This window comes from Microtus oregoni, unplaced genomic scaffold (assembly GCF_018167655.1).
Source record: "Microtus oregoni isolate MIOR12 unplaced genomic scaffold, Mior012 000013F_ref0000133, whole genome shotgun sequence".
Taxonomy (NCBI): Eukaryota; Metazoa; Chordata; class Mammalia; order Rodentia; family Cricetidae; genus Microtus; species Microtus oregoni.
The window spans coordinates 36,122,829-36,264,488 of record NW_024543072.1 but is presented as its reverse complement, the minus strand read 5'-3'; the positions used below and the strand labels follow the sequence as shown (position 1 = coordinate 36,264,488).

At 42.7% G+C, this 141,660-nt stretch overlaps 3 protein-coding genes and 1 pseudogene across 8 annotated transcripts; 2 read left to right on the top strand and 2 right to left on the bottom strand.

Moving 5' to 3' along the window:
- Positions 1-35,346: 35,346 nt before the first annotated feature.
- Eef1aknmt (eEF1A lysine and N-terminal methyltransferase) lies at positions 35,347-70,307 on the bottom strand. Of its 3 annotated transcripts, none has more exons than XM_041662466.1 (8): positions 70,207-70,307; positions 46,228-46,987; positions 44,641-44,840; positions 43,293-43,488; positions 40,547-40,714; positions 39,340-39,555; positions 37,698-37,829; positions 35,347-36,134 (listed from the first exon to the last, which is right to left on the bottom strand). In XM_041662466.1, exons 2-8 carry the CDS (start codon positions 46,880-46,882, stop codon positions 35,860-35,862), a joined length of 1,842 nt encoding a protein of 613 aa, XP_041518400.1. In that variant the 5' UTR covers positions 46,883-46,987; positions 70,207-70,307; the 3' UTR covers positions 35,347-35,859. The 3 variants fall into 3 exon arrangements, with proteins under 3 accessions (XP_041518400.1, XP_041518399.1, XP_041518401.1); XM_041662465.1 differs by lacking the exon at positions 70,207-70,307 and adding an exon at positions 48,819-49,203; XM_041662467.1 differs by lacking the exon at positions 70,207-70,307 and adding an exon at positions 48,445-48,460.
- Vamp4 (vesicle associated membrane protein 4) lies at positions 69,630-98,210 on the top strand. Of its 4 annotated transcripts, none has more exons than XM_041662469.1 (8): positions 69,630-69,781; positions 73,047-73,164; positions 78,355-78,401; positions 80,647-80,697; positions 86,915-87,015; positions 88,204-88,283; positions 91,453-91,504; positions 96,147-98,210. In XM_041662469.1, exons 2-8 carry the CDS (start codon positions 73,099-73,101, stop codon positions 96,173-96,175), a joined length of 426 nt encoding a protein of 141 aa, XP_041518403.1. In that variant the 5' UTR covers positions 69,630-69,781; positions 73,047-73,098; the 3' UTR covers positions 96,176-98,210. The 4 variants fall into 4 exon arrangements, with proteins under 4 accessions (XP_041518403.1, XP_041518402.1, XP_041518405.1 ...); XM_041662468.1 differs by having other exon boundaries at positions 93,823-98,210; XM_041662471.1 differs by lacking the exon at positions 69,630-69,781 and adding an exon at positions 69,865-69,886 and having other exon boundaries at positions 93,823-98,210.
- On the bottom strand, positions 76,748-77,345 carry LOC121455005 (annotated as a pseudogene).
- An 18,855-nt stretch (positions 98,211-117,065) lies between the features above and the next one.
- Myoc (myocilin) lies at positions 117,066-130,012 on the top strand. The gene is made up of 3 exons (XM_041662930.1): positions 117,066-117,713; positions 127,350-127,475; positions 128,778-130,012. The coding sequence occupies exons 1-3, from the start codon at positions 117,113-117,115 to the stop codon at positions 129,560-129,562; spliced, it is 1,512 nt and encodes a 503-aa protein (XP_041518864.1). The 5' UTR covers positions 117,066-117,112; the 3' UTR covers positions 129,563-130,012.
- The last annotated feature ends 11,648 nt before the right edge of the window (positions 130,013-141,660 follow it).

The following is a 141,660-nucleotide window of genomic DNA, read 5'->3' as shown; positions in this document are numbered from 1 at the left end:
TCTCCACTGTCCCCTTTCTGGCCCTCAAAAATCTCCTTACTCTAGAGTTACTCCAAGAAAGTATTTTGTTTTCTCTTTTTCCTCTGTCCCCACAGAACTTTACTGTAGTAGTATAAATACTGGCAGCTAAGTGCTGAGAACAGAAGAAAGGAAATTTTATATAAAAGGCAACAGGCAAGTTTGACTCCCTCTTCACAATTTATTTTATATGAAAACTGTCAAAAATATTTATTATTGCCAGAGCCAGTGATCTCCAAAGGACCAGGACCAGGCCAGCAACCTTCTCCAGAGCAGGCCCAAGCCAACCACCTCCATGGGAGCAGACCTGAGCCAATGACCTCCACAGAAGCAGGCCTGAGCCAGCAACTTCCACAGGAGCAGGCTCAAGCATGTGACCTCTGTGAGAGCAAGCCATACCAAACTCCAGGATTGCAGAGCAACCTCTGGGAGCACCAAGCAACCTCCAGGAAAGCCAAGTGACTTCTGGCTTGACTGGAACTGTGGCCCCAACTCCACCACAAGGAACAATCATGTGAGCCTTGGATCCACTGGCACCTGGAAGAGTGATCTATCTCTCTTTCTCTCTCTCTTCTCTTCTCTTCTCCTCTTCTTCTTCTTCTTCTTCTTCTTCTTCTTCTTCTTCTTCCTCTCTCTCTCTCTCTCTCTCTCTCTCTCTCTCTCTCTCTCTCTCTTTCTCCAGCCTGACTATGTTCTGTTAAGCCATTGGCCAAAAGAAGCTTCTTTATTCATTAACCAATAAAAGCAGCACATATATAGAAGGACTTCCCATACCAAAGAACCACAAGAGCAAGCATAAACAGAATACAAGAGATGGAAGAGAGAATCTTAAGTGCTGAAGATACAATAGAGGAAATAGATTTATCAGTCAAAGAAAACATTAAATCTAACAAAAGCTTAGCATAAAATACCCAGGAAATATGGGACACTATGGAAAGATCAAACCTAAGAATAATAGGTATAGAAGACGGAGAAGTTCAAATCAAAAGCACAGAAAATATATTTAATAAAATCAGAAGAAAATTTTCCCAACCTAAAGAAATATATGCCTATGAAGATACAAGAAGCTTACAGAACACCAAATAGACTGGATCCAAAAAAAAAGTCCCCTCGTCACATAATAATCAAAACACTAATCATACAGAATAAAAAATATTAAGAGCTGCAAAGAAAAAAGGCCAAGTAACATATAAAGGCGGACCTATCAGAATAACACCTGACTTCTCAATAGAAACAATGAAAGCCAGAAGGTCCTATCCAAGCAATATGCAGACATTAAGTGATCACAGATGCCAGCCAAGACAACCATACCTACCCAGCAAAACATTCAATTACCATAGATGAACAAAACAAGATATACCATGACAAAATCAGATTTAACCAATACCTAGCCATAAACCCAGCCCTACACAAAGTACTAGAAGGAAAAGTCCAACCAAAGGAAGTTGACTACATCCACAAAAACACAGATAATAGATGATCTCACAGCAGCAAATCCCAAAGAAGGAGAAAATGCACACAATAACATCCCTGACAATGAAAACTAAAATAACAGAAACTAGCAACCACTGGTCATTAAAATCCCTTAATATAAATGGACTTGAGCCGGGCGGTGGTGGCGCACGCCTTTAATCCCAGCACTTGGGAGGCAGAGGCAGGCGGATCTCTGTGAGTTCGATACCAGCCTGGTCTACAAGAGCTAGTTCCAGGACAGGCTCCAAAACCACAGAGAAACCCTGTCTCGAAAAACCAAAAAAAATAAATAAATAAATAAATAAATAAATAAATAAATGGACTTGATTCACCTATAAAAAGACACAGGCTAACAGACTGGACATGAAAACAGAATTCATCTTTCTGTTGCATTCAAAAAATACACATCAACCTCAAAGACAGACATCACCTCAGAGTAAAGGGTTGGGAAAATTTTTCCAATCGAACGGGCCTAAGAAACAAACCAGTATATCTATCCTAATATCTAATAAACTAGACTTCAAACTAAAATCAATCAAAATAGACAAAGAAGGATATTTCATATTTGTCACAGGAAAAATCCATCAATATGAAGTCTCAATACTGAACATCTATGTCCCAAATACAAGGGCATCCTCATATGTAAAAGAAAGACTACTGAAGCTTAAGTCATACATTAAACTCCACACACTAATAGTGGGAGACTTCAATACTCCACTCTCATCACTAGACAGGTCTTCCAGACAGAAACTTAACAAAGAAATAAGGGAATTAACAAATATTAAAACTCAAATGGACTTAACAGACATCTATAGAACATTCCATCCAAACATAAAAGAATATACCTTCTTCTCAGCACCCCATGGAACCTTCTAAAAAATTGACCACATACTAGGTAACAAAGCAAACCTGAACAGATTTAAAAAAAAATTGGAATAACTCCATGTATCTTATCAGATCACCATGGCTTAAAATTAGAATTAAACAGCAACACTAATTTCAGAAAGCCCACAAACACATGGAAATTAAAAAATGTTCACCTGAATCACCAATGGGACAAGGAAGAAATTTAAGACTTTCTAAAATTCAAGAAAAATGACAATACAATGTACCCAAATTTATGGCACACAACGAAATCAATGTTAAGAGGAAAGTTCATATCACTAAAGGCCTACATAAAGAAGCTGGAATATTCCCACACTAGTGAGTTAACAGAACACCTGAAAACTCTAAAACAAAAAAGAAGCAAACTCATCCAGGAGAACTGGAAGGCAGGAAATAAGAAAACTGATAGCTGAAATTAACTAAATAGAAACAAAGAAAACAATACAAAGAATAAATGATACCAAGAGTTGGTTCTTCAAGAAAATCAACAAAATAAACAAACTTTTCTCTAAGACTAACCAAAAGGCAGAGAGTAAATATACAAATTAACAAAATTAGAAATAAATACGGGGACATAACAACAGACACAGAGGAAATACAGAGAATCATTAGATCCATTTTTCAAAAACCTATACTCCACAAAATTGAAAAACTTGAAACGGACAATTTTCTGGATAAATATCATTTACCAAAATTAAATCAAAACCAGATAAGGAAATTAAATAGACATGTAACTGCTATAAAAAAATAGAAAATCATCAAAAGTCTCCCAACCAAAAAAAAAAGTCCAGGATCAGATGGTTTTAGCACACAATTCTACAAGATTTTCAAAGAAGAACTAATACCAATACTCCTCAAATTGTTTCACACAATAGAAACAGAAGGAACATTGCCAAACTCTTTTTATAAAGCTACAATTATCCTGATACCCAAACCACACGAAGACATTACTAAGAAAGACAATTACAGACCAAACTCACTCATGAACATTGATGCAAAAATACTCAATAAAATACTGGCAAACCGAATCCAAGAATACATCAGAAAAACCATCCACCCACCGTGACAAAGTAGGCTTCATCCCAAAGATGCAGGAATGGTTCAACATACAAAAGTCTGTCAATGTAATCCACCATATAAACAAACTGAAAGAAAAAAAAACCCCACAAGATCTCACTAGATGCTGAAAAAGCCTTCAACAAAATACAACACCCCTTCATGATAAGGGTCTTGGAGAGAGCAGGGATACAAGGAACATACCTAAACATAACAAAGGCAATATATGGCAAGCCAACAGACAACATCGAATTAAATGGAGAAAAACTCAAAGTGATTCACTTAAAGCAAGAACAAGATAAGGTTGTCCTCTTCATATCTATTCAATATAATTCTTGAGGTTCTAGCTACTACAATAAGATAACAAAAGAGATCAAGGGGGTACAAATTGGGAAAGAAGTCAAACTCTCACTATTTGCTGATGATATGATAGTTTACATCTGTAAAAAATGGCCAAGATCAAAGACACTAATGACAGCTTATGCTTGCGATGACGCTGGGTAAAAAGAACACTCCTGCATTGCTGGTAGAAGTGCAAATTGGTAAAGCCCCTTGGGATATCAGTATGGTAATTTCTCAAAAAATTAGAAAACAACCTTCCTCAAGATCCACCAATACCACTTTTGGGTATATACCCAAAGAATGCTCAATTGTACCACAAGAACATGTGTTCAACTAAGTTCATAGCAGCATTGTTTGTCAAAGCCAGAACCTGGAAACAACTTAAATGCCCCTCTACCGAAGAATGGATAAAGAAGTGGTACATTTACACAATGAAGTACTACACAGCAGAAAAAAATAATGACATCTTGAAATTTGCAGGCAAATGGATGGATCTAGAAAACATCATACTGAGTGAGGTAACCCAGGCCCAGAAAGACAAATATAAAATTACTCATTCATAAGTGACTTTTAGACATGAAGCAAAGAAAACCCAGCCTACAATTCACAATCCCAGAGAACCTAGACAACAAAGAGAACCCTAAGAGAGACATACATGGATCTAATCTACATGGGAAGTAGAAAACGACAAGATCTCCTAAATAAATTGGGAGTGTGGGGATCATGGGAGAGGGCAGAAGGGAAGTGGAGAAAAATATATAGCTCAACAAAAATAATAAAAATAATATTTATTGTTGAAGAGATAGGTTGTGAAAAACAAAACCTGAAGTTAGGAGACGGAGTCCCAGCTCCAGTGGTAGATAGCCCCACTGACTCCATTAGGCACCCCCTCTGTTACACCCTGCTTCAGAACAAGAACAGGTCACATATATATATTCTACTAGCAGCTTTTCATGTTATAACAGTACACTCAACACAGGGTATTTACAAAGAAATGGCAATTTAGCAGACAGTTTCAAAGTCCCAAAGCCCAAGATTGGGTGGCATTCCATTGTTTTGACTTCTGGTGATGGTAATTGGGAGTGGCAGTCCTGGCAAGAAAATGTATAGGACCAAGTGGTCCTATCTCCAGCAGTAACAGAGAGGATGGGAAAGACCCTTCCATAACAGCCTTCTTAAGAGTCAACAAGAATCCATAAGAACTACATCATGTCCTCAATCACACACACACACACACACACACACACACACACACAAGTCCACTGACAGAATCACTTTCAAATTTTTGATATCTGCAGTTTGACAGCTCTTAAAGCAGGTCAGCAGCAATGAGACAAGTATGTTTCCTGTTAGCTGCTTGTCTCAAATAGCCTGTTTATCTCTCCTTATAAGAATGTGTTTTCTCCACATGACAATCTCCAAACAAGCCTGCTATTGCTCTCCACAAATTAACAGCAAGACAACATCTACATAACTCATTGAACATGGAGAAGTTGAGCTAGTGTCCTCAGAGTGTCTTCTTCTCTATGTTCTGGCATCTTTGGTCCAGGAAGGTTCTCTGCAGGCTACCAAAGGAGAAATGTAAACACCGAACCAGTCACAAATCCTTCATCTACAATGGTGTACTTACTGCCTACAAGATATACTAGAATGATAGTAGTCCAAATTGTAGGGGTAACCAACCAATAAATGATTAGACTTAAGACCCATTCCACAGGATATAACTCATTCCCGACACTGTTTGGGTGACCAGACACCTGAGACAACACAGCCCAGAGACCTAGGAGAAAAGCCAAATAATATTGGTATAAAAAGAAGAAAAAGTAGGAGAAAGAAAGAAAGAAAGAAAGAAAGAGAGTAGCAATAAAATTACTTCTAATGATATTCTGCTATATTCTGACACACTTCCTCCTGCAGCAGATGGGAACAAATTCAGAGACCCACAGACAGACATTATATAGAGAGCAGAAGACCTTGAAACACTCAGCCATAAATGAGACATCTCTATCAAATCCCTTCTCTCAGAGCTCAGGACACTCCGACAGAGGAGGTGGAAAGAGTGTAACAGTCAGAGGGGATGGAGGACACCAAGCAAACAAGCCCTATAAATCAACATGAGCAAAGCTATGTGAACTCACAGAGACTGAGGCAGCATGCACAGTGCCTACATGAATCTGCACCAGGTCCTCTGTGTATATATTATGGCTTCCAGTTTAGTGTTCTTACGGGAGTCCTGAGTGAGTGAACAAGTGGGTATCTAATTCTTGTGCTTTCTCTTGGGCTCTTTTTCTTCTGTTGGTTTGTCTTGCCCAACTCCAAGGTGATAATTTTTATTTTATTTTATTATATTTTGTTATTTTTTAATGGATGAGTGAAAACCTAACCACTAGGGAAAAGGTTAACAATGGAACTATCACTTATATTACCTGCAGAAAGAGGGAAAATCAGTTTTCTCCAATAGAGTGACATTGGGCATATCAGTCATACCAGGACAGGCCTCATGTTCCAGAGTAGCCGGCTAACATATAATGAAATAAATTTTTGTATGCTTTTATTTGGTTAGAGTTTGGTGACTTTTTTTTAGGCATGGTTTTATTTTGGTTTTTTGTTGGGAGGCAGATTTTGCTGTTGCATTGGGCTTTTGTTTGTTTTTTGAGAAAGAACTTAAGTAGGGAGGGGAAAAGGATCGGGAAGGACATGGTGGAGGGAAGACTATCACCAAATTATATTTAAATTTTAAAGTTACTTTAAGTAACAAAAATATATTTGTTTAAAAGAAAGCATTTTCTTTCTTTTTTCTCTTTGCCTTTTAAAGACTTATTTCTGATAGCATTTCACAAGCTGAAATGTTGGTTTGACACTCAATTCATTGATCTAATTTTCCTCACTATAAGAGGTAGGTGTTGTAGGGAAGCCGCTTGTCTTCCCAGCTGTCCAGCTAGCTTAGACCTGGAATAATCACACAGAAACTGTATTAATTAAATCACTGCTTGGCCCATTAGCTCTAGCTTCTTATTGGCTAACTCATATTAATTTAATCCATTTCTATTAATCTGTGTATCGCCACATGGCAGTGGCTTACAGGCAAAGTTTTGGCATATCTGACTCCGGCAGCAACTCCATGGTATCTCTCTAATTCCACCTTCCTCCTCCCAGGCTATAGGCCAAGCCAGTTTTCTTTATTCATTAACCAATAAAATCAACACATAGACAGAAGGACCTCCCAAACCAGCTAGGAACTGCAGTAAGATAAAAAGCTCACATCTTCTCTCCAATAGATATGAGCTTTTCAAAGATATGTATTTCCTACTCCTGAAGATGCCCAATGCCTTGATCTGAACAGGGGGAAAATCAGAAAATTCTCCTTCAGAGCAGCCAGCCCTAGATTGCCTGATGCTAGGCAGATTTAATCCTGCAGTGTTAGATATTACTTCCTTTTATCTGATCCAGGAACTAGCACAATTTTAAAGTGAACTGGGACACACTTACCACAGAAAAACAGTCGACTGGAAGCAAAAGAAAAAAATTTTCTCACACCACAATCAATAATCCCTGCCTTACCCATGAAGCCTTTGTCATTATCATAAAGTTTGCTAAGGGTCTGTCATGAGGGTCTGTATCTGCTCCCCCCACTTCTGTACCCCAGAAACCCCTCTACTGTGCCCTTTGCTCCCTGCACGATGTAAGCACTTGGGAGGCTTGAGCAGGAAGATCACTGATCACCATGAGTTCAAGGTCAGTCTAGGACACGTAGCAAAACTCTGTCAAAGGAAGGAAGAAGGGAGAGAAGGAGAGACCTAGGGAAGGAAGGAAGGACGGAAGGAAGGAAGGAAGGAAGGAAGGAGGAAGGGAGGGGGAGAGGGAGGAAGGGAGAGAGGGAAAGAAAGGAGCAGAGAGAGGAGGAGAGAAAGACATTACTTTCATGCTCAACTTTTCTGCAAAGCCAGTAGAAACTTGGTTGTGTCCTGAATCTTGTTCCTGCTGGGGGATTCTCAAGCAGCCCCTCTCCTGCCTCCTAAACTTAGTCCAGAACTGCTAGGAGAATGCATCTTACCTCTCACTGCTACCTTTAGCCCATCTTCACTCCTTTTCCCTAAAATGTGCCAGCCTTGAATCTACAGCACTGTCTATCACGATCCCTGCCTCTTCTCCTTGTGTTTCAGAGATCCACTGCTACTCTCTAAGAAAATGCCTCTTCATTCTTGCTGGTTTCAGTTCCGTGTTGATGATACACTAAACACTGCCTTCATTAGTCTTTGGTGTGCTTCCCTGCAATGATTCACGTTAACCCCTACCTCAGCTAGTCTTCTCAGGGTCAGTCTTTGGTCCTTATCCCTTCCAAGATATACAACCACTAATGATCTCAGACACCTCATACTCAGCTCTCAATCTGCTCATCCCAGTTCATTCCCTACAGTTCTCTCTGCACCAAATCCTTCAGCCACCAGGTCCTGACCATTAACTCTACCACTTGTTCTTTGTCCTTCACCCCTTCGTGCCCTCTCTTTCCTCATCCTATTTAAGTGCCATGGTCTATGATCGTGAAAATTCCCTTGCACATACCATCAACTTCTTGCTTCTTCCTCAGATTTTCACTCCAAATGTACAATCATGCATGCTCTCAGGAATTTCTTAAAGTAAAGAAATGTGAATTTAAATGGACCTAGAACTACTGTACTCCCATGCCCAAGCAGTCTCTGAGATGGCAATTTCCTATTTCCCTCTCTCCTCAAGCCTCCAGGATCTCTGACTTCATCCTTCTTCTAAATGATAAAATAGAAACAACCAGAAGATAGATTCTGTAGTTCCCATTATCTCAAATACTGGTTTACCAGCTTCTGCACTACATTCTCCTTTTGGTCCAGTATTTCTGCAAATGGACCACTCCATCTTGTAAGGCTAACGCCTCCATATATGCAACTACCTCCTTGTCCCCCTCCATTTTCCCTCCTGTTGGATCATTCCCTCACACACAGAACACCATCTTCCCTGCAGCATATCGTCTCCCATTTTCTTTCCTGTCAAGATGAATGGAAATCATTCTCCCGGCTGCTGAAGTCAAAACACACAAGATCATTCTTTTTGTTTGTTTTGCTTTTGTTTGGCTTTGTTTGTTTGATTTTAATAGACACTTTATCTTCAGTGGTATAAATGAAAGTTAATTAATGACACAATAAACTTTATTTCAATCAACTTTTTCAAGCCCAAAGAATAAGACCTGTCAATTGTAATTTAAATTTTGCCTCAAGGATTGTAAACTCCATCTCAACACTGGAATTTTAATCTTGCCTAATACTGTCTAAACTCTGATCAGTGACCAAATCTGAAAAGCAAACACACACTTCTGTCATCTGAAAGGTTCTTCAACAAATCCCATGTGCTCACTCTCACGTTTTATTTATTTAGATGCCCACCACCTATCGGTGCTGAAAGATGACTGACATAGTGGTTTTCTCAAACGTGTATTAGAGAAAACCATATTGAAAGACTTCTATTTTCAAAATTATTAGATTTAGAATTGAATGATTTGGACACTTTTTTTTTAAGACCAAATGGAGTCTCTGGTGAGGAGGTAAGCTAATGCACAGATTTAAGATTTATATTCTTTTAAAGTTTTCTAATAACCTGCACTCCTTTTTTTTCAAGTTTTCCCATCTCCTGGATGAAAATATGGGATCCACATTTGATAATATTGCCATGAATACCATGGCTAACAAAGATAATCCAAGTAACCTGATTGTTTTGTTGATGTAAAATTCCCCTCTGTATGCTCTGAATACCATTGGTTAATTAAAAAAAAAAAAACTGGTTTGGCCTGATAGGGTAGATAGGCAGGGAAAACTAAACTGAATGCTGGAAGAAAGGAGATGGAGTCAGGAGAAGCCATGTAGCCCCGCTGGAGACAGACACCAGAACTTTAACAGGTAAGCCATGGCCACGTGGTGATACACAGATTAATGGAGATGAGTTAAATTTATAAGTGTTAGCCAATAAGAAGTTAGAGCTAATGGGCCAAACAGTGATTTAATTAATAGAGTTTCTGTGTGGTTATTTTGGGTCTGAGCTGCCGGGCAGCTGGGAAACGAACAAGCGGTTTCTCCAACATTTTGTTTTTTATTGTTTTTTACAGCAGTAGGGTCTCCCAGTAGCCCAAGCTAGCTGAAACTTTCTGGGTAGCCAAGGCTGACCTTGAACTCTTGATCTCCAGCTCCCAAGTTGTAGGCACAAGTATGCACTACCGGGTTACCTAGAATTTATAAGTGAAGTTTTAAAAATAATATTTGTATGTAAATATCCATAGGTGGCAAAAGGCTTGCCTATCACGCAGCAAGGCTCTGATTCAACCCACAGTACCACAAAGGATATACAGAACAGCCTTGATTTTAAAGATGGGTATTTCTGAAAGACGTTTTATCGGTACCCTACAACCTAGGGGGGAAATATGGCATTTTTCATCTCCCCCTGTGGTGTGCATGCAAGATTGAAAAAATGTTTAAACTACACACACACACACACAAACTACATTTTTTTTTTAGAGAGAGAGAGAGTTAGGATATTTTATTAAGTATAGGTTTGCTAAAAGTTATTCTTACATGCTTGGAATTTTTAACTATTTCTGGTATCAATAATAATTAGTTTCTCTTCTTTTGCAAGTTAAGAAAAACTCTTTATAAAACATCAGTTTGGCTGTTGCATTGGGTGTGGTTACTGGGAAGATAAAGGTGGATGTAATTTCTTCCACACTCTTTCAGCTGTAAAAATACTCATCTTAGACAACAAACACAAGAGATGACAAACAATGGGTCCACACAGTGGGTGGGAACTTCAGGCCACACGGACTTAAAGGGACAGTTACACCGAGTAGGATTCTCTGGAAGTCTGGCGTCTACAGCGGGATAAATTCATCTTTCTTCTTTCCTCGAAGGTTTCAGCCAGCTGAGATGGAACGCTGACAGGAATAGCTGGTCTCCATGTTTGCTCTCCATCCACTTTTATTGATCTCACTCTCTAGCTCCACACACTCCAGGCTGCTCAATGGATTTGTGATACGTTTGCAAAATAGAGGGAATTTTCTCGTTCACTTTCCTGAAATCTTGGCTCAAGTTCATTTTATTTTTAAACAAAAGAATAAGCTCCAAAAATGCCTACAAGTTTAGCTGCTAGACCTTTAAAGACCTCCCCAGCCAGTGGCCCCATGGTTTGGGCCTTCCTGAGGACTGTGCACCCAGATCCACACGGTTCTTTTTCTTGACTTCTCTTTCTTTCACAGCAAATATTCGGCCCACCAAGGAATCTTTGGTTTTACTTTCAAAATCTGGTTGCTTCTCAGCTGTTCTGTGGCTGCACACAGGTCTAGGCAAATAGCATCTAGTGTCTAGATTATGACAATGGTCTCCTAACTGGCCACCACACATCCACCTTTACTACCCAATGCATTAGCCAAGTGACACTTGTAGACATAAGGTCACCGTGTGACCTCCCTCCACAAAGACCTCGGGCCATTTGCCTCACTCGCTCAGACTAAATGCCAATGTCAACACAAAAACTGACCAAGTCCTGCCCTATTGGCTTTCCCACCCTTACCTGCTCCCTGTCTGACTACCTCCAGCTCTGCTAGCCGTTCACTTTGCTACAGCCACGCCTTTCCTTCTTATTCCAGGGGAATACTAGAACATTCCATGAGGTTTTTCAATGCCCCTCCCTCTTCATGAAACATTCTCCGTTCAGATAGCCATGATGGTCACAAGTCTCCTGCTCTCATGCCCCCCTTATGGTTTTACTTTTTCCAAAAAGTTAGACTTAACCCTGCTACTTAAAATCATTCCATAATGCATACTTTCTATTCTTCCTTATTTTACTTTCCTACGTAACACTCATCTTCTAGTATTCTACACAACTTTTAAGTTTTGTCTCCTCCCTATAAACACCGTAAGGAATCAAAAGAAAAGCATTTGGTTCATATCTATATTACCAGTGCCTAGCAGTTTATTACATAACAGACGTTCACATTTTCTAGGATACTCTTAACAGCCCAGCCAGCTGATCCCTATTATCTTGAATGGCAGCTATGCTCACCGCTTTACCACCTACGTAGCCTATATTATTTTGCACCTACCCCCTCTAGTGGTACCGCAAGCTTCTTAGTGGCCAGTGATAGTTTCCTGGCTTCATCCGGTCATACAGATATGCTTCGGCATTGTCTTTGTTTCCACTTCTGCTGCTGAGAAAGAAAAAAAAAAACAAAAACTCTAACCAAAGTGATTCTAGAGAGAAGGGACTTATTTGACTCAGAATTCCAGGTCACAGTCCCCAGCAGGGGAGACAAGGGGACAAGAACCTGAAGCAACCGGTCACATCACACCAGAGTCAAGGGTAAAGAGTGATACATGGAAGCCAAGCTCAGCTAGCTCTCTTCACACACACAATCCAGGGCTCCCTTCCTAGAAAACGATGCTGCCTGCCAGTGAGTAGATCTGCCCGCTTCAGTTAACCCAGTTAAGAAAATCCCTCACCAAGTACGTCCACAGGCCATCCTAATCTAGACAACTCTTCACTGAAACTCCCCAACGGGTTCACATTTCTCAAGCCTACGGGCTCAACTAAGCACATTGCATGGCTATGGAACTAATCTGTGCTGTAGTTATTATCCCCAGCACAGAGCCTTCCTGAAATATTCTTACTCACAAACCTAAGAGATAATAAAAATGGTTCTGTATTGAGACACTAGGTTTTGGTGTCACTTATTCCATAGTAAAATCCTTATAACATGACTTTAAGGAGTTATAAATAATTCCCTTCTGCATAAGTTAGACATTCAATAACATGATGTAGTTATCAAATATGGTTTAACCTGTTGTGTGTTTTTATCAATCAAGTAGACCATTTATTTCATAGATCATAAAATGCACAGCAACTTATAAGCAGTAAAAATGTATTCTTTGCTTACATAATAGCACAGGAAAAGTGAGTGGTTGCCTCAGGGTTTCTACTGCTGTGATAAAACATCAACTTGGGGAGGCAAGTGTCAGCTTACAACTCTCGGGTTACATGCCATCACTTAGGGAAGCTAGGGTAGGAACTCAGGGAACCTGGAAGCAGGAGATATGCAGAGGCCATAGAGGGATGCTACTTGCTAGCTTACCCTTCCTATATTGCTCAGTTTGTTTCCTCAGATGTCCCAGAACAATCTGCCTAGGAGGCAGTAGTACCCACAATAAGCTGGGCCATCTGATATCAACTATTAATGATTTTAAAAAAAAAGTGCCACAAAGCTTGCCTACAGCCTAATCTTATAATTGTATTTTCTCAGCAAACATTCCCTCCTCCTAGATGACTCTAACTTGTGTCAAATTGAAAAATAAACAAACAAGCCAACAAACAACTACCCATCACTGTGATTTTCTTCCATGTAATAAGTAGTCTAGTCTAAGAGATATACTAGTTTCTTCAACACAGAGATTCCAAAGTCACCATGAAAGTTCTCTCTATTGTAACCAACCAGAAGAAGAAATGAACATTCAGGAGCCCACATAGGACGTTTATATGGGACAGTCATAAAAGTGACCTATCATTTCACAAACATTCCATTATTAGCACATGGCCATATCCACCAGCAAAGGATACTGGGAAGTGTAGTTAGTTAAGTGTCCAAGAAGTAAAATTGCCAGAGTTGTAGAAAATGTAAAACAAACAAGACATCTGATTATCTGGGAATCCTATTAGAATGAAAATAACATTACTGTTGAGTAGATAATATCCAAATAAAGAAGAATGAGATCTCATTTTTTTTCAAAAGTGTGTGTGTGTGTGTGTGTGTGTGTGTGTGTGTGTGTTCTTGCATAAGCTTATATCTACCACATGCATGCAGGAGCTCACAGAAGCCAGAAAAGGCCATCAGACCAAGTGGAACAGGGACTTATGAGTTGACCTGGGTCCTTTCAAACATGAGCCAACTCTTCAGCTCCCTCACTACATACTTTTAGTATCTCTGTATTAATTAATTTTTATTGTCACCAGCAAATACCTGACCAAACTAAATTAAAATATAAAAGATTTATTTCGAGTCACAGTTTGAGGGTGCAGTCCATCCTGTAAGAGTAGAACAAGGCAGCTGTTCACATCACATCCACAATCAGGAGTGGGACAAGATGAGTGCAGGTACTCAGCTTTCTCCTTTCATGTAATCCAAGACTGCAGCCAATGGAGTAATGATATCTACATTTTGGGTCAAACTTTCCCCTCAGTTAATAGCTAGAAAGCCCCTCATAGACATACGCAGGCGAGTTGAGATCCTGTCAAGGTGACAATATTCACCATCACAATATCCCAGGCTTTTGATAGCATCTGGTACAGACGTTCATGTTTTGGACACATCATCTCCATTGCTAATAATGTTGAGAAGTGCAAGTCTTAAAAAAACAATTAGGTCATGAGAGCAGAGCCCTCATGAATGGACTATGCCATTATCCTGGGAGGGGGATCATTACTGAAAAAGACGTTTGTTGCCAATTCAAGCTCAGTCCTCTGTTACCATCTCACCAACTACTCTAAGATGACACAGCAAAAAGGCCCTTGACGAATCAGTGGAACCTTGATATTGAGTGACCCAGCCTCCAGAACTGTAAGGAATAGATTTCGATTATTTATAAATTACACAGGCTGGGTTACTGTTAGAGCCGCTCAGAACAGATTAAGAGAGCGTCTGTTTCAGAGCGCTCGATGACTCAAAATCAGCAAGATTGCAGAATGCACCAATGGGTTCATGGAGGAATGGAAAGATCCACTATGAAACACGAAGGCAGGAAACGACAGAGAAAGGGAAGTAATGACATCTCTAGTCCAGATAAAGATAACGACCATATCTGGAAAGACCTTGTGGCTCATTCACCAAAAACACACCACTGAAGCATTGAAAGGGATTCTTTGGTGATTATCTGTCGATCTCATTTATTCCCTGGCAAAATGTTTGGTCTTTTAGGATGTGAAGAGGCGACCGAGAACAGCAGAGAGAGCAGGTGTGAAGAGCCCTTGTAACTTTCCACCTGGAAACTACCAACCCTCTTCACAGTCTACCCCCCAGCACAACAATGTTAACATGTTACTTCCAGGAACAGCAAGGAGTCTGACTGTTCCCATCTATTCACATCCTTCCCAGCCTACCAGATGACTCCAGCTAAGCCCCTAGTAACCGGCAATTAACTCGAGGACCATTTAGCTTGATGGATGGATTGACAAGGGTCATAAAACTACCAGTTTTGATTGTGGAATTGAAATATTCTCTCTCTCTCTCTCTCTCTCTCTCTCTCTCTCTTTTTGTAAAAGCAAAGAGCCTTTATTTTAATCAAGTTTGCAAACTCGGTCTCTCTGCATGTCCAACGTACAACTTATTGAAATAACCGGAGAGCCCCGAGCTCAGTTAGAATTGGGTTTTTATAGTAGTAAAGGTGGGGGTGAGGGGTCTTTGAGGTTCAGGACCCCTGATTGGCTAACACTTGTCTAGGGGTGTCCTGGTGAATGTGCAGGTGATCCTATCTACAATGGTTGGAATGCCAATCATTTCCTTTGAATGGTCTGTTCTTGGGTGGGGGTTGGGTAATTTCAGCTTGAAATTTTCATTGTATGGAGATTTAGCCTTGGGTCTCAAAAGTATTTCAGAATGTTCTCAATTATTTGGGGGAAGGGTTAATTATTAGGGAAGACGTGTGGAAATAAGGAAAATGTGACTACTATGAAAAGTCTAATCAGGGTCTCATAGGAGACCTCATTTCAGTGACGCACCTCAACGTTATGTGAAGTCTGAATCCAACTAAACTTGACATTCTGGAGAGGCAGCCTACTTATTTAGAAAGGTATCACACAATATGGTTTCTATTTTCATATCATTTCCCACAGCTCTGTTTTATTATGAATCTATTTTTGTAGCTTTAAAACTGAACTAAGATGTGAGACTATTCTGGGGATGTTTGATATTCTCTTTCTCCAACAGGACACACATTACCATCCATTTGCCTCCAGAGCTTAGCGTCAGAAAGAGGTAATGACTGCATTGACAGCGGAATCCAGTGCGAGCTGGAGAGGTTGAAATGGCGTGTCTCATTTAAGAAGACCCACACATCTCAACCTAATCAGTTTCTTTGTAGAGTTCTTTTTGAAGAACCTATTATCCATGTTTAGGCGATGGGGACGAAGCACAGAGGACCACCCTAATGTGGTCCCTCAGAACAAAATCAGGGTTACAAAGATGGGACTTTAAGAGATGCTCAGTCCCACAGAGTGGGGTATGGCAGGTTCTACTTGCCACATCTGTTTTTCTAGGGCAGGCTTTAAAATAAAACTTCAGGACAAAAAAATGTAAATGTTCCATTAATAGCATAGTTCTCATAAATATTGTCTTGAAAAACTCTGCCTATTTGCACATCCACACCATCACCTGGGGGCGTTTATTGTGCTCTATTTGTAAGTAGTAGCTGGCTTCGCGGGACTCAGAGAGAACAAAATCTACACGTGACAATCTGCCATCTCAATCCTGCCATTCAAGGACACAGGGAGATCAGTTTGGATTATTTCTGCTAAACCACAATGTAACAAAAATGAAACTGGCGGAATTTGATCGATCTCCAGGTTGTTTGAACTCAGCAAACTTCCATCAATTCCAAGAGCGCCTACACACTGGCATTTATCTCAAATCCTGTGAAGCCTGCAAATGTCTGCAGGGCTCTGCCTCTAGGCTGGGTCCAATGAGCTCAGGCCAGAGCTGTCAGCATACAGAACAGTGCTTCGGTGTCCCAGTCAGGATCATTTCCACTAATACTGACCCAAAGAAACTGGATGATGTCACTTGAATGCTCTCTTCTTCTGCCTAGACTTTGAGTCCCAACTTGTGGGTCATGACCCCTTTGGGGAGGTCAAATCTCCTGCATATCAGATATTTACACTGCAATTCATAACAGTAGTAAAATTATAAAGTAACAACAAAATAATTTTGTGGTTGGGTTGGGGTCATTACAACATGAGGAACTGTATTAAAAAGTCACAGCATTAGGAAGGTTGAGAACCAATTATCTAGACTATCAACATTTATGCAAGTCTTTTGGTGCTAAACACTATTTTCTTCCATAATATTGTTATTGTTTATTTGAGAATTTCATATCATGAACCACCCCCCAGAACCCCACTTCCCAGTCTTTCCAGATCTGTCCCCTCACAACCCTTAGGACCCAGGACCACCTCCCCCGCAAACAAAAGAGAAGAAAAAGAGAAAGGAAGAGCCGAACAAACAAAAGGTTTAATTTATGTTGCCCATAGGCTCACTGGGGCATAGTCAAGCTCCTGGTGGCCAGACCCTTAAAGAAAGCTGAACCATTCTCCATCCATACGCCCCACCAGAAACCATCAGTTATGGAGAGCTATACTTAAGCATCCTTATCACAAATTTTAAGGGTTCTCTTTGATGGCTTCCTATCTAGGCTCTCACATGGGGGAGGGGATCACAGAAGCCTTGTATGTTCCTCTTTCTCAACTGTGAGTCTCTAGTCATCGATACCATGGCAAAAGCAGCTTCTTTGTCCTTTGCAGTCAGCGGAAGCATGGATCTTGTACTTACACATGGTTTCTGGTGATAGCAAGGACCATGGACATCCACGTGGCCTCTGGCACCAGCACAGGCCAAGGACCTCAGCGTGGTCTCCAGAGGTAGTACAGATTACAGACATCAACATGGCCGATATACACTGTTTTCAGTTTTACAATAATGTGACAGTTAGCTGAGGAGATTATCACCATTCTCATCTTCTCTTTCTTCTGAGCTTCAGAAACAAAAGAGAACAGAAACACACCTGGAATGCCTCACATTCTTAACAGACTGACTGTCTTCTACAGGAAGTCATGTTCCATCTTGAAATGATTAAGACTACAGTATATGCACACACTACCCTCACACAGACCACTCATCAAAAGCATAAATTAAGCTTTCTCACTGGGACTTCTCTTTTGCATCATAGGTATTTCAAGCGTGGGTAGAAAAAGTCACCTAGAAACATCATCACTGTTAGGCTATGGTCTACCATATCTATCTCATCTCAAATAATAAGGCACAATAAGGTAGTGAAAATACTCTTGAATCATTCAGCAAGCATTTCTTGAGAACCTTTAGAATTCCATGAATTCTAAAGGCCATAAAAAGAATAAAAAATATAAACATAAACTCAGAGAGTGCACTCAAATGTTTTACCTTCATTTGAAAAAGTTATTCCTAAATCTGAATAGATAATAACAACCCAACAGAATGGCTGGTGCCTCAAGACCCAGTTTCCCCATGCAAAAGTCCATCCTTCCCTATGTTCCTGTTTGTTGACTGAGTTTTCTGTACTTCCCAGTTCTCGTAGTTGTTAAGTCTCAAAGAAATCACACAGAGGTCTACATTAATTATAAACTGATTGGCTTAGTATCTCAGGCTTCTTATTAATTCTTGTAACTTATATTAGACCATAATTCTTGTCTTGTGTTAGCCACGTGGCTTGGTACCTTTTTCAGTGAGGCAGTCACATCTTACTATCTTGCTTCCTCTATGATTGGGTCATGAGTGCTGACTGAAACTTCCCTCTTCCCAGAATTCTCATTGCCCTGCCTCCACTTCCTGCCTGGCTACCAGCCAATCAGCATTTATTTAAATATAAGTGACAGGGTACAGATCATTGTCCCACAGCATATATTCACTTCCCTATCTAATGCTGGTCCCTCTCATCCACATTGTCTCATTTTGCAGATATATCTGCATTACTTTTTATAGATAGATATTTCATATCTTACATTCCTTTCATATACTGACATAGGAACTGACAAACCATATTTATTTTTCTTTGTAAGTAGATGGCAAGTTTTTGAGAGGGGAATAGTGGCTATGCCTTCCCATGTCAACCCCACTCCTTACTCTTTTTATGTATTCTAACGGTCGGTAAAAAATGCTTGTTAAGTGGATCAGTAAAAACGAATATGGGATTCGTGTTGCCTGCCTTGCTTTTTAGAGCCCACCCATCTTCATTCACTATGGTCAACCTACATCAGGCACAACCTGCATACTCAGCAGGGTCTCCAGAAGCAGGTGAAGCAAATGGAAAGTAAGCAGTTTACGCTGGTAGTCAATATGGCACCTCCCCTACTGAAGAGAAGTATCTATTCCGCATCTTTTTCAAAGCCTTGGTCTCATTCCACTCTTAACACTGGAGTAGATCCTGGAGTAGATAAGAGTTGTTCCCACTTAAGGAATGGAAAAAGTGGTGACTGTGCTGTAGTTTAGCAATGGCGGGAAGGAAGATCACACCATACAGCAGAACTCCTGCAGGAGGTTTACGGGGTGGGGCGCAGAGATGTCCCCTGCAGGTGAGAGGGCGTGGCCAAGAGTACTTACCTTTTATGAAGGGGTATAGTACATGTGCACAGGAAACATATGTAGCCTGTTCTGTATCCTGCCAGGACCCTGAGAGCTGGCCAGGTAAATGCCAGAGTACTAACAAGTGCACGCACACAGGGAGTGCTCTTAGGGGCTGTGGTTGGGACATGACTTATTCTGTTAGGACCCTGAGAACAGGCCAGCATAAATGCCTGAATGCTAAGAGACTGACCTGCCTACCTAGTAACTTGTACTATATATTCCTGTTTAACACAGCTCTTTCTTTCTCCACCCTGCTCTCCCCCCAGGAGTCTGACCTTCATAGCTTCTATCAACAGCTCACATATTCACAAGCTCTCTGAGACCCATTAGCAATTCCCTATTGATTTCCCCCAGGAGCCTACTCTTGACCTTTGCGAATAATCTAAGTGCTCTTCAATTGCCCATGGTGGCATATGACCTTGCTAGAATCCTGGGTGCTCCACAGTAGTCTTGATCCCACTTTCTCACTCTTGCTCCATCCTTTGGGCTCCAGCTCTAAACACTTGCTGGTCCGGATACCAAATTAGAAGAAAGAGCATCTTCATTAGTAGGTACACTCCTACTAATTGCTACAAGTAAGAGAGTAGCATGAGATGAAAAGCTCCTGGAATCAAGGCTCCTTCAGTCTGCTAGTGAGCTCAGATGTCTGTACCTGCAGACAGCTGGTGCTCTCTCAGTAAACAAGTCGGCTCCCGCTGCAGGGACATTAGTGGAAGCGAGACAATACAATGACTCATCAGAGAGGCTGTAGTCACTTGACCCCCCTGTGAGTCAGACAGACTCTGATGTCAACAAAGCACTGATCTGAATAAAAATTACTCCAGTCCTTTGCCTTGGCTGAGTTCCTAGCAATCAAGGAGTTAAAAGACCCTGGGAGTAAGAGCCTGTGGGGTCCGCCCCTGAAATAGCCTGTCCTTCAAGTCCTCCAAGCTTTCTTTGATATCCCTCTCCCTTTCTCCCAGCTTACAAAAAAAGGATGTTCGTGAAAATGAATCAGATGGAGGTTCACAAGGGCTGCATGTCTGAGATAAGGAGCAGAGGCCATCAGTCAGCCAGCCAGCCACTTTGCTTTAATCATTTTATGGGGCTTGCTATCCAGGCCTGCAAAGCTTTGCTACCCCCATCTTTCAAATTTCAGCTCTAAAAAGAAACTCAATTTGAGAGGCAAGTCCCCTCAGCTGGCTTTTCCTACAGTCTCATCCCTAGATCCTTCTTCTCCTTAGTTGAACCTCCTTCAGCTTTTGCAAATTTAACAATCTTACCGCCGACCTGACCTTGCAAGCTTTGGAGCTGAACAGTCATATGATTTGGTAGGCATAACATGTTCAGTGAGATGACACTGAGCATATACCAGGTATCCATCATACGTGGAGGCCTTTGCTTAGCCACTGAATTGTCTTCTAGCAGACAGCATCTGTGTGTATGTTTTACAGATGAGGACAGGCTCAGGGAAGCGTTTAGCTACAGTCATACAGTTAATGATGAAAAGGAATTTGAATTCAGCTTTCCCTCTCTCTCAGTTCCACACACTTAACTATTATCCCACATCTGCGTACACTTAATCACTTGAATTTCAGTTATTGACAACTCTAGACAGAAACCTTCTAGAAAGAAAAACAATACAGCCTATTATTTTTGGCATATAAGCTTAGCACTTGGTAGCGGAGCACATACTGTTCATTCGATTGCTGGGCAGGATTTAGGGGCACCAAGTGGGAATCTCTCTTCTTCCAGAAAGCTCCCTTCCTAATTAGAGTTAATAAACTTCTTTTAAGGCAGCTGGATTCCTTTGGACCGTGGAATCATATAAAATATTTCTGTCAGCATCAAAGCTGAAGCGCTTCTGTTTCTTATGCTACTCCTGTAAGTAAGACCTGGACAGGTGAACAGTTACAGGTATACTTAAGGAAACATTGGGAAAGAGAAGAGGTCAGTACAATAGCCTGGCCAGAGCTTACAGGTAAAAAAGTTTGAAATAGAAAATGTTTCCAAAAGTCCAGAGCATAAAGTCACTACTTCTCATGGCAGGACTCATTCATTAAACAAACATTTTATGAACATGTATGAGCTATAAATGGTGGAGAGGGAAGAAGACCTAATGAACAGAAAGACAAGCAAGCCAACATTTAGAACTCAACAGGAGAAAAATCATGGCAGGAGTTGTATCAGCCTACGAGAAGACGAGAGAAGAAGGTCATGAACGGGGGTCATACCAAAAAAGAAAGGGTATAACAGGAAGGAAATTGTAGTCCAAGTGGGAATTAATCAAGGGAGACAGTTGGGAAGAAAATTCCAGGAAAAAAAAAGGCATGGTTTTTGTTGTCGTTGTTATTGTTTTTGTTTGTTTGTTGTTGTTTTGTTTTTGTTTTTGCCTCCATACACAGAAATGGAAGTAAAAGCACTTCAAGACTTTGGGTGGGAATCATTGAACACATGCCTAAGTTTCTACCATTAAAGTTAGCCAGAAATTTATCCTTTTTAATGTAATGTTTTTAAGTCATACAATCATGGTAGCAAATAAATAATATAAAAAGAAATGCATTGAAAATCATATTCCCATGCCTACCTGCAGCCTCCCTCCCCTCCAACTCTATACTCCCATCCTCAATCCTTAGATACTACAAATAGTGCTTTACTTTTCCTTCCTCCGAATGTAACTGCCAGGGCTCCATGTGTGCACACCCATAACTAAAGCCTTTCTGAAAAATCTATGCAGTCTTCAGCATTGCGTTGCTTGGGAAAAGTAAATTATGCATCCTAATACTTTAAAAGAATGACTTTCTTGGATTGCTATTACCGTTTGTGAGTCTTCATGAATGGAATGCCTCTTGGATACATTACATTTCCATCTAAGAACCAAAGAAATGAGACTTGGAAAGGATAAGTAACTACTTAGCTATCTATTTCAGAGAAGCAGCCCTGCCATTCCCCTGACGACTAAAGCTAGGAAAGGAGTCTCCCTCTGTTTAGATCCAGTCAATCACCAATTCCTTCTGATTCAAAGTCCTTACTTTTCAAACCCTTCCTCCTCCCTCTGTCACCGGCCCCTTCTGTGACTCTCACTATCCCTCACCTGGTCAATATTAGCGATTTTTTAGCTCTCTCTCTCTCTCTTTCTTTTTCTCCAGGCTGATGTTATTTCTAAACAATTCTTTATTCTGCTGCTGGATCTAATACATTAATCTTTGGTGCCTTTCCGCCTCAAAAATTCTTCATGGTTCAGTTACTGAGTATGTAAAGCTGACATGTTTGCATGGCTGGATGCCAGTCATATTTCCTAACCTCCCACCACAAACAGTGCTACAAAACAAAACAAAAATCCAATTTTCTAGAATTCTTCAGCTCATTCAAGCTCTGGGTCTTTGCCAAGCCAATCTGTCCAGAATCCCTCCTAGCTAACTGCCTGTCCTCCAGCCCTTCTACTGCATTTTCTGAAAGCCCTTCTTGTCTCCCCAAGTAGAAACAGAACCTTTTCTCCTGTGAATTGCTTACATTTGATACAGTTTAAATATGTCTTCCCCAGAATTCATGTGTTGGACATGTTTGTTTCCAAAGCCATATGTTAGTGGGAGGGGACTGGTAAAGCTTGGATTAATCAATTCATGGCCTAATGGATTATCAAGAGAGGGCTTTATTATAAAATAAGTTCTCTAACATACCTGTTCTTTCTGGATGTCATGCCCTGCAGCAGAGCTTCAGAACTGCTGAGTACCATAACAAGAAGACCAAGCACAGACTCTCAAACTTGACCTTCACGACCCCTAGAACGGGGATAAATCAATTTGTTTGCTTGTTTGTTTGTTTTTTGATAAAGAACCCAAGAAGAAATGCTCTGTTATAGCAACAGAAAATATAAAGACAATATCCATACTTCAACAATCATCTATGTATTTAATTGTTTGTGTGTATTTCTCTACCCTAAACTTGATATTCTTTCAAAGTAAAAACCGCCTTCCTTCTAATTTCAGGTCCTCGGTCCTTAGGATGGCGCCTGTGGTTTGGTAAGACTTCAGTGTGTTCCTGAGTGTTCACTACATAAGCGACTCCAAATCCTAAGCTCTTTTCATCCATTGTTCCAGGGTGTCTCTCTAGTATTACCACTGGTACAGTTCTACAAGCCCATAAATTTGAAGAGAATCACCTGTATTATGAGAACACAGTCTGATCTCAATAGAAATTAAGAAAGGTCCTGGCAGAGACCATAACAGAAATTTACAACCAATCGAAATGCAGAGTTGTGGAGCCCATCCCAACTGATCTACAGCACAACTCTTGCACTAAAGCTCATGGATCATGTCAAAAGAAGAGGCAGAGAGATTGTAAGAGCCAGAACACAGTCGGGAGTTACATCCATAAATCCTCACCAACATGACTGCCTAAATATGAACTGAACAAGGACAACACTAATCGACCAGCTCACATGGACAGGAAAGCACAAAAAAGTACAGGTAACCAAGAGCTGGAGAAACAGTCTCCCTAGGGAAAAGAACACCAGTTATTCTATCCAGTACCAGACAATCGGCCCTGAAAATATACACATACAAGTAACATTATACAGGTTAAGTATGTTGTATTTAGGTATTTAGAAACATACACACATACACACACAATGTATGTAACAACAATTAATAAAAAAAAGAGGCCATAAATTTGAAAGAGAGTAAGGAGACATCTATAGGAGAGTCTGGAGGAGGAAAAAGAAGGAGGAAAATGTAGTTATCTCAAAATAAAATCACATTGAGATATAACTTTTCAATATTTAAAACTAAATGAATATACATTTCTCTTAAGGAAGGAAGGAGAGAGAGAGAGAGAGAGAGAGAGAGAGAGAGAGAGAGAGAAAGCAGAAGACCTGAGTCATTATGAGGGTTCAGGGAACCTGCAAGAAAAGCAGGTCCAGATGACTCTGAATTGAAGGCAAATTTTATCAGCTTCCCAAATTTGTCTTCATCAGGTCTGGACTCAGAGATGAAGGAGGGCTTTAAGCTTCATAACCTTCATTACTAATCATGCGCTGACCACTGTTACATTATATAGAATCAAGAAAGAAATCCATTATTAAGAGTCCAGAAATTCAGATAAAATTGCTACCACAGGTCTTGGAACTATAAAGCATTTCCTCTAGTTATTGATCCTAAAACAGTGTCTGTGAGGATTATTCCCACAGCTTTTACATTTTCAGGGCCCTGCAGTCACTTTCCTAACAGACATCCTAAGTGATGATGATGGTACAGGCAATGCTTGACGTTGTCTTCAAGTCCTTTTTTATTAGACCGCCTTGTTTGAATTTATTTTTGACACAGGATCTTGCTGTATAGCTCTGGTTGACCTGAAATTTACTATATAGACCAGGATAGCTTCAAACTCAACCAGTGATCTGCCTGCCTCTACCTTCTGAGTGCTGAGATCAAAGTTATGTATACCATACCTTGGTAAATTTTTATTTACAAATTATACCATGTGTAAATGAAAATGTATATATAAAGATAATTTATGATATTCTACGGCTGTACACTGAGGACTCATCTCAAGTACACATCAATGTTCAGCCCAAGCATGGCAAGGGCCTCTAAACGAGACGGTCTCAAAGGCTTTATTGAGGAAGATGTACGACTTCAAGACTTAGGAAAGTATCTAGTTCAGTTTATCTATGTACCAGACACTGTGCTGAACAAGTTCATCCACATTTCCTCATTTAATCACCCCCAAACTGATAATACATTATTATCAATTATAACAATTTAGCTCATACGAATTCTGAGTCTGTGTACTGTAACTTAATCTACAGTGCAATAGTACTGAGAAGTGGAATATTTAATAGGTCATTAAACCATGAGAGCAGGATTGTGGGAGTATGTTATTACCTGATGGATTTCTCCTCCTTCTTCCTTCCTGTCCTGTATCCTCTCATCCTTCCATCTTCTGACGCAGGATCAGGTAACATGAAGTTAATTAGTTAACTAGATATTAGTTCTGTGCACTTAGACTTCTCAACCTCCAGAACTGTGAGACGAGTAAATTTATATTATTTATGAATAATGTAATAATATATCATATTCTGCCATAGCACCAAAAACAGACTGAGGGAATTGCTATCAAGCATGAGGTCATTGGGTAATGAGTGAAGGCCAGAAAAATTTGAGAAATTGGCTAATAAATTCCCACAGTTCCATACAATAGTGTTCATTGTGATGTCAGAATGGTTCTTCTAATCATTGAGCAGTCTTTGTTTCTTCCAGGCCAACCCATTCAACTGTGTTGATACTCAGGTAATAAGCAGGATGAAGAGGGAAGGCTGTCTCTAAAAGAGCCCCAACCTGAACATTCAGCATGCACGCCATAAACAGAAGTCACTGGGCTGAGCTGCAGGAGCCGTAGTGGCCAGCCTTTGAAACACCGTTCAGTAGAACGAGGCAATGAAGGGTAGGGCTGTGCCTGAAAGACAGACCTAAATGTGTGTCTGAGAAGGAACTTGCCGTTCCTACCACTCCATTTTGTTCAGGAGCCCACTGGGCTACAGAGGACCACCTGGCAGGAAAGTGCTCAGGTCTCCTTGTAACGGCTATGTTCTAGGAAGAGGCCTTTAATCATCTCATCATCGGGTCAGCAGGAGTAATTTATGCCATGGATCTGTTAAGCGGGGGAGGGGGGAAGCCCTTTCTATTAGTTGCATGGCTTTTTTTTCCCAAATGGTGACATTTACAGTCCAAAGCTACTTCCAAACAGAACTTGAAGTTTAGGTTTCTGACTTCAGAGAACACAGTAATTGCTACCTGCTATTGATGTAGCTATAGTTAGCACCTATTGCCCAGAGACTTCAAGGTGCTTCATGAATTCTTATAAATGTAAAAATACTGTGAAGGTTATAAAAGGAAGAGGCTCAATTACGTTGGAGCCCTTCTAGAACCAGAGGGGCCGGCACTGGTGACAGCTGATGCTAATAGGATGTTAGCGGGGCTCTGGGATTGCAGGAATCTCCTACTGAGTTCTCTGGCAAAGTCAGAAAAGGGACAGTAAGCAGTCAGCCCAGTACCTGGTTGTTAACTCTTCCCACAACTGTTTGACTGCATTTTGCTTGACAAACCCTGTTCTGTTTAAGTGCTTGGAGATGACAGAATTTCAAAGAAAAGGAATAGATGCACGTGTTGGCGCACAACTTTAATCCCAGCACTTTGGGGGGCAGAGAGAGGGGTGGATCTCTGTTTGTTCAAGGCTAGTCTGGTCTATACACTGAATTCCAGGACAGCCAGAGCTACACAGAGAGAGACCCTGTTTTGAAAAACATTTTTTTTAAAAAAAAAGGAAGGAAGGAAGGAAAGAAGGAAGGAAGGGAGATAGAGCTATCTCTTTAGAAGGGATGGGAAGCCATGCTCAATTTATAGTACTTACAAAAGACAACAAGCAGCCAGCCATAGTCTGCAAAAGCAGGCTCCGGACAGAGCAACTGAAAGGTTCAGAGGAGTTCCCTGGCATAGAAAACTCACGTGACATGACTAGAATCGCATGGATCTTTGAAACTTGGAACTGGTCTAATGTCCAATGTTGAGCGCATCCCTGATGAAGCTCAGATCTAGAAAAGAATCACTTGTTAAACTGTATTCCCTGCAGTTAGCTTCAAAGCAAAGTTCTACCCGCCATGGTTTTCTCATACAAAGAAAAGTAAGGACAAAAATATTCACAGTAAAATAGGATTCTTTTCTAGATTAAGTGTCATGATGGGGACCATAGTTTTCTCTCCCAGGTGAAATATAAGTCAGAATACATTGGGCGATAAAGTGCAATAACCCCAGGAGACAGAGGAGTTAGAGGAGTCATGTGACCAAGGCAGGTTAATGCCTGGAGATGGATGGCAAGGTGACAGCCCTGAGGACAGGAGCAGACATGAAGCCTGGCAGATGCTGTGAAGACGCATAGCTGAGCATCCAAACAGATCAACTAGAATGGTCAGTGCAGAGGCTCCTGAGTTTTCTGTTCTGCCTGAGAAGACGAAAATAAACCAAGAGTTCATACAGAGTCAGGAGTAGCTCTTTTGTCCTGACTGGAAAATAGCATGAGTCATGAAGAAATTAAGTTTTTACCACAAAAGTGGTGTTTAGTTGACTTTACTCTAAACACTGCTCCTTATTTCTCTGAATAAAATTCATGAAAAAGACTCAAAAGGGTCAAACTACTCTTTAGTTATCTATATCTTGGAATAAAGCTCAGAAATATTTAGAGGCACATAAATATATCCAGCATCCAGTGGAATAAAATGCAAATATCCAGTATTTAATCAACAATAAAAACTATACCAAGGCTGGGAGTTGGTGGCGCACACTTTTAATCCCAGCAGGCAGAGGCAGGCGGATCTCTGTGAGTTCGAGGCCAGCCTGGTCTACAGAGCTAGTTCCAGGACAGGCTCCAAAGCTACAGAGAACCCCTGTCTTGAAAAACAAAAACAAAAAAACAAAAACTATACCAAAAATCAGAAACAGAAGTATTCATAGAGAAGAAAGTTCAACAGCAAACACAAGACAGATGAATTAGTAGAAAGGGGCACTAAAGCAATCGCTGTAACTGTGTTCACGTGTGTAAGCGCTCAAGGAAAGACTCAACATGTGTGAGATATCTTTGACTGTTATAGAAAACTTTTCCTGGGGAGACACACTCACCACAAATAGGGACCCTGTGACAGACCAAGGAATAGATACACCACACTCCAACTTGGAGAACCAATGAGTTTTCCTGGGGTCACTAGAGGGATGTGGGTGGGGGTTACTACAGAAGCAGAAGTTACAGCTGCATTCCAAAGCCCACCCAACATAGGTGACAGCTCACAAGAGCTGGAAACCCAGAGCTCCCTGCACAGCCTGCAGGCAGCTTGAAAGGGGAGAAATGTTCTTTCAAGGTGGGTCGGCTGATCTGAGCCTCTTCCAGGCAGCAAGGCTGGTGTCTTAGTCATGGCTGCTATTGTTGTAATAAAATACTATGGCCAAAGCAACTTGGGGAATGAAGGGTTTATTTGCCTTATGCTTCCATCACTGTTCAGTGTCAAGGGAACTCAGGACAGGAACTCAAGCAGGGCAGGAACTGGAAGCAGGAGCTGATGTAGAGGCCATGGAGGAGTGATTACTGGTTTACTTCTCATGGCTTGCTCAGCCTGCTTTCTCACAGAAACAAGGACCACCAGTCCAGAGATGGCAGCACCCACAATGGGTTCATTCCTCCCACATCAATTATTAGTTAAGAAACGACCTATAGTGCCAAATCATTTATTTATTCATTCGTTTGTTTGTTTGTTTGTTTATTGGTTTCTCGAGGCAGGGTTTCTCTGTATAGACCTGGTTGTTCTAGAATTAGCTCTGTAAACCAGGCTGCCCTTGAACTCACAGATATCCATGGGCCTCTGCCTCTGCCTCCCAAGTGTTAGGACTAAAGGCATGCACCACCACTGTTAAGCTACAGACAGATCTTATGGAAGCATTTTCTCAGTTGAGGATCTCTCCTTTCCAATAACCCCAGCTTGTGACAAGTTGACATAAGAATAGTCATTGCAGCTTGTCTGAGAATCCTAATTGCAGCTTGGCTCCTCTGAGAATGACCCTCAGCAGTCCTTATTGCTTACTCTTGGGAAGGAGGGGCCTGGTGAGTCTGGTCAGTTTCAGGGATGAAATGTTTTCACCTCCAGGACACTTCTACACAACAATCACAAGCCTTATTTCTAGATAGGAGAAAACTATAACACTAGAAAGATTAGAAAGATGACTCAGTGGTTAAGAGCAGGAACTGTACCGCTCTTGCAGAGAGGGTCCAAGTTCCATTCCCAGCTCTGGTATTGGGTGGTTCAAAACTGCCTGTAACTCTAGCTCCAGGAGATCTGATGCTTTCTTCTGACCTGTGTGAGCACCTACACACGTGTGCACATGCCCCCCCACCAACATATACACATATAATTTTAAAAAATTAAAAATACAATATACAAGTTTCTAAAGTATATTTTAAGTATCAAAGTATATTTTAAGTATCAAAAGAGACAATAAGGCTAATGGCAGATTAAACATCACAGAAGAAAACACGAGTAATTTTGAGAACATAACAGAAACAATCTAAAGTGAAACATGGGAGAAAAAAAATAAGGGAAAAATGAAGAGAGCACAATGAGCCGTGGAGCAAACCTGGGAATCCTATGGCATGCACAATCCAAGGAGCAGGGAATGAGGAATCAAAAGAGCGGATGAAACGGTGGGGAAAATTCAAATTGTTGAAAATTATAAACTTGTAGGCAGATGCTCCCAAACTTGTGATGGAGTTGCATCTGGATCAACCTGTTCTAGCTGGAAATAGATTTTTGACACTATTATCCCAGTTTGGCTACACAGTGCACTAGGGCACATTGGTAATTGACCCTGTGGTAGCCTGGCTCACTGTGAGCAGTATTGTGACAGGGTGCGTTGGCTAGCCTAGGAAAAGATCCCAGTCAATATTTAAACTACAGCTTCTGTTAAACATATCCTGATTTTTGCATCACTGTAAAATTGAAAAAGTTTCCAACTGAATCTTTAAAAATCAAAGATCCTACGTAACCCATGGTCTGTTCTAAGGGGGAGGGAGAACAAAAGACGGTAACATCACGTGACCACATGCAGGCTCCAGATTTAAATACAGACGTGACAATAGAGGAGAAATGTTCTGAGGGAGAAGAGGACCAACATGATGGTAGGGGATCAAAACAAGGCAACAGACAGATAAATATGCACCAAGTACAATGATATACACACGTGTAAGGTGATGCACACCCTTGTAAAAGTACTTTGTAGAATCTCAAGAAGCTAAACATACACCTACCATAGGACACACTCATTCCAAGTCAGGGATTTACCTTAAGGAAATTGAGGTATATGGCCATAAAAAATGCGGTCATGAATAGCCACAGCTGCCTTACCTGTAATGGTCCAAATCTGGAAATGACCTAAATACTCATCAAAATGTAAATAAGGAACTGTGGAACAGCCACACAAGAAAAGATTCCAGCAATGAAAATGGATGACCTAAAACACACAACAGCATGATGAACCAAAGTGGCAGTAGCCAAAAATAGGAGGTTAGCTCGAATAAATTCCTGAACACATATAACCTACCAAAACAGAATCAAGAAGAAATAGAAAAACCATGAGTACTGAAATTGAAGCATTAAAAATCTCCCATCTAAAGAAAAAAAAAATCTAGGACCTGTAGACTTTACTACTAAATTCTATAAAATGTTTAAAGAGCTAATTCCAACTGAAACTGTTCCAAAAAATGAAATGAAAGTAACTCTATTAAATGTATTTTGAGAAGGCTTAGCATCACCCCTGCCACAGAAACAGACAAAAGCTGGGGTGGGGGGAGATATCCCTGGCATCTGTACACTGAGATGGAGACAGGAAAATCATGAGCTCAAGATCATTCATCTTCCACCATAGAGAGAGTTGAAGAATAGCCTAGGCTACATGCAACCCTGTTTCTAAATATAAATAAATAAATATTTGAAAACAAAGTTATTTTTTTTTCTTTAACTACAGATCCAAATCTGATGAGAAAAGGCACAAAAATGCTCAGCGAAATACTAGCAGTAAACTGACCTCAGGGACACCTTTAAAAGATTCTGTATTGTAGCTTTACAGTGTTTTTAAACACCTATCGCAAGGCTTGATGCAGAAGCCAAGGACCTGGTAGTGAGTCTGTCTACTCGGCTGCCATCTTTGCTGTCACTAGAACCTAGTTTCTTCAGCCCTCCAACATGGACTGAAGACCAGCAACTCTCCAAGATCTTTCCAGGGACTGCTGGGCGTTTAGCTTCATAGACTGGGTAGCTGCCGGGTTCTCTGTCCCCCACCTCACCTCCCCCAGCAAACAGACAGACATTGCTGGGCTACCCAGCCCCTAATGTATAAGCCAATCTAACAAACTCTTTTTTTTTTTTTTTTTTTTTTACAACATACGATTACTCCACTATTTCTGGTTTTCTTTCTTTCTTTCTTCTTTATTTATTTTTATTTTTCGAGACAGGATTTCTCTGTAGCTTTAGGAGCCCGTCATGGAACTCCCACTGTAGACCAGGCTGGCCTCGAACTCACAGAGATCTGGCTGTCTCTGCCTCCCAAGTGCTGGAATTAAAGGCTCGCCACCAACGCCTGGCACTGTTTCTGTCTTTCTAGAGAACACAGACTGATGCCGTCATCCTCAGCAAAACAAAGTCAGAGGAACACAAAGCTGACTTGAGAACGTACTACAAAGCTATATTAACCAGCACAGCATGGTACTGGCATAGAACTATACATAAATCAGTGAAATGAAATATAGAACACCTAATTTTATTGCAGGATAGTATATGTTATCAATTTACTATAAGTGTTTAATATACCTATTCTTAAACAAGAAGTTACTTCCATCTTGGCAGGAATCATGCAGATACGTCAGCGTCCCGCATACACTGTTTTTGTTTCTTACATTGCTATAGCTTTAAATTTCTTCCTTTCTCACTGAGTTCTCCCATCACTCTGCCTTCTAACAACAAAGGTGTGGAGCAAAGAGAAGCCTGCTTCCAGGTGTGCAGCATTAGAGGCCAAAACAAACGCTGTCATCTCCATGTAGAGGGTAGGGAAGAAAGGGAGCCCAGAGAAGGGTGGGCAAAGCATTCGGAGAATTGAGAGAAATAAAGGAGAGCGTCCTCACACCTAACAGAATCAGAAATGCTGTTCGACTGAAATCATCTTGAGTTTCACCCTTCTTCCAGGAATGTTACCAAGTGAGAATGTCCACAGAACTCAAGGGTGATTTCTAGCGCCATCTACTGGCAAGCACGGAACCAGCTAAGACCGGCATTGCGGGCAGAAGGCGGGGCTCAGTTCAATCGTCTTGTCACTTTAAGAGGCAGCTTTTCTTGAGACTGGCTCCTTTTCTGCCTGTTCTAACAAGGATTTGAGACTCCTAGGAAATGTCTGCGCTTCTTCTGTGCTGTATCATAACCCTATGGTTCCAGAAGTCATCTATGTAAGGCAGCAGCTGTCCTTTTGTCCTGCAGAAGCTGTTGTCTTCCCTTTACATATCCTTCAGTAAAGGCATGGGATAGCCTTTCAAAAAAAAAAAAAAAAAAAAAAAAAAAAAACCTAACGCTTATGAAAAGGGGAAACTCAACTCACCAATCCTATTTCTTACTATTTAACAAATATGTAGGAACCAACTAGTAAGCCACGTCACAAAAAAGAAACTGGAGAGCTGAGGTTTGCTAGAAGCCTGGCGCTCCATTAAGCAGACTCTAGGATGCATACTCAGTTACAGTGAGGCAGGAAGCTGCATGCTCTACAGAGGAAGTCACCCTCTGCAGCAAGCTCACGTCCTCAGCTGACTCAAAGGACATCTACTCAAGGCAAAGAACGCAGTAGTGAGACAAGAACATTAACCCATTACCAAGCGATGGCTGCCCTTAGGACTCACTGCTGACCACTGATGGCTACGACTTGTTCCTGGTTCCCGGAGTATCCCCAGTCAGGGATGGAATCTTCAGCGACCATTAAAGCTACCCAGATTATCAGTTTCCTAAGACTGCTGAAACATGCTACTTCAAGCTTAGAGGAACTCAAACATTGTCTTACAGTCCTGTGTCTTAGTTAGGGTTTCTGTTGCTGTGAAAAGACACCATGATCACGCCAACTCTTATAAAGGAAAACATTTCATTAGGGTAGCTTACAGTTCAGAGGTTCAACCCATCATCATCATGGTGAGACATTGCTGTGTGCTGGCAGACATGGTGCTAGAGATAGCTCAGAGTCCTACATCTTCCTAGGACAACAGGAAGTGAACTGAGACACTGAGCATGGTTTGAGCATACATGAGACCTCAAAGCCCACCCCCACATGACACACTTCTTCCCACAAGGCCATATCTGCTCTAACAAAGCCTCACCCCTAATAGGGCCACTTCCCTATAACCTTATGGGGGTCCACTGTATTTAAACTACCAGGATCCTGTAATTCAGAAATCCAAAAATGGATTGCACTGGCTAAACCTGAATTGGGGGCAGTTTCCACAATGCTGGAGAATACAGGGCAAAGAGCTTCGGGCCTGGAAACTCCTGGTAAGTTTTCTTATATTTCCTAGCTACAACAGGCCAACTGTGTTCCTTGGCTAGTGACCTTCCATCTCCAAGACCAGTAGTGACCAGTGCAGTCTTCAGCACATTGTTTCACCTTGAAATGATCACTTCTGCCTCCCTCTGCCATTTAAGTAACCTCGTGATAACATTAGGCCAACCTCCATAATCCAAAATAACCTCAATAGTTTAAAATCAGCTGACTAGCATCAAGCCCACTTGTTACAATAATTCCCCATCACAGTGGGCTGTACCATATTCACAGATTGCAGACATTTTTGGAGGAGCATTATTCTGCTTACTATGCCAAGTGACTCCAATGTGTAGTATAGATAAAAATTGTTTCTATACCCATAAAAGACAGACTATGGAAGTTACCCAGTTGGCAAGCTAAGGTGTGATAGGTTGGCACAGTGAAGACTTGGTGCAGGTGCAGGATAAGAGGCAATAGTCAACTTCAGCCATTTCATATTGCTGCAGAACTTGTTTGGTGCTGTGGGACAATGGTCTTGTACTTTGTAAAGATTTCTCACTTGTATCTTAATAAAATGCTGATTGGCCAGTAGCCAGGCAGGAAGTATAGGTGGGGCGACCAGGCAGGAAGTAGAGGTGGGGCAACGAGAAGAAGAGAATTCTGGAAAGAGGAAAGTGCAGTCTGCAGCCATCACCCAGACACAGAGGAAGCAGATGAGAATGCCCTGCTGATAAACGTATCAAGCTACATGGCTAACACAGACAAGAATTATGGGTTAAGATGTAAGATATAAGAGTTAATAAAAAGTCTGAACTAATAGGCCAACCAGTTTATGATTAATGTAGACCTCTGTGTGTTTCTTTGGGATTGAACAGCTGCGGGACTAGGCGGGACAGAAACCTCGGTCAACAGTTTGGTAGGGACCAAGGTATCATATTGTATTCTCATCCTATTCCCTGATTGTACTGGAAAGTGAAAACTGTATACTCTCCCAGACTGTGAGAACCACAGCAACCAACCATGACCATTCTAAGAACACTTGAGTTAAAACAAGGTAAGACTCTAGTTTTGTCTCCAAGCTCTCAGCTTGCTCTTTGTAATATGCTCGGAGGCAGGGCTTATTTCCAGACTCTCTGGCATTCTGCATTTCTAAATGCTATCTCTTAAATGGAAGATAATCTTTCTGGCACATGGGTTAAATGTCTTCAAAATGGTTTCTGATTGGCCAACACTTTAATACACAGAAGCTTACCCCCATACACACTTAAAATTTCTGGCTCACAGTAAAGACCTACTCACACTAGGGATACCTTTCTGGCAACCTATGGGGCATGGGTGTTTCTTCTCCGGACTGCCTGTTCTTACCCTAGCATTTGCTTTAGACCTAACAATTAGTTAACGGCCTTAGGTTCACAACTCTCCTTTCCCAGCACCTGCTATGTCCAAAGTTAGGCAGAAGTCTTATAAAGGGGGGAAAGGCTCGTAAGGCCCCACTCCTTCCCAAGGCGCTATATAGCTAATGTTTGCTGGGTGGAAGTGGAAATAATACTCTACAGTGGTGTAATCACTGTGCTCAAGTAAATAACCCCCCCCCATTGTCATGCAAGCAACACTAATTAAATGCAGTGGTCTACCAAGACAAAAAAGATGCAATTTTTGTTAGGAAAAGGATCGTTTGAGAGGGAGACGATGGGGAATAATGGGGTGGGGAAATGTAATCAAAGTACATTACATGTATACTAGTACATATATGTATGAAATTGTATACATATGTGTGAAATTGTAAAATAATCAAGTTTTTAAAAATTCTCATACAGATTCATTTGCCTGACCTTAACAAAAGTAAATCATTCTTTAGTGGAAAAGATGGGGCATAGGAAGTGACTCTGTGTGCTAAAACCTTCTCCACAAAAGCAAGTTAGTGCCCTGGGAGTCAGCTGAGGGACGGGGAAAGGTCAGCAGCTAGAACATGCTGGTCTTCATTGGTACACATTATAGAAAATGAAGCTGAAAACTGCTCTTAGCTTTCAGTTACTATAAAAATACTGAAAACAAACCTTGCAAGGAAGAAAGATTTATTGGCTTAGTCATGGTTCTAGGCCATGAGTGGGCAGACCTTGGTAACTTTCCAACATTGTCCTTGGGCTTGAGGTGAAGCAGGGCATCACGGGAAGGAAGATATGGTAGTTTGAGTGCTTCACGTGACAGTGGCCAAAAGAGAAAAGCCAGAGTCTCTATAGTCCTTCAAGGGCACACCGGTGACCTAACCTCCTCCACAAAGCCCGAGTCACCTTTCAACATATGACCTTTGGGAAGACACTGAAGATCCACAGCAGGACACTGCCTAACTGTAACTTCTCCCTTGGCCTTCCCTCAGCCTCCAGAAGCAGATGACCAGTCCCATTCTTCATCCATAACCACACTTCTAAAAAAAAATCAAAGCAATCATCCCTGGGACTGCCTCCCATCTCAAAAGGTCGGAGGGATGTCACCAAGAAAAACATGAGGTCTAAAAGACCTGTGTGTCATACTCCAGCAGCCCAGTGCACATCAGTCTGGGCAGAAAGCTGATCACACAATCTTTACAGTTTTCAGCATATCTGACAGGACATAGGTGTCATCCCAACCCTGCCCAGGCTTCCTCAGGGTCCGCTCCAGAGCCTGGGCCATTTCCAGGAGCTCTGGTGTAGCCCGCTTCTGCTCTGGCTGCAGCTGACAAAACAGGATCTCATTCACTTCGCCCTCAATTCGCCGGACATACAGGAGAGGGAAGGCTGCCTTCAGTCCAGCCAGCACTGAGTCCTTTAACTCCACATCACGACACACAAGGTTAAGGATAAAGATACCTGTGGAACAGGAAGGAAAGAGTAGATTGACCACAGATCCATGCATAAGGAGAACCCAGAAGTCTCTAACAGGGAGGCTGGTGAAGGGAGAAAATCAGGAGAGCCTGCAGAGAATACACAGCACACAAAAGCATAAAGACTGTGCAGATGTGACACTAAGAAAGCTTTTAGTCTGACTTCCTAACGCTTCCCATCGCTAACACGTTACTGTAATATTCTCCATGCCTAAGAAATCTTTTAATGAAAAGTAATTAATACCCTTCACAAAACACAAATTTATCAATTCCACAAGAATGTTATATTCTTGACACACACGTCACATGGGTATTTACTATCCAGTGAGAAGGCCAAGGTTATCTGACTTCTGGCAATCACGGTTCCAATCAACCCAGCCACCAGAGGACTTTTAAAATGGAAAATACCTAGGGGTTGTGGACGCAGGCTTCAAGTAACAAAGAACTCAAGCACCAACTGAGTGTAAGTGTGGCAAGTCTCTCAACCTAAGTTTTCTCATCTGAAAACGGGCTCCTATGAAGATTAAGTAACAAAATGCCAAGTCCAGGGCATCTGGAAACCATCTGAGTGGTAGCTAGAGTCACCAAGCTGCTTCAATGTGAACTACGACGACATTATAAACCACTTGGCAAGATCAACAAAAGCTGAACACCATAAATCACAAGCAGTTACAGGCCTATGGATCTATTCATCACACCTATAAAGAAAGTTACCAAATACATAGCACACACTAAGACTATTACTGGTAACACCGTTTCTATCACCTCCAAACACTGGTGCTGGGCAAATGAATGGTAGCATAGTCACATGATACCAAGAGCAGTAAAAATAAACAATATCATCACAACACCATGGTCAGATCTCACAGACATCAGGCTAAGTAAAAGAAAGCAGACATTTAAAAGAATATAATACATGTGACTCATCTACAGCAAGAAACAAACTTAAGCTGTGAAGACAGTTGAATGTTTTCCCTTTAGAGGAGAGGAGGAGTCAGTAAGGGGTGGCTCCCAGGGTGCTGGAAACTGTGTTTGGTGCAAGCAGACAGCCAATTTAGGAAAACTAATCAAACTACACATTTACACGAAATTTTTATTAAAGAATAATTTTATGCTGGGTGGTGATGGTGCACGCCTTTAATCCCAGCACTCAGAAGGCAGAAACAGGGAGTTGAAGGCCAGCCTGGTCTACAGAGTGAGTTCCAGAACAGCCAGGATTACACAGAGAAATCTTGTCTCAAAAAAACCAAAAAAGAACCATTTTGGTTTTTATTTTTTAATTATGTGTGTGATGTGATATTGGGAATATGCATGCTGTTATGCAGGCACCCAGAGTCTGGTAGAGGAAGGGCCTTGATTCCCTGCAGCAGCACCCAGAGTCTAGCGAGGGCCTCGATTCCCTGCAGCAGGAATTAGAGGCAGTTGACATGAGTGCTGGGAACCTAACCCGAGTCCCCTGCAATAGCTGCAATGGCTCTCACTCTCCAGCCCAAATATTTATTCTAAAGGACCCTTCCCTCTTTCCTTCCCAGACTCTAGGGTTTCTTACCTTCATGAGACAGGATGCTTTTGACCTTCTGCAGAAAAAGTTGGTCCACAAACGCTGGGGGAGGACAACTCATTCCCAGTGTCGGATCCTTACTGTCTACATCAAACATGATCACATCATAGTGGGGTCGAGCTGCGAAAGAGGAGACAATAAGTCCTTGTCTTTGTGGGATAAGATGGCATCACTTACATTTCTATACACACACCTGCTCTGAAACCTGCTGTGGGCAACTAAGCCTGAAGGATGACATCATGAGGGCTCTGACTATTAAAGACTCAAACGTCACGGTTTAGAGCAGTCTTTCTCGTCAAAGTTCAAACCACCCTCCAGCACAGAGGAGCAGTCCTCACCTTCCAGACGCACACACGACAGGCTCATTCTAGCATGAATGGTACACACTATGCCTGTGGTTTTTAATGCTGGAAGAAATGAGCATCACTTTGGGAAGTTTCTACAGACTTGAAAAATGTGATGTCTAACCCCAGAGTGGTGGCCAGAAGTGAGAGGAGGTGGGAAGGAAGCCTATGGTGTGTTCTGCCAGCTCCCCAGGTAATTCGAAAAGTATAATCAAAACTGAGAGCCAGTCAACTGGTCAAAGCAGCTATCCAGGCTAGGGTAACTGATGTGGGATACCCCTCTGAATGCTGTGAATATGTTCTATTACCATTAATAGTTAATAAAGACACTGATTTGGCCAATAGCCAGGCAGAATAGAGCCAGGCAGGAAATCCAAGCAGAGATACAGGGAGAAGAGTGAAGTCAGAGAGTCGCCAGGGAAACAAGATGTGAGATAACAAGCCATAAGTCTCATGGTAAAACATAGATGAATAGAAATGGTTTAGTTGTAAGAGCTAGTTAATAATAAGTTTGAGTTAATAGGCCAAATAGTTTTTAATTAATATTAAACCTCAGAGTGGTTATTCAGGAACTGGTGGGTGGGAGAGAAACCTCCAGTTACAACTGACCAGGCATACATTAACATTAACCAGCCACACTGGGATCCTATGAAGTTAAGGAAGGAACAGGAGACCTATTGAACCTACTGTTTTACAGAAAAGTAATGTGCACTTTATTCTATGTCTAAGGTACAAAGTGAAGGAAACCCTGCAATAGCATTTCTCAGCCTCACACTGCTGGCTGACATTTTGGGTACATTTTGGATAGAAGATTTTCTGTCATTGGTGACAGTAATGGTCCCTCCCATTTGTGACAACCAAAACCATCTTTGCTGACCTTGTCAGATGTCCCTGAGTTTGGAAGTCACTGACTTGTGTGAATGTAGTTTTACTCTATTTCTGGCTTTACCTACAGATGAATGATTTATTAAAAAAAAAGATCAACATAGGCCCTATTTTTTCTTCCCTTTGCTCACTGGCTACAGACTCCGGCTTCCTTGAAGTGGTAGGAAGAGGCAAGGTTACAAGGTCAGAAGAGGGGCTCACTGGTCTCTTTTACTGGTTGCTACACCCCAACAAAACTAGTTCATAACCAAATGAACACACAGGGGAAGACTGACAGGATGTGGATAGCCCCTCTGAGAAGGGAACTCTAGAGACCCGTGCAGGTCTGGCAACCTTAGACTAAGGTTCCATAACTAACAATCCTCTGAAGACCCCCTCCCTCGCCCCGCCCTCAGCGGTACCTTCTCCTTCCGCCAGGCTGGTAATATAGGCCAGGCCATCTGCAATGTGAACCTTCATCCGGTCACTCTGGGAGAAGCCAAACCACTGGGTGGCCACTTCCAACATGGAGGGGTCAATCTCAACAGCATCCACACGAGACTTTGGGAAATGATCATGAACGAAGAGGGGGAGGCTACCTCCTCCTAGACCCACCACCAATAATGCCAGTGGAGTCTCTATAAGAAGAGAGAATGTCAGTAATGGTTGTTCTGCCCAGTGATAAACATTTAAGGACCTAGAAATTGAGACGTCAAGATATTTGCTCTTTCAGCCTTGACGCCATTTTGGCTAGATCCAGGAAATGAACCATGCCCAAATTTACGGTCCCTTACAAACTCCAATGTAACTGGCTGCCATGCTCCCAAGAATCTCTTAAGAGTTACTGGATAGACTCCCATCCTCGGAAATGGAGGCACAAAGCAGCATGAACACAACACCCCTCACCCAGCTCTTAACTCAGAGCCCTAGCCACCTTTTCAGACACCCCAACAACACAAGCACAACCCATTCAAGTTCTTTAAAGGACAGAAAGCAAAGACCCAAATTCTAACCCTAAGCAGAGAACCACAGTAGCCACAAGAGTACTAACAGAAGAAAACAAACAAGCAAATCACCAGAAAAGGCTGGACCCCGAGATTAACTAGAAAATAAAGTCAGGGACTTCAGGTGAAGACACTTGTGAATGAACACATGAAGCTGCCTATTAGTGCAAAGTTATTTTAACTAACTATAATAAGAATTACAGTTTGTCCTCAAATAAGGCACTACTAAAAGCCACATATCACCCAGAGACACTGGAGATGTCATAAACACCATCCAGTTAACACTATATACACATGTGGAAAGTTATAAATAACTTAAAATTCTATGCTTAACTCAAAATCTGTGTGCTTCACATTCCTTGCTGAATATATTTTATTATACCTTAATTTTAAAGTAAAATAAACGGAAGAAAACAAAGTTACACCCCAACACAGGCAGCTATTTCAAGATGGCAGGCTGTCTGAGGCAAGTTACCTCAACTCACTAATGGAGACCATGGTCAGATGAGGGAGGATGGAACCCACGTGCATCTGTGGGTCTGTAGGAACTGCCTGAGCGACACGGCTATGTGCTCCGCTCTTGGGCTTTCGGGCTCTGACTGTGGAAGGCAGTGCTATCTCTTACCTAAGAGCTGCTCTGGGTTTCTCAGCAGGGCAAGGCCAGCAATCATGGCTTTATGGTGTTCACAGCAGAGGTAACTCTTATCGATGGACTGCCCAGGGGCAGGAGGGACGTCCTCAGAAGCATCAGCAGGCCGCTGTTTCTTCCTGTCCTTTTTCCGTTTCTTCTGGGCTAAGGGAGAGAGTCACACTACTCAAGTCCTGTGCTAGCCCTTGGAAATGAAGGATGCCGGCAGCCGTGTGCGGCAACAGCTTTAAACAGATCGAAGAACCAACTGTTAAGTAAGCAATTGTGCTGCCGACTGGTTGACATTATATAGATAGACTCAAACTGACCATTGAGAGAATATTCATACCATAGAAATTGGCAAATTCTACAAATCAGACCCTCCCCACAAAGACATGGCTGGCTTAACACTCACCATATAGTGCTGAATAGCAGAGGATCAGAAAAGGTACAAAGCAAAAGCACATTCAAAACCTGGAAATCTTAACTAACGGGCCTCGAGCCCTCCCCTTTGAGAATGTAAGACCCTTTAGAGGAGGAAAGTGGACTCATTCTTCTTTTTCAGAAATGTAAAGTCACTACTAAGTCCCCAACATCACTTACTGTACCAACACTTACTATAGTTTTCACTCTGAGCTCCTCTCATAACTGTTTCCAATTCTTTGCCCATGAAAAAAACTGAGCATCTCAGATATTCAGTAAAGTACACATGGTTAACAGGCAGGGCCGGTAAGACACAGACCTAGGGCTGTTTGTGCCCCGTGTATCTACCATCTTCCTACTATGTCCCCTAGACAGTACAGTGCACCATCCCACTGCTAAGGAAATCACAGGGGTGGAGACCCTACAACAGACCACCCTACTCTGCCCACTCCCTCGATGCCATCCTAAAAGGATGGCTCTGAATTGTTACAGAATCTGCACTTGCTTGAAGCATCAGAACTGAAGTGTAACCATGGGGTACTTTTCAGACGTAGTCTCTTCTGAGTAATCGCTATTTTGTGATCACACATACCCCCGTGATAGATACTGTTCCTCCCATGGGAAGAAAACTTTACCAAGAAGGCAAGAAACTTGATAATGCCAGGCAGTGGTGGGGCACTTGAGAGTCAGAGGCAGGCGGGTCACTGTGAGTTCAAGGCCATCCTGGTCTACAGGGAGAGTTCCGGGACAGCCATGGGTACAGAGAAACCCTGTCTTGAAAGAAACAAAGAAACTTGACAATGTGGAAAAACCTGAAACTCAAACTGGAAAGAACATTTTGTTCTTTTCAGCCATTTATTTGACTGAGGTGTGGGATGAGATTAAGGAAGCTGCAGCCTGAATTGCCAGCTAAGAGGGTGGGAGCCCACATGCATGGAGAATGCCCCAAAGAAAATCATCCTGAGCCTACAGGATAGGACGAATCTGTGACTGCAGGAGTGGACTTCTCCCTCACCTTCTTCCAGATTCGCTGTGACAACAGCATGCTCAAACAAAAGCAGTAACTGGGAATCGGGCCACCCAATTTCAGATTTCTGGGATCAAAGGGGCATTCTACTGGAGAGGTGGAAGACAGAAACATTAACTTTTTGATCTAAAGCGAATGTTTTTTAGACTAGTCTCATTCTGTCTGGCCTGAAACGGTTTCATAGGCCAAGTCGGCCTGAGATGATGTTGCCTTCTGAGTGCTAGACTGACAAGTCCAGCCTCAGTTTTCACACGAAAGGTATGATTTTAAATCAGTCACAGTGATACAAACATACACAGCCAAGACGCAGGGGGAGGTCAAATCTCCTCAGGGAGATCTCACGGAACATCTTAGGCATACTAAGGAGTGGCTGCTCTCACAGAGGAACAGAGTTCAGGTCCCAGCACCCACACCACAGCTCATGGCTGCCTGTAACTCTAACTCCAAAAGATCTAATGCTCTCTCTCTCGGGACCTACACACATACAAAATTTGTTTTACTCAAAAAAAGAAAATGAGGGAACCAAAGAGAGGTCTGGATCTCACTGACCAAAACTGTAAACATCAGGCAGCTATAGCCACATTAACTGAAATATAAATTAATTAAAATTCAAACTAGTGTGGTGATTTATGCCTATAATCCCAGCTTAGGAGACTGAGGCAGAGGACTGCTGACGGTTCAAGAACAATCTAAAGACTGAGACTATCTCGAACATAAAATACATAAATAAGTAAAAGTCAATTTCTAAAAACAATCAGTCACTCCGACCGTATTCCATGTGCTCTGTATCCATCTACAGTTAGGGGCTCGCACACCAGAATGGAAGCTCATAAACCATTTTCTTCATTACACGCAATCCCACCCAACAGTGCGAGACTAGATGGCAGCTGAGGCACCAACCTAAGTCTCTCTGAATCAGGCAATTGCAGGGCACGCTACGGGGCAGGGCTCAGAGGGGCACAAAGGGATATATTTTATATATGTGTGTGTGTATGTATCAGCTGATAAAACAGAGTCCCTTTAAACTAAGGCACTAAGTCAATATCAGGCTTATTCAGCTTCACTACCGCTACTCCTTACCATGCAGGGATAGGCTTTGTTCAAGGCGGGAAGAAACACTTCTGTTCGATTATCTCCACTAGGACCCTGCCCAGATGGTGGGAAGAGCCCTGCACTTCCCATTACAAAGATCTAGCTCTGTCCTCCATCTCGGCCAAGCTTTTACTTAGTTCTTTTTAAGGACTAATTGAGTCTATCCAGACCCGGTCCCACAACACATCTGTGATGCCTCACCTCGGTGAGACACCTCCTTCAGCAATCTGGCTTCTGACTGCACCACGTTCCTGTTGCTGAGGAAGATGAGCCGCCGAAAGTACCACCTATCTTCCCCTTGCACGTCCTCAATAACATAGTCACCACTCAGGGCACTGTGGTCTTGATGCTGAACAGTCCGGACTCCAATGTCCCCACCCACAGACAGGAAGGGAACCTGTAGGAGCAGACAGATTGAGGCAAAAACATCATCACACTGCACTTTTGGTTGAGCGTGAGAACTTGCCCCACACCAAGGACAACAACAGCTTCTTTCTAAACCAGTGCTCTCCTGGGCCTTTAGAGACCAGACCCACTTTAGAAACTCAATGAGGGGCTGGAGAGCTGGCTCAGCAGTTAAGAACACTGGCTCCTCTTCCAGAAGACCCAGGTTCAATTCATAGCACCACACGACAGCTTACAACTGTCTGCTACTCCAGTTCTACAGTATCGGACACCTTCACACAGGCACACATGTAGGCCGAACACCAATGCACATACGATAAAAATAAACAAAAACTCTATAATGGTACTCCCATGAGATTGGATGCTCTTTTCTGGTGTGCAGACAAACACAGAGGGAAAAAAAAAACACACATAAAATACATAATCTTTTTTTAAGAATGTGAAAAAAAAACAAAAAAAACATAGGCCTCCAACCCAGATACAGATGCTATAGTAGTATGGCTTTCTTTGCTGTGTGTGTGTGTGTGTGTGTGTGTGTGTGTGTGTGTGTGTTTCAAGAATTAAACCCAGGGCGTTTTGCACAACAGGCACAACACTGATCTACAACCTCAGCCCCTAGATGGATTCACCCCTCTCTCTCTCTTTCTCTCTCTCTCTCTCTCTCTCTCTCTCTCTCCTGGGAACATTTAACTCTCACCTCACTATGGCTCTCCAAACTATGGTCAGATTCTAGTCCTAACTTTCTTCTTCAATCTTTTTAAAATATAATTTTAATTTATTATTATTTTATACGCATTGTGGTGTTGCCTACATGTATGTCTGTTTGAGGGTGTAGGATCTCCTGGAACTAAAGCTACAGACAGGTGTGAGCTGCCATGTGGTTGCTGGGAACTGAACCTAGGTCCCCTGGAAGAGCAGCCAGTGCTCTTTAACCACAGAGCAATCTCTCCAGTCCCTTAATCAATTTTTTAAAGTTAGCATACAAAGTAATGAGTTTCATCATGGCCTCTCTCATGCATTTGACATCATACTTTGTTCTCATGTGTTCTCCTCCCTGGTCCTGGCCTTTGGAGGGCTCCTTTTGCCTTCCTAGCTGCTGATGGAACTCCAGGAACCAGCAAGAGCTGCTGCCAAAGTTTGGTACCTGCTGCTGGGGAGGCATCCCCGCCGGGGCCAGCTCCATGACTCTGGTTGACAGCTCTGCTTGAATGCTTTCCATGCCATCATACCGCTGGCCGCGATGAAGAGCCACTGTGACCAACCTCCTGAAGCCTGCGCTGGCTGCCAGCTGCTTCCGGCCCTCGTCCATGCCAAAGAGCCACTCGGTCTCTCGGCCCTGGGGTACTGGAATAGACAAAATTGGTTACAGGGAGCCACGGGGGCAAATGTTCAAGGTCCACAACCAATATGGTCCACATGGCAAAGCCAGTCACTGCTCTGAACAGCTTCCTTCCTGTGACTCCACTGAGACGCTATCAATTCCCAAAAGCAGAGCAGCCCATCAAACCTGAAGCAAGACTAAGGGTGATACACGATACAAGTCCTGGGGTTGGGGGAGACTGGAAGATAGAAAGAAAATGCTGTTTTAGACATGCAGGCCTGATTCTAAGCTGTTTAAAAATACAAATAACAGGGGCTGGAGAGAGGGTTTAGTGGTTAAGAGTACTGGCTGATCTTCCAGAGCTACTGAGTTCAATTCCCAGCAACTACATTGTGGCTCACAACCATCTCTAGTGGGATGTGATGTCCTCTTCTGGCATAAAGATGTACATGCAGATAGCACTCATGCATAAAATAATTTAAAAAAATACAAATAATATAATTCTCACAATAACAATGGCGCAAGGTGAACATGGCATTATTTCCGTTTTCACAAATGAGGAAAGAGAACATAGAACTTAAACTGTTTGTCTAGGCTCATACACTAGTGAACGCAAAGCTCGGACTCAGCCCCAGACAGCCTGGCCCGTCGCCATCCTCCTGGCCACTCCACCATTCACTCCCATAGGTAGCCAGTAAAGATTCTGAAATACGTGGAAAGATGGCTTGGTTCTCAAGAAACCAGATTTCCAGCACATGCCCACGGTTTCCTCGCTCCTCCATCCTTCTGGTACCCTCCCTGCTTTCCGCACCTTCATGTGTCACGTGGCAAGCATCATTCCTAAGAGCTTACACTTCCCAACCACACAGACGGTTACATTCCCTTCTGCTTACAAGTTATCTGAGGAAAATAAAGCACACGAAGGTACCTAAACGGGAGCTGGAATCCAAAGAGTCCACTGCAGAACTTACTCCTGTAGCTGCTCCTTGCACTGCCTCCTTTAGTTAAGTCTGCAGTGGCTTTCCTTCTGGACGACAGCACACAGGCTAGACAGAACCCGAGCTAGATCTCACAGCTGGCACCAACCAGCCCAGCCTCGCCTCCATCAATGCAAACTCTGAGTAACTAAAATTTCTATACATGTGCAATGAGTCTAAATTTACACTTACTGTGTCCTGCCTACCACCTCCATTTTCAAACTTCATCAAGCCTTTATTTTGGACTATGAAAAGAGCAAACTCAAGTCTAAGAAGGCTGCTGGAGGGCTATTACTCCCTTTTCATCATGCCTTGGCTAATCCCACCTTAAGATAAAAACAGCCATGACATACCCAATCACCAGGACCCAAGCCCAGCCCCGGCCCTGTAAGCCAGCCCTTCCAGGGAAAGACGTGGAGCAATCCCAACTCACTGATAAAAATGGCAAAATGACTGTCCCGCGATGGTTTCACAGTGGGGTTGTCCACCACGTGGAGGGTGTAGCGTGGCTCCCCAGTGTCCCCACTGCACAAGTCCAGAGACACACTCCCCAGCCCAGCCTTGCGGCGCAGCTGACTACACAGCCAAGCATAGTGCTGCCGCTCCCGCACGGCCTCAGCCAGTCCATCGGCACTCTCCAGCCGCACAGGCCTGCCCTGCTCCTGAGTACACAGCTCAAAGATCTGAAGGGCAGAGCCAGGGACTGGCCTGAACTTGGTCATGACGAAGGCAAAGACAGGCAGGGAGAACCGAGGCTCTGCTTCAGACACCTGGTCCTGGCTGCTGGCCACTTGGTGTACCCTCACCATCCACCCCTCCCGAGAGAAGTGACCCACTGCTTTCTTCAGGATGTGAGCCTGCGCCAGGGAGATGCAGAGGTAGCGACCGCCCACCTGCAGGACCCGGCCAACCTCAGCCAGCATCCTGTCCACCCGCTGCAAGGTCTGCTCCTCCTCGTCTGTCAGGACGGCATCCAGCGTGCCCTTGTCCAACACCACCTGGAATGTGGCGTCAGGAAACTCCATCTGTGCCATGTCCATCTTCAAGAAGCTCATGTGGGGGCGTCGGCTGGCATTGCGCTCCTTCATCTGCTTGATTACCACCTCACTGATGTCAATATTCACGATATCTTGATAGCCCACATCATACAGTTGCTCACTCAGCTCTGAGTTGCCACAGCCAATCACAAGCAGCTAGAGAAAAAACAAAAATCATGTACAAAATAGAAGGGACCAAGGCAAAGGCAAGCTCTTTGACACTTCAGAGAGGAAAGTCTCTCAGAGCAACCACGGTAAGGAGAAAGCAAGACTACAACTAACTCTAGATGCCATCTTGGAACTACCAATACAGGTATGTGCAACCCTGGGCCCAGGGCAGCCACGACTACAGTTCAAAACAAACTGTAAGCATTCTTAAAATGCGTATTTTTTTGCTATTATTTCACTGTGCCACTAGATTGCATGGTTCTCAAGTGTGAGCCTTGGAGATGAGAACCTTGCATTACGATGTCAAAAGCTAGACACATCTGGGAGGAATTCACTAATCAAAGGAGTATTTTGTCAAAAGAAAGATCATGTGAGAATGGTTTTATGGTGTGTGCTATTCAAAACTGAATGTGGGGCTGGAGAGATGGCTCAGAGGTTAAGAGCACTGACTACTCTTCCAAAGGTCCTGAGTTCAATTCCCAGCAACCACATGGTGACTCACAACCATCTGCAATGAGATCTGGTGCCTTCTTCTGGTGTACAAGAATACACCCAGGCAAAACACTGTATACATAATTAATAAATAAATTAAAAAAAAAAAACTGAATGTGTGGCTGGAGAGAACACTCAGTAGGTAATTGCACCTACGGTTGTTACTGAGGACCCAAGTTCAGTTCTCTGCACCCAAAAGGCCCAGCTCATGATTGCTCACACCGCCTGTTCCGGGAACTTGGATAGCCCCCTTCTGGCCTTCACGGCTCCTGTATTCACATGATGTATATAAACTCATGCAGGCAAACACACATATGCATCGTCAAATAAATAAGTAAATCTCTTTTTAAAGTCTGTAGGAAGTTGTAAAATCCAAACACGCCAGTTGCAATATCGATTTACAGTTAAAAATGGAGCCTGTCATAACTATTTCCATGCTCTCATGCTTTCCGTGTCCCCGGACAATAAACTCCAGTTTATGAGATTTCCAAATCTGCTCCCGTCACAGATTCCATCTCAGGATATTTAGCTAGTTTTCTGAAGCCAAACGTAAAAGCCCAAGTTACTGTCTCTCTCTGCAGCCCAATCTCCCATTCATCTTTCAAAAGTCTGGTGTCACCATCTCCGGAGGGAAAAGCATCTTTCGGTGAGATGTGACTAAGCTCTGGCGTCAGACAGACCTGTTTTTAAATCTCCATTTGACAACCTACTATATGTGTGACCTTCAACATTCACCTGTAAAAACAAGTGCCCCTGAATTTGCTAAGAATAAAAAAACTGCACATGCCTGACGGTACGTTTTCCTCCCTGCCGCCAATACAACCCCACCTCTTCCACGGCTACTACTAAACTTGGAACGTTGCGCTGTCAGAGTGTGTGCAGTTTATATCACTGCTCCTGGGGCTTGAGTATAGGGCACAACGTCTGAAACCTGATAAGCACCCAGCAATGACCTATCAACAAAGCCAGACGGTGCTGCCAATGCCACACTTGGGCACAGCGACACAACACCCCTTCAGACTACTGACGAAGCCACCATTCCAAATACGGTGAAGACAGAAAAGTTTCTCTGCTTAGTAGACCAGGCTGGCCTTGAACTCACAAGATCCGCCTGCCTCTGCTGGGATTAAGGGCAGGCGCCACCATGCCCGAAGGATCAGCTTTTAACTGAAAGATTTAAATGGCTATTTTAAAGTTGTCATTTGGCCAAAATGCTGCACGGAGTCCTGAACTGTGGATCCGAGGAGGATACCCACGCCTGCCTGTCTCCTAAGTTTAGGACTGCTATCTTCAGTCCCCAAGAAGAATTCCTGGCCGCACGTCGTACCTTTTCCCTGGGCTTGATGTATTTGTGCAGCACTTCACAGAGTTCCAGGTAGGTTCCATACCATTCGAAAGATTTCTTCCCTCGCTGTTGGAAGAACTTCTCCCAATAGTCAACAGAGCCAAACTCCTTGGAGCTTTTAGGTAAGAGATTCATGTTCCCACGGCGAGGTGCGTCTCCGAGACCACTGGTGACAGATCATGAAGGGGACTCACCCCAGGAAGCCCCGAGATGCAGCCGCGGGAATCTCAGCCACTACAGACGGCATCGAATCGTTCCACACTCAAAACCCAACCGAACACCACTACGCGGCACACGCACGCGCGCGCCGCCCCCTTCTCTGCACCCTCAGTCCGCGCCCCACGTGCAACAAGCCCCACGCTCGGGCTGCTGCTCTCAGAACCAAGCAACCACATCCGGGTAAGATGCCTCGGGATTGGTCTGGCGCCCATACCAGACCGGCACCTCATTGGCCATTGAGTCTCATTTTTGGCATTTCATTGGTTGCTCGTAGGCGTCATGCGCTTTACCCAAGGCGACTCGAGTGGGCGGGACTTCCTGCCAGAGTCCGGGCGGAAGAGGCCTACTGCCGGGAGCCAGGAGCGGCTGCGCGCGCCGCCACAGAGGCCTCTGGGAGACTGTGCTCCATCGCCGGCTGAGGGCGCGCGGACACTGGGAGCTCACTTAGCAGAATGGTGTCTGAATCCGGAGCAGGAGGCTCTCTTGTTCAAGAGGACGTAAGCTTTGGTCTGCACGTGCCTTTCTGTCGTCTCAGTCCTGCACAGCCCAGCGCTGTTCCCTTCTGCATCTCCTCTCCCCGGATCTATTTGCCACCGTTCTTGGTTAGTTCAGAAGGCAATGACTACTTTCTCTGCCCCAAAATACAGGGCTTCGCTATCAACACTGTAACAACGTAAAATTTCAGGAGGAAAGACTAGCAACCGATAATACAGAGGCGCCTCCTGAACCCTTTTCCTCACCCCTTAAAACACAGTAGCCAAACTGAAGATTCGTTTTGTTAGGGGCTTCCTTCAATTGTCCTTCTGATGTCAGCTGTAAAGGTATATTATATGTGTCCGTTGAGCATGTCATCCTTCCAGATGCTCGTTTTATGAAAATATTCCAAGGAGGTTCCTGGTGAAGGACTGTTTTGAAAAGACGATGGAAGAAACAGCTCTCACGATAAAGGAGCAAGAGAGGTGGTTTATTCTGGATGCAAATATGAGTGATCATGGTCCATAGGTTCCTCAAATACCATATTCCCATGAGGTGGCAGTTTCATGGACTTTTTATAGTAACAACAGAAAGTAGTAAAATAACACACTTCCAAATATCTTGATGGGTATATTGTGAGATATTTAAAACCAAGCAGGACAAACTAGATATCTGTTCCTACTTCCCAGAGGCTTTACATAATGGTCACAAAAGATGTGAAGTCATGCACAGAGGACACTAAATAGCTATTAAGGAGGCACATTTCAACTTCTTCACATTGAAGCTGCAATCAATGAGTCTTTGAGGACACAGCTTTCAGTATTTCTTGTTCACAGTCTACACACATAGTACTAGCTCAGACGCTGAACACTTAGAGTAGACATAATGTTTAAAGTAATCTTCAAGCATTTCATAATCATCCATTGGACTTTAATTGAAAATTTTTTCATCTGATATATTCTGATCATGGTTTCTCCTCCCCAAACTCCTCCCAAATCTTCCCCATGATACTCCCACCCTTTAGCAAGCAAACAGGCAATAATACCCAGAATCAAAAAGAAAGAAAGAAATTAAAAAACAACAACAGAAAAAACATACACACACAAACGTCCCGTCAAAACACAAAATTGAAAACCATAATATACAGGCAAAAGACCTATAAGGCAAAAAAAAAAAAATGTCCAAACCAAGCAATATGAGATTTTTTAAAAAGTCTACAAAAATACCCTTTAGTTTGTTTTGTTGGCCATCTATGCTGGGCATGGGGCCTAATCTTAGTGTGGTTAATATAACCAATTAGATGCCATTGGAGAAAATTGATTTTTCCTTTGCAAGCTGGTATCAACTGCAGATAACTTCTTGATCAGGTATGGATGCCAGTGTCTATTTACCCCACTCAGGACTGGGCTCCCACATGGCTTGGACCTGTACAGGCTCTGTTCATGCTACCTTTGTCTGTGAACTCATGTGCGCATCAGTCCTGTCGTGTCTGGAAGACAATTTTCTCGGAGTCATCTGTCCCCTGTGTCTTCTCGTCTGCATAGCTCCCTGAGCCGTGAAGAGAAGAGTTTGATGAGGTTGTTCCATTTAGGACTCAGTACCCAAAACCTCTCAGACTCTGCACATTGCCTAGTTGTGGGTCTGTGTCAGTTCTCATCTACTGCAGGAGGAAGCATCTCTGACGGTGGCTGAGCAAGGCACTGATCTATGGTTATAGCAGAATGTCCTTAAAAGTCATTTTATCAGTATGTTCCTTTAGCAGAGCAATAGGGTTTGGTTTTCCCTTAGACCCATAACCTATCCAAGTCTATGCTTCATGGCCACCAACAGTATCAGGCATGAATTTCATCTCTTGGAATGGGCCTTAAATCCAGTCATACAGTAATTGATTTTTTCCACAGCTTTTGTGCGCTAGCATATCTTGGAGACAAGTCACTGCCATAGATTGTAGGGTTTGTAGCTGGGTGGTGGTTACCTTTCTCTAGTAGCACGCAGAGTACCTTCCAGGATCACGAACACTAGTCAGTAAGGGTGAAGGCTCCCATGGGACTTCTCAAAACAGGAGATTGGTTAGTTGCTCCATCCCCACCCCAGCAAAGTTTTGATCCTTTAGTTCAGTGGTGAGACTCAGAGATCTGTGTTTCTAAGAAGTTGCCAGATGATGCTCTAGGGAGATGTCATCCCTGAGCTAGTATCAGATCCTTCCAGGAATGTCCCTTCTAATGCTATCATTCCAAGACCACACTTTGAAAACCACTGCTTCAAATTCTAAATGAGTGATAAGGAAAAATGAATATGGTGTAAGACAGGATAGAAAGGTGGGACAAATTAAGGGGACTTGAGGAAAAGAAGCCCCAAAGCCCCTCCCTTTGGAATGTGGTCCTGTTTTCTAGCTGAAAGTCTCACACAAAGCAAAATGAAACAAAAAACCTTAACACAACTAAAGGCCAGAATTAACTACCGTGATTACGCTAATTTTCCTAAAGATATATAAAACAAGGATGTGAAAAACAACCAAATGCTTACATAGGGCCAGGTCATTTAAAACCTTGGGTTTAGCCATGTCAGCACTCCTCTCTCCTCTCTAAAGCAAACAACATGTGGCATAAAGCTGCCCTAAAAATTCATTTATAAGAAATTCCTTAAGGTAAGGAAAATAAACTAGCTCATAGTTCTGTACATAATTCTACAGCTCTGCCTAATCGTTACTGCTTGTAAATTATATCCTTTGAGAAATGGAACAGCCATAAAGTCACATTATATAGTCTTTGTAAACACACCTAAGTGGTACTCTCTTAAGAAGGCCACATCCACACTTGGGTATATTCTGGGCATTTCTTTCTAAAAACCAGTGCTTCAATCTAAATTGTACACTATCTACCATTCATACATAATAAATTCACTTTTCCTTCACTCTGACTTGTCTTGAAATTCTTTTCTGAAAAGTAGTCAAGAATCGGATCAGAACTCGTCAGGTCATTGGTGGCAGTTCTGGGATGTGTCTCCTCACCATTGCTGATACTTTTAGCTCCGCAATTTCAAAGGTTAATTTTTTAAAAATCCCCTACAAGTAACATGAAGGAATATTTGTCTCCTGCTTCACTCCCTCCGTTCACGTTCTTCTCTCCACCCAAACGTTTTCCTACTACGTAACACAAGGTCCCAATCAGGGAGGGGTGGGGCCTTTTTGAAATCCTTTTTAGGAGTCAAGGACATCACTTGTGCTTGAAAAACTACACAACTGGAAAGAAGCTGAGCAGCATCCACCAGTGCAAGGCTTTGTCAGTTCAGTAAGTGTTTGAAATGTCTAATAAAAGCTATCATCTACAGAAAAGTAGCACAGATCAAATTATAGATAAGTGATAAGCAAGACAGTCGTATGAAAGGCGTTAAATGGTTGCAAAAATATCTGCAGTGGGGGTAGTGATGCTTTACAGGAAAAATAAAACAGATTCCTATAGCAGAGACCTTTGAGGCCTCTTTTCTAACCTAAGGGTAGGCCAGAGAAGGCTTCCTTGGGAAAGGTGGAAAGAATCTGTACTATGCTTCAGTCCATGCTGCTTACCTTATTTTTTCTCAATGAGAGCATGCATGCATGAAGGAGGAGGAAGAAGAGGATTATGAAGAGGAGGAGGAGGAGGAGGAGGAGGAGGAGGAGGAGGCAGTTCACCCTCTGGGGCAGTGGTTCTCAACTTCCCAATGCTGCAACCCTTTAATACAGTTCCTCATGGTGTGGTCACCCCCAACCGTAAAATTATTTCATTGCTCCTTCATAACTGTAATATTGCTACTGTTATGAATCATAATGTATATATCTGATATGCACGATATCTGATATGCAACCCCCAAAGGGGTTTTGACCCACAGTCTGAGAACCGATACTCTAGAGGCCTCCAAGGAATTCTGGCTGTTTCTTTCCTACTCTTCTTATCTCTACTCTTTCTGTCCAGAGCATGACATCAGAAAAGGCAATAGAAGTACTGTCTATTCAGATCTAAGTTTTGGATTCTTACAAACTGCCCCCAAAGGGTGATTACTGTTAGCAGTATGTCTCATATCAAAAATGTATGAATTATCTATTGTCATATGTGCTGGCCTCCTTTCTTTAACCCAAAGAAAGCAATAACAGCCAGAACAGTTTTACATGGTAGAGATTTGCTAAAATGCAATCATAAATTTTAGAATATTTTAGAATATTCTGTAGCTCAGATTCTATCACTAGTCTTTACTGATCTGAAACACTTCTTGCACGATTTAACTATGATATATAATTAATAAGCATGGGTTATCATTAATCCCGTTAAAGTTAGATGTTAAAATTCTTTGTTGTGTTAGTATTCCCAGACTGATCATCTCTATGATTTAAAATGAAGAGTAAAAGGCTGGATACATGGCTCAGTGGTTAAGAGAGCTAGCTCCTTTCAAAGAGGACTCGGGGTCAGTTTCCAGCAACCCATATGGTGGTTCAAAACCATCCATAACTCCAGTTCCAGGGGATCTGATGCCCTTTTCTGACTTCATAGGCACCAAGCACATATGTGGTACACACACATACAAGCAGATGAAACACTGACGTACAGGAAATAAATCTAAAAAAATCAAAGACTGAGTTTAGATAAATTCATCCAACACTGTTTAGTTTCCTTACAAAAATATAAATCTAGACCTCTGGGTATATAATTTGCATGTTAGTCTTACTCAGTTATAATATGCACATGAGATTTTGCTAGCGATATTCAAAACTACTTGGTTGGTGTGACAATTAACTAAAAAGTAAGAAATAATAAATTAAATGTGCTTCTGACTATCCGGGGGAGGTTAATAAAGGATGGAAGAAAATGTGTGGCAGTCAGAATAATGTTCCCCTAAATACGTCTGAATCCTAATACCCCAGAATATGTGAATCAGTTGGCACAGAAGAGTTAAGGTTGTTGTGGTAGTTTGAAAGCAATTGACCCCCATAAACTCATACGGAATGGCACTCTTAGGAGGTGTGGCTTTGTTGAAGTGGTTATGGCCTTGTTGGAAGAAGTGTGTCACTGTTGCGGCAGGCTTTAAGGTTTCCTATACTCAGAATACCACCCAGTGTCTCAGTCGACTTCCTGTTGCCTACAAGATGCAGGGCTCTCAGCTATTACTTTAGCAACACATCTGCCTGCATGCCACCATGATCCCTGCCATGCTGATGATAACAGACTGAACCTCTGCAACTATAAGTGAGTCCCACCCCCACCCCCAGCCCCAACTAAATGTTTTCCTCTATAAGAGCATCTTTGGTCATGGTGTCTCCACAGCAACCATAACTCTAAGACAGCTGTGGACACAATTAAGGTTGCTAATTAGCTGGTATTAAAACCAGGAGATTAGCCTAGGTTACCTGCGTGAATCAGTGTAATGACGAGGGTCCCTTTAAAGCAGAAGAGCAAGAACCAGGGTGCTGGTGGCATGACAGGAATTGGTCTGTCTGTCTGTCTTTGACATGGAAGAAGGAATCCAGAAGCCAAGGAAAGCGGGCAGCCTCTGGAAGCTGGGAAGGGAGACTAAGCTTATCTCTCCTACAGGGCAGGGAGAAGGAACACAGCCCTGCTGACATGTTTTTGTGGTCCATAGAAATGCATGTCAGGCTTTTGATCTTTGCGACCGAAAGATAATACGCTTACATTGTTCACAGTACTAATTATTTTGGTCATTTATTGCAGAGGCAATGAAAAACCAATACATAAACATAAACTGGAGAAATGTGTATGCTTAGGGTAAAAGTTTACAGTGAGAAGAAAGCAGCATTGGGTCAAGCTAGAAAATGAGTTAAAAAGCAGGTTTTAGCTTTCTGCTTCAGTCCTTTAACTTGAACCTACCAGGCCACAAGAGGCTAACAGAGAACCAGGACCGTGGTAGTCAGGAAGACATGATCCAAGAAATGTTCTCTGGAGGGACTGAAGAGTTTCATGACTTCCTAGGAGGAAATGAAAGACTGAGGGATTCAAAATGGTACCCACGTTGGCCTCAGGATAACTGGGAAACTAGTCCGTAGAAAGCACCAGGAGAAAAAAAAGTCATTTATAGAACCGATACTTGAAAGGAATTGAAAAGTCCCTGTGCTATTGGAACCCAGAGGCAGATGCAAAAGTTGGTCTTCCCAAATTCCATGCCCTCTCATGTTTAGTTGCAACCGGTGGGAGGCACTGATCCAAGGTCTGAAAACATAAAAGGGATAAAGAGAATTCTCCATGGTATACAGGGAGTGGCTCGTCTCATACTGGAAAGTATTTCATGGACATGTTTTCTACACTTGAGTTGAGAAATGAATGGTCTCCTGTGTTTTGCAATAATGGAAGGCAGGCATAACAACCTAGAGTGATTTCATGCCATTTTATTGCTGGGTGTCAACACTTTCTTGAGGATACTGTTGACCTGAGAAGTTATTCCCAAGCTAAAACTGTGGTCCTCAGATGGGAATAACGGTAGTACCGTTTCCAGTTTGGATAGCTCTCATAATTAGCCAAGAGCTTTTCTTATATAACTGTTTGGATTCACGGTAAAGTGATTCAGAGCTGCTAAATTAAATTTACATTAGCAGAACTGACCTTTCTGACGAGAAGAACTTGCCAGACTTATTAAGGATTAATTAGCATCTTCCCGGGATATGGTGACACACCAATTACCACACACACACGTAATTGATAATAAACTCTAATTGCTTGAAAATAAATGAAGAAAATTATACTTTTGTCTGATTGAGTTCACTCGTAAGTGCCTGTAGGTATTACATTTACCTCCCAGCATTCTCATTGTTCAGTAGTTTCTTCTATTTACCAAATCTGTAGCTGTACAATTTTGCTCGTATGTATGGTCTAATGAAGAATTCCCACTCACTTTGATGGGGAGAGTTAAGCTCATAGGAAATGGGCAAGTTGTTTGCTTTTAAGCCTGGAACAGTGACTTTAGGAAAGCTGGAAAGATGGAGAGAGTAGAGAATGGCTCTGAGGTCAGTATCTATACCTGGTGTGTGGAAGCCCTACATGAAGGGGCTCACAGGCCTTCCTCTTGGGGTCTATGTACAGCTTAGATATTGGGGAAGATTCAACGGTACACTGTAACAATGTGTTCTCCATAATTTTATTATAATCCAGTTCCTGTGCAGGAAAAAAAGGCATGTTGAAAACAACTTATTTTTCTTCAAAACTGTAGCACTCGGCACTCTGAACCATGAGCATCTCAAGTGTCGCATTTTAGGGAATGATCTCTGTCCTCAGCCCATAACAAAATACTTTCCACAACCAAAGGAATGGATTTTAAAATAGAATTCAATAAATAAAATTCACTGAAATGCTCCACCCAAAATATTAATCTTAAATTTCTGATCCAGCATCCTCAAACAAACAAACCCAAAATTCCCTTTAGTCCAATGTAATCTTTCTCCAAGACAGAAACTCCTTTCTTGCCATAAAGTGGCTGCGGTACAAGGGCGTTCTTTTCCTAAGAAGAATCTCAATTTATGGCGCCAAAACCCTAATGAGCCACATCTCCCAATAATGCATCTTTCAGTTGGTTCGGTTTTGGTTGATCAGCTGGGTCTTTTGGTTTTGTTTTGTTTGTTGTTTTGTTTTTAACAATGTTTCACTCTGTAGTCCTGGCTGGACTAGAACTTGCCATGTAGCCCAAGTGAACTGCAAAGTCATGTTAATCCTGCTCTAGCCTCAAGAGTGCTAGGATTACAGGCATGAGCCCCTGGCCTGACTTGAATAGTGTGTCTTTATCTGCATTTCTCTGACATGTGGTTTAAAGGTTATAATATTTAAAATATTTTCAGAATTGAAATATATATGTGTGTATATGTATATATGTATTTTATACACACACACACATAACCAGTAGGTTTTAGTATGTTTGTGCTCCTTTGCTCTTATCACCACCACCTGTCCTGGAACAATTTCATTAACCTCAAGGTGAAATTCCCTACCTTAGTCCTGGCCATCCCGCCAGCTTCTCTATTTACTTTGCCTCCGTAGATTTACATACTCTGCGCATGTCATAAAAATATAATCATAACATGTGGTCTTTTGTGTTTGTCTTCTTTCACTTAGCAGGTTTCCAAGGCTCATCTTTGATGGAGCATGTATCATCAGTATCCCATTCTACTCTGTGGCTGAAGTAGATGGGTATTAACTTTTCCACTTTGAGCTATTATGAATAACGCTGCTGTGAACATTGACACACAAGCATTTTCATGAAGCTGTATTTTTTTTTATTAAGCTACTAACCAAGGAGTGAGATTGCTGGATCACGTGGTCATAATGATTATCTTAAAGAATAAGTCTGATGGACTTGATCCAGAAAAGCAAGTTTTCTTCCATTAGGAGTACATATTACATATAGAAAATCCTACCATAAAAGAAGATTCTACCATAACAAATACTGAGAAGTAAAGAGAGAGGAGCTCAGGATAGTTAAGGCAGGAAGGCCAATTGTAAATTCAGCACTTAGTGTCCTCCAAAAACCAGGACGGATTTAAAAGTACATAGGACAAAAGGTGGAGGTTCACAGAGTTTACCAGTTTAGAGGGAAAGACAGTTAAAGAGCAAGAAGGGGAGAAGAAGTGACGGGACACTTGGGAAGAGGCAGGCAAATCTCTGTGAGTTCAAGGCCAGCCTGACCTGTATGAGAAACTCCAGGACAGCCAGGGCTACACAGAGAGACCTTGTCTCAAAGAAACAAATAAAAAAATAAAAACAAAAAAGCAAGAAGGGTAAATAATAGCAAAATAAGTGCATTACTTCTCTGAAAAGTTACAAAGAAGCTACTGTCATGTGCACATGGAATGTACTAAGTTTTTCCCTTTTCTCTAAGTAAAAACTGCTCACGACGCTCTATGGTTGTTAACTTGGGACACCCTAACATCCCTTCAGGATCCTATCTCATCTCCCACTGTGCTCCTTGTTAGCCACGCTCCATCAGCCTCCTCGTTTCTCATAAATATCAAAATCCTCCTGAGTATTGAGAATCCTGTTGTAAAAGAATGAAGTTGGTTTCCTGTCTTAATCATATACAGAACTTAACTCAAAATGAAGGGCTAAAAACTACATAACACAGGAGGAAAGCTTCATGTCGTCAAATTTGGCAGGGGTGTCTTAGATACGCCTCAAAAAACATTAACAACAAAAACAAAACTGGACAAGTGAGATGAAATCAAACTTTGAAACTCCTGTACATGACAGCAATCAATCAACAAAGTTAAGGGACAACCTAAAGGACAGGACACAATGCTAAAAATCATAGCTAATTGGATTAATAGCTAGAACATATGAACAACTCACATAATTCAATAGCAACAGGCTGTTTTGTAAAAAAAAAATAGGCAAAAGTCTTGAATATATATAATGCTCCACATCATTAAATAAAATATAAATCAGACCTATAAAGCCAGATGTGGTGGCACACACCTGTATCAGTGCTGAGAAGGAAGTTGTCAAGAGCCAGGCCAGCCTAGACTGTGCCACAAGATCCTAGCTTAAGAGAAAATAATTTAAAAATCATTACATATCCGCAAGATGACCGCAGTGGGGGAAGAATATAACAAATATGGAGGTGTGGAGAAATCGAAACTCATCTGTTGGTGGAAATAGACAACGGCCCTGTCAGAGAAGTTTCTAAAGGTTACAAAGTGATTGTAGGATCCAGCAAGCTCACCTCAGGGTCTATATCCAAAAGAAGAAAAGAAAAAGAAAAAAAAAACCCGACTTTTTAAAAAGTATTTCTTTTTATTTGTGTGTGTGTGTGTGTGTGTGTGTGTGTGTGTGTGTGTGTGTTATGTAGCAGAGTGCTCAGAGAAACCAGAAGATAGCGTCAGATTCCCTGAAGTTGGAGCTACAGGTAGTTGTGATCTGCCTGACATAGGTGCTGACCACTGAACTCAGGTCCTCTGCACCTGCTGACCATATCTCTAGGCCAAGGAAAATGCTGAGATACTTAACTAGCATGTCCACAATAGCAGTAGTCTCAATGGGCAAGGAGAAGCACCAGAAGTGCTTCTAACAGACAAATGGATCAACAAAAGCGGCACATTCATACAGTGGAATGCCACTGAATAAGTGGGCAGATACAATGCAGCATATAATGCCACAGAATGTCATTCAGCCTTACAAAGAAGGAATGCCTGCCACATGCTCAATGACACTGAGCTATGTGAAATAAGCCAGCCACAAAGGGACAAATCCTGTGTGATCCCACCTATATGTTGTACCTGTCATGGTCACACGCACACAAATATTAGGCAGACTTGGGAACTGGGTATGAGCGCACATGCCTGTAGTCCCAGTATTTGGGAGGAGGGGCAGGAATTCAGGGTCACCCTTGGCAACCTAGAAACCCTGAGAACAGCTTGGGTGGCATGAGATTCTATCTCAAAGTCAGGGTGAGCTTGAGGAGAGAGCAGAAAGGTAGAATTATGGTTGCTGGAGTTGGGTACCAGAGGGGTGTTGTCAATCAGTATACAGCTTGAATTTTGCAATTTACAAAGGTTCTAGAGGTCTGATGCCCAACATATGAATGTAGTTATCGATGAAAACCACATCCTTCAACATAATAAAGATGAAAAGTTTTATACGGCTTTGAGCACAATGCTCAAAATAATATTTTTCCTAATGCCACATTCTTTCCTGCCTAGCGGCCTTTGCTGTCCTTTCTGCCTTGAATATTCTCTCCCTTGTTTTTCACATGGCTGGAGTCTTTCATACTTTTAGTTGAAATGTTTTCTACTTAGAGGTATCTCCCTCAGAAAATCTTATTTTTATTTTCTTTTTCCTCTCTGGTATTACTGTCAATCATTTCCTGATTTCTAAATATTTGTAGCAATGTGTGATTAGTCAGTGTATTTATTTCTGCTGATCTACTGGCGTACGTGAAGGGACCAGTCCTGCAGACCCAGCGCTGCAGGATCTCCAGGGCACAGGGCAACGACAGGCTATCCAAGAGGAGTCCCAGGGAAGGCCCAGCACTGATAGTGTAGTTCAGAGGCCTGGACACGGACTCTTTGCAATGAGCGCGTGCCAGTAAAGACGTGTGGACACAAGGGTTTACAGTGTCACTCACTGTGTCACACTGCAGCTTCCATGATGAGATTGCCCTTCCCCCACTCTTCTTTTTTCTTTTCTTTTCTCTCTTAAATTTTATTGGGGGCAGCACTGCAAGGGCAGAAGGCAGATAGATATGCAAGAGCAGGAAATGAATGGGATCAAGAAACATGATGTGAAAGACACAAACAACAAATAAAAAGCTTTTTAAAAATCAAATAGTGTCACTCCCTGGTGACTAAGAATTCAAATATATGACCCTATGGGGGCCGTTCTTATTTTGAAGCACCACAGAAAGGAATCTGTAATTCCAGTAAAATTTAAATTGGCAATGCGGCTTCTATTCCTCCCTTGTTAACCAAAATACTTCTAAAAGATCAATAGTGGCCTGGAATTCAATATATCTAATTGCTTTTCTAGTATTTTATTTTCTCTTAAGTTTTGACACTAATAGCCACTCCTTTCCACTTCATGGGGGCAGAAGGAGAGCTCTGGGGATTAGACCCCACCAGACAAGTCTCTACCATTCTCCCACACTCCTCTATTTTTAATTTGTTTTCCTTTTTTTTTTAAGTGTTAGGGCTGGCCTTGAACTCACTGAGAGCCACCTGCCTCTGCCTCCCAAGTGCTGGGATTAAAGGCTAAAGGCATGTGCCACCACCACACGGTGACACTCATTCTCTTAATTGCTGCTCTTTTCCTTTGCTGTGATTTGGATATTGCTTGGGTATCCTTCACAGGAGTACTCAGAACAACAATGTTGGAAAGCACTGGAACCTTTACAAAGTGAAGCTTCACATAAGGTAATTAGATCATCAGAAGTATCAGGATGATGGAGGAGACTAAAGAGCCAGGTTCAAAATTAAGTTCCTGGAGTTAGTGCCCTTGTGTTATAAGGAAGAACACTTGGTCCTCCTCATCATGGCTTTCTGTTTTGCCATCTAATCCCCATCTAGTATGTTCTCCTTCCATGAGGCCATCAGCTGTATGATGTAGAAAAGAGGACACTGACTACAGGCCAACCTGGTGGAGCTATTTGATATTGTATTTCAACCTCCCAAATGTAGTTAAATTAACCTCTTATAAAATACCCAATTCCGATAGCTCAATGTACCAATAGAAAATAGACATTCTTGTACATACTCTTCCTTGGTCTCCTATTCCTAGAGATGGCAGTTGGGAGGATGACTGTGCTAAATGACTTTCTACACTAAAAAAGAAAAAAAGAGAGACTTCATGACTTTTCTGTCTTCTACTACTATTCACTTGGTTGACAAGAGAAGTGGGAAAAGAAATAGACCAAGACAGGGTTAGCAATGGCTGTACTCCACAGCCAGACATCCTTCCTCCTGTAGCGATGACTTTGTCATTTTCTGTCGAGCCTAATTTTCTGTCTTGCAGGGGTTGATTCATGCCATTGTCCACCTGACTCTATTCCTTTTCAAATATTGCTTAGTGTTACAGTTTGAATCTTAAATGTCCCCCAAAGATTCATGTATTGGACTTGATCTTTTGCCTGCAATGCTATTCAGAGATAGTGGAGACTTCAGGAAGTGGGCTTAGATCATTGGATCATCGGAGCCACTGCCTCCAAGGAAATTGTGAGATCTGAGTCTCTTTGACTTTTTCTTTGGCCACCATGAAGGGATCAGCTTGCTCCTCAAACTGCCCCTTGTCATGATAATCTATCTCACTACAGGCCCAAAAGTAATGAGCCCAAGTTATTATGGACTAAAATCTCTGAAATTCATTAATCCAATTGACCTTTATTCTTTTTATGCTATCTCATGCTGTATTTGTTACTTCTGAAACACCACAACCAAATACAGAACTTATAGAAGAAAGAAATTTATCTGGGTTTATGGTTCCAGAGAGTTAGAGTCCATGATGCTGAAGCAAAAGCCTGAGAGCAGAAGCAGGAAGCTTGAACCACAAACACCAAGCAGGGAGCGCGAACTGGAAATGGCATGTGACTTCTGAAACCTCAGACCCCATGCCCAGTAACACACTTCCTCCTAAACCTACCCCAACAGCAGCACCCACTAAAACACCCGAGACTACAGGGGGAATTCATTCAAACTACCGCACACAAGCATTTTATCATAGTAATGGAAAGCTAACACACTCGATTTTGTGCTGCTGTGTAAAACTGAGTTGCTGTATAAGGAAGAGAGTATACAATTCATTGTTTTTATATCCTTGCCCTTTAAAAGAACGCCTGTCTGAAAGATTAACCAATTCATTTTGATATTGCACCCAAAACTAGCATTACCACTTTCAGCAAGAAAGTAATGTTTGATCTCCAGCATACTAAAGCCTTCCAGATCAAGTGGGATCACCCCAAGACATTAAGCTTGAAAGATTGTTTCTATGTGATTTAAGAACAAACTGGGGTCTGTGGCTTCCCCGCCAACAGTGAGTGGACGGGCCACAGGAAGTTCTGATGGAACACCTAGAGACAAAACGGAAAAAGCAAAAGGAGAAACTAAGAGGATTCTATGTGGCAAACCAAAGAAAGACTACAAAAAGTCAGACGAAAATAACACCATGAGTCAATAATCAAGAGCTTGCGCATCAATTTGAAAGAAATCGACACAGGGACCATCCCCAAAGAAATCCTAGACACTTGCACCTTGTTGCACTCTCTCCCCACTTTATTAAAAGTATTTGATAAAGCCATGGGTACAGGTTGAAAGCTGGTGTATAATGCTGGGTAGCTACCTCCTCCGAATGGAGCATTACACTTTGAAGGAACAGCTTTAGAAGATTTAAGAGGCTACAGAAAGCTCCAAGGCTTAGGAAGTTACAGGATTCACAAGGCCCCGAGGTTATAAAAAGCAGTAAACAGCTGGTAGGAGGAGGCTCTTTGGTAGGATCATCTGCAAGTTCCGCAAGGAGCTTCAGGGATGCAACTTTCATGAGTCATCCCCCATGTCGTGGTTGGCTTTGAGTCACCCATGGTCCTGTGATTAACTCCAATGAACTCCTCAGTTCACCAAAGTAAACTTGGGTGGAATTATTTTTTTGTCTGGTGCTGGTGCACCTATTTTGGGTAAATAGAGATTTGGTCACATCTCTCCAGGAAGTCATACATCATAGAAGAAAACTAGTTAGACAATGTGTTTGTTCATGGAATGCTCTATAGTCCCCAGGTTGCCGAAGCTGCTGTCTGGCCTGCTGTTAGACCACATGGCATTGTTCACCATGGCCATTGAACACAGATCATAGAAATCATGTGCTTTAATCAAAACTTTGATAGTTTTTACATAATAAAATTGTTCTACTTACATACTGAGATAAAATATTGTCTCATTTCTTATTGCTTCCACTTTGCATTAATTTTTAGCTATTAAGTTGGCAAATACATTTTTACTATCCCTTTGTTTTATTATTTGGCTTAGAAATGTTATTTTAAGTGTCAGAAATTTTCCTAAAGGAAATTAGGAATAATGTACCACAATGCAATATTTAAAAATAGTTTAATTTGCCTGTTGATTTTATTCTATTTTCTTTTTATGTATGTAGACCAGACTAACCTGGACTGCACTGAGATCTATCTGCCTCTCATCCCAAGTGCAGGGATTAAAAGTGTGTGTCACCAAGCCTACCTCCTATTTTTAAAGCCTTCTAACTACAAATATGTGATAACCACTATGTGTCCCATTCTACTTTTGTGTGATTGTGGCATTTAAGCATGTTAATTCTATACTACTTTCAAGGATTTAGTAGTGGAATATCTGGAACATTCTTAATTTGCTAATGCCGTGTCACTGCAATAGATTCAACTTACCAATATATTTCCACAATTCAACATTTTTATTCCTCCCTTTAAAAGGTATAAACTGCTGGGCAGTAGTGGGGCATGCCTTTAATCCTGGTACTCGGGAGGCAGAGGCAGGCAGATTGGTGAGGCCAGTCAATTGTAACAAGATGCCATGAGAGTCTGGTAAGGGTTTAGCCATTGACTAAAGGGATCAAAATCCCACAACAGCCAAGGCTACACAGAGAAACCCTTAGAGAGAGGAGAGAAGAGAAAGAGAGAGAGAGAGAGAGAGAGAGAGAGAGAGAATGCCTAATTTCTATTTTAGGTGAAACAGGACCTACTTAGACAAAATACTTAATGTAAGCTTGTAAGCTTATAGTTCTACAATATTTACTAATGTTGGATAAATTACATGTTATCTCATAATCATGCTCTCTAAATTGACAAGGAAAATGATACTATCACTAGGTTGTTGTATGGAAATACCATGTGTTAATTATGAGGTAGTGCTTAAAGACAGGCATTTGATAAAGGGTGGCCATTTTTAACTTAACAGTAAATTAAACTTACAACACAACTAGATGTGTTTCTCTGATGTTCTTATCTTTGTGGGGGCACTTCCCTAAGCTAAAATTCTTGTAACAATCTATCAATGAACAAGAAGAATTAAGGGAAAAACAGGGAACCTCTATAAACCCTTCTCATGATATCACACTTAAAGTTTCTGAGGAAGTCATCTGAGCATTCCCAGTACCATAAATACACACACACACACACACACACACACACACACACACACACACACCAGTTTTAAAGATTTATTTATTATGTATACAGTGTTCTGCCTGCCTGTATGCCTGCGGGCCAGAAGAGGGCACCAGATCTCATTATAGACGGTTGTGAGCCACCATGATGACAACTTTACCCTGGATAACTGTCCCATTGGAGTAGTCTGTCCTGAAAAGTTACTGCACTAGGAATGCAAGGTGACAGGGTTCAGGACAATGAGTTGACCTTGTGCCTTCAAACTTGAAGCAGGAAGAAACAGTCTAGATCAGTGGTTCTCAACCCTCCTCCTAGTGTGTCAGCCCTTTAATACAGTTTTAGGTTGTGGTGACCCCTCCTTCCAATCAGAAAATTACTTTGTTGCTACTTCATAACTGTAATTTTGCTGTTGTTATGAGTCGTGATGAAAATATCTGTTTTCTGATGATCTTAGGGAGCCCCAACTAAAAGGGTCATTTGACTCCCCAGCCCACAGATTGAAAACGGCTGGTCTAGGTCTAAGACAGTGCTTGAGTGATTAGCTTGTAAGTGGAGTCAAGCAGGAGTCTGAGCCAAAGTAAAGGTGACAGATACAGAACAGAGCAGCAATGCCAGGTCTTCATAGAACTTTTACTTACCTATGGGCCCGAGCAAGGAATCAATGATCAATGCTTTTTAATGAAAGCAGTTTCTCAGGGCTTATTGCAAGCTATTGATAATTTCCCTCGCTTACTGATAGAAGGGACTGTGGTGATTTGAACAAGAATGGCCCTATAGGCTCAGAGTTGAATGCCTGGTCATTAGGTCGAGGCACTGCTTGGCATGGATTAGGAGGTGTAGTCTTGTTGGAACAAGTGCAGCCTTGTTGCAGGGAATATGTCACTGGGGAGGAGGGATGGGATTGGGGCTCTAGCCAGGCCCAGTGTTTCTGTGTGCCTGCTGCCTACAGATTCAGATGGACAACTCTCAGCACCAACCGTGCCTGCCTGCACGCCACCATGCTGATAACGGACTAAGCCTCTGATACTGTAAGCCAGCCCCAGTTAACTGATTTCCTTGACGAAAGTTGCTGTGGTCTCTTCACAGCAATAGAACATTGCGTAAGACAGTGACTCACGTTGGCCATAAAAATCACATTTCCTAAGTATTCACAGATATTAGTGAGAATCAAGGGGACTTTCCCACAATATTAAAGAGTAGAAGCATTCCTGGTCCAAAAGCAATAAAAAATAATTAGCAAAATTAAAGTATCACGACTAAAAAAACAAAGAAAAATAGATAATTCATTAAAGCTAAGAAGTGACACGTCTATTGCAGCTCTATGACCATAGTTCCTTACACTGTCCACGTGTCTAGTGCGGCTCTATGACCATACTTCCTTACACTGTCCACGTGTCTAGTGCGGCTCTATGACCATACTTCCTTACACTGTCCACGTGTCTAGTGCGGCTCTATGACCATACTTCCTTACACTGTCCACGTGTCTAGTGCAGCTCTATGACCATACTTCCTTACACTGTCCACGTGTCTAGTGCGGCTCTATGACCATACTTCCTTACACTGTCCACGTGTCTAGTGCGGCTCTATGACCATAGTTCCTTACACTGTCCACGTGTCTAGCTAGTGCAGCTCTATGACCATACTTCCTTACACTGTCCACGTGTCTAGTGCGGCTCTATGACCATACTTCCTTACACTGTCCACGTGTCTAGCTAGTGCAGCTCTATGACCATACTTCCTTACACTGTCCACGTGTCTAGTGCGGCTCTATGACCATAGTTCCTTACACTGTCCACGTGTCTAGCTAGTGCAGCTCTATGACCATACTTCCTTACACTGTCCACGTGTCTAGTGCGGCTCTATGACCATACTTCCTTACACTGTCTACGTGTCTAGCTAGTGCAGCTCTATGACCATACTTCCTTACACTGTCCACGTGCCTAGTGCGGCTCTATGACCATACTTCCTTACACTGTCCACGTGTCTAGTGCGGCTCTATGACCATAGTTCCTTACACTGTCCACGTGTCTGTCACAGCTCTATGACCATACTTCCTTACACTGTCCACGTGTCTAGTGCGGCTCTATGACCATAGTTCCTTACACTGTCCACGTGCCTAGTGCGGCTCTATGACCATAGTTCCTTACACTGTCCACGTGCCTAGTGCGGCTCTATGACCATACTTCCTTACACTGTCCACGTGTCTAGTGCGGCTCTATGACCATACTTCCTTACACTGTCCACGTGTCTAGTGCGGCTCTATGACCATAGTTCCTTACACTGTCCACGTGTCTAGCTAGTGCAGCTCTATGACCATACTTCCTTACACTGTCCACGTGTCTAGTGCGGCTCTATGACCATACTTCCTTACACTGTCCACGTGTCTAGCTAGTGCAGCTCTATGACCATACTTCCTTACACTGTCCACGTGTCTAGTGCGGCTCTATGACCATAGTTCCTTACACTGTCCACGTGTCTAGCTAGTGCAGCTCTATGACCATACTTCCTTACACTGTCCACGTGTCTAGTGCGGCTCTATGACCATACTTCCTTACACTGTCTACGTGTCTAGCTAGTGCAGCTCTATGACCATACTTCCTTACACTGTCCACGTGTCTAGTGCGGCTCTATGACCATAGTTCCTTACACTGTCCACGTGCCTAGTGCGGCTCTATGACCATAGTTCCTTACACTGTCCACGTGCCTAGTGCGGCTCTATGACCATACTTCCTTACACTGTCCACGTGTCTAGTGCGGCTCTATGACCATACTTCCTTACACTGTCCACGTGTCTAGTGCGGCTCTATGACCATACTTCCTTACACTGTCCACGTGCCTAGTACGGCTCTATGACCATAGTTCCTTACACTGTCCACGTGTCTAGTGCGGCTCTATGACCATACTTCCTTACACTGTCCACGTGTCTAGTGCGGCTCTATGACCATACTTCCTTACACTGTCCACACGTCTGTCGCAGCTCTATGACCATACTTTACACTGTCAACAGACAAGGGCTAAGGAATACAGCAAGGAAGTCCCACATAGTCAGCAAATATACAGATAAAAGATCTACTAAAGGGGCTGGAGAAGGTTCCACAGTTAAAGGCACTGACTGTTCTTTAAGAGGACTCAGGTTCAATTCCCAACACCCACATGGCAGCTTTAAGTCCAGTCCCAGGGTTCCAAAGTCCTCATCTGACCTTCAAGAGCACCAGGCACAGAAGTGGTGCACATATATACATATGCAGCCAAAACACTCATGCATATAAACTAAGAAATCTTTTAAAAACAAAACCAAAAACAAATGAAGGGCCATTTAAGAACTCGGTGATAATCTCAACACAATGCCCTAACAGATACACAGACTAAGATACTTCCTTCCATTCTGAGCAGGCCATTTCAGTCCTGGTCAACCAAGTTGTGTAGGACTGGACTCAAAAGCAGAGAGCTGAACATCAACTCCACGCTAAAGAACAGCTAGCTGCTAGAGGGGTTTCCCCAGGAATTTTCCTCCTCCGGTTTGTTCTCTTGCTCCCCAACATTCTTTGTTATTTGTACGTCTCTAGAAAAGACCTGGCAACATATTTCCCCACAGTTAAGGCAGTAGCAACAAAGGACTCCTAACGATTACGTTTAAAAGACATGAAGGGAGCCGGGCGGTGGTGGCGCACTCCTGTAATCCCAGCACTTGGGAGGCAGAGACAGGCGGATCTCTGTGAGTTCGAGGCCAGCCTGGTCTACAAAGGGAGTTCCAGGACAGGCTCCAAAGCTATCGAGAAACCCTGTCTCGAAAAACAAAAACAAAAAACAAAAAAAAAAAAGACATGAAGGGAAAATAATAAATAACAAGAGAAAATAAAAACAAAATACAAAACAAAGTTTTCGGACTAAATCTAACGACATCAGATTTGTAGGTTTAAGTAAATACGCTAAGCAGAGAATGGAAAGGCGCAAGGGTGATTTCCCACCTAAAATCCTGCGTCTGAATCCTGCTATTTTAGGCTACAACTAAAGGAAATGAAACTGAGTAACCTTTACCAGCGCTCTTCAAGCCTAGCCAATTTTGTAAACATCAAACAGCTCTTTCATCAGAAACCATGGCATTTCCTCTTATACTCCCTCAGACCATCCGCAAAGCAGCAGCTAACCGTCGACACCCCAGTCACCCCTTCAGCGACCCGATTCGGACAGACTTCTCAACTTTCCCTATTCATCCCACGAACGATCCACGTGCTCCGTCACTGGATCTGAACGCCCATTCTACCCCGGATTCTCCTAGAACGGCCCGAGCGATCGACCCGCTCGGTGTCTCCACTGCCTGAACTAGTCCCCTCCCTCCAGCAACAAGCCGCGGAGCGCCAAGAGGCTCGATCTCCGTTGCCTGGGCCCGCCCCACCAGCCCTCTCCAGGCCTCGGAGCGCCGAGCGGCTCGATCTCCGCGGCCTGAGCCCGGCACCCCCGCCCGGCGCCAGGCGGCCGCCCGAGCGCCGAGTCGCTCGATGAGCGGGGGTGCTGCAGCAGCTCAGCGGTGGCGGCTCTGCGCCCTCGGTCCTCCCCCCCTCCTCCCGCCCTCCTTCCTCAGATTCCCGCTCCCTCCCCCGCCTGCCCTGCGCAGCCAGCGGGGACTGCTGCCCGGAGCTCCCCCGGAGCCTCAGGTATCCCGCCCCGGCACGCGTGGGGAGGAAGGAAGCCAGGAGACGCCCCTGCCCGCTTGCCCCCAACGTCCGCTGGGGCAGAGAGCTGGCCTGCGCGGGGACCAGGTCGCGAATGGGGAAGGCGGGGGCACGGGGTGCCGTGAGGAAGGGGCGCGAGGACGGGAGGTGCGGCTGGGACGGCCAAGAAGCTTTGTCATCGAGTTGCCCTCCCCCGGAAAGAGCTGTTTTGAGGGGGCGTCTGCGCTGGGAGTGGGGGCCGGAGTTCCTAGCGGACGTCGGGTTGCGGGGCCTGGTGCAGCAGCGGGAAAGAGAACCGGGGACCAGCAGGGATTCTGCCTGGGGTCCTTTCCTTAGGGGTGCTGGAGAAAGCGCGCAACCCCGCAGTGTTTAGAATGACCCGAGGGTGGAGGTGAACCCTTCCTTACACGTAACAGGTTTTGCGAGTAAGATTTCCTGTCTTGACTCCATTCAAATCACGATTTGCGTGGAACTGCCACCGAGACTGCAGATGAGATGAGGAATGAGGAATAACCAGAAAGGGAAGGGAGGCTAAGAAAAAGGGAAGTCTGTGCCCAGATTTGAGCATTTTGTGAAATGAAACACACAGAACGTGTGTTTTTTTTTTATAAAGTAAAAAAGCCAACATAGATTAAACAACAGGTTAGAAGTTTATTACGTGTAAAGTCACTGAATAGAGAACGTACTACAAAAGATATCATACGTGAGATTTAAACGAATGATGAAGTACACGTCATTGTCCTGCGTTGTTGACACTTGAGTGAACCCTGTAGTGTTCTGTCCTCAACATGGAAAGACATCAGGGATGGCTCTTACTACAAAAATATTTTTGGTAGAGGAACTGTACGCAGAATATAGTCAGCTCTAATTTGTGAGCACAGTTTATTTCTGTGCAAATGTCACTAGTTGTGGGGCAGGAAAGAGTAACTCATTTATCTGTCTGCTGTTTTGCCTGTGACCTGAGTTTGCTCCCTTCTTCAAACTGATAACTTGGATTTAAGAACTTGAAGGGGTTTACTCCCCACCAAGGCTTAGTGTTATTGTGTCTTGTAGAAAGGTCACGTAAGTTCATTTGATCACGTCTTTCTCTGCCGGCTAAGATCAGGAGTGTCTGTTTAGATCAGTGAGTTGTTTCTTTTGTGCTGTCGAAGTTTAAAATATAAATTCCAGATATAATTAAAAGCCCATTTTCTTTAATTCTTTGTCAACTTTTTCAGTACATTCTGGAATATTTATGCATGAGATTTATACTGAAATTAAGATGTAAGGACTAAAATGGGCTGGATAGATCTAACAGAAATAACCACGGAGTAAAGAACCCTGCAGCTGTCGCTCAGGCATGGGTAGTGATTTACTGTTTCAAGTGCTTTGAAAGCAAATGACAGGAGGCTGATTTTACTGATAGAGCTTTGATTTTGGTTCCTAAGAATAATGTAACAATCTTCAAGTGTTTTTTTTTTTATAGAAAATGGTAGGTTGTTATAAGAAAGTATGTCTTTCTAGAACAGAGTTGTGTAACATGATGGCAGCTAAATGAATGAATATTAAAACTGATAATATATAGGCACTTATTGATCTGTTTGAGTGGAGTGACATAACATTGTTAGGTATTTACCCAACTAAGTGTTCTTAATGGTTGTTCCAAAGACGTCTCCAGAATAAAAAAGAAAATGCAGGTAAAACCCTGAATGCTAAAAATGCTTCTGTGTTTCTGCATGTATGTGTCCAGCACATAATAAACATCTTGGGTTTTTAATGAATTTTTAGTCAGTTATCATCTGCTTCACAATACTGAAAATTTGTTTTTGCATAGCAACTACTTCTCTAGATTTTGATCCTGTTGCATATGCAAGTATTTCCTGGAAAAAATCACAGTGCATATTAACATGAAAGGCTGCAAAGAAAACCAGCTTTGTTTAACTTCCTTGTTTTTAGATATAAAAAGTCCCATTTTCTCTCAGAAAATGTCTGTGAACCCAGAATGTGAAAGGGTGTTTTTTTCTCAGAAAGCAACCCATTTGGCAGGACATTGTCCAGTAGAGAGCAGCTGAAAGTCCTCTTAGTTTGTTCCTACCACAGTCTACTGAAAATAGTCACAAATGCTCCCGATTTCAGGAGCCAAGCCCCAAGTTATTATACCTGTGCTTGTAGTTGGCTATGATTTGAGATGGCCTCAGTCGCTTTGTTGGTTTCAATTAATTTGCTAGAATGACTCACAGAACTCAGGGAGACAGTTTACTGAAGTCTGCCAGGTTATTAGAAAGGCTGATAAATTTATCAGATGGCATAGATGGAAACGCATAGGAAAAGGAGCCCAGAGCTTTCTTGGCCCCTCCAGGTACCGACCCTCTAGAAAAGTCCATGTGTTTATACCTCAGAGCTCTCTAGGGTCCTGACCTCTTGGATTTTTCTGGAAGCTTCATTTGTGGAAATAGTAAATTACAACAGCAGCTCTTGGGGATCACTTCAAACCTTTGCTCTCTGCTTCAGAGGTTGGGGTGGTGTAGACTAAATAGCCCAACCTTTTCATCCTGACTTGGTTTTTTTCAGTGAATAGCCTCCCATCTGAAGCTGTGTATAGACTGCTAGACATCTGCCAATATCGTTAGCGTAAAAATCTCACATTTATCATTCATGGGTGTGGGGCTTTTAGGTTCTGCATGTAAGGAAACAGGAGAGAGAGAGAACATGTACATATGCACACACACGTGTAAATATATTTGTGTGAATATGTGTATGTATATGTGTACTGTGTAAGTCAATAGATACATGTGTATATATATAAATATAGAATTGTTATTACCGCAATGTCACATGAGTACTTAAAATTAGCCACCCTCATGCAGCACCAGGGGACCATAGTGTATGAGTGTTTTTTGCATGGGTTATCTCATGTGACCACCTAACTTTCTGCAGAGTCACTATTTCACATACAAGGAACCAACTCCTTGCTTAAGCAGCTGGTTAAAAGTGGCATGCCGCTGTTTTCTGACTCAGTGAAAAGGCAATGCTTCGGTATCTAGGGACTATTCCCATTTTCCCCCTCTTTGACATCACCTGCTCTTCCATGTTATAAAATCCTAAACTTACCCTCTTTCTCTACATGTTTCCTTAGGGGAATAACGCTCATTTTTGTTATGGTTTTAACTATTTCCTGCAGGCTAAGGCTTAGCGTACAGACTAGACGGTGGAATGGAGCAGGTCCGAGGGTAGGTTCTCCTATGACGAAATCCATTCTCTCCTTCAGGTGGCGGACACTTCCTCTGTGGGACACAGAAGAGTGCTGGTGAGCAGAAAGGATGCCTCCTAAGTTCAAGCGCCACCTAAACGATGACGATGTCACTGGGTCTGTGAAGAGCGAAAGGGTACGTTTGGAATCTCAAGCTCTAAAGAGAGTCAGTGTAAGCTGCACTCCTTGTAGAAGGTAGAAGGACATCTGGAATGTATGGAGCAGCAAAGGGGTGACCCTTCTGTTGGCCCGAAAGGGTCATGTCTGATGCCCCACAACAAAAGAAAGGCTAACAAAGGAAAAGTAGGACAGATTACCTGATCCTGGCCTTATTTTACCTGACATGAGAGAGCCTTTAGATTGAAGACCCAAAACGGAGGGTGAATTGGCCTGTTTTTATGTTGAGGTTTGATGAAGCCTGGATGACTGTAGAAATTGATTGGACAGAAGGGTGTGATCTAATAGCAGAAAGAAAGGGGGAGAAAGAGAAACTGTTTCTCCACTTCTTTTTGGCCTTTATGTCTCTTTCTGCTGGAGATGGCTGATATGGGATAGAGAAACCTTTTGGAATGGGGGTCTCAGACCTATCATGAACAGGGTAGGTCAAAGAATGTTTTTATGATCAATTCTTAGAAAGATAGGGGAAGATGAAGGTAATATTTTCAGGTTTATGGCCATTTCAGTTAGATGTATATAGTTGAGTGGATTTTGGTATTTTCAGAGCTGGGCAGTTACAGTCAATTTTAGGGCATAGCTGTATCCCTGAAGGAAGCCCTGTTCTCTTTTCTCGTCATCCACATTCCCTTCAATTCATTCAGCCACAAACAACTTAACCTTTGTCGTTTGACTTATTCTGGGCTTTTTATGTAAATGAAATCATAAGTATCTTGTTGTAGTTGGCTTCTTTGATTTGTAATGTTTTCAAAATTGTCAGTGTTGTAGTATTAGTACTTTACATTCCATTTTCTAAATTTTTTTTCATTTTTTATTTTATGGATGTGGGTGTTTTGCCTGCATGTATGCCTGTGTTTGGTGTGTGCAGTGCCCTAGAAGGCCAGAAGAGGGCTTTAGACCCCCTGAAACTGGGGTTACAGGTGATTGCGAGTCACCATATGGGTGCTGGGAATCAAGCCTGGCTCCTCTGAAAGATCAGGTAGTGTTCTTAACCACTTCACCATCCAACCAGCCCCTTTACGTCCCTTTTCAGTGCTGAATAATCTGCTGTCATGTGTATGTGCCACATTTAGTTATCTGTCCATTAGTTAATGGAAATTTTGCGATGCCTGCCCCACAACACCCCATAGTTCAGCTGTTCTGAACACTGCTGAATGAATACTAATACATTTTGTTTGAACATATATTTTCATTATATTTTTGGTTGTGAACCTACCCTTTAATGGCTGAGCCATTTTCATTGCGGGGGTATGTATGTAGCAACAGAATTACTAGCTCTTGTAGTAACAATACCCAGCCTTTGGGGGAGGTGTCAGACTTGTTTTCCAAAGTGGGTTGACAGTTTTAAATTTCCAGCAGTGGTACATAAGCACACCCTAACACACCTAACACCTGCTGGGTGAGAATGATATCTTACTGTATCCTGTTATAAATTCTTTATATTGTATCCCTAACACACATACCTGGTCAGTGAATATTGGCCTTGTGTGTTTCTCAGTGGACAACTGAGATAAGCTCTCAATGTCTAGTCTAGTCATCTTCAAAGCAGGATATAAGTCACTGGGCTGTTGCAGGAGCTCCTTCCACTCCTTCAGCCAATAGCCGCTGAGATACCAGCCCAAGGAGCGGAAGGAGCTCCCGCAACACTGGGCTTGTAATTTCATACGATTTTTGTTTTATATTTATTTATTTATTTATTTGAGACAGGGTTTATCTGTAGTTTTGGAGTCTGTCCTGGAACTCACTCTATAAACCAGATTGGCTTAAACTCACAGAGATTTGCCTGCCTCTGCCTTCTGAGTGCTGGGTTTAAAGGCGTGTACCACTACTGCCCTGCTGTTTTATATATTTCAAACTATATTATCAGTATATGAACATTGAACATTGTTAAGTCTTTTTGGTTGTTAAGTCTTCTTGGTAGACGGTTCATTTTATAATTGTCTTATAAAAAGTCTTATTTGGTTATTTATTGCAGTGCTTTAAGGTTTGTCTTTAGGTTACTAATATCTTTATGTTTTGAGCTTACCAGTATATCTTTTCTTCACACTCCACATTATTTTTTAGTTGGCATTTTTTTTTAGGTGAATCTCTTGAAAACAAATAGATATTGGCTGGATTTTGTGGCCCTCCAGTCATTTATAATTTTGTTTTTAGTAGGCTCATTGACTTGCTATGATGTTTATATCATTGGAACTTTTCTGTGCCAGCCATTTTCCTATGGGCAGTGAGTGACCTGTTTCTGCCATTTGTCTGGGTCGTTGTTATTTGAACTTCAGCTTAAATTCATCTCTCCGGAATGATTTTCTGTGACAGCCTCAGGACTTTCATGTAGTCACCCTGTCACTTTCTGCCCTTTCACTGTTTGAATTCTCTCCATGGCATTTTTCTTAGGATCACCTTTTTCTCTGAGAGCCGAGACCAAGTCACAGCTTATGCATGGTGTTTACACCAATGCCTAGCACATATTAAATGCTCAGTATTAACAAGTATTTTTAATGAGCATTCAACATAGCCTTTCTTTTTTACTCTTTAGTGTGTTAGATATTAATTATTTTATGTAGATAAATGGCTATCATACATACATACATTTCTTTTATTTCCCTCATACTTTTACCAGATTGGTTATTTTTATCTCATCTCTTACCTTGACCAGGGATTACAAGGTACTCTAGTGAATTTATTCACTGTCTTCTTCTTCCCTCTGTTTTTAAAATGTTCACTAAATATTTTAACAATGATACTGAAATCTCTGTTGTCAGTGCACCAAAAATGATTCGCCTTCATTAGTTTCCTTTTTTTTCCCTTCCTGCCTTCACTCTTCACCAAGATGAGCACGTTAATATACTGTACTTCCTCTCTTCACACCCCCACACCCAGCCTCTGAGCTTCAATGGGAAAGTTTTAAGCTCTCTTAGAGACTTGTTTTATTGTTGTTGTTGTTGTTGTTGTCTTATTTAAGTCCCGACATTAAAGACTTGTTTTATGATGTTTTCACAGTGACACATCATCATGTGTGTGTGTGTAAGTCTGGTGTATATGCACTGTGTGTGCACGTGTGCTCACCTTTGTGTGTGAGTGTGAAGTCAACATTGGGTCTTTTCCTCAGTTGCTCTACGCCTAGTTTTTGAGACAAGGTCTCTCACTGACCCTGGTCGTGACCTTGCTGGCCAGAGAGCACCGAGGAGCCTCCTGGTTTCATACCCCAGCATTGGGTTAGTGCATAATGCCACACTTGGCTTGTTACATGGATGCTGGAAATGGAACTCAGGTCTCGTGCATGTGAAGCAACTCCTTCATCTCCCGAACAATCTCCCCAGACTTCATCAAACATACAGTTTGGTTGTACATTTGATTAGATTCTTTGATTCCATCCATCTGTATCCTAAGACTTTGTTCTAATTTGATTTTCTTTTTGGCTGGTCTCATTCCTTGAGCAGTTGTCCTCAGAGAAGATGCATAGGTGATTTTTTTTTTTTTGTTAGTAGAATCTCTTTTTACTCAGAAAAAAAAAAAAACAAAACCAAAAACAAATTTTTTCCAAACACACACAGGAGGGGATATGGGTAAGGGGAGGTATCTGTCTGTCCAGCCCCAGTCCCCGGCCCATGTGGTTTTGGCAGCAATAAGGGAAATGGGGTAATGGCCCAAAAAATAATGGTATGTGTGTGTATGGAAAGAAAGGTTGCAAAAGCTGAAGGGAGCGGTGGGGGAGGGGACAGATGAGGTCAGTACTGGGAATGCTGCAGGTGGGAGGCCTTTTCATAACATTTCTTGTTGATCAAACCACCGTGGGCACCTTCTTTGCCCATCAGCAGGACTAGTCATGGTGACAGTGACATTGAAGGTGGAGACTCCTCCGATGCTCTTGGTACGAAGATCCATTGTAAATTCCCCATCCTGCAGCAGTGATTCCCGGATCACAGAACATTTCTGGCCCCCAAGTGTCAACCCATTCACGAAAAAACTTGACCGGTCTTTGCCTACCAGGACACCAACCTCAGCTGGCGTAATGCTAACGAAGGTCTTCCCGGGGACGGTGGCGGCGGCCCAGACGGAGGGCGAGTCCTTGTAGCCTAAGATGGCCCCGTCCTGACAGGTCCCTTCCGGCACAAGGCTGTCGATGTAGGCGTTCCACCCGGCCATGGCACTGCTGCTGGGGCTGCTCTGCGGGCTGCTGGGGGGAGGCAGAGAGCTCGGGGCATGCGCTGCCGTCCTGAACGCGGCTCTGTTAGCTGTGCAGCAGCCCTCGCACTGCCACTTCGCATAGGTGATTTTGTTTCCCATTTCTGTAGATGTGAATTACCGGAAAGTTAAAGCACCAAAAAATCTGCTCTTTCATTTTTCTTAGGGAGCAATTCCTCTTTGCTCTTCCAAGCTGCTAGAAGCTGCCTTCCTTTCTTGGTTCATACCTTTACTCCACTTTCAATCTCATTTTCTTAGTGTCTCACCCCCTCTTCCTCCCTCTTCTCTTTGGAAGAACCGTTGTCCTTGGTTGGGACTGAGATGAATACTCAAAAAGACCTTCAGACCCCTTTCACATGGCCAAGTCTCACCTCAGAAGTTAACAGAGTCACAGGTTTCAGTTATTGAGACAGACATCTTCGGGACACCGTTACTCTGCCTATATGGGAGGTATTATTTGTGTCTGAAGGTCTGGATTTTGCTTGCGTTTACCCTCCTTTTAGGACCTCTTGTTCTCCTTTTAGGGAGAGTGTGGACCATCTTCATTTCAGGGAAGACTTTTCCTTTGGTAATGTGAAACTGTAAAGTTACGTTTGTTGGAAATTAACATGTGTAGTGGGCTGTTTCTGGACCAAGTATCTAGAAGAGCCTTTGTCTCAGCTCTGATGTCTCCCCCTTACTCCTTCTGGGGTACATTGAGCTCCACAGTTGCCTGCTGCCAACAGGGAGAATGCAGGGAAGGGGAATGACGACCATGACTGCCACACCAGTGACAGATTCTGGAACTGAGAGTGTTTCCTCTGGAAGGTCAGCAGACCTTGTCCCATAGGTTCCAGCAGTTTACCCTTCTCTCTTCCTGGAAGCCGGTTTAAGAACGTCAGCAGCCCAGAGCTTGTTTCTTTTCTCTTCCCTGACACTTCGTAGTTTTTCTGCATCAGAAAACTCAAATCTTTTTTATTTTTTTTAACAGAGAAATCTTTTGGAAGATGACTCAGATGAAGAAGAGGACTTTTTTCTGTAAGTTAACTTTTTTCAGTTGTAATTAGCATACAAGAAAGTACACATAGGGGGCTGGAGAGATGGCTCAGTGGTTAAGAGCACTGACTGCTCTTCCAGAGGACCCGGGTTCAATTCCCAGCACCCACATGGCAGCCCACAACTGTCTGAAGATCAGTTCCAGGGGATCTGACACTTCACACCAATGCGCATAAAATAAAGTTAAATAAACCATAAAAATATTTAAAAAAAAAAAGAAAGTACACATAGTTAAAGTGCTCATTGCGAGTTCTGACATATACTAAAATCTCTATAATATCATCCAAAGAAGGAACACAGCGCTTGCCCTAGAACTTTCTTCCTCTGCTTTGTAAGCTGTTGCTCTCCCAGGCTGGAGTTTCCACATATCTGGTTCTGTCACCACAGTTTCTGTTCCCTAGAGTTTTATATAAGAGAAGCCACGTGACGCCCTTTTTCTTTTTCAACTCACTCCATTTGCCATACCTGTTCACTTTGACTCAGTGTGGATCCGCAGGTGGGGTGTTTTGCTGAGTCGTTTCCCTTGTGTGGATATACTACAATCCATTTATCCATTCATTTGGGTGTGGATGTTTGGGGGGTTATAGTTTTTTACTAAAACAAGTAAATTTCTTGTAAATGCTTGTGTGTAGGTATTTATGAGGACACATGCCTTCATTTCTCTTGGGTGAATCCCTGGGCATGAAGGCCGGTGCACATTCATGTCTGTCTTCTAAAGTGGCCACACTGCGACTAAAGCTTTGATTTAACTCAATCAATTTTTTATATAGCTTTCCTCTGTCCCATCCCTCCAACAGGCTCACACACCGTATCCCAGGCTAGCCACAAACTCAACCATCACCTTGCCTTTGTTTCCCAGATGCTAAGATTAGAGATGTGTGCCACTGTGTGTCTGTCTGTCTGTCTGTCTGTCACTTTTTCTGTTCCTCATTCTCACTCTTTCCATCCCTTTCCATGTCCCTCTCTTCCCTCTTCCTCTTTCCTTCATTTCCTCCCGTATTTATTATATCATAAATATTATATTGAAGAAACAATGTCACTGTAGTAGTTTTGATATGTGTTTGAGTTGTTGTTTGTTTTTTGAGACATCTCTATGTAACAACTCTGGCTGTCTTGGAACTCACTTGGTAGACTAGGATGGCCTCTAACTCACAGAGATCTGCCTGCCTCTGCTTCCCAAGTTCCTGGATTAAGGGTGTGTACCACCACACCCAGCTTTTGGAATGTTTTAACCTAATGGTTTTTAGGTAACTGTCTCATCTGTGGCATCCTTACTTAATCACTGATTTTTCATGCATGCTTCTGGATTCATTCATAATTATCTGGTTCAGAATATGAAACAGTGCTCTGACCTGTCATTTGGGATAGATTGCTGTTCAGAGTTCTAAGTACAGAACTCCAGTGCTGACTTGGAGCTCTGAAGACCAAGAGGGAAAAGCTTACAGAAGTTAAGGCAAAGTGATATTCTAATACTTATAGATGATATTGTTTTAATGAATAGTTTAATTATTTTCTTCTAAATATGTTTTTTTAGAAATGCATATTTTCCCTCCTTTAGAGAGTTCCATGTCTGAAAATTAAGAACCTCAGGTTGTTTTGTTTTTTTTGAGTTTTGTAGTTGAAACCTTCTCTATCTTCTAAAAAATTATAACAAAATACCCTGAAGCTCCTATTCCTAGAGCACTGAAGTGGATGGATCAGGGTGTTATATCCTTGGGTGTAACAAGAGTAATAGTAACAACTTGAGACTGTTAAATGCTTCCTTGTGCTCTTGCATTTTCTTCTTGCTGTGTGCATATCTGTAAGAAGGGTATTTAAAAGTAGATTCAAATTTTTAATGTTTTGAGTAAATTCAAAGTAAGTTGCAATTTCAGTTCTAGAATTGACCACAAAGATATTCATAGTGAATGACAGTCTAGTTGGTATGACATTTCAGAGTTCAATGTGTAGGAAAATTATCACTAAAGATTAGGATTATGTACTCTGGACTTTCTCAGGAGGTTTTACCCCTTGGAAGAATTAGATTATGGCCAACATTATATACCATGAAGTAGATACATTATTATGAAGGATTCATCTCTACCAAGTTCTGTAAAATGCAGCTACGTATGACTAATGATGATCCATTATTTAGACTCCAGCTTGATTGCTCACATAGATGTGTTTCTTGTTTTCATATTTGTGTGATATTGTCATTACTAACATGAACTGGGTATTTTATTTTCAGTCGGGGACCATCTGGACCAAGATTTGGACCTAGAAATGATAAAATTAAACAGTAAGTTCCTAGATGCTCATTCATTTAAATTATTGTTATAGTTCTCTGTGGACCAGGGCTGTCAGATGTGGCTGTTGTTTTTATAAATAAACTTTTTTCATTATTAGAACACAAGCTATATCCATTTGTTTCCATATTATCTGTAGCTGTTTTTGAGCTCCAACAGCAATGTTGAGTCTTTGTGACACAGAGATCACAGAGCCCATAAAAGCTAAGATTTCTGCTCTGTTGTCTTGTATAGAAAATGTTTGTTAGGTGAGCATGGTGGCACATGCCTACATTCCTTGCCATCATAATACAAGCTGCTTTCAGATTCATATTGTGTGGAAAAAGGAAGAGTAGCCAAGGTGCTCGCTTCCTGCACCATCGTCTCTCACCTCAGCTCTAATGCCCACTGTGGCCAGTGACTTCAGAACTGTAGAATACTGCCGTACAGAAGAATTGCTGCTTAGACTGCAGCTACCTCGTCAGTACCTGGGAGTTTGAAGAAGCTGTCTAATGATGGCCCACATGGAGTGGAGTGAAACGGGCCTCACAAGCCACGCACTGTCTCAAGTTCAGTGGATTCACAGGGCATTCTGCATGATGCCTGCATGGTGTCAGTGTGTCATTGTTGAGCCGGAGTGACTCTATCCATCTTTTATATCCAAGATGTCACTGGAGCAGAAGGATCTATTGATGATACTTCTGGGTTTTGATATTGTTGTTTTATCCAGCCAATATGCTTTATTTCCTCTCTAAAACGCTTCTACAGAGTGAATCTAATGTAGGATAGGGCCTGTTGTGACTCTTGAGACACACACACATACAAATTATTACTGTGACTTTGACAATCACAGAATTTTTAATAAAGAACTATTGACTGATGTAGCGGTTCTTGCTCATAGAGCTGAAGGCTGGCCAGATTTAGCTGGAAGTCAGTCATCAAGGAGCAAACTGAAAATTGATGGCCCAGCCTCATGAACTCTAAGATAACATGACTCACCAGTGTATATAAGATGGCAGAGGACAACTTGCCTTGCCACATGCGTAAGGAAAACTCCCTGACATTAGTCTAGCACACCAAATCAGTCATTTTATTTAACTAAGATGCATTATTACTACAATTTATAATAATTAAATGGAGTATTTCCCAGCATTTTAGATCAGCAATATTATTGCTTTGTTGGAGTTTAATTGGCCAGTAATTGTTAAAGTTGGTTACAGATTAATAAAAAATATCTACAGCACTTTTTAGGAGACATTTTTGAGAAATACTCTTTATTTACTTGCTTCTGTAAAATTCATTTTATTGTGTCATTTTCTTCTTTCTTTTTTTTCAATCCCAGGGCTTAAGCCCAGAGCCTCATGCATACTAGGCAAGAGCTCTACCACTGAGCTACACCACCAGTCTTTCTAAAATCTTATTTAAGACAGAGTCTTTCTGAGTTGACCAGGCAGATCTTGAACTTGAGACACTCCTACTTCCACCTCCTTGCTGAAATTACTGACTTAAACCATCAGTTTTACAAAAGTTTATGACTTTTATTGGAATGTTTCCTCTGCTTTTAAGTTGAATTATAGCATCTTAAATGCTACTTTGATAATTTTAGATACTTTCTGTCACAGATGAGCAGTCTGCTATCAACTTAGTCCAACCAGTTCAAACTTTATAAGGCACCAAAGGATTTCCCATGATATAATGGCAATATATATGCAGTTGTAAGAATACAATATAGTTTTAAAACTTCTTTGTTGGGACCACCAAATTGGCTCAGCAGGAAAGGGCATCTGCCTCTATGCCTGAGAACCTGAGTTCCGTTCTTGATATCCACATTAAGGAATTGCAAGAGAGCTGGCTACTGTGTGTGTGCGCGCGCACACACACACAAAATGAATGAATGAATGAATGAATGAACGAATGAACAAATGAAAACACAGTTTAAAACAACAAACCCTCTTTGTCAACGGTACTTTAAAAGGCAAGGTGGGGTTGTTAACGGGAAATTAGTATTTTCTTTATAAGAAAGACTGTGTATGTGTGGCAGAATATAATTTTTGTTTGTTTGTTGTTTTGTTTTTGAAGACAAGATTTTTCTTGTGTCTTTGGCTGCCCTGGAACTCACTCTGTAGACCAGGCTGTCCTGGAACTCACAGAGATCCATCTTCTGTGCCTCCTGAGTGCTGGGATTAAAGGTGTGCACCACCACCACTGGAGATCCACCTGTGGAAGACTGAGACTAGATTCCTTTCTTCCATTATGCACAAAAGTCAGTTCAAAAATGGGCCTAAAGACCTTGTGTAAGACTGAGACTTTGGGGCTACTAGAAACCACATGGTAGATACATGGGCCGAGCAAGATTTGACAAGTGGCAACTCCAGTAAATTACTAAGTTTCTGTGTAGCCAAAGGGCAGAGTGGAGAGAGCCTCTGCAGGCTGCTCCCCCAGCCCTGGGTTCGTGTCCACAGTAAACAAAGAGCTGAGCAGCCAAAGCACAAACAGTCTAGTTAATAAAGGACACCATGAAAAACTAGTAGGAAGCTATCTGTGACAAGATGTACACCATCTTGAGCTGCCAGGGAAGTGCATATTTAGACCACATTAAGATTTCACCTCACCCTCGTCAGAATGCTGTTAAGGAAAACAATGCTTGAGAGGATTCAGGGGAATCCTGCTGCTAGAAACATAAATTAGTTCAGCCAGTACAGATCAGTGTAGAGGTTCTTGGGAAAAAAAGTTAAAAATCATCCTAATTATCTGGGTACCCACCTGTAACCCGGCAGGTACTTGGCAGGTGGAGACAGGAGGATCAGGAGTTCAGGGTTGTCCTCAGCAACATACTTGTTGAGTTTGAGGCAAGCTTGGACTGTCTAAGATACTATCTCTAAAAACTTCTGTAAAAATTAAAAATTGAAACCGGGCAGTGGTGGCACATGCCTTTAATCCCAGCACTCAGGAGGCAGAGGCAGGTGGATCTCTGTGAGTTTGAGGTCAGCCTGGTCTACAAGAGCTAGTTCCAGGACAGGCTCCAAAGCTACAGAGAAATCCTGTCTCGGGGGGGAAAAAAAAGATTAAAAATTGAATGTCATATGATCTAGTATATCATACTCAGTGCTTCTGGGTATGAGTCCCCCCTTCCAAAAAATAGTCAAAGGCAGCTCACTTTAGGGATGTGTGCAGTACCCTTTCATCATGCATTCATAATAGAAAAGTTATGAAATCAGCTGAGATGCCCATCAGCAAACAGAAAAATGGGAGGCACTGGAGATTATCGTGTAAAGTGAAGTAATCTGGCCTCCTAAAGACAAGGGCCACATGTTTCCTCTCATGTGGAGTGTAGCAGGGGAGGAGGGTTAAGAGGCCACAGGTGGAATGGGAAAACGTGGAAAGAGGGTAAGAAATGGGTAGGAGAGGGGATAGAGATGCTCAAGGTACACTGTGTATGGAGATGTCACAGCGAAACCTAGGAGTTTTGAGCCTTTTGAGTTTATTTTAAAATCATGAAAATATGGCACATTAATATCCATAATAGCTATAATCTGAGTGTGCGTAGCAGCCGTAGTACATTTCATCTCTGTCCTGCTAGTTGACACTTGTGTGACATACAAATGACTACTTGGAAACTCGAGACGGTTCAGGCTTGTCTTAGACTCTGTGTAGCTGAGCACAGCCCTGACCTCCGGATCCTCCTGTCTCCATCTTTCAAGTTCTAGGTTACAGGGAGACATCAACATACCTAGTTTTTTTTTTTTTTGTTGTTGTTGTTGTTTTTTTTTTGGTTTTTCGAGACAGGGTTTCTCTGTGGTTTTGGAGCCTGTCCTGGAACTAGCTCTTGTAGACCAGGCTGGTCTCGAACTCACAGAGATCCGCCTGCCTCTGCCTCCCGAGTGCTGGGATTAAAGGCGTGCGCCACCACCACCTGGCCCTAGATTTTTTTCATCCTTTTCAGGAGCCTCCACGTTGATTTCTGCTTTGACTGGATTTATTTCCATTCCTACCAACAGTAACTAAGGGTTTCCCTCTGTGCGTTCTCACCAGCATCGGTTGTGAGCATAGACTTGCTTTCATTTTTAGCGCAGAGGGCTTTACTGTCACTGCCTTCCAGCTCTCCAGTCACTAGGTCGGCTTCACAGAACTCACACTCCAGTTGTTCACTTACTCAGCACCACTGCCCTAAAATACTCTGCCATGCACTCATGGTGAATCAGTTGGCTATTTCACTGTGTTCAGTCCTTAAGGTGGGGGATGGGACACCTAAGCTGGCTGTTTTTCAGCTTTAAGATTAATGAAATGGGTTAATTGTACAACTGATTGTATAGTTGTATAAATATCCATGGCACTGTTCTTTAGAAGGGTAAATATCTTTAGCCCTCTGCTGGATAACTAGGATCTGCAGTAAGACATCTCTTGGGGATTCTGCAGCCATGTCAGATCTGCTTGTCCATATCCCTGCTTGGTGAGTCTTACTCTTAGAGCCTTTAGTAGAATAATGTGCGGGAAGAGAACTCTGGGAAGCTGGGATGGATCCCAAAGGCTATGTGTGAATAATCCATGGTCATGCATAATGTTTTTAACATAGGTGGAAGATGGGATCACCAGACATAGCCATTGCTGCCCATACGTGACCACCCTGCCTCTCGATCACCTCTGAGTGGGCCTTCCCCTTGTTTCTGAAGCACATACTTCGACTGGCTCAAATAAAGGACAGAACTCGATCTCAGAACTGCACATGATCCCTCATTCCCAACTGTGGGTTAGTTTGGGGGCATAGTATAGGAGATGACAGAGAGGAGATGTGTATTGGGATGTTTAAAAAATGCCCAAATGACCTGGTGATGGTAGTGCACACCTTAATCCCAGCCCTTGGAAGGCAGAAGCAGATGGCTCGCGCTCTCTCTCTCTCATTCTCATTCTCTCTCTCTCTCTCTCTCTCTCTCTCTTTCTCTCTCTCTCTCTCATACACACACACACACGAAAGGCAAGTGCATATTCTTATTTACTTAACCGTATGTGTGTTTCTGTGTGTATATAGTTGCTAATAATCATTGTGCTTTTTTGAGTTTGAAGGAACAGAAGTTCTCTTTCTCTTTTTAGAAGTTTCATTGTCAAGGCTTGTTATATAAATTTAAGATAGGTTCTTACCTGTGTTTAGAGCATCAGAGGGATGCGGGACACTCAATTAAGCATTTCTGTGTTTTTCTGCTTTGGAGGGAGCTCCTAAGTGACAGTAGGTCGGTGAGGACCATTTGACTAATTCTGAAGTTTGTTCAGTTTGCACTGGATAGTATGAAGTTTGATTAGAAGAGTCTCCCATCTCAGAAAAGAAGAAAACCATTTTCATTTTGAAAGGCTGCATGGTAGCATGACCAATAAAAACCCAGAAGCAGATATTGGGGTTCAAGCTGAAGATCAGAAAATCAAAGCAGCCAAGCCACTAACCTCTACCAAGGCTCAGACAAACAAATATCCTGTCCGCAACGTGACTGCAGACTGCAATGCTCTCCACCAAACCTCAGACTGCACTGGGCTCATGTCTCCTCCTACCTTATATTCTTCTCTCTGCCCAGCCATAATCGCTACTGTCTCCACCTCCCTAGTGTTGGGATTAAAGGCCTGGGATCTTTATTTATTAAGACACAAATAAAATATCACTATACTAATTGTTTTTCACTTTTGCCTTTTGGTGGTGTTTCCAGATATTCTTGGGTATTCCGGGTGGTCTTGATTCTTACTTATACTTAAGGGAAAACTAATGATCAGTGGAGAATAATGGCCATTGGGTGTATCCAGTGCCTCATAAAGTGTGCTGGACATTTCCATTTTAGAAACGGTAGTTTTTATTACCCCAGTAAACCTGGCCAGACACCTTGGTAAGTCTTTTATGGTTGAAATGCATTGCAAAGAAAGATAGGTTATGATTATCAGTTTTGCCTGTTGTTTCGACAGTCTAGTAAAAAGAAAATGAAACACTGAGTCACACTTAGCATTCTGTCAATGTTCGATTTGCTTATGAGATATACTCAAGATAGATTCAAGACTAAAAATAAGCTTTCAGTTAAATATTTCCTTAATGTGTATCCTTAATCCTTAATTACTTGAGAACTTAGGCCAAAAATGGAAAAACATTGCTTTAGTTGAATGACAAACCATAGTTCTCTGAGAATTTGCCACATAGTAAAAGTTCTAACAGTGTGCATATCCCTAAAGGAAGAATAAATCTCATCTTTTTTAAACTAGTGTTCAGAATCAGGTGGATGAAGTCATTGATGTAATGCAAGAAAATATTACAAAGGTCATTGAGCGGGGAGAGCGGCTAGATGAACTGCAGGACAAATCAGGTACAGCTGCTGCCTTCTTTCTGTATCTCTTGATATTATGAATATGCGTGTAACTGATACCTACCTTTCCTTTGTCTCACTGATGCGCAGGAAGTCAACATTCAGTTCTTAAGACTCATGTCCGTGCTTGGTTTTTGCTCACTAATGTGAATGGTCTTACTATATTTCCTTCTTACTCAGTTAAGAATGGAGAATTTAAAACTACATTGCCAAAAAGTTAAATCCCCTCTTTTCTTTTGTCCTGTTAATGTTGATATGCTTTGTGTTTTTTATGTCAACATGGTAAAGTTAATCTGTGTTCAAATCTCTTTTCAAACTTGTCAAGTATCTTTATTTTATGTGTTTTCTGGTAATTAGGGAGTTTTCTTTACTGATGGGTGTTAGTCTTTGTGTCTGTAATGATTCCCATATCTGGACCTCCAATATTGTTTGAATGATGACTTAGGCTTTCCTGGATACTTAGCAGCTTTTGTTTACAGGCAGCTGTTAGCCTTTGAGCCTGTAATGGTTTTTGGCACATATTAGCCATTCATGCAGTTCGAATGGTGAGTGGCCGCATGCCAGATTCGTTCTGGATAGACTTGCCCAACCAGAAACTTGCTTGATCGCTTTTCACTCTAAATCAGTTATCCTTGTTTCCTAAAAATTTAATTTTCTCTGTGTGCAAATTTTTTCTAGCGTTGTGCCAAAGTATTTGTTTTGTTTCCGGTGTTGGCATCTAATGTGTACTATCGGGCATTGGCCCAAGAGCAACAACCACAGCCCCTATTTTAAAAAAAAAAAACTGTTATTACATTAATTTGTGTGCATGTGCCTGAATTGGAGCACACAAACAATGATGAACGTGTGGAGCCTAGGGTCTTGGCTCTCTCCTTCCATCATGTGCGACCCTGTGTTCAAACTCAGGTTATCAGGCTTAGTGTCCATCTGGCATCCCCCACTATTCTTATTTTTAACCTCTATTTTCTTAAAAAATTCTTTGAATCAACTGACCTTCCATTGTGTTTTGCTTTTGTTTTTTCCAATATAGACTAATGAAATGTGTGTGTGTGTGTGTGTGTGTGTGTGTGTGTGTGTGTGTGTGTGTAGGGGGGATTTAAAAAGTAGAAATTGATGGTTTTGTCTTCGTGTGACTAGATAAAATAATTGTGTCATTTAATCCGACTCTCCACCCTCTGTGTGATACAGAAAGCTTATCGGATAATGCGACTGCATTCAGCAACAGATCCAAACAGCTCCGAAGGCAAATGTGGTGGCGTGGATGCAAAGTAAGTAAAGGAGAAGGAGGGGTTGGGAGCAGAGAAAGATTTGAAGAGAAGGGGACACTAGTCTCTGAGCTCAGTGAGAACCAGCGCTGTAACTGCTTTTCTTATTGGGAGATTTCCTCAGCTTTGGACACGAAAGAGTAACTAGAGGAACCAAGCACTGTCTGATACCTCCCAGCTCTCTGTGAAGGTGCGCTCATTTCCCAGTGGTCCAGCTCTCTCTGTGAAGGTGCCCTCATTTCCCAGTGGTCCAGCGTTTGGACATCCCCTGATGCACATCTGCCCTCCTTAGCAGCACTTCTTCCTAGCAGTTTTGGGGATATACAAAGTGGTTTGTTTTTTATTTTTATTTTTATTTATTTATTTATTTTAATAAAATGAAGCCTGCAGAGAAATATGATTTTTTTTCTCCTAGAAGTAGTTTGTATGCCAGAAATTGTCCTAACAAAAAGAAAAAGTCCCATTTTATTCCTTCATTATTTCAACAAAATAAGAAATAAAAGAAAAATTTTAGTAAGGACAAATGGATTCACTATACACTAATATCCTTCAGAAATGAATTTGCCTCTTAAATCAAGTATGGCTAAGCATGAAACAAATATCCTTTAACATTTTATAGCAAATTTCATGTTATGAGAACAAATCTTTCCTTCTTCCTCTTGAGTCTAGGATGCGTTTTTATTTTGCCCAAATCCTTAAACATGGGCTCATTGTTTTTAAACCCTCATTTTAGGGTTCAACAATAATTTTTTAAACCCAAATTTGCCATGTTAAGGATTTCTTCCAAAAGATGTCTTGGATTTACCAAGTTTTATCTGTTTATCTGTTAAGTGTCTTATTTCCCGAAGTAAGAAGAAGAAAGAAGAAGACAAGTTTCATTGCTCCCCTCATATAGAACTTTTTTTCTATTTATTTTTGTTTTCTTCAGAGAATAAATTTTGTATTTTCTTTAATTTCTTCTCCACCTCCTGCTCTAAGGTTTTAAAGAGAGTTTAAAATATACAGGATTGTTGTTTTAAACAGACTCAGACTCAGTTAACTCTGTAGCCCACTCTAGCATCAAGCAGGCAGTGAACAGCATTGTCATGTAACTTAGCAGAGACCATCGGAAGCAGCGAGTGTTCTCTACCTCACCTTCTCAGGCTTCTGTTTCTCCCTCCTTCTACTCTCCTAGCATCTGGGGCAGTTCCCATTCCCCCACTTTCTGGATTGACTGAAGGCAGTGACTTAGGAAGGCTGTTATGGAAAAGGAGATAGACACACCAGAGGTTGCCAGTGGCTGAAAGGTTGTAGGCTGTGCAGTTGCTTATGAGGGAACTTTGGGGGCCAGTGATGGAAACGTATCTGGTTATGATGGTTTTAGATACTTCTTGCTCCAATTTGGAAACCTAGGAAGAAAATTCTATTCAGTAAAGTGTTTTTAAATTTTTGTTGGTTTTCTATATACATTTTATAAAGTTAAGCCTACTTAACTTTGTATTAATAGACAAATTAATATGTGTTTTGGGAAAGGTAAGAAAGCTACTATTAAATTCCATATGATTTAAAAAATATTTTCAGGTTAAATAAAGAATTTAAGTACCTTTTAGTATAATATAAACCCTTTAGCATAATCTAAGTCCAGGTTCACGACTGATTTTACATTCTTAAGTTATCGTAATTAAAGACTTTTGCAAAGCTTTCTGTGTATGTCTTGGGTCACTTTGTTGGTGCCACAGTTGTGATGTCATGAAGGGTTAGCAGTCACTCTGTTTTTAAAATGTTTAACTAATTCCTGTTTTCATGTATAATTGTCATTTATGAAACATTTCTTTATTACATTGGAAATACTGACTTTTTTAATTTTTGAAATGAACCTTATTATAAAAATCTTGGAAATTAAAAAAAAAAGAAATCACACACTGAAGTTAACCAGTACATCTGGGACCTATTCAGTTAGAATAGCCACTCTGAAGCTTTGTCACCTCACTCTGGACTTGACACTTTCACTATCTAATGTATTTTATATACTTATGCACTTACTGATCTTTTGAGTACCCCCCCCAAAACCGGCTGGCCTAACTCACTCTGTAAACCTTGAACTCACAGAGATCCACCTGCCTCTGTCTCCCAAGTGTTGAGATTAAAGTCATGAGTTTTTAACTATATGAAAATGTTTGATGAAAGCAAGGCTTTGCTACATCAAGGAAATGAAACTAGTTTAAATAATGTGTGCACTTAAGAAACAATAAAATTATGATTGTGATATTTTTATATAAAAAGATAACAAAATATCAAGCCGCTGACTGAGAAATGATCTTCAGGCTTCTCTAAGTGGAATTGGACACCGTACTCTTGTGTTGTTATTTATAGAGAATCTAAAGCATAGGCCTTAGTGTGGACATTACATCGTGAAGGGGTGAAAGCACAGTGAGGAAGCAACTGACAGGATTCTCATGCACTTGGAAAAACTGCAGTGATGCCTGCTGCCGTATATGTAATGGTCCCCGTGAAGCCTGCTGTCATGTAGATGGCAGTACCCTGTTCATGGTTTTGTTTTCCATATCATTGGTTATGTACAGTGAGCTGAGGTTAGAGAAACCTAAATTTGTCTTGGCTCTTGGAAGAGAAACACCAAATTCATTTTACTTTATTATGCATGTGTTCCATTTTATTGTTGGTTATTAGTCTATTCTTTTTAGTTTATCAAATTATATTTGGTATGCCTCTACAGGGAAAACTACACATAGAGGATTTGGTATCATCCATGGTTTAAGGCATTCATGGGGTGAGGGCACATAACTTCCCACAGAAGAGAGGAAGGACCATTGTACATAAAATAATAATGGACTACTGGCTGCCAGAGTTTTTATGCAGTCCTGACCAGAATAGCTAAAACTACAGTTTTGGGTCTACATTGGAAGTAGGCCACCCCGAGAAGGCTCTGACTGACTGCTTACTGTGCAGTACATCCTTAGATGGTAACATCCTCCAGAGCAAACCCTCACATTTGGGGGAACTTCAATTATTTATGTAAAAATACAAGACATCCATCAAGTTCATGTGAGAAACAGCCAATTGGAAACTGCAAGGAGTGTGCCTGTTAATTGATGAGGCAGGGAAATAAGTAGCAGTCAGAGAGTCTTGTCTTTATTAACAAGTCAGATTTCTTTTGCCTTTTTGTGTGTTACAGATAAAAGCCGTCATGGCTTTGGCTGCAGCTATCCTTCTGCTAATGATTATCAGTAAGTATTTCTTGGATCATTGTTTCTTGGGGTATTGTGTTTTGTAAGGCTTAGGGTTTGATTTGGTGTTCATTTTTTTTCAGAGACATAATCTCACTATGTAGCCCAGGCTGTCCGAAACGCTACTACTGTGTAGCCCAGGCTAGCCTCTGGCTAGAGTTTTATTTTAAGTCATTTTTATCCTTTACATTTCAGTTGACCTAATGTATGTAATGCAAGCATTGAGTAATGGCACGTGCCTTGAGCAAGAAGGGGGCCTTTACCTAGACTCTCAGTCTCTGAAGACTGCTTTGACAATGTCTGAAGTCTATGTGACTATGAGTGTATGCATTTCTGTGGGGTCTGTATCCTTGGCTAGATCCTCAAAAGGGCACTCCTCCTTCTGCTCCTCAGCCACACCCCAGTCACAGCTCGGGGCTCAGCCATTTGTTTAAGGCAGAATCTGGTATCTGTTAGACTTAGGACAAAATAGTTTTTTGTTTACTGTTGTGATCAGGAGACAAACTCAGTTAGCTTCTCTAGATGATTTTGTATGTGTGTTTGTAGATTTGAGCTTAGTTTTAGTTCTGAAAGCATAATTCATTCTGTTTTTTTTCTTAGTATTTTTTTCGAAGTTAGACTATTTTTTATAAGTACCTTTCTTCAAGATCTCTAATATTTACAGAGATTTTGTGAAGAATTAAAATCTCAAAAAATTGAAATTTTTATTTTTATTTATTTATTTATTTATTATTTTTTTTTTTTTTTTGGTTTTTCGAGACAGGGTTTCTCTGTGGCTTTGGAGCCTGTCCTGGCACTAGCTCTTGTAGACCAGGCTGGTCTCGAACTCACAGAGATCCGCCTGCCTCTGCCTCCCGAGTGCTGGGATTAAAGGCGTGCGCCACCACCGCCCGGCTAAATTGAAATTTTTATAAGGATATTTTTTAAACTTAAAAAGTGTTATAAAGGGCTGGAGAGATGGCTCAGTGGTTAAGAGCATTGCCTGCTCTTTCAAAGGTCCTGAGTTCAATTCCCAGCAACCACATGGTGGCTCACAACCATCTGTAATGAGGCCTGGTGCCCTCTTCTGGCCTGCAGGGGTACGTGTAGGCAGAACATTGTATACATAATAAATAAATAAATATTTAAAAGAAAATTTAAAAAAAAAAAGTGTTATAAAGAACTAACAAAGAACTGTAATCCAGTCTCACTACCTGAGTAATAAAGAACTAACAAAGAAGAACTGTAATCCAGTCTCACTACCTGGGTGCTGCTGTGTGGGTTTGTTTAGTAGTTGAAGTGTATTTGTAACCATTTAATTAACCATGTTAATGCTCATGCTACTTCCATGGTCATTCAGAGCAAGGAGAATTTTGACTCCCTTGACCCATAGGTCTCCAGCTGGGGTTAAATGGAAGTCTGCCTTCTTATTTCAGCTTTCATTGTATAACCAAGTGTCCTTTCATAGACTTGTTGGCCCACAGTTCTGCTGACTTCGTGGTTTGAAATGGACCTCACAGATGGTCTAGAAATGCTACCCTCTTAAGAAATGCTATGCTACACCTTCATAGACAATACTCGAGCATATTCAGGGATGAGCTACAGTGCTGCTGGCCTTGACTCCATTGTAATGTTTTAATTCATGATATCTGTTCAAAAAGGTGTCTTTCAATAGAAGCACACATAAAGCAAGATTATGTGTTAATTTATTGACTAAAGTGGAGTAGTCAGAGACTCATGGGAACTTAACACTGTATTTTCCCTAGGTGTAGTGGTTCAGGAGTCACCAGTTCAATGTTATGATAACTTTGTAGAATATAATTATCACAGACAACAAGAACCTACCATAAATGGTGGGCACCATGCAAAAATATATATATAGACTAACATAAAAAAGACTATACAATTCAACTATACTCTCCCTATACTACTGTAGCTGCTATTAGTATGGCTATTTTATATGCTTTTAGTCTTTTCCTCTTGGTATGTAAGCATGATTTTCAAAAGCTGAGATTGTATCAGACATTTTCCAATAAATACTTTATTAATTATTTTCCCACATTGTTAAATATTGTAATAGTATTTAGAAGCTATGAGCTACTGTTTTGCCGCAGTTCATTTGCTCAAGAGGCCAGCATTAGAGACTTGTGTTGTTTTCTGATGGTTCTGCATTTGTTCATATTTCATAGCTATTGTCTCAGATCAAGGTTTGGCCCAGGTTTCTCCTCTCTAGCAGTGACCGATACCCACACTTAGGATTGTGCTTCTGACCTAGCTGTTGTTGGTTCTGATTTTGATGTATTCTTTTTCTTTTTTTGTTTTACTTTTTTCTCTTACAGTTCTTATAGTTGTGAAAAACCGTACTTGATTTGATGACAGAGATCCTCATTAAACAAGATCTGGGACAATAATAATTAAAGATTGCTGCATAATTTAAATGAAACCTATGTATATAAAACTTTCAATTTTTCTTTTTCAAGAAACTAAAAGGCAAGTACCACTTCAAATTGGAGCATTGAGAATATCCAATTATGTTCTTCCCAACTAGCAAAATGTGTTTTGAATAATTATATTTAAGACAAAGATAACTCTATTTTGCTTTATTCCAAGGATCTAATTTGAAACTAGATACTTGCCAGTTTGTTATATGTATATATAGTTAAACACTGATGACAATATCCCATACTTGTGTTTTAGTAGCATTAAAAATGTTTATTAATACCTTAAAAGTGAGGGTCAATCTGGTGGTCAGGAAGCCTGTGTAGAGTCCTGACTCTCATGCTGAAGGAGATTCATAACCATCCTATCAGTATTTGCAAGAATGTCATTCTTTTCATATTGTAGTTGCTTTGCAGGCCATTTCCACACTTACAGATTAACAAAAGCTATGTTGTAATGTTCTGCCTTCAGCTCTACCTGAAACATTCCAGTAAACCTATTCTGACTGTATAAGGGAATACGTGGTAATTTTTTGGTATTTGCATTTTGAAAATGGGAAATTTAGCAGTGTGAAAAGCATAATATGGTACCATAAAACTGGAGATAATAAAAGTATTGGAGAATGTCATTGGAGTGTCTGAAAATGAGCAGTATGTAGCGCCCAGTCTTGGTCCAGTTGATTGTCAGTTAAACTACAATAAAAAGGGACTAATTCTCATGTGAGTAAGTGCAATCTGCAGGTAATTTTTCCTTGATTTAATTTGTTAATAGTTTTCCCTCTTTACGTTTAACTAGCCCTGTGCCAGAAAAGCATAGTCTTCTGCTTTGACTGTCATGTTTCTCCGGCACTCTTGGTGTGTTCTCTGACACTTTTGGGGACATAGATGTTGCACAGTCAAGTGTCCAGACTGCCAGTGGCAGCAAATAGCAAACTGTCAGGAGCATGGGTCATCTGTACAGAATTAGTCACAGTGTTCAGGGGCATACCAAGATGTGTTCATTGTAAAGAGTGCCAACCCCTTAATACTGTTTTAAAAAGTCCACGTGAAAATACATGCTGAGTGCAAGAGGAGAAAGGCATGATAATCAAACTGGAGACTGTGGGAACTTCTTCTTAAGCTAGAAATAGAGTTCACAGGATTTGCCAGTATTTGGGGGTAAGGTACAGTCATGTGTAACAGATACTACTGTGTGATCATTTTAATTCAAAATGTATAAAACAATTTGGATTTTCTTTGTTTAATTCTACAGTGGATAGTACTAACAGATAAGAATGTTTTTAATGGAAAGAAACTTGAAAGGCAAAAGCCAGATTAAGTGATATCCTAGACACTTGCAGGGGCTAGCTATAACTGCTGACTGCGCAATGTCTTGCATATTATGGAAAGTCGACTCTGTTGGTTAGTTCATGTGCACAGCTCTGAACTGATGATAAACCCTTTTGGAAACGATGGGCCAAAGAATGTTCTCAGTCTCAGCAGCTGGTGCTTCAGGGATGGAGATGTTTGATTTGAATCAGCAGAATTGGTCCTAGTGTATTTGCCTTATGTTTGGATTGTAACAAGACTCATAAGTCATTAGCTTTCCACTGATTAGTGTACAAGTCTTGTTTCACTCAGGGTCTGTTAGTGAAGATGAAGTGTGTTTTTTTTTTAAAAAAAAAAAAGATTTCGTATTTCCAGTGCTTCTTTTAATAAAGTGTACCACTTTTAAGGAAATAATTATTTTTAAAAAATAGAATTATAAAATTATTTTAAACATCAAATATAAAAAAGTTTAAATTGCATAACTTTATGTGTATAGTTGTTTTGTTTAAATTTGTTACTGCTGAGGAAACCCTGTTGGCATGTGATGACCTCACTCAGTTTATTTATTGTTTTATCTTTTTTGATTTTACATAATCCTGAGACCCTAAAATGACTGGCATGTTTATGACATTATATGAAATACTGGAAATACGGGTGTTCCTCCAATAAGAAGCAACGGAGAGCCAGGTGTGACGGCTTACACCCTAATCCTTGCTCTGTGATCACTGAAGCAGGAGGGTTGACATGATTGTGAAGCCATCCTGGACTTCATAGTGTGTTCTGGACTAGCCTGGGCTACAGAGTAAGAACCTGTCTCCAAAAAACCAAACAAGAAAAAAAATAGAAGAGAAATGGTTGTTGAAATTGATGCCAGGCCTGCCTCCATTCCCTCCTTAATCATTCTTTTTCTCGTCCAGCTCAGATCATCCTGCACTTGAAAAAATGAAGTTTTACCACCATCAAAACTATCATTACTTAACACCTGTGAAGATCAACAGAAAAATTCAAGTAGCTTTGCTAATGTTAGTTGATGCCCAGTGAAATCAGGTCACGACTTCCATGCCTGAAGCGTGCCCTGTGGTTTGTCTGTAACAGAAGCCTCTTCCTTGCAGCACTTTGTGATGAATGGGCTCTTCCTCCTGATCAGAACTCAGTGGTGCCTGTGGTCTTTGATTCCATTGTCCTAAAAAAACCCATTGGAAATTGTCCCAAAATTGTATGAACTGGGACATCTATTGGTTAAGAGAAGGTCCATCCAGAATTGATGATGGAGAAAGAGTAGTACACATGAGGTGTCCTTACAGCTCATCCCTGGGCTCTGCGTTAGAAAGTACTGTTGGTGCTTTGATGGCAGAGTTGACACCTTGCTGTTCTGTGTAGCATGTGGGTACCCTGTAAATACACACATATAGGCTGAGGCCCAGACATGGAAGTTGCTTAAAGTCTCTCCTTCCCACTTCCCCGTGGTCTCTGTCCTGTCAGCACTGTAATACAACAGACTTGTATTCACATCTTGTAAATACTTTATGGTTAGAAAATATGCAAGAGTCTTTTCCACATTGAACACAAATGTTACTAGTTATATTGAGTCAGAGTGTTACTAAGCTAGGGACTGTACTATCAGTCAGATTTTGTGTTTTCACATAGAAATGTTATTGGAAATCATTCTTACTTTTCCATGCGTGGTACTAAGAACACGAGCCCATCTGAACATATTTTGGGAAGGCAGTTGCCATAAAACAATGTAAAGACAATGAGTCAGAAGGAGCAGAAAGGGACCATCTTAGTCCATACAAATGCCGCCCTCCCTTAGACTGACAGAGTTTGAGCCTATTTTTGTGTGTCTTGTTTTTGAGACTATGTGACCCACGTTGGCCTCAAAGTCATAGAGAGCCACTGCCTCTGCCTCCTAGGTGCTGGGATTAAAGGTTTGCCACCATGCCCTGCAGCCTTTTTCTTTTTGATCAAAGAAAGAATTCCTGGGCTCAGGTGATCTTTGAAACTTAGCCTCACAAGTAGCTGAGACTACACGTAGGCACCACCATGTGCAGATGGGTCTTCTCTTTCAGCCTGATGTTAGTATTACTTGGATATTTATTATCCTATGTCAAGTAGAATAAGGGGTGGGAACACACTTTTATTCTGGCTCTTGTTTTATTTTGCAAAGCTTCTTAGAACAAGTGAGTAGGGCTAAAAATAAAAACATTGCTAATCCAGTTGGGATAATTGTAAGCTTGTAGAGCAAGGACCATGCCGCCCTGTTGTCTCTCAGCACTGCAGTTCCCTGGCAGATGCTAGACAAAGGTGAGGAGAGAGGACTGTGCTTCTGAAGTCACACTGTGTTGGTGTGAGAGCTGATCTCCAGTGTGTTTTGAGAGGTGTCATGAGTGATCTAGGTGATTACCTAGAGATAAATATGTTCCTGTTATAATTGAGTATAGAAAAATTCTGGTTTTACAGTGTTGCATTAGCTTCTTTTCACTTGAAAAGTTTATAAAATAAAATCACATTATTTTAAAGCTGTAAATTGCATGTGTCCAAATATTTAGTAAAATGTTAGCGATAAGAAAATTCAACATTGTTTTTTGTCTTAGTTGTATGTCATTGTTTTACTTCCCACGATCCCTAATTTAACCATTTCGGCAAGTGCCTTTGACATTTAAGGGGTATGATGGGAGATGAGCAAATGTAGGTGCCACACCCCTTTCCCTGACTTCTCAATTCCCCATGGCCATTTCTGTTCTACAGTACTACAAAGTTCAGTCCTTTGTGTTCATGTGGAATGTGTTTGTAGCCTCTCCAAAGTAAACAGCAAAATAAACCATTTTGTAGAAAATGAAAAGTAAGCACTTTGGGTTGTTCAGTATGTATATCCTGTTGACTTAACTTCAAAGCAAAACACGTGTACAATCACCCTAATTTCATTGGTCCCTGATTTTCCACTAAAATACATGGAGTAAAAGTAAAACCTATCTAGAAAGAATTTCTCAATGTACAGCACCAAGTGTCAAGAGCAGGGAAATGATTGTTTAGGTACTCATTCTTAACCTCTCTGGTGTCCATTTCAAAGAGAGGAAGAGGACAAAGGCCGCTTAATTTTAATAATTTAGTGCCAGTCAGAGCTGGGCACGGTGTTATATGCCCAGAATTCCAGCACTCAGCTCGTGGAGACAGGTGATCAGGGAGTAATTCAAGGCAGAGACAATTACATAGTTTGATGTCAGCTTGGGCTGCAAGAGCATGTCTTTATTTAAAAAAACAAGTAGTCCCAGTCAACACCAGGCACCTGTCCCTCAGCAGTGTGGCATGGTCTGAGTAGTGATCTCTGTCACTAGTTCCCCCCAGACCCTAAACATCATCTCTGTAGTATTCCAAAGCTGTGGTCAGGAATGGAAAGAGGAAACACCTTAGGTACACCCTAAGAATGACAAATCTAGAGAACCCTATTCGGCCTTTGTGTTTGTGTATCAGCACATAATACAGTTGGAGGCTCCACTTCTGAATGTCCCCAACTCCTGATATAGTCCTCCTGGTATAACTCTCGGTCCTCTCTGAACACATTCCCTTATAATCTTAACTAATATTATCATGAAACACCCTTGTTCTGACATATCCCAAGTTCGTGTCTCCTTCTTTTGAAACTGGACTCATGAATATTTCATTTGTCATGTTTCATTATTACTCATTACTGCTTGCACGAGCCCAAAATAAAATTCTAAAGCCAGGTGGTAGCACATACCTGTAATCTCCATATAGTCTGCTTTGTGTACCCACCAATTCTCTGCACGTCTCTATTCTTCCAACTCTCCTAACATTTTATAGAAACTAATTATTTATGCTTGTTACCTCTCCCCCCTCATTCCAAACGCAACCGTCATAAAGAAGGATTTTTGCCTCTTGTTCACTAATGTCTCCCAAACCACTTGCTGTAACAGCAGTAATCACTGATTGAATGGGTCCATTATCCTGAAGATACAAAGGAAGGCCAGAATTTTGAAAATTATATACTTAACTGCTGGAGCTAAATTGATTTTTATAGTATATCAGCAATAGGATGAAAGGCGTGGCCTCCATAATTCAGAAAGTCATAGAGAAAAGAGGTGAAAATAGAATTAAACACATGATAAAGGCACCTTAGGTCAGCTACCAGGGAAACAAGTTAAAATAACTTGTTAGCAGTGGTCCTCAACTTGTGGGTCACAACCCCTTTGGGGGCACTGAATGATCCTTTCACAGGGGTCACCTAAGACCATCAGAAAACAGATATTTACATCACAATGCATAACAGCAAAATTACAGCTATGAAGTAGCAACAATAATTTTACATTTGTGGGTCACCACATGAGGGGTCTGTATTTAAGGGTTCACACTACGAAGGGTGCCGGTGAGTCTGCAAGCATACGGATTTGAGTTCAGATCCCCAGAATTCATGTAAAGAGCCAGAAAAGGTAAGTAGTTACGACCCACCCAGCACTGTGGCGAGCAGTCGGGAAGATTCACACAGTCACCAGTCAGCCTAACCTAAATAAACCCTGTCTGAAGGTGATGAAGTGGAGAGCTATACAGGAAAACGCCCAGTGTGCACATGCACCACACATACCAAGTACATGCATACCACACAATATATGCACTCACAGTCAATGTGCCTGTTAATTCCTACACAGAAGCAGTTCAGGGATAGAATTGCCTAAGAAGATCAGTGGTGTAAGAGAGGTTCTAGTCGGGTGGTGATGGTGTACACTTTTAATCCCAGCACTTGGGAGGCGGAGGCAAGCAGATCTCTGAGTTCAAGGCCAGTCTGGTCTACAGAGTGAGTTCTAGAACAGAAGAAGAAAGAAGCAGAGGAGGAAAAAGAAGAGAGTAAGGGAGATAAACAGTAGGTATATCCTCCCTCTCGCAGGAGCCCTGCTGGTGGTGGTGTTCAGTTTTAAGCACACAGCTCCTGACGGGTGTCTACTCTGGCAGAAAGATCTATGGGAAGAATAAAACTAATGTCAAAATAAGTTTATTTACCTTGGTGTTGTGTGAAAAACTTTTCCTAAGGATATGCAAAACACACACACACACACACACACACACACACACACACACTTTATTCACCCCAGATAAGGAACACAAAACTGGCAAAAGCAATGGTTATTCCAACGCCCAACTTGGTGAACCAATGGGTTTTTATGTGATTGTGCACAGCAGTTATGTGTGAGGAGTGGCTTACCAGAACACAGAGGACTCAAAAGCATCACCAAAAAGCCCACCCCAACACAGGTGCTGCATCCCTGGAGTCCTCTACATGACTTGTCTGAGGGATCGCCTCTGTGTAGCTAGGCAGTAGTTGAGGGCTTTTATAAAGCTGATGGGCATTCCAGAATCTTCCATGTTTCAGCTTTTCCCAGAATGTGATGTTTACTTCCTGAACCTCATGAGTTTCCCCCTAACCTCTCAAGAGAATGTTTCGGTTTAGAGAAGGCTGCCATGATGACAACCCATCCTTTGCTAGTCTTATGTTGTCCCTCTGCAGTGGAAGGCAGTGGTTACCTCGTGACCTTTCCAGCATTCACAGCAAAGACGTTCATCAACATCTGCCTGCTTACTGTTCATTGAGTGTCGTAACCAAGGAGTCTCCTCACTTGGCTCAGACTCTCCCCGATGCCCCTGCCTCTGGCTGTGCTCTCCCGTATGTCTACAATGAACTTTCTCCTCGACCACATCTAGAAGCAGTCGTGTTCTTTTGATTTATTTATTTTCATTCACTTCCTTTTCTATATCTTCCCTGGAAATAAATCCTATTTGTCTGATGGGTGTGGACTCCTCACCAAGCCAAGTCCGTATTAACTGGTACCAAAAGATGGCCGTGTGTATTTTAAAAAGTGAAGACCTGGAAAAACTTGGAACCAGACAAGGTCAATTTTGATGAAAACCCAGTTAAATTCTTTTATCTGCCATGACTGCTCTTTTCGGCTCCACCCTCCCTGTTCACAAGCTCTGAGCTGGTGCTGAGTGAGAACCAGGCCTGGAAATCCTCTCTGCTCTCCCCTCTCTCTCCCCCCTTCTTCTGCTCCCCTTCTTGTCCACCACCATCATCAACATAGCATTTTTTAGGTGCTGAAGGCATGGCGTTCTTTATTTGTATATTCCAACACCCTTACTTTGTTAGAGCCTGATGAGGACGTTTATTAAACAATAACCCTAGCTTATTTTGTAATCAGAAGGTAAATACATTTTTATTGTCTTTCTCTTTGAGGTGGGCAGGTTCTTGTTACAAAGCTCAAGCAGATCTCAGCTAGGGTCACAGACAGTCACATAACTCTACTAGGGTTCAGGTAGTGAATTTTAAGTAGTTTATCTTATCTATAAGTAACATCATAATAAACCAGTGGTTGGTAACTGGGAAAGACTTTGTCACCCACAGGATGTTTGTCAGTGTATGGAGACACTTCTGGTCCTCATAGCTGCTGGTGGTAGGGTTGCTGTTGGTGTCCAGGTGGTAAAGTCCCTAATATTCTACCATGCGCCAAATGGCTTCTCATGGCAAAGAATTACCTGTCTGAAAACATCAGATAGATTTGGTGTTGATAACCCTTAAGATAAACTGATCTTTTGTAGGAATCACAAACCATACAGCACTAAGAAAAGCCTCTGTTCCCACTGAGGCTTACATCCAATCAAACAAAATTGCCAGAAGCATGTTTCAAAGCACTAAGGGAAATTCAGCAAGGTGCTTTTTAACCTCAGTAACACAAAGAATAAAAGGTAGATGGTTTAGCATCATAAAAATACCATTTCTTTAATAAAAAAAAGTTATTGACTCAGTGATCCACGTCTTCTTTTACAAGGAAACTGGGAAACTTTCATTCCCTTTGACCGTTAGCCTCAGCGTTTCTGACTGTCTCTAGATGGAACCTGCTTACGCTCTCTTAAGCAAAAGCTTCATTTTGCTTCTTCTAGTTGAGAGGCTTCTTCAACATGGCAAAGGGGGAAGGGTCAAAAGAAAAGTTTAAATCTTTCTATTTCTAGCAAATAAAATAGTCACCGACAACAAAAGTCAGCATTTTCTTTCATTTTTTCATATTTAACTTTGTATTCTATATAATTTTGCCAGTTGATTAGTTCCCTTATTCTCTTTCCTTCTACAAGCACTGCCAGATTTTCCCTTGCTTTCCTGCACACTCGACAGCCCACCCCGTTTGCACTCGGCTGCCCTCCCTCAAAGCATAGGTTCTTCTGCACCAGCCCCTGCAGACAGAGCCTGACTTCCAGCCCTAATGGCTTTCACACCTGGCTTTTCTTGGGTCCACTGCCAGCTAGGCCTAGCCGCTTTGGCTGAGTAGTGTGTGTGCCTAAAGTTGCCGGGAGATGTGTTCGTGCCAGGAACAAACTCCAGACATTTTCAAGCTTACTGCTGATTTTTGGAGGGCGTTCATTTGGTTTAAGAACTGCTTTTTCTCTCCCTTCACCCTTTTCCAATCGAAATCAGCTTTCAAGGCAGTTCCTTCTAGGGCCCCCTAGAGTCACGAGAATGCGGCCAGCAGACTTTGTGTTCTGAACAACAGCATGCCTTATCCTCCTGGAGAGGAAGTTCATGAGGGAGAGAAAATAGCTTTCCCAGAAGCATACAACTAAAATGCTAAGACATGTATTTTTCAGAACTGGACCCACTTCTTCCTTCTTTGTTTTGCAAGAAGGGTGGGTTGACGGCCATCATTGCTTATGACTTCTTGCAGTCCAGGCGTGTTTTCGTGAACAAGCTGTCTCTTGCTAAGGGCTCTGGTCTCTTGTTCTCATTCTTCCATAGTCTGCATTAGTTCTGAGAGGAACGTGTGCTGAGACGTTCTCTGAACTGTATTAATTAGACACACGAGTAGCTCTAAAGAGATAGATAACTTCCTTCTTGGCATTTAGCTTATGATTGCAGTTGATATTGAGAAGAAAATATCAGGTCCTTGCATCTTCTAGCCGATCCATTTATAAACTTACCCAGATGTGGCTGAGGACAGATGTGTCACTTAACAATGAAAAGTTTAAATATTGACATATTTTTTTTTTGTTTTTCCACAAATGCTTTGCTTACTATAAATAAGTATCTGGGGAAGACTTAAATACTACCACTTTGGGAAAGCTAAGCCTCCTTCCCTTCAGTTCAAGAATGAAGCATCACCATTTGACTCTTGGTTTGCCTATCCTCCATAAAGGACTTAAAATTGCTTCTACTTAGACACTGGGTATCAAGTGTCCCAAATGGTTGTGTTTGTTCTGTGTGCTCGGCATGTAATCCCCATGCTAGTAATTCTAATTCTCTAGCTAAATAAAAAAAAAATCTTTCAGGGCATATATTAAATAAAAAAAACTCCCATTTGATATTCCTTTTGCATTTATTTGTATATTTAGTTGGGGACAGATGTCTGTGGTGGTGGGATACTTGTGCACATGTGTGTGCATTCTTGTGGAGGCCAGAGGACAAGCTCAGGTACCATCTACCCTGTTTAGTGAGGCAAGGTCTGCCATTGGCCTCGGAACTCACCCTTCAGAGCGGCTGGCTCTACCTCGCCAGCACTGTGATTACTAACGTATGAAAATCCAAATGTCCTATTTCTTTCTTAGTGTAAGAAAGATTTAATCAGGAAAAGTGGTCCCCTGCCTGATTGGAAATCTCTGCATCTTTGTAAATTATTTTGCTGCCCCAAATGCCTTCCTACGACTTTCCTCTGTGTGGTTTTCTTTCTGATCTGGGAAGATAAAAGAATCCCCTGACCTGTATCAGACCCCGTCTGCCATCTCCTACTCAAAGGCCGCATCTTAGCAGAGCTCTTAGTTCTCCAAGCCCCCTCTACATTTCTGCCTCTTTGTTTCTCTGGGGGGCTGTCTTCATAATATAGCGTGAATTACCTTTTTCAATATTTTCCCCAAATGCCTCTTACTTTTTCGGTAGTATCGTACTTTTTCCCTTTAGGATTTCAAGTCTTTCTTCTAAGATGCCAATTGTTTTCCCCGTTTATTGTTTACAGCATGTTACTGTTGTGTCAATAGTGAGGACTTTGATCTCTGCTCCCCTGCTGCTGCAGTGTCTGCGGTTTCTGCTGATGGTAAATGGTCTATGGGGGAGGGGTCCTCACAGCCCACAACCTGGGTCACCACAGTCCATGTCCACGCCCAGAGTGCCGTGCAACATAACACAAGTTTGTGACAGGGTTAATGGATTCAGCCTTGCCTTACAAATTTTTATTAGTGGTTTTACTTTAATAAAGTTGGTTTTTCCTTTATGAATCTCACAGAAACTGCTTTCCAGTTTCACAGAACTCTGCCCAGCATTCAAAGAATTGTATCAGAGACCAGCCTTACATAGACTTTTTCACACTGTGTGTGTGTGTGTGTATGTGTGTGTGTGTGTGTGGTGTGTTAACATCAGCTCAGCCTTCAGGGTCAAGACTGTTTCAGCTTCTCAGGAGACAAACTCAAGGTTCCGTTCCAGTTCCTTGGGTTAGTGTATGACATCCCCCCTCTTTAAAGTGTGCCCATTCCAAAGTCCCACAGTAAGCTCCTTTCAGTGGCTGCACAGCTCCCCACCTGTGCACATGGGGTAGCTAAGCCCAGATGTATACAACAAAGCTCCTTGTTCTGCAGAATGTGATGCCAGGCAGAGACAGGGTTGGCTCATACACTCAGTTTTCATTTACAGCCCTTTTTATTTCTTATACCATGGGATTTCATTTTTTTTCTCTTAAAAAATACTTTGCTTTTAAAGTTGTTTCTGTTTTTGTTTTATTTAGAAAATCTAGTGCTTACATGTCAACTTTGCAGAATAAAAACTATTGTTGAAATTTGAAAAGGGGAAGATTATTTTATATAGTGTAGAAACATTAACTCAATAGACCACGGGCCTATAAACAGTCTATAAACTTAAATTATAAAACTATTAGAAGACAAAAATTTTTGTGCTGTGATATATAAGTTGATTTGTTATATGTCATAATATATTGTTAAAAAGATCAGGAATTCTTCTATTAACCCAAGAGAAATAAAAATAAACGACTATACAAAGACTGACCTACACAAATGTTTATAGTAGTTTTTAGAACGAGGAGAATTGTTCCCCTTGACCTGTTAACACACTAAAGTGCTAAAATCTAGGACCACAATATGTGACCTATTTTGGGAATTCAGAAGGAATCAGGTAAGGCAAACTCAGATTGAAGGCAGGGGCCCTTGTGTCTCATAAAAGAGATATCTGGATACAGGCACAAACAGAGACAGTTGGAAGAAGGCTGTGTGATGATGAAGGCAGCCATTCTCCAGTAAAAAAAAAAAAAAAAAAGAAAGAAACCTGGGAGAGATCCTTTCCTTCCAACCCTCAGTAAAATCAAACCCTGCTGGGGGCCTTCTAGCCTTCAGAACCATTAGATGATACATTTGTGTATCTTGTTTGTGCAATCTTGTTGGTGACTGTTAGGGCAGCCTTAGCAACAATGAAAACAAAACCAAACGCATGATCAATCCAGTCTACAGACACTCCTTATTAAAACACAAAATGAATTACTTGAAAATGCAACAAGATGAATGAATCCTAAAGTCATGTAATGCTAAGTTACAGAAGCCAGAAACAATAGGCTACATTGAGTAGTTTTTGCTTACATGACATCCCTGAAGAAATAATGTAGAGAGTATTGAAAGAAACATCAGACACTGGTCTTCTAGCTTCCACATGTACATGCGTATGAGCGCCAATTAACCATGCACAATAAATACACACATCAATAGGCACACGTAAATACACAAGCACACACATACACACACAAAAAATTAAGCATTTTCCTGCATTGTTTTGCAAATTATAAATACCAGTATCTTTAAAATGTATTGCTTATTCATAAAATAAAAATGGAGCCTCTTCAGAAAAGTTTTAGGCAATGAAACCAGTGTTACAGTTCCCAAAGACATCTCTCACTTGATCTGGAAATTTTCATTCTTTTTTTTTTTTTTTTTGGTTTTTCTTATTCACTAGATAAGAAGTGATAGAGGAGGCTGGAGAGATGGCTCAGTGGTTAAGAGCATTGGTTGCTCTTCCAGCGGTCCTGAGTTCAATTCTCAGCAACCACATGGTGGTCCACAACCTTCTTCAGCAAGATCTCATGCCCTCTTCTGGCATAAATGTATACATGCAGATAGAGCAAGTGATGAAGACAGAGACCCCACACTTACTATATTTCACAGTGTTTAAGTGTTTAGAGATGGCAGATGATGAATTTGGACATCACAGATCAGAACATCATTCAACCTCATCAGAGAAGCTTCTGCTTACAATAGATGGGAATTAATACAGAGAATCACAACCGCCCAATACAGAGTAAGGGACTGGAGCCCTCAGTCCTAAATGGCATGCCTTTGCTAAACACTCAAGGATCTGTGTAGAAGAGGAGGCAGAAATATTACAAGAGCCAGAGTGCTGGATGACTCCAAGGGAACTGTGTCTTTCAGACACAACAGAGCTAATGCACACATATAAACTCATAGACTGCCATCATACACAAGGTCCATGCAAGTTCAAGCCAGAAAATCCTAGCACAGAGAAGGCACAAAGTCCCATCCCCAACCAAGAAGCTATTTGCAACTGATACCTGCTGGGAAAGGAAACGTCTGTTTTCCCCTGTGGTATGTCATTAGGTGTGCTGGGCACACTCCAGTGCAGGCCAACACAAAGGGACTCCATATTTTACTGTGTTTGCTTATTGTTTATTGTTAAGTTTGGTGTCTTTAGTCTGTTTGGTTTGGGTTTTGTTTTTTGTTTTTAGTTTGTTTTGAAACAGAATATGAAAGTGGATAGGATCTTGGAGGACTTAGGAGAAGGGAAAGAATGTGATCCAAAGAAATAAAACTTTTAAAAAATACAAAAAAAAAGGCCGGGTGGTGGTGGCATACGCCTTTAATCCCAGCACTCGGGAGGCAGAGGCAGGCAGATCTCTGTGAGTTCAAGGCCAGCTTGGTCTACAAGAGCTAGTTCCAGGACAGGCTTCAAAGCTATAGAGAAACCCTATCTCGAAAAAAAAACAAAAAAAAATTAATAATTTTTACAGTAATTTAAAAAAGAATTTAGACAAGTCAGTAGCCGTTCATGCCATTTTTACCAGTTTTGACATGGGGATATCTCTATCTATCTATCTATCTATCTATCTATCTATCTATCTATATTCCAGTGTTTACTGGGCGCCCATAAACAGGGCTTGGCTTCCACCCAAGGAAGGAGTCTATGCCTTTCTATTTGGGGCCATAGTGTTTCAGACCCCTATTTGTAAATCACACCCATTGTATAACCTTGGACAAATCCTAACGTTCCTCATCTGTGAAGCATTATGAGAATAATAGGATTTATTTTATGAGCGTATTGTTGGAGTTTCTGGAGGTAATCCTGGTAGACTACTTAGTTAGCATGGGCCTTGGCTCGTGGATATGCCTAATAAATACCAGCTACTGTTATTATTGCTCTAATCCGCCCTGCTGGCCCTCTTCTCCCAGCATAGAAACACATTAAGTTTTTTTCCATCTTAAAAAGTGTAATAGTCTGGGCCTAAAGAGATGGCTCAATAGTTGAGAATACTTACTGCTCATCAAAAGGACCTGTTTCATTTCCTACACCCTCATCAGGTGTCTCACAACTGCTTATTACTCCAGCTTCAAGGAATCTGATACCCTCTTTTGACTCCCATGGACACCCAGACACACTTGGCATATACTCACACCAAAACATACATACACAGAAATAGTAATTTTCTAATGTAGTAGGGAGTACGGAATTTGGGATAACCTGAAGCTGTGTTTCTGGGCCTGTCATTCATATTTGGCTTTGAAATAAATGGCCCCTTAGACACTTTCGTCTTACAGCAGTAGCCCTGTGGGTTCACTTTTATTTATTCTCCTTTTCCCCCACTGTGCCCTTTGCTTCGCCTTTGACTACATTATATGTAGTGTAGAATAAATGCTCAAGGAGGCATTAATGACCATCTGACCACACCCCAAGTCAAGCATTATGGACCAGGCAAGTACATGACCCAGACGAAGAAGAAGAAGAATGAACTTGTGAGCAGAGACTTGTATGCCTCCACTCGTACAGCTACTGCTTCCTCAGTGTGTAACTTGGGGTAGTTTTGTTATTTCTGAACCTCAGCTTCATCACCAATGCACTGGAGATAAAACATCTCTGCAGAACCACAGTGAAGTCAAAAAGATAATGTACCTAAAGCACATAGCTCAGAAGAGCAAAATAATACCTGCCACTAAATATAAAGATCGCAGGGGCTTGCAGTTTAGATGAGGGATAAGACATGCATGGGAAAGACTTGAGACGAATTTGGGACTCATTTGTCACCGTCTCAAGAACACAGAAGGAATGTCTGCGTTGACTTGAAAGCAGTCTGAGTTAAACTCTGCAGCACGTTTAAAGGACCACAAGAAAGAGCAGGAGAACCAATGAAAGTCCTCAAATGAGGATGGGCCTGTCTGGGGTCAAGGGTGTGTGTGCAGGACATCTTTTATCCTTGCCCCAACCTGCCCCAGGCCCATATTGCAATACCGGGCCCAATCAACGGTTTCTTGTGAGTAGTCATTTCTCATGCACTTTTAGCAGAGTGGGCTGAGCTGGACTGTGAAGGAAGAAGCCATGGCATGGAGCCAGCAAAGACCAGCAGCTGAGCTATAGAAACAGTGGAGAGGAGAGTGGATATGGCTTGGACAGCTGCAGAAGAGGTACATCCATGGGGTCTGCCAGTGACCTTGACAACTGCAGAGACAGAGCTACAAAACCAGCAGCAGAACTATGGTAGAAAGAAAGGAAGGAAGGAAGGAAGGAAGGGAGGGAGGGAGGGAGAAAAGGCATAGAAAGCTTAACAACAAACACTAACAAGTTTAAAAAACAACAAAACCACTTAATTTGAGCTGCACTGTGCTGTTGGAGTCTGGCTTTGTTTTTAGTAGATTTATCTTTTAAATTCAGACTTGCTATTGCTAGTAAGAAAATGATCTGGATTCTCTGGCACAGAAGCTAGATGCAGAGACAAAGTAACCCAGGGGATTAAGAGGTTATGAGGAGCTGGCTGGACCTGAACTTTATCCACAGATTATCTACAGATCCTGTAATTCCCAGAAGGACTTCTTGGAACCAGCGACAAGAACACATCAGGTTTTCCACTTCTGCATAGGCCACAAAGAAGGTAGATTTTGTTCTGCTAAGACAATCTCCTCCTCTGGGAATTAGATGTGACCTCCCAGAACTAGACTTTTGAGGGACAAACTGTTCGTGCTTCAGGCCAGATTTGGAGTATGTGCACCTGCCTCCCGAGAGGTCCCCTGTCCCCTGACTTCATGGTGGAAGGTCACAATTCTGTTCATAAACAAAGTACGCTCTGATGTTTTCTTAATTAAAAACACTTGAGTCATGCTTCCCGGCATGTGTCGTGTCATGTAGCTGTGGGGAAGAGGTTTAAATTCTCTGCAGAGTTCAATATCTAACAGAGGAAATGAATGGATGCACATGTCAGAGCAATGACCTCCTTTCTTTTATCATAGGTGCAACACTTCCGCAGCTGTCTGTGGACGGCTTTGTGAAGAGCCACTCAGAAAGTCCAAGGTAGAGAATCGCTGGTTCCCATCCCACCACTCATGTATACCAACATGTCTTTGAAACGCAGAAACTTAATTTTCTTTTCTGTGGGGATGGGATGAGGTGTTTGTTTGTTTTAGTGTTTTGAGACAGTGTTTCTCTGTGGAACAGCCCTGGCTGTCCCGGTACTCATTTTGTAGTCTAGGCTGGCCAGACTCACGGAGATCTATATGCTTGTGCCTTCTGAGTGCTGGGATTAAAGGTGTGTACCACCGCGCCCAGCTGAAATTGAATTTCTTTATGGGGAAAACCACAGGTTGCCTGTTATAGTGGATGACAGACAGTGTGTGTGAAGCCAGTAATGTTTACCTGGACACAAATAAATAGTGGTTACTTTATCAAAAGGGGGGTCTTGTACATGCTAGACAATCTCTCTATCACTGAACTACATCCTCAAACCAGAAAGCATTTCTGTGGGGTGCAGTCCACCCTGCAGTGTTTGGGAACTGAATTCCAGGCTTGATCTCATCCTGCTCGCCAGAGGCAAGTGAGGCGGAAAAGGGTCCTGATGCTGCTGCACAGCTCTAAGGGTGACATTTGGAGAAACTGAGGCGTAGCCAGCCAACCTGTGCTTTCCATGACACAAGGAGTGAACAGAGGACGCTGACACATCTGGGCTCCTTTTCTAATTAGTATGCTGGCCCTGAATGGAGAGAATTAAAAGAGAGACGCTTGGGAGAACCAACAAGAAGCCTATGATAGCCAAGAATATTCCTCAAAAAGAGATTAAAATAAATTATTTAATATTCACTTTAAACAATTTCAGATTGTTTGTATAATAATAGATTACTATTAATCTTCCTATATCAAACTAAGACAATTGTTCTAAGGTGTGTTTCAGCGGGTATGGTAGTATATACCTGTAACCCCCCAGGGTGAAAGTAGGAAAGGCAGACAGGAAGAAGCTCACAGCCGTCCTCAGCTACATAGTCAGTTCAGGGCCAGACCCAACTTTGTGAGACCTTGTATTTGGGATGCAGGGGGGCGGGGTCCATAGCTAGTTCCTTAGCTCTCCTCCAAATGTATGCCTGAGTGCGGGAGGGACAAGGAGCCTGGCCAGTGTCTCCTTTAATGGCAGAGTTGCTCCTGATAGAAGCTCTATCAACAAGCATGACCTCCCATGTGCTCCGTCCATTAAGAAGTCACTAAGAGACAGAAGCAAAACCGGCGACTCCTCCAAGGAAAACACCAGGAGTGCAAAGAAGGAAGAAAAGGAGGCTTACCCTTATTTTTAATTTCAGTATCTAAATAAATAAACGGGGAGAGTCGCACTCAATGGATGAGGAAAACACATCAGAGAAGAGATAGTTCCAAGTTAAGAATGAGGTACCTGGGGGCTGGAGAGATGGCTCAGTGGTTAAGAGCTGTAATGAGATTTGGTGCCCTCTCCTGGCCTGCAGGGATACATGCAGGCAGAACACTGAATACATAATAAATAAATAAATCTTAAAAAAAAAAGAAAGAAAGAAAGAAAAGAAAAGAAAGAATGAGGCACCTGTTCCTTAGGGAGGGACTGCCATGCCAGTTTGGAGGCAAAATGAGAAAGTTCTAAAAATCCTAACCGGATCTGTCCCCAAAGTGGACCACTTTCCACCCCATTTTATTTGATTATGTGCACAGGTGTTTTATCTGCATGGATATCTGTGCACCACATGCATGAGAGGGCATCAGTTCCCCTGGGAATGAAGTCACAGACATTGGTGAGCAACCATTCAGGTGCTGGGATATGTACCTGGTTCTTCTCGCTAGCCCCTGAATCATTCTGTTAAAAAAACATGTGGCATTGGGCAGTGGTGGCACACGCTCAGGAGGCAGAAACAGACAGATCTCTGTGAGTTTGAGACCAGCCTGGTCCACAGAGTGAGTTCCATGACAGCCAGGCCTGTTACACAGAGAAACCCTGTGAGTTTGAGACCAGCCTGGTCTACAGAGTGAGTTCCAGGACAGCCAGGCCTGTTACACAGAGAAACCCTGTGAGTTTGAGACCAGCCTGGTCTACAGAGTGAGTTCCAGGACAGCCAGGCCTGTTACACAGAGAAACCCTGTGAGTTTGAGACCAGCCTGGTCTACAGAGTGAGTTCCAGGACAGCCAGGCCTGTTACACAGAGAAACCCTGTGAGTTTGAGACCAGCCTGGTCTACAGAGTGAGTTCCAGGACAGCCAGGCCTGTTACACAGAGAAACCCTGTGAGTTTGAGACCAGCCTGGTCTACAGAGTGAGTTCCAGGACAGCCAGGCCTGTTACACAGAGAAACCCTGTCTGGAAAAAACAAAACACATGGCAGTCTCGGTGTGATGGTGCATAACTTTAATTCCAGCACTTGGGAGGCAGAGGCAGGCTGATCTGTGTGAGTTTGGGGGCCAGTTTGGCCTACACAGAGAGTTCCGTGTCAGCAAGGGATATTTAGTAAAACTTTGTCTCAAAACAAAACGAAACAATACAACCAAACAAAAAACAAAAAACTAACTAGACAAACAAATCCAAAAAGTGGGGCTACATAGCAAACTGAACAGTACTAGCTACTCTTACAAGAAGGCCAAAGGTTCGATTCCCAGCACCCACATGGTGGCTCACAACCTCCTGTAACTCCAGTTAAAGTGGATCCAGTTCACTTTTCTGGCTTCCACAGGTACTAGACGTGTATATGGCGTACACATATACATTCAAACATTCACACAAACACATAAAATAAAAATAAATAAACTTGAAAAAATAAAATAAAAAGCATAGGGGATCATTATAAGGAGAAAAGCTGAGAAATACCAAGTTGGCAAAGATAAAAATCCCAGCAAATTCAAAGGTAGGCCACCCAGTGGCTGGGGTGCTTTATTCGCTGAGAGGGACAGGTGGTTACATGTGTCCATGGTACCTGCCACCCTTGTCAGGAGACACAAACAGATGTTTAGATGAAGTCTGGCTTTTTAAAAGAAAGGTCAAAAAAACAGTATAAGTCAAAAGACTTAAAGGGCAATCAGAAATTATGTCAAGTCAAATCAACAGAGCCTGTCTGCAGGGACCCCAAGGCAAAGGCAGCTGTCTGTAAGGTTTTCCTAAAGAGTCTCTTGAAATAATTACTTACCATCATAAGAACAAGATAAATATTACATTTTTGTTATTGGTTTAATAATGGTGGCAATCTCATAAACTCATGCACACGAGGGCCCTGTGTTCTAGCACCTAGAAAGCATTAGAGACCAAGGGCGCCTTCACCCTACCCTTTCTAGACTGACTTCTCAGGCTCTCCATAGTGACCTGGTGCTCTTTTTAAACTTTGGTTTATTTTTCAGTCCTTTGAATAACCTTTTTTATAAATCCCCATCTGCCTTCTGGACATCCCATTCACAACTATAATAAATATCAGTTTAGCACACAATACAACAAGCTCATGGAATGATGTCTTCTCCCTCAAGTCGCACAACAACAGGAAAAGGAAGAAAATCAGCAGTACCAGGGCATCATTTGCATGAAGGAGACCCACCGAGACCCCAGTAGCCAACCAATTTAAACCTACTGCTAAAAAAAAAAAAAAAAAAAAAAAAAGCAGGGGTTGGAGCGGGGAAGCAAGTACAACCTTGAAGGGTTGTACAAGACACCCCTGAATGATGTCACCTCCCTAGAGGCCCCTGATGCCTCCACCTCTTCAGGCATGCTCCCTTCAAAGTTTTTCAATAACACCTAGGCTGCAGCTGCCTGACACACTTCATAAGCATCTTCCTGGCATGTCTGAGCTGGAGACTCCCTGGCTCCTGGTCCCTGGCTCCTGGCTCCCAGCTTCTGGTTCCTCCCTCCTGGCTCCTGGCCCCAGGGAGGAAATAGAGATGAAATATAGTCTAACTGAAAATTTGGAACAGACAATGTTTCCTCAATGAGTCTCCATGTCCAGAAATCCAGGAGGTGGGGACTGCAGGGAGTGGGGTTACTGGCTTGCCAGGAGTGACAGGAAGGTGAAAAGGGCAGGCTAAATCTCACCAGATGTTCACTACAGTTGAGAGTAGTGGCTCCTGTTTCTCCCAGAGAGCTCTTTGCTGTGCGTAGAGAACGGTTCTACCTCGTGAAAGGATGCAGTTCCACCGTCACTGACTAAAAGCTCCAGGGTGTTGTGTGACTCTTCCGGCATGGAAGGCTTTCATTTGCTGGGATAGAGGAAGCAAACTCATTTCCTAGAGCATTGGTTCATGACTTCTAGGCAAGGGGGTCGATTTTCTGACGTGGTCGATGTGAGAAGGTGAAGCTTACAAATCGAGAGAGTTGGGTTGCCTTCTGGCTCTCCCATTCAGGGACTGTGTGACTCCGAGCAAGACCCACTTCTCTGGCTTCGGTTTGCTCACATCAGAGGCCTGTGGCCCCAGCTCTCTGTGTGAGGAGAAGCTGGGAACGGACAGCAGGCTGAGCTCAAACCACTGAGCAGTGGAGTGGTGATGGTCGGCTGACGAAGGCTGAAGCATGTGGACATCAGCCCCTACCTACTACTCTAGGTGGGGGAGAGAGGATAATGGAGAGCCAGAGTAACTGAAAAAGGCAGATTCGACAGCAGAGACCCCACAGTCCTCCCCTAAGCATATGCATCTGCCAGGAACCAGAAAGGTAGTAGAAAACCAAGGGGGGTCTGCGCGCAGTATTCACAAACAGGGTGGGAATGAGTGGAAATGCCAGAGACCATCGTTCAGTGGAAATGCCAGAGACTTCACTTCACCCCGTCAGGACTCACACAAGGGGGCAAGGCCTGAGCTGCAGCAGACTAGCTCTCCGCTTGCAGGTAATGAGCAGGGATAGACTGTGAGTGAAAGGGACAGAGATTCAGCGCAGGGTGATGCGAGCTGTCTGCAAAGGCCTGGAGAAGTGTGGATGTTGCACCATAAGCTGTGCTGTGGAAGGAAATTAACAGAAGTCAGAAGCTCTACTCAGAACAGTGTTACTCCTTTTGAAGCCAAGCAGTCCTGCTCACTTACCTTTTTCTTTCCCAGAATTCTTTCCTTCCATGCAGCTGGCAGGACAAGAACAATCTTAGTCCTTTCAGAAGAAAGAAATTTCTCTAAGAGTAAAGGCAAACAGATTTGAATCTCATCCCTGCTGACTACATAATTTTTTAAAAATCATTTTCAGTGATTCTGACTTACGAAGTGAGAACAGCACTGTTTAGCCAGCAGTAAACAATAGCAGCTCAGCGGGTAAGGAAGATGGCTCAGGAGGTAAAAGTCTTGCTATGCAAGCCTGGCGGCCTGAGACTGATCACCAGCACCGACATCAAAAGCCAGGAACATACCAGCAATCTCATCTCTGGGGAGGCAGAGGCAGGAGGGTACTTGGTGCTCGCTGGCCAGCCAATCTAACCAAATCAGTGAACCCCAGGTTTGGTGAGGGACCGTCTCAAAAACTAAAATGGGAGCTGATAGAAGACAAAATCTGACACTAGCCTCTGGCCTCCAGATGCACACCTGTCCACACGCGTGTGAACCCACTCAGATGAACACATACAGACCCCCTACCTACAGCCACACAGGAATATACTGAGAGCAAGATGTTCTTGTTCAGCCTTCAGGTCAGTCTGCCAGGGGACATCAGAAATATTTATTACGCAAGTATTGAAGATGCTATTGGTGTCTGATAACCTGAAATTGTTCAGATGCAAATGTTGCTTTAAGGTACTCATGAGGGGGCCAGTGATACGGCACAGCAGGGGAGCGGGCTTACTGTGCAAGCCAGACAGCCTGAGTTCAACTCCCAGTTCCCAAAATGGAAGGAGAGAGCCGGCCCCCAAAAGTCGTCCTCTGACCTCCACATGCACAACATGGCACACGCGTGCTGGCACTCACGACTCACCATATACACATACCAATCTGTAAACAGTTTCTAACGCTCTCATGAGGCTGCCGCTCACGTACTGACTCGCATGAACTTCCCACAGTACTAGGTACTTGGCAACCCCTGTTAGGTTTATTGTTGTTGTTGTTTTTCCCCTTTGGGTTTCTTTTGGAGGAAGGTGTGTGTGTGTGTGTGTGTGTGTGTGTGTGTGTGTGTTGTATGTGTTTGTGTGTTGGTTGTCTATTATCTGCTTTTTGTTTGTTTGTTTGTTTGTTTGTTTCTTAGGGGAGGAAGTCTCCTTCTTTTCCCCAATTGGCCCTGAACTCTTTTTTACACTTAAACAATCCTCCTACCTCACCTTCAAAGTAGCTGGCTCTCTTTGAAAAGCAGGTATTATTAGATTTCAGCCCATGAATTTGAACTGATAAATAAATCACATCTTTGTTTTTACAACTTTCTCACTCAGTTATTTTATCTAATCACGGATGTAACCACAAACTTGAAGTCGTGCTAACAACACATGCTTTCATCCATATATTACAGTTGATAGGGGCTCGTGAAATATTGCACATACTCAAAAGAACGTTGAAATCAGACCTTACATTGAATATGTCATACAGCGTATATTTTGTGTGTTTAAATAGTTCCATATTTGTCAACTTGGTATCATGTGTTCCTTTGACTCTTTATATTTTATACATTGGAAAAGTTCTTCAGAGATGGCTGCACCGGTTTCATCTACAGGCTTCTGTGGGCACACAGGTCATGAAACCTGGTCCAGAGCGCTGGCACAGACTCCTGAGTCAAGAGGCGGTCTGTAGAGAGTTTTTCTAGTGATGTCCACATATTTATTCTAAACCTAGGTTAGGGGACGAACCCTGCTCTCAGCTCCTCTGTGGGAGCCTGGAGCCTATGGGCACTAACCTCTTCTTCAGGCTCCTCTGTCTCTGTCTCTGCTACAGGCTATGTCTTTTCAGGCTCGTCTGTCCTCAGTTCCACAGTGACTGGACAAGGGTGCAGTCCCCAAGGAAACACGAACTAGACTTGTATCCCCGCACACAGCCAGCTCCTCCTGTCAGAGGAGATGGGTATAAACACACATGTACATCCAAACAGGCTAGAAACCTAGGAGCTATTATTAAATGTGGGGCCCATTCAGTGGGAGTTCCAAAAGATAAATTCAAAATAGCCTTTATTTCCTAAGAATCTTGCTGACAGTGAGTGTAACCACCCCCCTCCTGCCCCACCCTCACCCCTCACACCCCCCACCGTGACTGGCCCAACCCAGCTTCACGTGGTCACCTCTCCCTCCTTCCAGAGCTGGATCCCTAGGACATATAAACCTCATTGGACCTCAGGCTTGAGCCAGCAGGGCTACCCATCCAGATACCTTGCAGCAGAACTTTCCAGAAGAAACTCACATAGCCTCCCTAACCAATGTCCCTCTGTGCATGCTGCTGCAGCTGTGGTCCCAAGATGGCAGTTCTCCAGCTGTTGTTTCTGGCCTGCCTGGTATGGGGATTGGGGGCCAGGACAGCACAATTACGAAAGGCCAATGATCGAAGTGGCCGATGCCAGTACACCTTCACTGTGGCTAGCCCCACTGAATCCAGCTGCCCCGGGGAGGACCAGGCCATGTCAGCCATCCAAGACCTTCAGAGAGACAGCGGCATCCAACATGCAGAGCTGGTGTCCACCAAAGCCCGGCTTAGCTCCCTGGAGAGTCTCCTCCACCAGCTGACCTTGGGCCAGGCTACTGGAACCAAGGAGGCCCACGAGGGGCTACAGGGCCAGCTGGGTACCCTGAGGAGGGAACGGGATCAGTTGGAGACTCAAACCAGGGATCTGGAGGTGGCCTATAACAATCTCCTACGAGACAAGTCAGCTCTAGAAGAGGAGAAGAGGCAGCTGGAACAAGAAAATGAAGATCTGGCCAGGAGGCTGGAAGGCAGCAGTCAGGAAGTAGCAAGGCTGAGGAGGGACCAGTGTCCCTCAACCCAACACTCACCTCAGGACATGCTGCCAGGCTCCAGGGAAGGTAAGAACTCAGGGTGGAGGGCTTACCCAACCCGGATGGTGGCATGCTTGCTGGTGATCTGTTACAAGGCTCCTGGGCTTCTCTTTCTGTTTTGCCTTTTCTCTCTAAAACAGCAGGCCCAGCATACAGCAGCAGCCTCAAGGTGAGCAAAGCAAACACTTTTGCATGCTTCTAGCAAATTGGCTCCTCATTTAGGTCAGTGGATCTGAGTTCTTGTGCCCATTCATGACAAAGGCATCACTCCCTGCAGCCAAATGAGAAACACAAGGCCAGAGGGGAGCTATATGGTGAACAATCAGTAGAAAATGGACAGCTGTCCCCGCCCCCTTTTCCAGATTTTTTTCTCTCAGAAATTGTTATTCCTACCAAAATGGCTTCTATTTATGAAATGCCATATGATTTGTGTTATTATTACCATTATTGTCATCATCATTATTAATTTATATGGTTTTTCAAGGTCATTATTAGTTTATATGGTTTTTTGAGATAGGGTTTTTCTGTGAAGCCTCATCTGTCCTAAAACCTCATTCTGTAAACTAGGCTAACCTTGAACTCAGAGATCCACCTGCTTCTGCCTCATGAGTGCTAGGATTAATGGTGCACACCACCGTGCCTGATGGTGTTCTATCTTTAAATCTCCTACCTTGATAAATAAAGAGGAAACAATATCAGGTCCCTTGGTGTGTGGCTTTGGAAATTTTGCCTTTTGTTGCTGAATCAAAGAATGTTTGCTTTCCCTGGATAGCTCTGAAGTGGCACTTCTCACAGAGGGGCTTTTCCATCTGTCCTGGCTCCTGCTTGAAGATGGGTCTTTGGGGGGATTAGGGAATGGGCACGCTATTCTTGATGGCTGGAAAACAGTATTTTGTTCTATGTATCTTTGTTGTCACTTTTTGTGAGTGTTTTGTTCCCAAACAGTCACCGGTTTCATGCGGTGACAAATTCAGATGTGGGAAAATTTGTCTAGATCCCTCAAAGCAGTTAATGTCAAGAAATAATGAGAATGAGGGGAAGGGTTCGTTTTAGATAAAGCAGTCTAATAAAAGACCTGAGAATCAAATATGTGCACTTCCTTAATCAGCTCCTGCATGGACAGGGGACAGTTAGTTACAGGAGGGGTGGGGTTGAGATGACTGGGGAACTCTGAGAGGGAGTAATTATTAGGGGAGATCATGATATTAGCATTCTCAGGTAATATCGTAGTTATGAGGGACTCTATCCAAACCATGTATGTGCTCAAGCCTCAGAGCTGAGCTATCAGAAACTATGCAGTTTACTCTCGGAGAGAGTGAGAGAGAGTGAAGCCACCATTTACGAGAGTAATTCATCAGTTGGACCTGACAAACAGTGCGTGGGGAGCGCAGTATCCTGCCACATTTCCAGGGTTGACAATCTCCAAAATAACATGGTGATGTACACGCTTTCTGTGTTAAGCCTGGCAGGAGACAAGCTATCTCGTTCTCAGCATGTTTGCTTCTTATCCATAGCACGGCAAAGATTTCACACTGTGATCGTTGTCGTGGGATACAAATGAATGACTACAAAAACAGGAATAATTTTTCCTGTTATTGAAATTTAAGTTCGCATACAAAATCAGGGGTGTCCATGGTCTTTTTAATAAATGCCATTACAGTGCTAAAAACCTAGCTCCCTTTCCAACTACTGCCCTCCCTGGACCCCTCCTGATGCCTGCCTTCCCAGGCAGTGCCCACTTCAGTTTTTACATGTGTGTTCTGTTGCACTCCTTCCATTAACGATGATATGGTTAAATATTTATATTTAAACTGGAAGAGATCCAATTCTGAATTTGACAACGGAGGAAAAGTGAGGTCCTAAGGAGCTCAGGGGCCAAGGGTTGGGCAGCTGCCCTGTGGTCGCTAAGACTTCAGCTGGACTCTGAGAGGGCAGGTGGAGAAAATGATCACTAAGCATTATAAGCAGCTTTCAGACTTGAATGAAGTCACACTCTCAACAACAACAACAACAATAAAAACCCATGTAAGTGATTCAAGGAATAAAAAGTTGGAAATGGAAAGAAGGGGCCTCATCAAATTGTTCACCATGGGGAACAGAAACTCAGCCTCAGGGAACACATATTCCTGGATCTGACAGTTCCCCATCCATGAGGAATAGGATGCCAGGCTGGTTCTCATAGAACTCGTACACAGTCAGAGAAGCCTGGACAGGGAGCTGATGTGATCCTAGCAAGTGATACTTCTGAAGAGTCAGATTGCCATAGCAACTGCTGGGGAAAGGTGGGCAGGAAGGGATTGAGTACCAGAGGTGTTCAGCAGGACCTTGGGTGGAGCAGAGAGATGAGAGGAGGAAGCAGCCTGGGTCACAGTTGACAGAGTGGCCACCCAGGGGAAGAAGTGTAATTGCAATGTTTGCCTCTGCATGACTTCCACCACTATGTGCAAATGTCATACAGTCATTTAAACCATACTTGCCATAAAGTCTCCTTTCAGAAGACCCTGGATCTAAAGATAGCACCCAGGACAACTACAAAACAGGGTGATGGCTAACTTTCACTTCCCTAAAGTGTTTATGTGGACCTGAAAACATCATGGCGGTGCGCGGGCAGATGAGAGAGGGGGAGTTGATTGGGGGAGGGATATGGGAGGCGGTGGCGGGGAAGAGACAGAAATCTTTAATAAATAAATAAATAATAAACAAAAAACCCTAAATTCTTATGTATCTGTCCACCGGGGATAGATACATTTTAGATAGTTAGAAGGGTTTTCAGCTCTGTAGTTAGTTCTAAGAGTGAAAAAAAAAAAAAACCCCTCCTTTCTGCACCTTTCAAAATCTAAAACAGGTTTGGCGATTTTCTTGCTCCTTTTTGCAAGTCCTAGAAACTGATTGCACTTGCATATCTTACACCTGGTGAGGAGCAACAGGCTTTGGAATCTCACACTTGGAGACAATCAACGGAACCAGGAGAGAATTTGTAGCCATCCAAACCCATCAGGAACCACTGAGATGGATGGGGCAACAATGACTGACACCTGTCACCGCTGCTCTATGGCACAGACTTTGACATTTAAATTGCAGGCAGCCCCGAGTCTGTCCCAGGAACTGCCCAGGGTTGAATGCATTTCCGATCACTTACTTGAGGGGCGCAGTGGGGATAACGAGGGGGGAAAAATGAAAAATCAGATTGTTCTAGAAAATCATGTTTAATGTAGAAATCTGGTTAATATTAAAATGCAATCTGCAGTTAAAAAAATATTTACAAAAAATTTTACAGGACCGTTTGCACTGAGTCCATAGCTCCAGCTCCCCTAGAGTATAAGGTTAAGGACAGTCTCAAAAGCTTTTTATGATGGAATGACTGAATCTCAATATGGATAAAGAAAAAAAATAAAGACTCGAGAGCTTCAAATATCTGATACAATATAATATGTGTTATTTTCACGACCCCTTCTATATTCAAAATGAAATGTTGGTGATTTAAACATTCCAGAAAAATCCGAGTTTGGACACATCCTTATTCAGGACTATTTTATTTATGGTTCCTGTATAATCTTCAAAAACAACCTGATATATTTGTATAGCTCACAATACTGGGACTCAGGAGGCTGACTCATTTGCCCAAAGCCCCAGAGCTGGGACAAGGCAGAACTAAATAAAAATACAATTTCTGGCTCGACCCAGGTCCCTTCACACAAAACTTCCATGCCTTCCTTTAGCAGACTTGCCAGATGGCTCTCCTGGAGGATTCTGAATGCTGCCAGAGCTCCTGGCTAAGATGACCATGAGGCCACCAAGAGGTTGCTAATCCAACCACGGCACCTGCCAACTGGAAATGAACCAAGTGGCTTCTGGAAACCTTTCCTTAATATTCTGTGTTACTACGGTTCTTGTTTACCACAAGGAAAGTGCATGAGGCATGGTGAAGACTGGGGGAAGACAGGAAGTGAGCCAGAGCTGAGGTCTCCTGCTCCCAACGGTGGGGTGGGACATAGTGGAATGAGGATGGGAACAGAACCCCATATCCCTGTGCCTCTGCCTCTCTGGAAGAAGATCCGACGGGTGATTGTGCTATGTGGGTGTCCTGGGCAACCATCTGGAGCCTGAACTCTGCTGCAGGTGGGGGGGGGGGGGTCACTCTACAAGAGCTCAGTGGCTCTCCTGAAGCCACCAGCCACTGTCTCGGCCCAGTGAGGATGCAGAAGCCAGGGAAGTTTAACAGACAGAATTATTTTTTCTTTTATTGAAAATAGATGTTTTCATACAATACATTCTTACTATGGTTTTCCCTCTATTTATTCCTTCCACTTCTTCCCTACCTGCCCTCTCATCCAGATCCACCCCCTTCCTGTCTCTTGTTAGAAAACAGACAGGCATCTAAGGTATAATAATAAAATAGAATAGAAAGCGAAATCAAGTCAGAATAGGACAAAACAAATAAACAGAATGAAAACACCCCAAGAAAATCATTCAGAAGTCCCATAAAAACACACAATTGCCAGCCATAATATATATGCAAAACCTGTATGACTGAAAAAAAAAAAAGCCCTGATGTGACATTTTGAGATAAGAAAATGCCAAAGACGACAGTGGGTTAATTTTCTGTTGGTCATCTATCTACTGTGGGTATGTGGTTTGTTTCCTCAGTGAGACGCCCTTGAAGAAAGTTAATTTTTTTATTTGCAAGTGGTTATCAATCAGAGATTGCTCCTGGGTTAGGAATGGAGCATGTGCCCATTTCTCAGCTCATGGGTCTGGTACAGACCCATGCAAGCCCTGTGCATGCTGCCTTTGTCTCTGTGAGTTCATGTGTATGTCAGTCTTGCTGAATTAAAGGGACTTGTTTTTTGGTGTCCTCCATCTCCTCTAGCTCTTACAGCCTTCCTGTCCCTTCTTCTACAGGGTTCCTGAGCCCTGAGGGGAGGGATGTGATAGAGACATTCCCTTTAGGGCTCAGTGTTCCAAGGTTAGCTGTGGGTCTCTGCATTTGTTCCCATATGCTATAGGAGGAAACGTCTCTGATGATGGCTGAGTCGGGTATTGATCTGAGTGTAGCAAAATATTGTTAAGAATTGTTTTATTGCTATACTTCTTTTGTAGAACAGTAGTATTTGATTTTTACCCTAGGTCCTTGTCCTATCTAGTCCAGGGATCTTGGTCACTCAAGCAGTATAGGATGAGTTCATCTAATGGAATAGGCCTTAAATCAAATCAGACATTGGTTGGTTACTCCCACAGCTTTGCACCACTATTGCCCTAATATATCTTTCAGGCAGGACACCATTGTAAATCAAAGGGTTTGTAGTTGGATTAGTGTTTATTCAACTTCAGTAGCAAGCAGAGTACCTTTTCCCCCCCAAGAACACTAGCCAATAGGGGTGAAGGTTCCAGATAGGCACCAGCTCAACTTCTCTGTGTTCAGTGAGTTGCACAGGTATTATTTTTAGCAATAGGACCTTGCCATCAACCGATGGAGAGAAACCTATAGCCTTTGCAACAGCCTGGGTTGTTTTGGGGGTTCCCATGAAATTCCTTTGTCCAGCAACTCTATTAGATATAGCTCATTCTGTTTGAGGCTCTGTCTCCCCTATTATTTAGTGATTTAATTCTGATCACCTTTATATATGTATATAATTAAAAAAACTGTTGGGTGTTCTGTGTTGTGTGATACAATCAGAGAAAGAGAGTTACTCCAAGGTAAATTTTAGGCCCTCTGTGGCAACAGAAAGGTCCAGCTTCTGATGAATTGAACCTCAAACACCTGTTCAGAAGCATATTTATTGGCGGTTATCCAAAGATTTTTTTTGGGGGGGGGGGAGTAAACAAGTTCCTCATATCAAAATCCCTGATCTATATATTTTTCATCATCCCTGCCCCGCTTTAGTCTTTATTGTGTGATGTTTGCAGTACCCAAGAATTAAAGAGTTTCAGGTGTGCCAGGACATCTTGTGACTAGTGTCATGCAAAGGCTATAAGGCTGCTTCAGAAAAACAACTCTATAAATCACAGAAAACAATCACTGGTTTCCACCATGATTTCTTCAAGGGCAAAGTACTCCTAGAAAACAATTATGAGGAACAACAATGCTGAAGTGTAAGCCAAATAAACCCTCTCCTTCCCAACTTGCTTTTTGGTCTCTGTATTTCATTGCAGCAATAGAAAAGTCTAACTGAGACAAAGTGGTACCAGAAGTGGGGTTATAAAGCTGCAGCTGTCCTCTTCTGGGTGGAGCCCAAATAATGTACAGAACCATCAGTAAACCAGGCCCTAATCTTCTCTTCCTCAGTCAACCAATCATAGAGAACACCCCATGAGGCTGTAGGTGACTGCTTGGCAGCAGATGGCATTGTATCAGGAGTAGAAACCCACAGGCATTTGGGTAACTTCTTCATGTAGCTCGCTAGTGCCTTGAGGACCTGTTTGGGTCCCATCTTGTATATACCATTTCTATTTGATAATAGATTGTTGCTGTGCACATCCTACTTTATGACTTGGTGGGTCAGATAAGCACCGAGCTCATGACGGGCATTTTAGGTCACATGGTAACTTGGTGGTCCACTGTCAAATGTTCAGTTTTCACTAAGGCCCAGTAGCAGGCCAAGAGCTGTCTTTCAAAGGGAGAATAGTTGTCTGCAGATGCTGATAGAGTTTTGCTCTAAAATTCTAAAATTCTTCTGTGATTCACCTATAGGAGCCTGCCAAAGGATTCAAACAGCATCCCTATCTGCCACTGAGACCAAGTACCATAAGGTTGGCTGGATCATATAGTCCAGTTGGTAGAGGAGGCTGCACAGCGGCCTGGATCTTAGATACAGAGAATAACAACTATTCTGTTCTAGTGTTTACCCTAGAGACAGTGAAATCTGCTTAGCCTCCAGCAGGAAGCTTCTGATGTGTTAGGCTTCCATTCAAGGCCTCAGATGGTCCTTTAATTTTGCTGTCCCTCCTTATAATCCCTCCCTTGACCCCTCTCCAGTTTGATCCTCCCCAATCCTCCCTACCCTCTTCTATCCATTAACTTTCTATTCTACTTTCCCTCCTAAGGGAAATTTATCTCCTCCTGCTAGCCCTTTATACCTAACCACATGAAAATCAGTAACAATGGCAAGAGAGCAGATATAACAAACTCCCTATGTAAGTCATCTCTGTATGGCAGCCTGGGGCTACAGGGGTTGAGGCAGGCTGGACAGACTTGGAAGGACTGCAGACTTCTCTCTGCCCATCTGAAAGCAGGTGGAACTGTTTGTTCTGGCCTCAGCAGCTGTAAATCCCCCTGTGTGCAGGTGGGGACCGCCCCCAGGGACCTGTGGCACCACACAGAAGAGCCTCAAGTAGATGGGGTGGGCACATTCAGAGCACTAATGTCTCCAGGCAGCAGTTCTGGCTTCCTTATGGAATGGGTACTGCCAGGCTGAAGTTGCCAAGGAACCGCAGCCTGGAGTTAGGGACCTTAGGATGCCCTCAAGTGCTTATGACAAGCCAGCAAAGGTGAGCTGCAGACCCTCCTCCTCCCGTGGTGTCTCTGTAGCGCCCTCTCCTGGGATGGTTCAATAGTGCTCACTTCTACAGAACACTTGCAGAGGGGAGCATCCAGCTGTGAGAGCCAATACGTTTATTTGTAGCTGGCAGAGCCCTAACCCCAGAGTAGAAGGGATACAAATGCCATGACTTCAGAAGACAGTGGTTCAACTCCCAGCTCCAGCACTTACTAGTAGTGAAATCTTGGTAGAATTCCCACCCCTTCTGACCCTTGCTTTCCTTGTTTGCTGAGGTGGATTACTGGGTTACTTTTAGGACTGTTATGGGAATAAGAGGTGACCAATGGTAAGCAGAGTGGTGGCAGGAACTCCATCTCACTAGGTGAGCACCGTGAGTAATTTGTTTAACTATGGGGAAGGCTATCAATAGCTAACGATCATCTCTTCTATTCTCTTCTCTGTCTCCTCCTTTCTCCCTCCCTCCTTCCCTCCCTCCCTCCTTCCCTCCCTCTCTCCCTACTCTCTCCCTCCTCTCTCCCTCCCTCTCTCCCTACTCTCTCCCTCGTCTCTCCCTCCCTCCCTCCTCCCTCCCTCCCTCCCTCCCTCCTCTCTCCCTCCTCTCCTCTCCCCGTCCCACCCCTCCTCTGCTCCCCTCTCCTCCTCTCTCTCTCTTTCTCTCTCCCTCTCTCTCTCCATACACACACACTTTTTGGTGTTTTTGTTAATACTTCAGCTATTTTTTTTAGGAAAGTCATCTATGAAAATGCCTAGCTGTATGCTTTTCTTTCCATTTTATTATCTCGGAAGCTAAAGAGGGAAACTCATTTTCTTCTCACCGGATCACAGGTGTGCATGGTTCTTTTCTTAATATACATTTTGCTCTTGCTCTCACCAAACAGTAAACCAACCTACTTCAAATATGAAATAGAGTTTTTGTTTGTTTGGTTTTGGCATTTTTTTGTTTTTGTTTATTTATTTATTTATTTTTATTTTTTGAGACAGGGTTTCTCCGTAGCTTTTGGTTCCTGTCCTGGAACTAGCTCTTGTAGACCAGGCTGGCCTCGAACTCACAGAGATCTGCCTGTCTCTGCCTCCCGAGTGCTGGGATTAAAGGCGTGTGCCACCGCCACCCAGCAATTGTTTTGCTTTGTTTTTTCAACACAAGGTTTCTCTTTAGCTTTGAAGCCTGTCCCAGAACTCACTCTTCAGATCAGGCTGACCTCAAACTCACAAAGATCCACCTGTCTCTGCCTCACAAGTGCTGGGATTAAGGACGTGCAACACCATCTCTTGGCTAAATATGAAATAATTTTTATGCGGTGCAAGCAGTAAGGAATCAGACACTAGGAAAAGGTGGCTCACAGTAACCATCGTGTGGTGGCCTCTTCCCTTTTCTAGGAATTTCCAGAGGAAACTCAGACATCTTCCTTATGCAAATTGATCTCAGAAAGGAACATGTAAAGCTTAATGAGTTGCTGCCAATCACCTGCACACTTCAAAATAGCTACCAAAGGTTGTAAATGTTCCCAGCACAAACAAATAATATTGTTGATGGATATGCAGTTATTTTGAGCTGATCAATATTCAGCATATACATATATGGAAATATCACCTTATCCCATCAATATATGTACATGTAATTGTGTCACAAGCAAAAGTAAAAACATAGTTAAAAACCAAAAGTTGATCTAATTCTTACAAGTATTCTTATACATAGAACACATAAAATCCCTTCAGCTGAGTGAATGCTTAGCAGCTGAAATTCAAACACTGAAGAGAATCCCAATACCTGACTGTCTTTGAACTCCTGAGACCATACTTCATTAGCAATCAGTCTCCCTAGTGGAATTTATAGAAATCACAGAAGACTCTTGCTGTATTTTATTTTGCGCTGAATATTGAACGCTGTGTTAAATAGAGTGCTATGCAATCTATCACTTGTAAGCTTTTTAATTATGCACATTTTCAAATGGTCACAAAAGTAAAGAGACAAGTGAATCCCAGTGAAACCAGCACCCCAGTTCCAATAAGCGGCCGATGTGATTCCATCATTCTGCATCTTCCTTTACCTGGCTCCCAAAACAAATCTTAAAGTATTTGGGAGCATATCAATTGTCACCCCCACAGAGTCCGATCTTGTGCTACTTCTTCGCCAACCGCTATGTGTCTCTTTCTTTGGATATAGTCTCTCAGTGGAACTTGGACATGCTGGCCTTCCAGGAACTGAAGTCAGAGTTAACGGAGGTTCCTGCTTCCCAGATATTGAAGGGGAGTCCATCTGGCCAGCCCCGGAGCAAGGAGGGAGACAAAGGTATGAAGTTAGATTTCTTCCCTGTTGAGCCCACTGGCCATTGTGTGCCTTGTTCTATGTTCAGTTCTCAGGAGCCAAGACAGGTGACTTTCCCTAAACAGAGCTGGGGAGAGGGAAGTAAAAACCTCTCTGCTGCCTCATCTAGATGGGCATACAGGAAGTCCATCTTTGCCCCATAAACCCTCTTCGTCCTACTTCCCACCCTTGGAGAGGTGGGTATGTACCGTGCATACTCTTGGCATTTCTGACCTTTGTCCATCAAGGAAAAGTACGTTCGTACCTCTCCAAGTGTTCCATGAAACAAGGCTGTTGTTTCCAGAGAGTAATATTGACTTGTTATTCACAATCCCCGCTAGGCCTGAAGCGTGGAAAGTGTGAGTCCCTGAGGGGAAGCATCCCTGTTTGCCTTTTGTGAGGAAGCTCAAGGCCTGCAGGAAAGGATGGAGATTTTTCATGAATCCCCTAAACTCAAATTCTCATCTATCTATTCATTATATTTAAAAAAAATCACACTCTGTTTTTATGATATTTTAAATGCATGTATCAAATATGTGGGCCATTAAGTAAGGCTTGAACAACTTTGTCATACAGGGACTATGCTCACAATGAACTGATTTCCTGTTTAAATAAAATAACCCCAACTTGAAAATCATGAAGAGCAATGTAATAAACATCCACAAATCCCTGCCAGGTTCAAGGAGAGAATCACAAACACAGTCAGAGCCCAGTACAGCCTTCTGCCTCACTGAATCGCAAACACAATCAGAGACCAGTACAGCCTTCTTCCTCACTGAGTGCAAGATTCATCTCACAGATTCATCACATGGGATTTGCTGTGTATTTCTCTAGTCCAAGCACTTGGGCATTTCTAATCACATCTACATTGACAACAACCTCATTACTGAGAACTTTAAACGCCCTTTGTAAATGAGAAAGCCAGGGGCTGGAGAGATAGCTCAGTGGTTAAGAAAACTGGCAGCTCTTTCAGAGGACCCAGGTTCAATTCTCAGCATCTGAATGGCAGCTCACAACTGTCTGTAACTCCAGTTCCAGGGGATCTGAGACCTTCACACAGATTCATTCAGGCAAAGCACCAGTGTACATAAAATAAAACAAAAACAAAAACAAATGAGAACGGTAGGGCTTACCGAGCTAAGCACCTCACAGGGTGGCAGGGCTCAGATGTCAATCCATTCTGTCCCCACCCTCTCTGCTCTGCTCCCACAATCCTGCTATCTGTGTTTGGAAGACTTACAGATACTAGAACATGGCATCTTTTTATTTTCTTTTGTAATTCATCAGGATGTGGAGAGCTAATCTGGGTAGGAGAGCCAGTCACTCTGAGGACTGCCGAGACAATCACTGGCAAGTACGGAGTGTGGATGAGAGACCCCAAGCCCGCCCACCCATACACCCAGGAGACCACATGGAGGATTGACACAGTTGGCACAGGCATCCGCCAGGTGTTTGAGTACAGTCTGATAAGCCAGTTCGAGCAGGGCTACCCTTCAAAGGTTTACGTGCTCCCCCAGGCGCTGGAAAGCACGGGTGCTGTGGTATATTCCGGGAGCCTCTATTTCCAGGGAGCTGAGTCCAGAACTGTGTTCAGGTACGAGCTGAACACCGAGCTGCTGAAGGCTGAGAAGGAAATTCCTGGAGCAGGCTACCACGGACAGTTCCCGTATGCTTGGGGAGGCTACACAGACATTGACTTAGCTGTGGATGAAAACGGTCTCTGGGTCATCTACAGCACAGAGGAAGCCAAAGGTGCCATTGTCCTCTCCAGATTGAACCCAGAGAATCTGGAACTTGAGCGTACCTGGGAGACCAACATCCGTAAGCAGTCCGTGGCCAACGCCTTTGTCATTTGTGGCACCTTGTACACAGTCAGCAGCTACTCTTCAGCCCAGGCAACTGTCAACTTTGCCTACGACACTGGTACCGGAGTCAGCAAGGCCCTGAGCATTCCGTTCCAGAATCGCTACAAGTACAGCAGCATGATTGACTACAACCCCCTGGAGAGGAAGCTCTTTGCGTGGGACAACTTCAACATGGTCACCTACGATATCAAGCTCTCTGAGATGTGAGGAGGACCCCCGTATCCCTACCTGGTTAGGCTCCTGGGTGAAGCAGCTGCAGGGAGAGGCAGCCAGCTGCATGGAGCTTCCCTCTGCTCCTCGAGCTTTCGTTCACCCAGTCAGCGTGCAGAGTCACCACCTGACTGGGCAGGGATGCAGCCTAGGGGCATGGACAGCTGCATATACTATGTTCTCTTCTGTCAGCTTTTAAAAAGGTGTTCATCTTATAAAGTTCATATCTTGCAGCAATCGGGAGCAAAAGCTATAAGCATGGCTTTTCTTCATGAAGCCATTGTTCTTGTAAGCTGTATGGTCACCCTGCTCTTTGAGAAGCAACGGCAGTTCTAGAGCGACCACTCTTGCGGCTAGACCTGTCCCTGGAGAGGGTTCGTCTACTGCAGTTTCTAAAGCTTCAGACAGCATATAGTTGGGTGGCATTTAACCCTTTGCCCTGTGAAATAAAGTCATCTTATACAACATTCTGTCCTTGACATCTGTGGAAATCTTTGCTTGCAAGCCAGATTTCAGCAAGCCAGATTTCAGTTACCCAATAACGTCTCTGGGTTGGAAGATGTGACTGAAAGACGTTATAGGTGTGTCTGTGGCTATGTCTGTCTGTCTGAGAGGCTTGAGCCTGTCCTTTCTTGTTTTGCTTAAGGTGGCAATAGGTCAACAGTGGGATGCACACCTCCCCACCTCCATCTAATTGTGCTCTTGATTCTTCCTGAACAATCTAGGCCTCTCTCCTTCAGCTTGCCTTCTTTTCTAGATTCATTTCAGGTTTTATCTGTTGTCACAGATAAATTTTTTTGAGGTAGCCTTTACTGTCCTGGAGCTCACTATATAGACTGGGCTGTCCTCAAACTCAGAGATCTTCCTGCCTCTGCCTCCCGAGTGTTGGGATTAAAGGCCTGTGCCACCACTCCTGGCCCAGGTACCAGATTTTGTTTGTTATTTTGTTTTTCAAGACAGAGTTTCTCTGTGTTAACCGTTCTGCCTGTCCTGGATCTTACTCTTTAGACCAGGCTGGCCTGGAACCCACAGAGATCCACCTGCCTCTGCCTCCTGAGTGCTGGGATTAAAGGTGTGTACCCCTGTGGCTGGCTAGGTACCAGATTCTTAAGCCACAACTCTCAGGTGAGCACATCTTACAGAACTTCTCTTCCAATTTAAAAATGATGATAAAGCCGGGCAGTGGTGGTGCACACCTTTAATCCCAGAAAGGCAGGTGGATCTCTATGAGTTCGAAGCTAGGCTGTTCTATAAGAGCTAGTTCCAGCACAGGCTCCAAAGCTACAGAGAAACCCTGTCTCAAAAAACAAAAACAAAAACAAAAAAAACAAAATAAAACAAAAAATGATGAAACACATATAGTAAAAGTTATCATCTTAATCACTTAAATATTGCTAACCATACTAAGGAGTGTGTGTGGTCAGAGGACAATTTAAAGGAGTCACATCTTGACCATTTTTAAATGTACATAACAGGTCATTCAATGGTTTTGTGCCAACATCATCACATATGTAGAACTCTTTTCATCTTGTAAGAACTAAAGCCCATAAATAACTGTTCCTCCCTATAGTGCCAAAACATTACTTCCTGTGTGTGCACAGTTTGTGTGTGTATGTGAATATGTGTGTATGCATGTGTGTGCGTGCATGTTCATGCAGGTGTGAGAAAATCAGAGGACTACCTAGGACATTTTTCTTCAGCCACCATCTATCTACTTTTTCCCTCTGTGTGTGTGTGTGTGTGTGTGTGTGTGTGTGTGAGAGAGAGAGAGAGAGAGAGAGAGAGAGAGAGAGAGAGAAGAGAGAGAGAGAGAGAGAGAGAGAGAGAGAGAGAAGCCTGTCACTTGCCAAGTAAGTTGAGTCATTGAGCCCCAGAACTCCTCCTGTCTTCTCCCCCAAATCACAATCCCCAAATGGTTTCTGGGGATTAAACTCGGTCTTTGTGTTTGCAAGCAAACACTTCACAGACTGAGCCATCATCCCAGAGCTCTGCTTTTTAGTCACTGAAGTTATTTTCCTTCTCTGTGGCGCAATAGTGGTAGTGTATTTCATCTTGCCAATTCAGCTTAAATTTTATTCTGTTGGGGCTCAGTCATGCCCAGCTTTCCATCTCCCTGGCTCTTGCTGAGATAATCTGTGCTTAAGATAAGCCTGCTTCACCAGGCAGATATTCAGCGTTTGCTACTAATGTGCATATTTTCATTGCTGGTTCCACATGTTCTAGCCACCACATCCCCCAGCTTCCACAGTCTGGGGTCTGAATTCTATGGGTTCTACATCTGCTAGCCCCCAAGTCTGGTGTTCAGATCTTGCAAGTTCCACATCTGCTAGCTTTCACATCTGCTAGCCTCCACAGTCTGCTGTCCGGATCTCTCAGGTACGTTGTTTGAAAGGCAGAAAAGGAGAGGAAGACTCTTACATCTCCCCGGAGTTAAGGGGCATTTCAGGAGTGGGCTTGAAGCATAGGAACATGGGTTCCCTTTGCTCGTCTGCTGCTGTCCTTGCTGGAGATGGGCTATCTCTCCCAGGGGCCTGATGAGGACCAGTTCCTCTGATGTCAGTTACCTGCACAAGGTTTTTGTATACTGCATGCACATAGTTAGAAGGTAATTTCGCATATTCTTAGGGTGACCTCATTTTGTTCAGCCCATCACATAAGGATAGGCAAAGAATTTCCTACTTTTGGCACCATGCAAAGGCACTCAAACTTTTGGTATTTGAAGCATTTCAATTTCAGGAGTTTTTAGTTTGTATTAAGATTAAGACTTCAACCTAGGACTCAGGTGGAGGACTATAATGCAGGCCCTAACAACCAAGTTTTAACCACACATTCTTTCTCTCTCAGACCCAAAAACCCTGCAACTAAAGTTACAGTCAGTTGGGAGCCTCTGGGAACTGAACTCAGGTCCTCCGGAAGGGCAGCAAGTGCTCTTACCCACCAAGCCACCTCCCCAGTCACCAGAACTTTAGAGTTACTGCCATAGAGGCCTGGACTTTCAGCTGGTTCAGATTTCATTATCAAAAAAAAAAAAGATTCAAAAATTAAAAAAACAAAGAACCTCAAATACATCTAGCAACCAGCAGTGTTCTAGATAGCAGAGGCCAAGTCAAAGAATCAAACCAAACACACACATCTTAGAGACTCGGCTTGAAAACTCGTTACTTTGAAATATGTTAGTGGGGTGCTAGCTTAAATGCAAGCTGTGCCCCAGAGGCTCATAGGTCTGAACTCAGCTGGAGGTAGCAGCACTGGGGGACAGGCCCTGAGGTTTAGCCTGACCCTGCTTCCTGCCCTACCTATTCTTTTCTAGAGAAGTCTGCTGTCCACACTTCTGCACCGCAAAGCCACCTGCTGCCCGCCTTTCCTGCCTTACTACACCATATCACCTCATAGCACAAGCCCAAATAAACCTCCCTGTCCTTCCTTCAGCTTGTCTGCCAGATACTCTGTCAGCAATGAGGAGAGCAACTAACACACACACACACACACACACACACACACACACACACGGCATCCAACAGTGGCTCTAGAGCACAAAAGAGGAAGACAACCATTTCTAGGATAGTCTTCGAAGGCGAGGCCAGAGACCCCAAATGAGCTCGCGTGCTGGCCTCTGTGTACAGCCCATCTACAAATAACTTCATTTGTACTTGCTCATGTCTGTAGCATCAGCTGGCGAAGGCGGTGGAGCAGGAGGCACCATGAGGTTTCTTTTGCTGGTAGACTCTTGTTCCACGCCCACAATGGGGGTTGTCTTCTTACCTTCACCACTTTTCTTGGTGATTGTTTCATCTCTAGGGGGAAAAGCATATTAAAACACGTTGTTCAAATAAAGGCAAGAGAGGGCCAGGTGAGATGGGTCAGCGGGTAAAGGTGCTTTCTGCCAAGCCTGATGATCTGTATCCGGCCCTCAGGACCCACATGACGGTGGGTCAGAACTGACGCCTGAAAGTCGTTGTCCTCTGACCTCCATATGAGTGTCATGTTGTGCGCGCACATACACACACACACACACACACACACACACAGAGAGAGAGAGAGAGAGAGAGATGCAGTGACTATTTTTAAAGGTGGTGATGATGGGTGGGTGGGCCGAAAAGCCAAATCCCAGATGCTAGCACCAAAGAAAATCACGTAACATTTTACAGTTTTACATGACATCCTCTGTCCATACCTTTAGAGCTACTCACTTGGGAAAATGAGATAATTAGTTATGAGGCTGCCCTCCTCAGAATGAACTCACCAGTCTCTCTTGGTCCTGGGGAACCAAGGGGGTTCACCCTCCTCCTCCTCAGAAGCGTCTCTGATGATTAAAGCAAAGTCTCCCTTTGCTTGGCTTTCCCTCTCCTGCCAGTCTACTGGCGATCCACACAGCTCTGTTTGTCCTCAGGACAGTCCTCCCTCAGGTCCATTTCATACTCATTTCTCTTCCTCCTGACTGTCCCCTTTTCCAACCTGCTGGGTGTACTAGAACCTTCCTGTCTTGCTTAGGTATGGGCTAACCCTTTCCACGAGGGCATAGGACTAGCATATGAAGCTAGTACAGATTCGGATTTGCTTTGCCCTGAGCACTAAGTAGACCCAGGGTCTAAAGTTAGCTGTCAACTAGAGACCAATCCCATGCTACACACAGATTCAAACCACAATACGATCTTAGAGCTTTCTGCCAAAGCAGCTCAGATAGAAGGTGATCTATGTAGGACATGTGACCCTACCAAATGCAAATCTCTCAATGTAAGTAGATCTGTTTGATAGTGAGAGGGGCCCCAGGGTGGGTTTTCAGGCCCTTCTCTTTTCAGTTGGACACCAGGGCCCAGTAACCACAACCTTCTGGAAACAGGATCTTCCTCGTGAGCTAAGCTAGGCCTGCCAATTGTTTGTGCACTGCTATCAGTAAAGGTCTTCAACACCCATATGTGTGAACACTAAGAAAGCATACAGACGTTCTATCCATTCACAAATACCTTACTTCTCAATAAACTCTAAGCTCACAAGAGCACTGAGACCAATCCTGGAAATGGAAGGCCATTTTCCAACTTCATAATGTCTATTCTTTTGGCCAGCATCTTGTAAGATTTAACGTGAATAAGATGCCCAGTTTATAACTGCCAAAGAGGAAACACGGGGCATGTTGGCAAAGTGTCAGCTCTTGCTGTTTCCTTGTAATTGATTTGTATTTGCCATATCAGAGTTATTCCAACCTGAAGTCTCTGAAGATTTTTTTTTTAGGTCATGTGTCTCTTTTAAGGGTAATTTAACTTGTAACTAACATAAACAAACTTACATCTTAGCATTTGCAAAAAAATGAAGGCATCTCCCTTGCCTAAAGGAACCTGCATGGCTTCAACACAGTGAGCCCTAACTGTGTCTAGCCAAGGGGCAATTTCAGTAGAGTCCTACCGTTCTCCGCAGAGATGCCATCACAAAGTTGACATCACAAGGCATGCCCAAAATGGAGTGATGCAGGGTGAGCTAGGTGTGGTGGCTCACATATTTTTTTTTTTAAAGATTTATTTATTTATTTATTATACAACATTCTGCCTCCATGTATGCCCACATGCCAGAGGAAGGTGCCAGATCTCATTACAGATGGTTGTGAGCCACCATGTGGTTGCTGGGAATTGAACTCAGGACCTCTGGAAGAGCAGCCAGTGCTCTTAACCGCTGAGCCATCTCTCCAGCCCCGGTGGCTCACATCTTTAATCCTAGCACTCACTCAGGATGCAGAGGCAGGTGGCTCTCTGTGAATCTGAAGCCAACCTGATCCACATACTGAGTTCCAGGACAGCCAGAGCTGCATAGTAAAACCCTGTGTCAAAAACCAAACCAAAGGACCAGATCACAACAGGGTGCCCCGTTAGTTTTGTGTTTATACAGCCAATTTGTATTATATTGCACAGATGGATTTAAGCTAAACTAAGAAAATATTGCTTAAAACTCAAATTCAACTGAGGTTTCTGTATTGTATGTGCTTGACCCACCATTCAAAGAATGTCCCTGGGCAGATGAGGACTTTTAGGGCTAAGACATTTCCATCACATCATCACAGAAGAGATGGCTCCACATATAGGCTTGATGACCCCAGTTCAATACCCACAACTCCTGGGACACATGGACACACACACACACACACACACACACACACACACACACACACTTTAAATAAAAAATAAACACAATCCCTGCACCCATGGATTCAAAGTACACTCTACCACCCCCACAAGGACGGAACACAGAACACCATCACCTCTTGAAGGAACCTGTGAAAAAGTTCTGCCCTGCACAGTGGGTGGCAAAGCATCTCCCTCCTCTCTCAGATGCAGCTAGGAGAGCAGTGGATGAATACATCTGCACCGTCCGTACTTCCTATAACCTCTACCAAACCAGGTGGGGCCCAACCACCATTCTCCCTCCTAACTCACAAGCAAGCTAGAAGAAAACCTTTTCATACCTTGCTGCCATGGCAGTTCTACGCTTGTTCACCTCAGAGACCAGGTCGATGTGGGTGAACTCGATCCTTTTCATAGAGCTTTTCTGGACCAAGCCTCACTTGGTGCAATGGAGGAATTTAGATATATTGCACCTGGAAAGCAAGAAATGGGATCCAGGTGTCAGCATGCTCAGCTGGGTCCAGCCTGGCATGTTCTGTCACAGTCTCAAGCTTACCCTCCCTGGCCTGGTCAAGAGGCAGATAATCACTCACTTCTGGGGGTGGCTGAGGGAAGAACCTGGGGCTCATTGGCCCATTTAACAAAATACATGTGGTTATTCCAACCCATTAGTGAAGAAACAAAACAGCCATAACTGACCCTGGTAAGGGAGAGGAAATGGAGGCCCAAAGAAAGGAAGTTTGTCAGTGGCCTCATCTCAGGCTGATTCTCGTCTGTTGGTTGTCACTCCAGGGGAGCATTTTTCTTGCTGGGTTCTTTGGCCCATGTAAACCTTTCTTCCTGGAGCCCTCACCTTCAATGGAATAAAAAAGGACTAATACAAAACTCGGGCATAGTTAGGTCATTTACTCAGGAACTGAATACTGGAGGGTTGGCAGAGTTGGTGCTGGTAATGGAAAAATTGGCAGCCTACCCATGGGGCAGTGCCATTCGCCATGGGGCATCCTTTTCCATGCTTCCTTGAGAGCAACCATTTCTCCTGTATTATGATCTCCACAGGAGAAACAGTGCACAACTGAGCAAGAGAGAAACAGGAGGCTTCACTAGGAGGCACTGAGTCAGGACCTGAATCTGTGTCTTTCAATGTCAGAACTGATGCTTTCTCTACAACAGAGGCAAGGAACCTGTAGGTCCTGACCTCCTGCCATGCCTTTCCATAGGGAGCAGGAGTCTATAACTGCACCCCACTCGTGGGGCGACACTGCTGTTGTTACAGCATGGATTTCAATGGCTTGAGCTGGGCCAAACAGTTTTGGTTCCTGGAGGACAAACAACGAACTCACCTCTGAATCCCAGGTCTGCTGATGTATGGCCACTTCCACACTGCAGCTCATAGAATTACAAACAAACAATCAAAAAAAAAAAACCCTGCTATCATTACACTTGGTACCCACAGAACAGCCGCACCGCCTCCTCCGAGAAGGAAAGGGCCAACAAATGACCAGCATCTTTGTTTCCTTTACTCTTTTATCCTCCTGGAGTGAGTCCCTCTCGGGAACTTGAGCTGATGGGATTATAATTTGCACCTGCAGCACACAGCAGCTGACACAAATGTTCTCTACCAACGTAGCCTGGCGAAAATAGCCCCTGCTGTGGCAGAGAGAAGCTGCGGCTCCTGAACAGGGAAAGACTCTGTATGTTACTTGAGCATCAGGGAAGGCACTGGCTTAGCCCATGGTGAACTGGCCTGGCAAACATCCTGACCTGTAGCTACTGGGTACATGTTTAAAAGCTGGTTCATGAGCACCCGTTTTCTCAGACCAGCATAGTCAGTGACTCTTCCCCTTCCTGAAATGACATCTGGAGGACTTAGGCAGCAGAGTCAGGCAGATCTCTGGGAGCTGGAGGCCAGGATGGTCTACATAGTGGGCTTTAAGACAGCCAAGGCTGTGTAGTGAGATCCTGCTTCAAACAAACAAATTGTCTCTGCTAGGGTGGCAAGTATTTGGGGCTTTGAAGAGTCAGCCATTTAGTTCCCAGATTCTTCTTCTCAGCTGAGTGACCTTGAGCTATCAACCTAACCTCTGTGAGTTTTGATTTTCGAGTCTGTCAAAGAATGCTAGTTTTCTCCTAGGGTAGTCGTAAAGACTGAGAAAATATTTGTAGAAAAATCCCTCCTTTATCAATTCTCCTCATTCAAAACTATTGAAATGAATGCTTGAAGACATGCATGTATAGATTATGTATATATATGTGCACACACACATAGCCCTGGGATGAATACAGGAATGATTATATGAATACGGGTGGTTAGAGGTATTTCCACTGCTGTACTGCCGAGAGTAAGCCTGGCCCTCCCAAGCCCAATTTCATACATTTTGAAAACAGGAACCCTGCTCATTTTATTTTATTTTGCTTGCCAAAACTCAGACCCAAGACCTTGTGATCAGTTCTCATGCCCTTGAACCTGAATCTTAACTAGCATTGTGCTCCTATCTGTTTCTTTTAGCCATGTGATTTCTGAAGTCCTAAGTGTCTAAAATGTGAAGGGTTTTCAAATCATGGATCCGTGCTCCCCACCCCTGACCTTTTCATTTGCCTGAAGTAGCCAGAAGCAATTGCTATATGCAAATTTTAGAAGAACTAGAGAAATTGTACGGATTTCCTAATCTTTCTCCCTAGCCTTCCTTCTGCGCTCTCTCTCTCTCTCTCTCTCTCTCTCTCTCTCTCTCTCCTTTTGCAGGACTTCATGTATCCCTGGCTGGGCTTGTCTCAAATTTGTTAGGCTGACTTCCAACTTGATCTATAGATGAGGATGACCTTGAACCCCCAATTCTCTTGCCTCCATCTCCCAGTTACGAGGATTACAGCTGTGGGTCACCAGGCCCAGTTAATGCAGCCCTGGAGACTGGACACAGACAGGTCTTTCTGAATGTGAGGCGAACGCTTTGCCACCTGAGCTGTATCCTGTGATCCTCTGATAGCTTAAGATGGCCTGCTTTTCATGTTGCTGTTTGGATTTATAGCTTTGGAGCCAGGACCCCTCAGGAATTTGTTGTAGTCCAAAGCAACCGACAATAAAAACTTCAGAAACAGTATTTGTCTTAGAAAAACCATTACCTACGGCAGTGGTTTTCAACCTTCTTAATGCTGCAACACTTAAATACAGTTTCTCATGTGCTGATCCTCAACCCTACAGCTACTTCCTTGCTACTTCATAACTGTAGTTTTGCTATTGTTGTGTATCGTAATGTAAACACTAGATATGTAGAATATCTGATATGCAACCTCCAGAGGGGTTGAGACCCACAGGTTGAGAACCGCTGCCCTGAAGAGTCCTGTAAGATGTGACATACTCATCTCAGACAGGGCCTCACCCCCAAGCAGGCGTATTGAGGGCTTTGAGGGCTAATCCAAGACTTTCCCTAAGGCTCTGATGTATGCTATGTTCCTTGTCTAAAACCAGAAACATGTTTGGCAGAGCAGGGAATGGTCTGAGGTCAGGCCTTTGAGGGAGCTGTGGCTTCAGATCCGGAGAACCAACCTTCCCACTCTGTCCGACTGTGGTTATGAGCTCCGAGGCCGCTGGGTACTCAGTCTGTAATGCTTTCGATACAGCTGTGTTCCCTTTGTGCAACACTGTCTGATTGATTAGCTTCCTGCTGACTTGCTCCTGTGAGCTGAGGAAAACAGAAAGAAGCTTACGAGAACTTCACCCCCGCCATCCTTCCACCGCAAGCTTTGTGTTTCTGTTATTGGTCCTTCCACTATGTCTCTAGAGACGCTGACCAGCCAAACTGCATTGACTTGAGACATTTGAACTCTGGAACTACCTGTAGGCTGTGTAGAGAGTGATCTGTGGTTGCAGCTTTGATGAGTCACCTGTCCTGGGATAGGCATTTTGGTGAAACAGCTGCATTTGTGGCATCCCCACTCCCTGTAAGTATGCCCTCATTCACACTCCCGTTAGGAATCCCAATAAAACCTCATTGGTTCATCAGGTTGGAATCTGGTGCAATCATTACTTTGGTCTGGTTGTGTGCATGCGTGCACGTGTGTGTTGTCTCCTCAGGAAAAATTCATGCAACATCATTATTGATAATCAAACTTCCTCTTCCTATTGGGTCTTTCTCATTAGCATGCAAACCTGCTAACTCCCAGACAAACCTGTTTGACCCCACTCTTCCCTACTACCAAGTAAATCAACAAAAACAGTTTGTAAGGGCCATGTCTAGGGGCTGGGACAGTGGCTCGTTTAGTGGGTAAAATGTTTGCTGTATAAGCATGAGTTAAGATTCCCCAGCACTGGGCTGGAGAGATGGCTCAGTGGTTAAGAGCATTGCCTGCTCTTCCAAAGGTCCTGAGTTCAATTCCCAGCAACCACATGGTGGCTTACAACCATCTTTAAAGAGGTCTGGTGCCCTCTTCTGGCCTGCAGACATGCACACAGACAGAATATTATATACACAATAAATAAATAATTTTTTTTTAAAAAAAAAGATCCCCAGCACTCATTAAAAACTGGGCACAGTAGTACATGTCTGGAATGCCAGTGTTTGATGGATGGGGAAACAGTCAGACTCCAAGGGCTTATTGACCAACCAGTCTAGCAGAATCAGTGAGCTCCAGGTTCAGAGAGATCCTCTCAAAACAATAAGGTGAATGTCAGAGACGATGGTACGCTCCTGGAATCCCAGCATTGGGGAGGTAGAAGCAGGCAGATCTCTGTAAATACAAGGTCAGCCAGGGTGACAAAGTCTCAAACTAAACAAGTAAATAAGGTGGAAGGCAACTGATGAAGATATCTGATGTTGACCTCTGGCTGCCTACACACACACACACACACACACACACACACACACACACGACTGCAGGGGCACACCACACCCACCCACCCTTGTCCATGCGGGGGAGAAGAGGGAGATAAAGAGAAAATGTTGTGCTTTCCTGGCTTTTAGAGTTGCTGATGTGGAGTGCATTACTCTGTTGTATTTCCCTCTGTACCGGAGCTAGCATTTTTCCATTACATCTTTTTTTCTCCCCTGTTCACGTGGAGAGTTTTATTGACTGGAGTGGGAGGGGAGAGGGAGATACACACATACACAGAGGAAGAGAAAGAGAGAGAGAGAGAGAGAGAGAGAGAGAGAGAGAGAGAGAGAGGTTATGCAAAGGTCTGTCTGCCTCTTCAGAGGAATGGCAGGGAAGAGCCCATTATATCTTGTATTTATTTATTTGCTTTGTATTTTTGGTGTTCCAACTACAATATATTCTAGACAGGTTCTTCTCTGGTCATATCTTCTGGGGATTCTAAATGCTTCTAGTTTAGATACACCAGGCAGATACAATGTACACATACAATCAGGTAAGCACTCATATACATGAAATAAAAATAAATCTTAAAAGATAATGATGTGACTAGAACCCACACAAAGGAAACGCAAGGGAAAAAGAATAAAAGTGTTGGGATAGATTCTTTCTGGATCCAACATGTGTGTGTTGAAGGGCGTGTAGGGAAGGTCAATTGAACTTGTAATTTTAGATAAGTAACCAATATCTGCCTCAACAGGCTTCGCCTAGTGGCTTCCCTTCTTTATGTACTAGTGACCTCTGCAGGTCGCACATAGCATTGCAGTGTATAAGGTCTGGGCAGGGTTTCCCATCTCCTGTAGATTTCCTAGGTTCTTGAGTCCAAGTAGTAGTAGTAGCTAACATTCCAGTTGTGGGCAGGGGAGAGAGAGATGGAAAAGCAATTACAGCCCTGAGATTCGACAATACTTCTTTGTACTTTCAAAACCCACTAAACATTACTTACCCTGCTAGAGAGATGGGCCAAAAGATGTCGCATGATCTAATTGCAGATTCAGAGTTCTCTGGACTGGAGTTGGTGGCTCCAAAAGTTGGTCCACAAGCTAAGGTCAGACTCTGGATTATCAGTCTCCAGAGTTTTTCTCAGTTGATGAGGTCTGATCCTAGGCACGGAGGGTG

Excerpts from the sequence above, each read along its gene's own strand:
- Eef1aknmt (XM_041662465.1), bottom strand. The coding sequence starts at position 48,971 with ATGAATCTCTTACCTAAAAGCTCCAAGGAGTTTGGCTCTGTTGACTAT. Across the intron at positions 46,988-48,818 it reads ACATCAAGCCCAGGGAAAAG|CTGCTTGTGATTGGCTGTGG; the intron begins GTACGACGTGCG and ends TTTTTTCTCTAG. Across the intron at positions 40,715-43,292 it reads GAAGGAGGTGTCTCACCGAG|CCCAGAAGAAACGGAAAAAG; the intron begins GTGAGGCATCAC and ends TCTCTCCCTTAG.
- Vamp4 (XM_041662469.1), top strand. The coding sequence starts at position 73,099 with ATGCCTCCTAAGTTCAAGCGCCACCTAAACGATGACGATGTCACTGGG. Across the intron at positions 73,165-78,354 it reads GGTCTGTGAAGAGCGAAAGG|AGAAATCTTTTGGAAGATGA; the intron begins GTACGTTTGGAA and ends TTTTTTTAACAG. Across the intron at positions 91,505-96,146 it reads CCTTCTGCTAATGATTATCA|CTCAGATCATCCTGCACTTG; the intron begins GTAAGTATTTCT and ends TTTCTCGTCCAG.
- Myoc (XM_041662930.1), top strand. The coding sequence starts at position 117,113 with ATGTCCCTCTGTGCATGCTGCTGCAGCTGTGGTCCCAAGATGGCAGTT. Across the intron at positions 117,714-127,349 it reads GCTGCCAGGCTCCAGGGAAG|TCTCTCAGTGGAACTTGGAC; the intron begins GTAAGAACTCAG and ends CTTTGGATATAG. Across the intron at positions 127,476-128,777 it reads GAGCAAGGAGGGAGACAAAG|GATGTGGAGAGCTAATCTGG; the intron begins GTATGAAGTTAG and ends GTAATTCATCAG.